Genomic DNA, 129,218 nt, shown 5'->3' with positions numbered 1-129,218 from the left:
ATGCATCTCAATAATTTTAAAGTCTTCTCTAAGACTTCTGCCGCTCTAGGGGAACAACCTAAGTTTGTCCAACCTCTCCTTATAGCTCATACCCTCTAATCCAGGCAGCATCCTGGTGAACCTCTTCTGCGCCCTCTCCACAGTCTCCACATCCTTCCTGTAATGGGGCGACCAGAACTGCACACAACACTCCAAGTGCAGTCTGACTAGAGTTTTATACAACTGCAGCATGACGTCCTTACCCTTAGGCTCAACACCCCTACCAATGAAGGCAAGCATTCCATACGCCTTCTTTACCACCTTATCCACTTGCATGGCCACCTTCAGTGAACTATGGAACCCCAAGACCCCTGTGTACCTCAATGCTATTAAGGGGCCTACCATTAACTGTATACTTTCTCCTTTCATTTGACTGACCTCAGCCTCCTCACCCTAATAATTCGACATTTCATTCTTCAAAAAAAATACAGCTTTACTCTTTAAAACAAAGAGATACACCGCACCTAATAATATGGGACTTCTAGTAATCTGTAGCATGTTAGTACAAACAAAAACTTTCCAAAGAACCTATACCAAACATGATGCATTGTAGCCACTAAAAAGTGTGATTCCAATATGTGGAATTCTGGTCTGTTGCTCTTTGAGTGTGGCTGATGCTGTTTGCTGCTATAAGCAATTCTATTTTTGAACACAGCAAGGAATTAATTCTCATGTTAAAGCCAAAATTCCCATCCTGTTTTAAATTTTGAGAGGGTTAAGAGCTTGCCTGTACTGTGGAAGAGTGTTAAATCTGTAAGATGTTTGGAATTGAATTATTGCCGGGGTAAGGCAGTGATTCATACATGCAGAATGCCACTGATTCCTACAGCTCATTGCTGGTGATCACGTCCCAACCTTCTGCCCGTTCTACTGTCACCAGAAGTGCTCACATGTTGGACTTTCAGTCACTAATCTGCTGCATTCCAAACTCAGCTCAAGTCCTGATGCAGGGTTTCTGAAACATCGACAACTTCTCTCCCCCCACAGATGCTGCTCGACCAGCTGAGTTCCTCCGGTAGGTTGTGTGTTGCTCCAGATTCCAGCTTCTGCTGTCTCCTGTGTCTGCAATCCAAACACTGCCTCAATTTTTGTCATCAGGCCTGTTTCTAAACATTGATATTTTGGCACCTGCCTCAGGCAGGCAGGGTCAATAGGAGCTGGGCTCCAGGACGAGCAGTTTGTGTGGACAGTGTGACCAAAATCACACTGACTCACAGGTACTGGTATTGGTTTATTATTGTCACTTGTACCGAGGTACAGTGAAAAACTTGTCTTGCGTACCGATTGTACAGATCAATTCATTACACAGCACATTGAGGTAGTACAGGTAAAAACAATAACAGAATGCAGAGTAAAGTGTCACAGCTACAGGGAAATGCAGTGCAGGCAGACAATAAGGTGCAAGGTCATATCAAGGTAGATCGTGAGGTCAAGAGTCCATCTCTTTGTATAAGGGAACCGTTCAATAGTCTTATCACAGTGGGGTAGAAGCTGTCCTTGAACCTGGTGGTACGTGCCCTCAGGCTCCTGTATCTTCAGCCTGATGGGAGGGGGAGGAGAGAGAGTGACCCAGGTGGGTGGGGTCTTTGATTATATTGGCTGCTTCACCAAGGCAGCGAGAAGTATAGACAGAGTCCATGGAAGGCAGGCTGGTTTCCGTGACATACTGGGCTGTGTCCACAACTCTCTGTGGTTTCTTGTGGTCCTGGACAGAACAGTTGCCATACCAAGCTGTGATGCATCCAGATAGGATGCTTTCTATGGTGCATCGATAAAAGTTGGTGAGTGTCAAAGGGGACATGCCAAATTTCTTTAGCCTCCTGAGGAAGTAGAGGTGCTGGTGGGCTTTCTTGGCTGTAGCGTCTATGTGGTTGGACCAGGACAGGCTATTGGTGATGTTCACTCCTAGGAACTTGAAGCTCTTAACCCTCTCAACCTCAGCACCATTGATGTAGACAGGAACATGTACACCGCCCCCTTTCCTGAAGTCAATGACCAGCTCTTTTGTTTTGTTGACATTGAGGGAAAGGTTGTTGTCATGAGACCATGTCACTAAGCCGTCCTTCCTATACTCCGACTCATCGTTATTTGAGATAGGCCCTCTATGGTGGTATCATCTGCAAACTTGTAGATGGAGTTAGAGCAGAATCTGGCCACACAGTCATGAGTGTATAGAGAGTAGAGTAAAGGGCTGAGGACGCAGCCTTGTGGGGCACCAGTGCTGAGGTAAATATGCTGAGCAGAGTCTGCCAGTAGGGGTGAGCTGTCTGCATTAACAATTCCCTAAAGATCTTCTAGCCTGCTTCTGCCTGGTCACGATGCTCTGCCACTGGTGGCAGTGTTTGTGAAGCGCTGTGCCAAGTGTTGCATGGGATGCTGAGCTGAGGAAGAAGCAGGCTCCTGATTCACATCAGGAACCTGAAGACCCAGGTGAAGAGGTGCCAGGATGTGGTCTGTACCACGTGTGCTGCGAGCATGGCTACAAACTGGTACCACAGTGAGATTAGTGGGGCAAGGTGTTGGCGAGACACGAGAGACGACAGACGCTGGAATCTGGAACAACACACACAGAATGCGGGAGGAACTCAGCAGATCAGGCAGCAGCTGTGGAGGGAAATAAACAGTCAATGTTTTGGGCCGAGACCCTTCATCAGGACTGGAAAAGAAGAGGGCAGAAGCCAGAATAAAGGTGAGGGGAGGGGGAGGAGGAGAGGGAGCCACAATCTGGCTGAGAGGTGAGTCCTGGTGAGGGGGGAAGGTGAGTAGGTGGGGGAGGGGGTTAAAGGGGATGATGTGAGAAGCTGGGAGGTGATAAGGTAGAAGAGGCAAAGGGCTGAAGAAGAAGGAATCTGATAGGAGAGGACAGTGGAATAAAGGGAAGGAGCTGGGCAGGTGGTGAGGGTGGGCGAGGGGAAGGGGTGAAGCAGCCACAAGAAAAGGGAAAACAAAGGAGTGGGGGAAGGGAAAAGGGGGGGGGGGGGTTACTGACAGTTAGAGAAATCAATGTTATGCCGTCAGGTTGGAGACTCCCGAGGGCAGGTGATAGGTGAGTCCAGGTGAGAGGGGGAAGGTAGGTAGGTGGGAGAGGAGGGATAAAACCCCTAAACAGCCCTCCCAGGTGAGGCACTGCTTCACCCGTGAGTCCGAGGGTGTCGTTTATTGCATCCGGTGCTCCCGGTGCGGCCTCCTCTACATCGGTGAGACCCGGCGCAGATTGGGTGACCGCTTCGTCGAGCACCTTCGCTCCGTCCGCCGCAGCAGCCAGGACCTCCAGGTGACCACCCACTTCAATTCCCCATCCCACTCCCACACTGACATGTCCACGGCCTCCTCTACTGCTACGTTGAGGCCAGATGCAGGTTCAAGGAGCAACACCTTGTATTTCGCCATGGGAGTCTCCAACCTGATGGCCTCAACATCGATTTCTCTAACTGCCGGTAACCCCTCCCCTCTGTTTTCCCTTCTCGTGTGGCCCCTCACCCCTTCTCTTTCCCCTCTCCCACCCTCGTGACCTGCACATCTGTTCCCCACCTCCTCCCCTTCATTCCAGGGTCCACTGCCCTCTCCCCCCGGACTCCTTCTCCTTCAGCCCTTTGCCTCTTCCACCCATCACCTCAGAGCTTCTTACATCTCCCTCCTCCCCCACCCACCTACCTCCCCCTCCTCTCACCTGGACTCACCTGTCCCCTGCCTGGGTGTGCCCCTTCCTCCACACCCCTCCCCTCCCCCTCACCTCCCCCCTCCCCTTCCCCAACCCCATCCCCCTCCCCCTCCCTCTCCCCCTCCCCCCTCCCCTTCCCCATCCCCCTCCCCCCTCCCCCTCCCCCACCCCCACATTCTGCCTTCTGCCCTCTCTTCCAGTCCTGATGAAGGGTCTCAGCCTGAAACATCGACTGTTCATTCCCCTCCACAGAAGCTGCCTGAGCCGCTGAGTTCCTCCGGCGTTGTGTGAGTGGTGTTGGTCGGGTTAGTGAGGAGCCGTTCACTCAGGACCTGCAGCAATGCAGGAAAAAATTCCCAAGTATTGACTCATTTTGTCAAGGTGAGTGTTCCGGCCCTTCCAACCTCCAGCTGCCTAGGGCAGGCACGGTAGTGTAGCGGTTAGTGTAACGCTATTACAACGCCAGCGACCCAGGTTCAATTCCGGCCGCTGTCTGTAAAGAGTTTGTACGTTCTCCCCGTGTCTGCGTGGGTTTCCTCCGGGTGCTCCGGTTTCCTCCCACATTCCAAAGACGTACGGGTTAGGAAGTTGTGGGCATGCTATGTTGGCGCCGGAAGCGTGGTGACACTTGCGGGCTGCCCCCAGAACACTCTATGCAAAAGATGCATTTCACTGTGTGTTTCGATGTACATGTGACTAATAAAGAGATCTTGTATCTTAATGCAGCCCTGAGCACACACCCTCAGGGCTCACACCCTCAGGGCACACACCCTCAGGGCTCACACCCTCAGGGCTCACACCCTCAGGGCACACACCCTCAGGGCTCACACCCTCAGGGTACACACCCTCAGGGCTCACACCCTCAGGGTACACACCCTCAGGGCACACACCCTCAGGGCTCACACCCTCAGGGCACACACCCTCAGGGCTCACACCCTCAGGGTACACACCCTCAGGGCTCACACCCTCAGGCTCACACCCTCAGGGTACACACCCTCAGAGCTCACACCCTCGGGCTCACACCCTCAGAGCTCACACCCTCAGGGCACACACCCTCAGGGCTCACACCCTCAGGGCTCACACCCTCAGGCTCATGGCTCACACACTGCAGTGCACCTGGGCGTGAGTGCACCTTTAGGAGCTGAGGTACCCTGTGTCATCAAGTCATGGAAACAGGCCCTATGGCCCATCCTGTCCACACCAATCCCATTGCCAGCACTGTTATACCTTAGCAATTCAAGTCATCATCCAGGTACTTGTTAAATGGTATGAGAGTCTCTGCCTCCCCTGCCCCCTCAGGCAGTGCATTCCAGATTCCAACCCCCCGCCCCTCACCACCCCGGGGGAAATGATCTTCCTCAGATCCCTCTAAACCTCCCACCCCTTACCTTAAACCTGTGCCTCTGGTTTTATGCATCTCCACATTGGGGATAAAGTTCCTACTATCTACCGTATCTATTCCCCTCAAAATATTGAACATCTCCATCAGGTTTCCCCTCAGCCTCCTCCGCTCCAAGTAATCGGACACGGCCTCTCTGGTCTCTCGTCATGAGTGAAACAGTCCATCCTGGGCAGCATCCTGGTGAATCTCTTCCACACCCTCTCCAGGTAGGTTAATTGGTCACTGTCGAATTGCCCCTAGTGTGTAAATAAGTGGTAAGATCTGGGGAAAGTTGATGCGAATGTGGGGAGAATACAATAGGTTTAATGCAAGTGTAAATGGGTGCCTGAGGTGTGGCGTGGGGCAATGTGCTAGTTGCTGTGTGGCTCCAGCTGTGACCTAACCAACCTCTCATTAACGTAGCACGCTCCCATACTCTGTGCCCTGGCTGATGTGCACGTATCCCATTTGCCTTTTTAACCACCTTATTTAGCTGTGCTGCTTTCAGGGATTCTTGGACATGTACACCAGTGTTCCTCGATACTCTCTAGGGCCTGACCATTCATTACGTACAGCTTAGTCTCATCAATCCTCTCAAAATACATCAGCCCACTCTTTTCCAGATTAGGTTCCATCTGCCATTATTGTCTGTAACCCATGACTACCCACCTCACTGTCGACAACACCAGTTTTTGTGTCATCTGTGGACGTATTAGTCATACCTCCTACATTCATATTTAGTTCAATGTCCAGGGAACTTTAGGTTCCTTGACTTTCTTCATGACTTTGAAGTGACTCTCAAAGCAGCTTAAAACTGGAGGCCCATGTTTCACCTCACAAGCACTCCTTGAGCAGACCCAACTGCCACACAACAGAAGGAGTTTCTACTCCCCACGTGTCAGCCACTTTGGGTGGAGAGGCCCTGGAGTGTTCCATCATCTCACACCTTCCTCAGAGAAAGCACTAGCCTCACAGCAGATAAACTTCTTTATCAAACTGCCAATGATCGAATGGAACATCGACATTGAGTGAGCTCTGCTGGCATTGAGATTGGCGATCCGGAATACTGAGATAGCTGTGCCCTGAAATCAACTATTCCATTACACAGGTGGTGAGCACACCTTGAGGCTCAGGGGAGTCTGCTGCTCAGAGGCTGGGATGAGGGGCAGATTGAGTGGCCAGACTGCTGCAGAAGCATGCTTCCATAAGGTGGCAACACAGATTGAACAGCAGCTTGGAGACTTGGTCTTTGGCACCAGATTTCTGGCTCCTACATGGTCCAGTCTCACCTTACCAGAATAGATCAGACCACAGGCCATTTCCAGATGAAATTGTGCCAGCCTTGAAATTGGACCGGGCGCTTTGCTGACTACTGATGTCAGAGTGCCGGACATCTCCTGGCGCCTGGTATGCACCAACCCACATCATCATTCACGTTATACCCATGTCCTTATGTAACCCTGCGCTCAAAGCTACTTTGTGTGTTCCCTGCTTTAGAGGACACTGCAGCCCACTCGACAGTTCCAAAGCCCACGGAGGGTACTACCACGTGCTGTTGCTGTTACTGGCCCCTCAGGAAGGTGGAGACCCATTGGTCAGGGGCTTCACCCACAGACGTCAGAAACACCGACCCTCCCCAGGACTCTTTGACGAACAAAGCAACTGGGGGCAAGGCTGTCATCAGCTCTGGGTCGAACTGTGGGGAGACCCACCCTGGTGCTCTGGTCAATGACGTGGGTCGGTGGGTTACTTGGTCACTATAAACTGCCCCTGGTGCGTGGGTGTCTGGGGGTGGGGAGAGTTGATGGGAATGTGAAACGGGTTGATAGCATGAACTCGATGGGCCAAAGGATTTGGAGGGTTCTGTCTGTTGACATCCAACATCATCCTGACTGCCATCTGGCGGCTTGTGGCATTGAGTTAAAGTCCGGCACTCCCGCATGGCCAGGACTCCGGTGCCGGAGTAGAGGATGTTTGGGATTATTGGATGACAACAACACACCTGGTGTTGCCCAATCTGATGATAAATGATCCAGTGAGCCAGGGGGGTGGGACCAGGGTCCTGGTGCCCGATGGGACCACCACAAACACCACCTGGTGGGCCAGAGCACAACCGTCAGATTCCGGAGGAAACCCCGTCCGCCGATGGAGGACGTGGTCCTGGGACTGCCACGGACCTGCCCACACACCCCTGGGCTCCCATCAACAACACAACCTGGTCACTCTCTGCCTTAGGGTGCTGTTGGCAGGAAGGGTTCCTGGTGCTGAGAAGCACATCATTGCTTCAGCCCAGTGGGTGTTTGAGCCCACAGGGACCAGGCTTCCCCCTACTGCAAAAATCAAACATCAGGAGGAACTCAGCGGGTCAGGCAGCATCAGTAGGGGGAAATCGACAGTCGACGTTTTGGGTCGAGACCCTTCATCTGGTCCGCCCTGCTCCTACTCACCAGTGACCTTCTGACCACAGATACAATGAGAAGCACACCACTACCAGCGGGGTGCTGGACAAGCTACTGGTCACCCCAGGGTGGGCTTTTGTTGCCTGGAGAAGTTGAGCTGCCCTGCAGTGCACAGGGAGAAAGTGTAGAGACCTCATCATCGTCTGCTATACCCTGGACAGCAGCCGGTGTGGAGGGAGGGCAGTGCGGGACTATGAGGTGGTGTCTGGACAGGAGAAGGTTAGAAGGGGCAAGTCCCTCCCCTCCTCACCACCTCCACGGCAGAGCAGGGGAGCATCGGCTGTGTGGGATCCCGACAGAGAAATCCTGGTCCCCACGGTAACCCAGGGGCTTGACCAGTGACCAGAAGTGTGGGTTTGAATCCTAACACAACAGCTGAGTGTTTCAATTCAGTTAAATAGGTGGTGTTGGGGGGTCAGGAACAAAACCTATCCCAGGACCTCCTGGTCCATCTGTATCCTGGGAATGAAATCAGCCATCATCTGGAACTGGAGAGACAGACGAACTGCTGGAGGAACTCAGCGGGTCAGGCAGCATCCGTGGGGGAAATGAACAGTTGATGTTTCAGGTTGAGACCCTCATCTGTGTCTCCATCATCTGAGACCGTTGGGCTGAATGGCCTTCTTCCCTGCTGTGACCACAAGTCAAATCCAGGTAGGACTTTCACAGTGAATGGCAGGGCCTGGGGAGGGTTGTAGAACAGAGGGACCTTGCAGTACAAGTACATGGTTCCCTGAAGGTGGAGTCACAGGTAGACAGGGTGGCACACCGACCATAAGTCAGGCATTGAGTATAAAAGTTGGGAAGTCATGGTGTGGTTGCACAGGACACCAAACCCAAAATAATTTGATATGCATTCTTCATTTTATTAGTTTCTCTAGGACCATCCAACAACAGAAACTCAAACACCACAAATTTAGCATGCAATTAATTTTAACAACGTCAGAATTTCTCAGGTTTACACAGAACGCAACTTCAATACAACCTGATATGATGTTTAAATTTTAAGTTTCAATAATGAAAAATTCAGAAATCTTTAAACGAGGTTTTCATTGACGTACTGCTCTGCTTTATGAAGAAGCTTCTCTTTTGATCTATGAAGTTCGCGTTCGGTCTCAAGGAGGTGGTAGTATGACTTGATCACGTTTTCTTCCTTGGTGATGAGCTCATGTCCAAATGTGATCATTTCATTCAGGATTCTAACTGCAGAAGATACTGCACGAAGAATTAAAATGATTCTTTCAGTGTATGATCAGATATATAATCATGAGATTTGTTTCTAGAATTGATCGTGGACTTTCTCAGTGACTCTCCTATTGGTCAGTTTATTTTTACTCTGTTGCAAATTTGCAGATTTAAGCAATCAACCAATCACAATCTGATAATAAAGAGGACAAAATTAAAATCTTTCTTCCACTCCCACTCCTTTCTGTAAAACAATCGTCTAAGAGCATTTGCACAGAGTCATACAGCACAGAAACAAGCCCTTCGGCCCATCATGTCCATACTGACCTTTTTGCCCACCTACACCAATCCCATTTGCCCACATTAGGACTGTATCGTTCCATACCTCGCCTATTTCAGTGTCTGTCTAAATGTCTCTTGAACATGGAGCCTGTATCTGACTTCACCACCTCCTCTGGCAGTGAGTTCCAGATATCAGCCCCTCTCTGTGTGAACAACTTACCCCTCAGATCCCCTTTAAATCTCCTTCCTCTCACCTTATGCCCATGCACTCTTCTTTTTGATATCTCTACCATGACTATCTATGCCTTATACGATGTTACTCCACTGTTACTGTTTGTACCTGTACTACATCAATGCACTCTGTACTGACTCAATGTAACTGCACTGTGTAATGAATTGACCTGTACCATCGGTTTGTGAGACAAGTTTTTCACTGTACCTCGGTACAACTGACAATAATAAGCCAATACCAATACCTTCATTATCTTCAATACCTCTATCAGGTCACCTCTGCTCCAGGGAAAACAAGCCCAGCCTGTCCAATCTCTCCCTGTAACTAAAGTCCTCCAATCCAGGCAACATCCTGGTGAACGCACCCTCCCCCGCACAACCACATCTCTCCTATAGCATGGTGATCAGAACTGCACGCAATACTCCAAGTGCGGTCTGACCAGTGTTTTGTAAAGTTGCAACATAACGTCCCAATTTTTATATTCTATGCCCCACCCTATGAAGGCAAGTGTGCTGTACGCCTTCTTCACCACCCTATCGACGTGCTGCCACTTTTAGGGAACAATGTTATTGGACCCCTACAATGTTCATCAACATTCCTTAGCACCCTTCCATTTACTGTACATATCCTACCCCTATTGACCCCATCACCTTGAACTTGTTGGGCCTAATTTCCATCTGCCAATGCTCTGCCAACTTTCCATCTGGTCTCTGTCCTGCTGTAGCCTCAGAAACCTTCCTCACTATCCACACCATCGCCATTTCTCATGTCATCCACAAACTTACTGAACATACCTCCTATATTCACATCCAAGTTACCAATATATATCACAACCAACAAGAGTCCCAGCATCAATTGCTGTGGTACACCACTGGTCACAGATGTCCACCACCCTCTGTCTCCTAACACCAAGCTAACTGTGGAACCAATTGGCCAGATCACCTTGGATCCCATGTGCCTTAACCTTCTGGACCAAATTACCATGCAGGACCATGTCAAATGCCTTGCTGAAGGCCAGATAGACAACACTTAACACCCTGTCTTCATCAATCTTAGTTACCTCAAAAAACTCTATCAAATTAGTGAGGAAGGATTTCTCTACACAAACCCATGCTGACTCTCCCTGATTAGCCCCCGTCTTTCCAAACATACATAAATCCTATTCTTTAGGATTTTCTCCAGTAACTTTCCCTGTCACTGCCACAAGGCTCACTGTTCTGTAGTTACCTGGCTTATCCCTGCTGCCCTTCGTAAATAAAGGAACAACATTAACTATCCTCCAGTGCCTCACCTGTGGCTAACAAACCTGCAAAAGTCTCAGTCAAGTCCCTAGCTCTCTCCTCCCTTGCTTCCCACAGGAACCTGGGATAGATCTCGTCCAGCCCTGGGGATTTATCCGTCCTTATGCATCCTGTAACATCCAACACCTCATTTATACTGACCTGTTCTAGATTATCCCTGTACCCCTCCCTTCTCCTTGGTGAATACAGATGAGAATGTTTATTTAGGACCTTGCCCACATCCCGTGGCTCCATTCAATAATTTCCCTAGCTGTCATCTTGCTCCTGAGGTACGGAAGTCTGAAGTCCCACACCACCAGGTTCAAGGACAGTGACTTCCCTTCAACCATTCAGTTCTTGAACCAACTGGCAAAATTGTAATCACTAGAGTTTAGCAACACTATGACCACTTTGATCACTTTGCACTAAAATGGACTTTTTTTTGTTCTAATTGTGTTCTTTCTTGTAAAAATTGTGTATAATTTATGTTTAATTTATGTTTCTTTTATGAATGCTGCTTATCTGATGCTCTGTGCCTGTGATGCTGCTGCAAGTAAGTTTTTCATTGCACCTGTGCAGACAATAAACTTGACTTTGACTTTGATACAGAATGCCTTTAATTTTATTGCTCAGAAATACACCAATCAGATCGTCAGGAGTATGTTTTATGGTCTCCTTCTGATTGATTCTGTTGAATAGAAAGGTTTAAAGCAGGGGTGAGATCACACCAGTGACGCCAGTATCCTAGGGAAGAGAATACCAATGTAACAGGTTGAGTTAAGACAGTGGAAGCAGGGCAACGGACAGGTGAGTCTCCTGCCGGGACAGGCGAGTCTCCTGCCAGGACAGTGGAAGCAGGGCAAGGGACAGGCAAGTCTCCTGCCAGAATCGGAATTCTGTTTCCATCTCCAATGAAGAAACAAAAGGATTAGTGGGTCAGATACGTCTTTGACGTGGTGACTGCTACAGAGCCAAGGTCAATGATTGGGTGCTAAATGTACCGGGCAGGCACGGTAGTGTAGTGGTTAGCGTAACGCTATTACCGTGCCAGTGACCTGGGTTCAATTCCAGCTGCTGCCTGTAAGGAGTTTGTATGTTGTCCCCGTGTCTGCGTGGGTTTCCTCCGGGTGCTCCGGTTTCCTCCCACATTCTAAAGACGTACGGGTTAGGAAGTTGTGGACATGCTATGTTGGCGCTGGAAGCGTGGCGACACTTGCGGGCTGCCCCCAGAACACTCTACGCAAAAGATGCATTTCACTGTGTGTTTCGATGTACATGTGACTAATAAAGAGATCTTATCTATATTATCTGATCTTTAGGGAGGATAATAGATGCTGATGAAAGATCTGGTTATAACTTTTGTTAGCGGACGGGGTTAAGGCAAGGCATTCCCAGAGACTCCCATGGTTAGAATAAGAGACACCGTATAATGAAGGTTGTCTACAGTGGTAGCAGGGTTACACAAAATGTATTAGTTCAGAGATTAAAGTGCTTTAGACTTGTTTTAATAGAAGACTTCTGTTTCTAGTAGACTGGAACCAGCAGTGTTACTTGGTCAGGAAGGTGGGGCAGCTGGGTGACGAACACAGAGCATCTGCGTCCCGACAGGACAATATTCACGCAAGCTGAGGCTGCTGATGACAAAAACTCAAATAAAGGATTTGGAACAGGTGCAACAACCCTAAAGGGTAAACATGTGGAATCAGAACTGCCATGGCACAGAAGGGGGCCATTTGGCCCATTGAGTCTGTGCTAGCTCCATGTGCAGTGATCCCAGTGCCATTTCCCACTCTTCCACATAGCCCCACACATCCCCCTCTCTCAAGAGCCACCCGGTTACCTTCTGAAAGTCCTGACTCGTTTTTTTTCATTTCCCCGACACACAGAGAGTTCCGTTCCGGACCACTTTGTGCAAAAGCTTTTCCTTCTATCCCTTGAGCCATTCGTCAGTGTTAACGGTTACATTTTGCACTATCCCAGGCAACCATTTCCTTTGTGTGCTGAGGACAGTGTGTGGCAGGGTAACAGAGAGGTGACGTCCAGGGATATCAGGGGAGGATCGAGTGATGGTATCGGTGGAGAGAGAGAGATAGTAAAGGAAAAAGGGAGAGATCCAGAGAGAAGTGAAGAGAGTGGACAGAGAAAAGTTAGAGATAGTGAGGAACAGGTGGGAATGGACAGAGAGCTACAGAGAAAAGATGCAGAAAATGAGGAATGAAGTGCGTGTTAATCTGTGCCTGTCTGATTTTGATGGACAGGGTAAGGTGAGATGTTCTCTGTGTCTGAACCATGCTGTAGCTGCACTGGTGTACTTGATGGGGAAGGAGAGTGGGGTCTTTACACTGCATCTTACATATACTGACGCTGAGATTCTCCAGAAAACTAACCCCGTTGTATTTGTACATTGTGACATTGGTTACAGAAAGGGGTTATAGGGGATTGAGTGTGAAGTCCCGGGGTGTGGGGAGACTTGCGATTGAATGCTTAGCCTTGTATTGGCAGGAAGAGCACAACTGATTGACAGTGTTTATCGTTCTCAGTTTTATGTTCCGTGTAGTCTGACCTCGAAACAAACTACTGAACAAGGATATTCTTGCAACCCTGCATCAACACCTTACTCCAGGAGAAGTAAAATACTGTAAAGCCAACACTGCCAATGTCAAAACCTTTAATAGGTTAAATGCTTCAATAAAGACAATTAAGCTCCTACTTCGGAACGTATTGGATGCTAACTTACCCCTGCATGTTGGCACCTGACCAGTCCAACCATCGGAACTGCATAAACGCATGCCTCCACCACTCATCTTGTATCTGGAAAAGTAAAACAAGCCACAGGAGAAGATTGAGCTGAACTTTAATGTTAATGTCTGCTGGTCAGGAAAGTGCTAATTAAGCTGTGTACATCTGTAGAACGATCTGCCAAGAGTTGGTGGTGCTAAGAAAGGGACAGCCCATTCCAGGTCAGAGATCTGCAGTTGGTCGAAGGTGACAGCCAATTCTAATGAGGGATGTTTGAAGATCTCTGGTGTCACTTGGGTGTTTGATGCAGGATTTGTGGGGTTGGGTGGGTAGTGTAAATTCTGTGGTGTTAGAGGCGGAGTTTAAGTGCGGCCGATCCCACAGAAAGTTATGGGATGCCTGGCACTGGGTGAGGAGTGACTCTGGTGGAGGTCTTGCTGATTCCTCAGGACTCGAGGTTTGCCCTGTGCACTGAGTGCGCTTGGGGATATCCTATAGGCTGCGTGGGCTGTTGAAACAAACAGCTCTATAAGTTGGCCACATTTTCATATCAAATGTCCTCACTTCCTGAACGTGGAGTAAATTACCATGGGTTCAGCTAATGGCTGCAACAGTTTCCTTGGTGGTTCACTGGGGTTTTGATCCTCTGGACATTTAGCAGTTAACAAAAAGCAAAAAGAAACTGCAGATGCTGAAACTCTGAAATCGGAACATAGAATGCTGGAGATACTCAGCAAGTCAAGCAGCATCTGTGTGGGGTTAAGTGACAAAAGGCTATCAACCCAAAATGCAAACACTGCTTCTCTCTCCACAGATGCTGCCTGACCAGCTGAGCACTTCCAGCCCAGTGTTCTCTGATATTATTTCCCAGTTAACAGCCAATTCATTGTGACGGGTTTTTGGCAGCCATTCCTTTCTCTGTATACAGTGGGCATTCCACCGGAAACCTCTCCCGTTCACAGGGGGCAAGAGGATGGCTGGGAGTATGCATTATGAGGAGAGACTAAGGGAGCTCGGGCTTCACTCTTTGGAGAGAAGGAGGATGAGAGGAGACATGATAGAGGTGTACAAAATATTAAGAGGAATAGATAGAGTGGACAGCCAGCGCCTCTTTCCCAGGGCACCAATGCTCAATACAAGAGGGCACGGCTTTAAAGTAATGGGTGGGAAGTTCAAGGGAGATATCAGAGGAAGGTTTTTTACCCAGAGAGTGGTTGGGGCGTGGAATGCGCTGCTTGGGGTGGTGGTGGAGGCGGGTACATTGGTCAAATTCAAGAGATTGTTAGATAGGCATACGGAGGAATTTAAAATAGAGGGATATGTGGGAGGAAGGGGTTAGATAGTGTTAGGCGAGGTTTAAAGGTCGGCACAACATTGTGGGCCGAAGGGCCTGTATTGTGCTGTACTGTTCTATGTTCTATGTTCAGTGGGAGTTAGTGGAGACATCACAGGTACAGATCTGCGTGATCCTTGGACATTACAATCCTTCCTTCAGCAGGAAGTATGCCTTTGTCCCTGGGCACCTGTTCAACTTGTTCTGACTGTTGTTTTGATGTAACCATTTCCTGGGGCGTGGGTGTCATTGGAAGGGCAGCACCTATCACCCAACACTAACCATCCGCAACAAGGTGGTGCAAGCTCCCCCCTCGAGCCAGTGCCGACACTGAAACATTGCAATGGTTATGGTTTGGACAGGGTAGGTGTGACCGAGGAATCTGCAACCAGGGCTCACAGACTCAAAATAAAGGGTCAGCTGTTCAGACCAGAGATGTGGAACTTCCTTCACCCAGAGGTTGGTGAAATCATTGGAGCTCCCTCCTCACCAGGGCTATGGAGGCTTGGTCACTGAGAATTATTTTTCAATTCCCGCCACTGTCTGTAAAGAGTTTGTACGTTCTCCTCGTGTCTGCGTGGGTTTCCTCTGGATGCTCTGGTTTCCTCCCACATTCCAAAGATGTACGGGTTAGGAAATTGTTGCCATGCTATGTTGGCGCCGGAAGCGTGGCGACTCTTGCAGGCTGTCCCCAGAACACTCTACGTAAAAGATGCATTTCACTGTGTGTCTTGATGTACATGTGACTAATAAAGATATCTTATCTTATATTCAGGATGGAGGTCGGCAGACCTTTAGATATTAAGGGAATGGAAGGATTTGGGGTTAGTGCAGGTATAAGATCAGCTGTGATTTCACAGAGCGGCAGAGTAGACTCAGGGGGCAGAATAGCCTCTTGCTGTTTGGATTTTTGGGACGGATGCTGTGGTACCTTGGGAACTCTCTCCACTGCCCTGTGCCTGCGCAGTGAGGCTGTGACCTGGCTTTGTGCCTGCACTGATTCCTCAGTGACCTCCTGGTGCTGGGCTGCTCATGACCACACCAGGAGGTGTTCAGTTCCACAAAGCCCAACACACTCCCCTTGGCAAACTCTTTCAGAACAGTCAGCTTCTCCCAGTGATGGCAACACTACCACAGGATTCTGTCGATGAAGTATTAAATTTGCTTCCCTGATCCTCATAGTGAAAGCAATCAGTAAATACTGCAGCTACCTCAACACAATCACTGCAACAGAAACATCATCTTGTCAGCAGACTCACTCAGGGACATGCGAGGACTCACCCTTCATTGCAGTGGTAAATGGCCACACTTCCAAAAGTCGTAGATGGGGCCTCATAAAACCCGTTCTCAATGCCCTCTGGATTACTGCAGTCCACTCCTGGATAGTGAAAAGCAAAGTTATAAATTACCAATAAAACTGTTTTAAGCAGTTTTTAAGAACCAGTTTACAGAATGTGCCCCTTACTGCCAGGGCTAGCATTTACTGCCTGCTCCTATCCTCCTGTGAGCAGCTGGGGAGGTGAGCTGCTGGCCTGAACTGCTGCAGTCTCTGTGGCGAAGGTGCTCCCACAGTGCTGGTGGGGAGGGGGTTCTGGGGAACCCCTGCCCTGGGGAACCCCTACACTGGGGAACCCCTATCCAGGGGAACTCCTTCTGTGATGTCCTGGAGTCCGGATGACTGACCTCCCAACAACCACTCCTGGGTGAGGTGCGATTCTGTGTTTTCCAATGAAGGATCTCTGAAACGTTAACTCTGTTTCTCTCTCCACAGATGCTGCCTGACCCGCTGAGTTGTTCAAGCATTTTCTGATTGTGTTTTGGATTTCCAGCAAATGCAGTTTTTATTTTAATGTTATAGCAGTGTTTGTCCTTGAGTCGTTGACTTTAGTTTTCCCAGGACACTCCGTACCACAGTTGTCTAACGGTGCTTGATGTCAGGAGCAGGCACTCTCACTCCTGGATTTCACCCCTTTGGTCCATGAAGTCCAGTAAGTTGTTTCAGTTGGTCATTCCAGCTTTAGTGACCATTGTTCATCTGTTACTTTTAATAACCTTCTTATGTTGTTTGGGATGTTAGCGATGGTCTGATAATCTGAGAAACCGTTGCAGGGAATGTGTGCCATGTAATGTGCTGAATATAACAGGCAGTGTAACATTATCTTACGCTGTGGTGAGTGGGGAGTGGGAGCGCACCCTGGGATGAGGCTCAGGTGGTGAATGCCCTGGGAGAGGAGGAATAATGTAACTGGACAAATCATGTGGCGGTCACGTCAAACAATGAAAACACCGATACACCAGTCGATTACAGGCGCTGGCACTAAGTGCATCCCAGGAGCATTATTTCCATGGCATCGGAAGTTTAATCCTTAACTGAGTGATAAACTAGTCATCAGCTAAATGGCTCCTGTGGTTGTGTGGTTGAGAGACGTTCGATCGTCCACAGATGGCTTTTGACTCTCTCACTTCGGAGGAACGGTCTGAGTTAGGCTGTCCAAGGATACCTGCACAGGGTTCCAGGAGAGCAGCAGCAGAGTGGACAGTGCATTTGAGTGCTGTTCCAGACCCGTGGGCAAACATCACAGCCTGATGCCAGAGGATCATGCTCCTGCTGGGGTGGAGGTTCGATCTGTGGAGTGAGCTTCCTTTCCAGTGTAAAAATTCCAGCCAAAACTGGGCTGGCTGAGAGCATCAGAACATTACAGTGCTTCCACCTCTATGGACAGAGGACAAGCAAAACGTCCACCTCTGCAACTCAGCTTAACCCCTTCAACATCCCAAACTCAGGAGCTCACTGCTCCAGGGAGAGAGCTGGTCTCTTGCCAAGCTCACTGAGAGGCCCTCGCTGAGAGTACACCCACCAGGAGAATCTCAGCAAGAGATGGTGATCAAGGAATGTTCTCCCTGAGATCCTCACCAAGATCTTCAAATCTTGCAGGCTGCTGGGTCCAACAAGAGGCTCCCGAGGAGAGGTGCCCAGCGAGAGACACCCAATAAGACATGACAAATGAGAGACTCCACCAAGAGACACCCACTGAGAGACATTCGCCAAGAGACCCCCGCCGAGAATACCCACAAGAAATGCTCACTGATAGACACAGACTCTGAGATACTTTTGGAGGCATGTACCAAGGACTGGACCCACAACGACATGACGTCTGTTTACAGAACTGCTTCAAAGAAGCGGCGATACCCCAGAGACGAATGGGGCTGACCAAGATACACCTCGTCCAACCCAACGATCTGCAGCGTTCCCAACATACGATGGGAGCGGGCCATTGATGCAGCATGTGGTGGTGGTTGTTCCAGAGACTATCCTGGGCCTGATCTCCACTGGTTCCATCCCCAATCCTTCAACCAACTCGTGTCAAACTCTATCTATGCTTCTTTTATACTTGTGTCACCCCCTGCCCTCCTGCGTTCCAGGGAAAACAAGCCCAGCCTGTCCAGTCTCTCCCTATAACTAAAGTCCTCCAGTCCAGGCAGCATCCTGGGGAATCTCCTCTGCACTTTCTCCACTGCAACCACAACCTTCTCACTGTGTGGCGACCAGAACCACACACAACTTTGATATTCTAAGCCCTGACCTACGAAGGCAAGAGTGACATCTGCCTTCTTCACCACCCTATCAACCTGTGAAGCCACTTTCAGGGAACTAAGGACTACCTCTGTTCATCAACACTCCTTGGTGCCCTACCATTTACTATATATGTCCCATTCCTAATTGACTTTTCAAAATGCATCACTTTGCACTTGTCAGGATTAAATTCCATCTCACAAACCTCTGCCCAACTTTCTATCTGATCTATATCCTGCTTAGAAAACCTCCTTTGCTATCCACCAATAAATGCTGTGTTATCCACAACCATACTGTTCCTCCCTCCTACATCCACATCCACTCCATTACCATCTGTGTTTTTTAGATGGGATGGGATGAACTTGAGGACCAAGGCTGCAGGGTGGTGGGAGCAGAGAAAGGGATGGGATAACTGGGGAGATCTTCCACAGCCAGAGCACACAAAGGTTGGAACGTCCTGACAGATATCTGAGGGCACAGCTCGGTGCCAACTCGAAGCATTCGAAGAATCTTGCAGTGTGAGATTCCCAGTCCGGCTGTGGTTAGAGTGGGGCACACACCAGGGTCAGAGTATGAAAGGAGCAAGATAAACTCACGTAAACCAATCATACTGGCAGACTATACTCACTGACACTAACATCTGTTTTGCTGGTGAAGACACTCTGAAGTAGTTTAGCTGAAGTTTAAACATCATCTCGTTTGTTGATTGGAACCAGATAATTCGAGGTGTCTACAGGGGCCTCGCAGCCATTGGCAACTCCTGCAAACAACTGTTGGATTAATTCCCGACCCTGCTTTCCACTTTGGCTCTGCAAGTGTTTCCTTTCTAAATATACACTCCGGTTCCCTTTGGAAATGCTATCCTCGTCTTCCATTATCATGTTTCTTCCCTGCTATTGACATTGAGCTGACATTCTGTATCGAAAAGCACGGGGAAGACCAAATCTTACTGTACAACTAAAAGTCTGCACAGGAACATGAGAAGCAGGAGCAGGGCATTCATCCCCACGTTCCTGCTCCGTGGGTCAATAACATTGTGTTGCACCTTACTGCCACTTTCCTTCACTGATCCCATATCACTGGTTTTCCTTACTATCCAAAAATCCATTGATTTCTGTCTTGGATACACCATGGCTGATCCTCCACAGCCTCCAGGGTAGGGAAGTTTGAAGGTCCACCACATCTCTGGCCTCACTGACCAACTCCTGTTATTTTGCGACTCTGACCCCGGACATCCCAACCTGGAGAATCATCAGTCCTGCACCTCCTGTGTCCAGCCCCATAAGAATCTTCAATAAAAACTCTTCTGATCAATCTTTGATGAAGCCGCACTTGGGAGTGTTGTGTGCAGTTCTGGTCGCCCCAATCCAGGGATGATGTGGAGGCTTTGGAGAGGGTGCAGAAGAGGTTCACCAGGATGCTGCTTGGATTAGAGGGCACGTGCTATAAGGAGAGGTTGGACAAACTTGGGCTGTTTTCTCTGGAGCATCGGAGGCTGAGGGGAGACCTGATAGAGGTTTATAATATTATGAGAGGCATAGATGGAGTAGACAGACAGAGTCTTTCTCCCAGGGTAGAAATGTCAAATACTAGAGGACATGTATTTAAGGTAAGAGGGGAAAGTTTAAAGGAGATGTGCAGGGCAAGTATTTTACACAGAGGGTGGTGGGTGCCTGGAATGGGCTGCCGGGGGTGGGGGTGGAGGCAGATACGATAGTGATATTTACAAAGCTGTTAGATAGACCCCATGAATGTGCAGGGTATGGAGGGATGTGGATCCTGTGCAGGCAGAAGGGATTCAGTTTAATTTGGCATCGTGCTTGTGCCAATGGGTCTGTTCCAGCGCCGTATGGTCTGTGTTCATTGCAATTATCCAACATTGCAATGACTTAGCAAGCCTTAACGTAGCCAGAGTGAGTGAGTGAGGGGGACCATTCCTGATCACCTTCCAGTATTCCTGGAGTCCCTGGTGATCACTGGATAATGTAACAAGCTCAACGCAGTGTGATGCAGTCACAGTCGAAGTGCTGATCATCTGATTGGCAGGTTCACACATGCAGTGAAGGACGGGAAGTTATCTGTGCCAAAGGATCCCTGTTCTGACTAAGCTGTCCCTGGGGAAGGAATGTACCAAGGTGGGCAGGAGGGTGTTCCGATCACTTACGCTCACAAGTGGCATCCAGTGGGGTCCAGGTTAAATCTTCCTCACAGCTGACAGAAGCTGAGCTTCTTTCGTGGACAGCATAGCCAGGGTTGCAGCGGTAAAGAACCTTGGTGCCCACAGGAAATGAAGTTAAAGAAAGGAACTCATCAGTGGGGGATCCGTTTTCAAGGTGTGGGGGGTTGCCACAGTCAGCTGGAAAGGAATACACAACGTTTATTCAGTAGTTTTGTAAATCCAGGAACATTCACCCTTCCAGTTTCATTGGCCAGAGTTTGCTGACAGCCACCTGTCCCATCACCCTGCAGGAGTTCCCTGATCCAGACCTACATCCCACTGCCTGGACGGCCATACGGAGTGTCACCCACAGAATGTGTGCAAACTGACACTCAGCTCAGTCACAACTCTAAGCTTAGCCAACTGTCAATAAACAGAAAATGTTTCTGAACATCTTTTGCATTCAGAAAATATTAAAAGTTAAAGTAACTATCAAAATAATCAAACTATTATTTAAAATTCTGCTTAGATAATTTAAATATATATATGTTCCAACATGTAAGTGAACAGAATTAATTAAAGTTCCCTGAAACTTACCGCTCCCACATAGCTCTCCCTCTCTGCTGAAGAGCTGTTGCTGTTAAGTGCCCAGTCTAATTACAGACATGTTCACACTGGCAACAAAGTCCCGCCAGGCACCAGTCAGGAGTGTGGGCAGGAGTGGGCTGAGAGGTGGTGGGGAGGGGAAGGGGCAATGAGGCAGCTCCCAGCAGTGAGACTGAACTAACTCTTTCCATTCTAATCAGCACTGGGTGGGCCGCCAACCACCTGGGCTGGGAGGCTCCCTCTCCTCTGGCTGGAGGCTCATTCTCTAGACGAGGATCTCCCGCTCTCACTGGCTGGGAAGCTCTTCCTAGCGGAGGAGCTCTCTGCACTCCGGTCGGTTTCCCTCCGCGACTTGGGACCGGGTCCCGGCGCTACTGCAATGCAGCGCTGAGGGCGTGCGGCACTGCCGGGGAGCAGCCGTGCCGCCGGGTTAAGGTCCGGGTTGGGGGACGGGACTCGGTGGCCTGTCCGGTCCCTGGCTCCCTCCTCCCTCCCCGGCACAGGAAGATCCCACAGACCGTGGCTCTGGGAGCGGCGCCGTCCCTTCGGTACACACACGGGCCGGGCGTGTCCCGAACCCCGGGGTACGGAGTCCGCTGTCCGAACCCCGCCCGGGACCCCAGCCCCGCAACCCCACCGGACCGGGAGCGGGTCCCGGTTCCCCCCGCCGCTTACCCGCCGCCCGCGCCGCCGCCAGCAGGACGAGGAGCAGAGCCCACGCCATGGAACCGGGAGAGGGAGCGGCCGCCGTCTGTCTCTGTCCTGCCCCGCACCGCAGCCCATATAAGTCCTGGTCCGGGACTATCCCGCCGTACCCGGGCCGGCCCGCGGCGAATCAGTGAGCGGGGGGAAGGTCCGGTTCCCCCCGTCCCGGGCAGCGCACCGCGGGCGGGACAGGCGCTTAACGGCACCGTGTCTCCGCGTGTAGCAGGCGGCCGCCGGTCCCCGGCCCCTCCCCGTGTGTGCGCCCTGGCCGCAGTGTGTAAACCCCGGCTGGACTTGACTGCATCCCCGGGACGACCCGACCCAGCCCCGCACCGAATCCCGCAGGTTCGGTAAAAGTGCGGCGAGTTTGCGGGACCGAGCGCCTCCGATCTCCGGGCCCGCGACCCCCGACCGCTCACTGAGGAACCGGGGGGCAGCCCCACACCCGCGGGAGGAACAGCGGCAGTGGGGGCAGGTTCGGGGTGGAAACCCTGCGTCAGTGAGGGGGGGGGGGGGGGGTGGTGGGGAGGGACAGAGTGGCGACCGAGACGCTGGGGGAGGGAGATAAGCAGGAACACGAGAGTCTGCCGGTCCTGGACCCTGATACCTAACGGGAGTGAGACGGGACCCATTAAGGGAGAGGTGAAGGGGTGGAACGAGATGGGGGTGGGGTGGGGGGGAGGTGTTAGGCAGCCTGTGGACGAACAGTGGGTGGATGGAACCAGGAGGGACAGGGGAAGGGGGGCAGGTGGAGTTTAATGCAGGTACGTGTCACTGTGGTAAATTAAACCAGGGCAGGAATCACACAGTAAATGTTGGGGCCCTGGGAGCATTGTCGAACGGAGACCCAGGGGTGCAGGTACACCGTTTCCTGGACGTGGAGGTGCAGGTAGACAGGGTGGTGAAGAAGATGTTTGGCACGCTGGCCTTCATCAGTCAGAATATTGAGGACAGGAGTTGGGATATCATGTTGCAGCTTGACATTGGTCAGGTCCCATTTGAAGTGCTGCGTACAGTTCTGGTCGCCCTGCTACTGGAAGGGTGTTGGTGAATTGGAGAGGGTGCACAAGAGACTTATCAGGATGTTACTGGGACTGGAGGGCGTGTTGTAAGGAGAGGCTGGATTGGCTGGGACTGTTTTCCCTGGAGTGTCGGAGGCTGAGGGGTGACCTTATTGAGGTTTATAAAATCATGAGGGGCAGGCATGGTAGTGTAGCGGTTAGCATAACGTTTTACAGCACCAGTGACCCGGGTTCAATCCCCCCCACTGTCTGTAAGGAGTTTGTACGTTCTCCCCGTGTCTGCGTGGGTTTCCTCTGGGTGCTCCGGTTTCCTCTCACATTCCAAAGATGTACGGGTTAGGAAGTTGTGGGCGTGCTATGTTGGTGCTGGAAGTGTGGTGACACTTGTGGGCTGCCCCCAGAACACTCTACGCAAAAGATGCATTTCACTGTGTGTTTCAATGTACATGTGACTAATAAAGATATCTTAAGATAGGGTGAGTACACAAAGTCTTTCCCTCAGGGTGGAGGGGGGTCTAAAACCAGAGGGCACAGATTTAAGATAAGATCTTTATCAGTCACATGTATTTCGAAACACACAGTGAAATGCATCCTTTGTGTAGAGTGTTCTGGGGGCAGCCTGCAAGTGTCGCCATGCTTCTGCTGCCAACATAGCACGCCCACAACTTCCTAACCCGTACGTCTTTGGAATGTGGGAGGAAACCAGAGCACCCGGAGGAAACCCACGCAGACACGGGGAGAAACTACAAACCCTTTACAGACAGCGGCCGGAATTGAACCCGGGTTGTTGGCGCTGTAAAGCGTTACACTAACCGCTACACTACCGTGAAGGTGAGAGTGGAGAGATTTAAAGGGGACCTGAGGGGCAACTTCTCCACACAAGAGGGCAGTGGTGTGTGGAATGAGCTGCCAGAGGAAGTGGGTGAGGCAGAGACAATTACAACGTTTAAAGGGCATTTGGAGAGTTACATGAATAGGCAAAGTTTAGAGGGATTTGAGCCAAACACAGGCAATGGGATGAGCTCAGGAAGACAACGTTGCTGGCATGGACAGGTTGGGCAGAAGGGCCTGTTTCCGTGCTGTATAACGCCATGACCTTTGGCTGCTGTCCCTGAACAGAGGTTCATTCAGGTAGGGTCATGCACTGGGTCAATGCTCGGCCGCCCCAGCTGTTACTCAATGTTGGTGACTTGCAGTCAGTGAGCTTGAGGAAATCCCAAGAAGATGCCATCAGTTCCTATCACATTATTTCGGGAACTGATAATGATTTATTACTTTGAGGAGAAAATGTGACCACGTACGAGTTATGCTTTGAGGTAGGACACGTACTTCAGAGGAGACACCAGACACGGCAGACACTGGAATCTGGAGCAACACACTGGAATCTGCTGGAGGAACTCAGCGGGTCGAGCAGCATCTGTGGGGGGAGAGGAATTGCTGAGACCCTGCATCAGGACTGAGAGTTGGCGCCCGACCTGCTGAGTTCCTTCGGCGGACGGTTGCGGTATTTTACACTCTGTAGATCCTTAGGTCACCCCCTGTCACAGGTAGGCAGTCACCCAGCAAAATAGCACCGGTATGTTTCAACAGTGAGCAAGCAGTTGCTCGGTGAGGTGGTGGTAAACGTTGCCCAGGATCCCAGAGAGGAGATGGGGCCTCAGGTTACCGCAGCTGACAACACAGCAAGCAGAGAGGATGGTACAAAGCTGGCAGGCCACTGGAAAACTTTCTCCAACCTCCAAGAACGTAAGGTGTTGGCAGCAATAATGCAGAGGGTGAATTCATGTGGCATCTGTAAGAACAGAAGGACTTCACGCCACTGAACGCAGCACAGGTAGTCAGGATGATGAAGAGATGCTCGCCTTCAAAAAAAGATCTGAATATATGGTGTACTTTTCTAAATAACCTCACATTAGTTTATAATTCAAATATTGTTACTTCAGTTATGTCAGTTTATGGCTCCATGGAGAGTCCTGAAAATTATATTTTGAACTGCATTAAAAGTTATGTTTCTTATTTAGATATCTTAATATCACTTACCTGATTGTTTTGTATACAATGCATTTTGCCAACACTTGATGGAACACAATAATTCAAAGATAAAAAGACTTGTACTTCATGGTTTTCACAGCTTGGAACTTCCCAAAATACATCACAACCAATCACGTACTCCAAGTGCAGTCACTATTAGAATATCAGAAAGGCAGCAGCGAATAGATGCACAACAACCTTCCAGAGCTTTAATATGTTTTTGATCAGATAATCAGTTTTTTCATGGTATTGTTTGAGGGCAAATTTTGGAGAGGAAAATAGAGAGAGGACCCCTCCTTCCCTATTCCCTTCGACAGACACATGAACAGGCAGGGAATAGAGGAATACAGACCATGTGCTGGTAGGTGGTGTTACGAGCCAGGTTGCTACTTGGTGAATGTCCCTTTAAGACACCTGGACAGTATAGTAGTGTGTGTGTGTGTGTGTGTGGTGTTATCTACAAGATGACAAGACTATAACTAGAGTGTGCTGGCTGTTTTGCACAGAGAGTCAAAGAAAGAGATAGAAAGAGAGAGACTGACTGCTGGTCTCTGTACCTATGGATGAGGAACCATAGCTGTGTCTGTCACTTCAACCCATGTATAGATTTTTGGAGCAATCAACTGGAGTCCACTTTGTCGTTAACCTGTACTGGAAAGCGGGTATTTCTGTGGGTGGCCACATATCGCATTGCCTTCGGGGTGGCAGATACTTTGGAACAAAGCAGTGGAGATCTTCGGTGATTGAGGTGTCGTATGGTTTCCATCATGGAACATGTGGATTTCGTAAATCTTCTCTCTACATTCTCTCTACAATCTACTGTGGTTTTCAAAAGCCTTTGCTCATAGTGCACCTTATGACCTGCTGAACTGAACTTTCAGAACTATTCCTAGACTTGGGGTTTGGGAATTTGCCACACACACTTAGAGTTTAGAGTTTTGGGGTCAATATTTAATATCTACCTTATTATTACAAGTTGTTATTAATAAAATAGTTTCTAACACTTACACATGGCTCGTTGTGTTTCTATTGTTGCCGGTACGTAACAGTGGGATTAGTTATATTGGCATCAGGGTCAGCACAGACATGGTGGGCCAAAGAGCCTGCTCCTGTGCTGTACTATTCTAAGTTCATTAGCTTCAGCATAGGATGTAAGAGCATGGAGATCATGCTACAACTTTATAAAACACTCAATGTTTTACCAATGGTCTTCGACCTGAAACGGGAACTCTGTTTCTCTTCCCACAGATGCAGCCTCAGTGTTTCCAGCATTTTCTGTTTCTGCTTTATAGAATGTTAGTTGGTCCACAGCTGGAGCAGTGTGTGCAGTTCTGGTCACCACACTACAGGAAGGATGGGATTGCTCTGGAGGGGGTGCAGAGGAGATTCACCCAGGTCTGACCTGGGGTGGAGCCATTCAGTTATGAGGAGCAGGGTGGGTTTGGTCTCTGTAGGGTAGGGAAGGCTGGGGAGGGGAGAGCAGATGGGGACGGCATCATGTGGGTTGTCAAACTTTTTCCCGACAGCAGAGATGTCAATAATCAAGGATGTGATTAAACCACAGGGGGTGGAGAGAAGCTTCAGGAGGACTTTGCTGGGACTGGAGGGCTTGAGTTATAAGGAGAGGCTGGACAGGCTGGGACTGATTTCCCTGGAGCGGAGGTGGCTGAGGGGTGACCTTATACAGGTTTATAACATCATGAGGGTGGACGGTCACAGTCTTTTCCCCAGGGTAGAAAAGTCCAAAACCAGAGGGCATAGGTTTAAGGTGAGAGGGGAAAGACGAGGAGACCAGAGGGGCACCTGGAACGGTGTGTGGGACAAGCTGCCGGAGGAGGTGGGAGAGGCGGGTACAATTGCAATGTTTGAAAGGCGTTGCCATGCTGTGGCAGAGAGCTTAGAGCAGGGGAAGAAGGTTCAGAGGGGATGGAGGATTGGGGGGGGTGGTTGGAATTTGGAAGGCATGGCTGAGGGGGTGGTGGAGGCAGAGACCCTCAGTGTTGAAGGAGAGAAGGCTCCCGACCAGGCGCTGGTAAATGGGACCAGTCCAGGTACCTAGTGGCTAGCACGGACAGGGTGGGCCGAAGGGCCTGTTTCCCTGCTGTACCATTCTACGACTGTGTTGAGGATCCAACGAGGGGAACTGCTCCGTGGACCTGCCCTTATGCCGTGATCCTGTGCTGGCGGCTCCCTGGGGAAGGGCCAGCCCAGTGTGTGACCCTGGGGAAGGTGTGGACACCCTCCGCCCTGCCCCGGGGGGGGGGGGGGGGGGGGAATCACTGACGACACCCTCAGCCCTGCCCCGGGGAGAGGGGTTGGTTCCCGTGGGGTTGGGTGATTCCTTTCCGGGGGGGGGGAGGGGGGGGGTTCACTCCCCGGGAGGGGTTCGGTTCCGGGGGGGTGGGTTCCGGTGGGGTTGGGGGATACCGTTCCCGGGGGAGGGAGGGCAGGTTTCCGGGAGGGGGTGGGGGTGGGTTCAGTCTCCGGGAGGGGTTCCCCCTTCGTTCTGCGGACAGAGCCCGGGATCTGGCGCAGGACTCCGACGGGAACCGCCGGCTCCGCTCCTCTCCCCCCCGGCGCTGCTCGACCTGCGGAGTGTTCCGTCCTGGGGCAGAGGGTGGGGGACAGTGAGGGTGGGGGCCCAGCCCTCATTCCGGGCTGTGGAAACACTCAGCGGGTCGGGCAGCGTCTGTGGAGGGTGAAAGCGTTCACTGACATCGTTCACTGGGCTGCTTTGTGGGGTAAATCCCGTCAAACTTCACCCTCACCCCCTCCCTCACACTCCCTCCCCTCCCCCCTCCTCCTCCCCTCCTCCACCCCTCCTCTCCTCCCCTCCTCCTCCCCTCCTCCACCCCTCCTCTCCTCCCCTCCCTCCCCCCCTCCTCCTCCCCCTCCCCCCCTCCTCCTCCTCCTCCCCCCTCCCCCTCCCCCCTCCTCCTCCCCCCTCCCTCCCCCACTCCTCCTCCTCCCCCCTCCCTCCCCCACTCCTCCTCCCCCCTCCCTCCCCCACTCCTCCTCCCCCCTCCCTCCCCCACTCCTCCTCCCCCTCCCTCCCCCACTCCTCCCCCCCTCTCCCCCACTCCTCCTCCCCCCCTCCCCCCTCCTCCTCCCCCCTCCCCCCTCCTCCTCCCCCCCTCCCCCCTCCTCCTCCCCTCTCCCCCCTCCTCCTCCCCCCCTCTCCCCCTCCTCCTCCCCCCCTCTCCCTCCCCTCCTCCTCCTCCTCCCCCCCCTCTCCCCCCTCCTCCTCCTCCTCCTCACTCCCTCCCTCTCCCCCCTCCCCCTCACTCCCTCCCCTCCCCTCCTCCTCCTCTCCCGCCTCCTCCTCTCTCCTCCCCCGCCTCCTCCTCTCTCCTCCCCTTCCTCCTCTCTCCCCCCCCCCTCCCGCCTCCTCCCCCCCTCCCTCCTCCGCCCCCCCTCCCTCCTCCTCCCCCCTCCTCCCTCCTCCTCCCTCCTCCCTCCTCCTCCCCCGCTCCTCTCCCTCCTCCCCCCTCTCCCTCCTCCTCCCTCTCCCTCCTCCTCCTCCTCTCCCTCTCCCCCCCTCCCCCTCCTCCCTCCTCCCCCCTCCTCCCTCCTCCTCCCTCCGCTCCCTCCGCCCAGCCCCGCCCCGCCGACGCTCCGGGACCTGTCCTCGGGAACACCCAGTGCCGGGCTGCCCGCCTGCGATTTCCCGAAGGAGCATCACTCCGGCTGCCGCCCTCCTTGTCTCTGTCAGCAGCTCCGCTCCGCACCCTCCCGCCCGTCGCGTCCCGTCCCAGGCCGGCCGCGGAGAGCCGGCGGATCGCTGCGGGACTCAGCAGGTGTCCGCTGCCGGGAGCAGGAGACCCTAACCTAGCGAGGATGAAGCTGCCGCTGGTCGCTCTGCTGGTTTCTGCTTGTGTCTGCCGGAGCCGGGGTGAGATCTCTCCCCTTCCCCCGTCCCACACCGACCCTGCCCCGTCCCCGCCCCACACCGACCCTCCCCCCGCCCCACACCGACCCTTCCCCTGCCCCGTCCCCGCCCCACACCGACCCTCCCCCCGCCCCACACCGACCCTTCCCCTGCCCCGTCCCCGCCCCACACCGACCCTCCCCCCGCCCCACACCGACCCTTCCCCTGCCCCGTCCCCGCCCCACACCGACCCTCCCCCCGCCCCACACCGACCCTTCCCCCGCCCCACACCGACCCTGCCCCCGCCCCACACCGACCCTTCCCCTGCCCCGTCCCCGCCCCACACCGGCCCTTCGCTCGCCGTTTCCCAGTAACCCGTCCACAGAAAAGCTCCCGTTCACCACACCCGCCCCCCCCCCCCACCGCGTTCTGACAACGTGCGCCCCGAATTCCCACCGGTCTCCTGGGACCCCCCGACTGAGGAACGAGCCGAGGGACTGGGGTCAGACCCGTACCCTGGACACCGCCTGCCCCTCCTGGGAGGGCCCAGTTGGCGCTGACCCGCAGCCGGTGCCTCACTGCTGGGACCTGGGTGGTCCCGCCACAGTTTCTGCGGCCCAGCCGCGGCTCCCCCGCGCTGCCGGGGAGGGGGATCCGGGGTTTGGACCCGGAGCTGATGGGGGACCTGTGATACGTTTCCAAGTCAGGTGTGGGAATTGGTGGGGAACCTGTGGGTGGTGGTGTTGCCCTGCGCCCCCTGGGTGGTGGAGGTGCAAAGGACTGGGTGGATGGAGCCGCGTCTGTGGAGGGAAGGGAACTGTGGACATTCCCTGCGGGAACTCTGATGGTTGCCCCACACTCCAGCAGCTGCATTCTCCAGGGGCCAGAGGGGAAAGGTGTAAACGGGATCTGAGGGGCAACTTCTTCACGCAGAGGGTGGTGAGTGTGTGGAACGAGCTGCCAGAGGAAGCGGGTGAGGCAGGTACAACAGGATTGTTTAAGAAGCACTTGGATAGGTACACGGAGGGGCGGGGCTTGGGGGGATCTGGGCCGATTTTGCTCCAACATTTACTGCCTGTTTGTTGCCGCCCGGGGTTGTTTAGGGGTAAAGGACGGGTTGCAACAACTCTTCCTTCAGGGAACAGGTCAAATACCCAATGGATCACGTGGAGACTGAGGGAAGTTGGGAGCCAAGGGATCGGGAATGGACCAGTGGCCAGAGGTGTTCTGAATGAGAAGCAAATTTTCCAGCAAGCATCCTGAGCTCCCAGTTCCATACCATCCACCTCCCCTTCCCATTCCCACACTGACCTGTGTGTCCTCCGCCTTCTCCATTGCCAGGGTGAAGCCCAACGCAAACTAGAGGTACAGCAGCACCTGGGTGGTCTATGAGCAATCTACAGCAAGACCCTCCCCTATTAATAGGTTCTTTCCCCCTTACCCCCCTCACTCTCCTCCTGATCCTCCCCAATCCCTCCTCCCTCCCCCCACCACCCATCCTCGTCCCCCTCCCAGTTCCATCCACCCACTACACACGCAGGCTCCCTAACCCCCCCCCCCCCCTCACTACCCCACCCCTATCTGGTTCTGGTACCATCTGCATACACCTCTCCCCTAATGGTTCCCAATCCCACTTCCTTCACCCATCCACTCATGTTCCTGCTTATCTCTCTCCAGCTGCTGTTTCCACCCTCCTCCCTTCCCCTAACTGCCACCACCTGCCTGTCACCTCACACCCCTCCTCAGTCCATCAATCACCTCGGACTCCTGCCTCACCACTCACCCCTCTCCTCTCCATACCGGCCATCTCCCCTCCCCAATCTCAGTCCTGTCACAAACCAGCAACAAAAGAAACACACTGAGCATGATTCAGTGTTAAAAACTATTTTATTAATCACTACTTATGATAATACGTAAAATAAAAGTAAAAATGTTAGTATGTTAGAATTCAAAAATGTTAAACCTCGAACGTTACCCCCAAAACTAAACTCTTCGTGTGTGTGTGTGACAAAGTCCAAAACTCCCAGTTCCGGAATGGTTCTTAAAGTTCAGTTCCGCAAGCCATAAGGTGAAACATGAGCAAGGGCTTCTTCAACAACCACCGTTGTCTGAAGATAAGATGTAGATGTAGAAAAACATAGAGAGAGTACATACGAAATCCAAATGTTCCACGATGGAACCCAAACGACACTCCAGTGTTTACTCGGTAGTGACTTCCTCACCCCGAAAAGCATCCGAACCGTGGTCGTCCACACACAAATACCTGTTTCCTTCTACAGGTCAGCAACAAAGTGAACTCCACCGGATTACTTCCAACTTCCATACATGGATTTCAGTGGCAAACACAGTTATTGTTTCTCATCCATCGATAGAGAAAACAAGCAGGCTGGTGTCTCTCTCCCTTCTCTCTCTCTCCTTCTTCTTCTTCTTCTTCTACAACGTCATTACGTCCTTTATCTTCTATTGACGTAAGCACGCCCCACACACACATACACACACACTCTCTATCTTAAAGGGACTTTCACTGAGTCCGTAACAGTCCTGATGCAGGGTCTCGACCCGAGACGTCGACAATTCCTCTCCCCCCACAGATGCTGCTTGACCCGCTGAGTTCCTCCAGCAGGTTATTTGTTATCAGAAATCAGTCCTGTGGCCCAAGAGTGGGCGAGGATAAGTAGTTTACTGCACAATCCTGTTTGTCAGTCTAAGGAAGGATATGGGACTGGGCTCTCTGTGTAAAAAAACTTTCCCCTCAGATCCCCTTTAAAACTCTTTCCTCTCACCTTAAACTTATGGCCTCTTGTCTTTGATATCCTGACCATGGGAAAGGATTCCGACTATCTATTCTGTCTGTGTCTCTTCCAATTTTATATCCCTCTATCAGGTCACCCCTCAGCCTCCTTTGCTCTTGAGAATATAATCCATCCGATCCAATCTCTCCCCATAATTAAAGTCCTCCAGTCCAGTCAGATTCCTAACCAGAACATAAACACTTATGTTCTTTTGTAAATTTGGTACTTTACTCTGATTTTTTTTAATGTGTGGTTGTCATGACGATATCTGCCATTATGTTATAGGCGTTACATGATCTGGCATTTTTTTTCTCTCTTTACAATATTTTTTATTAAATCCATGAAAAAAATACAGAGTGCATGCATCAAAAAGAGAGTAAAAATACTACTGAATACATTGTGTTAAATCATACTTAAGATCACAATACTCTCAATTAATAATCATATGTAATAGTTAGTTAATAAAGGAAAAAATATTGAAATATATTATTATTAAAAAAATCTACTCCCACTACCAAAAACCGAAGCTGTTAGATGGAAAAAACAACAAGGAAAAACCTTTAAAAGTGCAACCGTGTCAGCCAATATCTGCGGTTTAGTCCCCAAATAATTCAAAAAAGGTCCCCACAAGGTTTGAAAGTTAGATTCAAAAAATGAACAGCGAATCTTCTCTAGATTCAGGTGTGACATAACATCCCGTAACCATTGAGCATGAGTGGGCGGAATGACTTGCTTCCTTTTAAGCAACACAGCCCTCCTGGCTATAAGAGAAATAAAAGCCAGAATGTGTAAATCAGAAGCCTTCAAAGTTGTATCTTTTCCTCCAACGATCCCAAATAGTGCAGTCAAAGGATTAAGTTTAAAATTTAATTTGAAAAGTACAGGAAAAGTATGAAAGACCTCTGTCCAATATTTTTTAAGACTCTGACACATCCAGAACATGTGAATTAAGGAAGCCACTCCGCTACTGCATTTGTCACAGTAAGGAGATATATTGGAATAAAAACGGGATAGTTTATCTTTAGACAAGTGAGCTCTATGGACCACTTTAAATTGAAGGAGAGAATGACGGGCACATAATGACGAAGTATTAACCAACGAAGATTTCATTCCAAGTTTCCTCAGAAATTGACATCTGCAAATCTTGTTCACAAGCGTTTTTAATTTTATCTAGTGGCACCTTACTCATTCCTAGTAATCTGCCATAAATATTAGATATTGAGCTATCCTGAAAGGGTTCCAAATTAAAAATTACATCTAATAAATTTTTATCAGGACTCAAAGGAAAAGAATGTAATTGAGATCGAAGAAAATCTCTAATTTGTAAATATCTAAAAAAATGAGTTTTTGGTAAATTATACTTGGTAGACAATTGTTCAAATGAAGAAAGGTTTCCTCCAACAAACAGATCCTGAAAACAAGTAATAACTACTTTGTCCCACTCTATAAAAACTACATCAGTCATAGAAGGTTTAAAAAAATAATTAGAGAAAATGGGACTGGACAAAGAAAAACTCAATAAACCAAAATATTTTCTAAATTGTAACCAAATCCTCAAAACATGTTTAACTACTAAATTATCTGTTAGTTTATTTAATGATATTGGAAGTGAAGAACCAAGCAGAGAAATAATAGAATTTTTTTTTAACAGAGTTAACTTCCAAAGAAACCCATACTGGACAAGCCTCTTGATTAATGTAATGTAAACAAAACATCAAAATTTTGTACATTGACTGCCTAGTAATAAAATCTAAAGTTAGGTAAGGCTAAACCTCCATTCTTTTTAACCTTCTGAAGGTGAACTTTATTTAGTCTAGGATGTTTATTATTCCATATATAGGAAGAAATAATTGACTCAAGAGAGTCAAAGAAAGACTTAGGAATAAAAACAGGTAAAGCCTGAAATAGATATATAAATTTAGGTAAAATATTCATTTTAGTAGCATTACTTTGACCAATCAATGATATAGAAAGGGGAGACCAACGATAAAGCCCTTTTCACATAGTGCAGTGAGGTGAAAAAATTTTCTTTAAATAAATGTTCATAATTTTTAGTAATTGACACCCCCAGATAGGTAAATCGATTTCTTACAATTTTAAAAGGAATGTTAATATCAAATGGTACCAGGTTATTCAGAGGAAAAAGTTCACTCTTGTGTAAGTTCAATTTGTAGCCTGAAAAATGACTAAAGCGAGAAAGTAAAGAAAGCACAGGAGGTAAGGAGGCTTCAACATTAGATATAAAGAGTAATAAATCATCAGCATATAGAGAAACTTTATGGTTAATACCTCTTCTGGAGATACCAAGGATATCTCTAGATTCTCGGAAAGAAATAGTCAAAGGCTCTAAGGCCAAATGAAAGAGCAAAAGGCTGAAAGGACATCCCTGTCTGGTTCCACGTTGAAGTTTAAAAGATTTAGAATTTTGAAAATTAGTAAGAACTCGAGCAGAAGGGGATAAATAAAGTAATTTAGTTCATTGGATAAAATCAGGCCCAAAATTAAATTTCTCTAAGGTTTTAAATAAGTAATTCCATTCAATCCGATCAAAGGCCTTCTCACCATCTAGAGATATTACACGTTCCGATATTTCCTTAGAGGGAGAATAGATAATATTCAGTAAACAACGAATATTAAAATGAGAATATCAATTTTTCAAAATTTCGAAAGCCAATGGTGAGAGGACAACTGATCTTTTAGAAATAAATGATACTTTTAGAGAATTCTATCCTAAACTTTACGGTATTATCTTTAGGAAAATTAGAACTGTAATGAATAATTTCTTTGACCAAATAAACGTTCCTATACTGAAAACCAAAAACAGTTGGATCAATCTATTACATACGAGGAAATCGCTGAGGTTGTGCGATCTTTACATTCTGGAAAGACTCTGAGTCCTGATGGATTTCCTGGAGAATTCTATAAGGCCTTTTCCTCTTTGCTTATACCTCATTTATGTGCTGTTTTTTTGGATTCTTTTAAATTGGGTATATTACCACAATCTTTTTATAAAGCCTCTATGTCACTTACTAAGAAAAATAAGAACCTAACAGAATGTGCTTCGTACAGACCAATTTCGCTACTTAATGTGGATGTTAAAATTTTATCTAAAGTTCTAGCTCGTAGATTGGAAAATATTTTACCTTCAATTATATCCGATGATCAGACTGGCATTTTTTAATGAAATCTTTTTACAACAATTCAGACTAAAATACACACCAATCAATTGTCTTGATCAAATATTCTCTTCTGGTCTATGTGATGACAACTGGTATTTTGCTCAGTAATTACTGTTTGCAACATAAGAAAAGTATTTTCCAAGATATGGAAGGAGTGCACATACCATCTTCAACGTATATGTGTTGCACTGTGAGAGATAAGGGTATTAATTGTACAAAAATTATAAATCCTGCAGGTCTCTGTCCCAATCCCCCGCCTGTGGAGTTTGCTGAACTAACCAATGAGTTTATTACTCAACAAAGTTTCACTGTGGGCCAGTATGTTATCTACCAGTGTTTATCAGGTTATATTTGGAATACCAGCACACCTAACGTTACCTTTTGTCAACCCCAATTAACTTGGTCAAAGCCATTGATACACTGTGTCCGTAAGTACTGACTTCTCTTTGTTATTTCCTACTGGTTCTTTGTGATTCCTTTGTGTGAAAATAATAGGCAGGATCCTCTACACCTTCAGTTGAGGTGCTAAGGTAGGGAGGGGGTTCTCAGTATTGAATTGGTGCATAGAAATTCAATAATGAACTTCTGGTGACATGTTTGTGATAACTTCATTCCTACTGTACATAGAACGTAGAACAGTACAGCACAGGAACAGGCCCTGTGGCCCACGATGTTGTGCTGAACTAATTAAACTAGTCATTAAACACCTAACTAAACTAATCCCTTCTGCCTGCACAATGTCCATCTCCCTCCATTCCCGGCACATCCATGCACCTAGCTAAGAAGCTCTTAAACCCCTCTATTGTATCTGCCTCCACCCCCACCCCCAGCAGCACATTCCAGACACCCACCTCTCTCTGTGTAAAAAAAACTTGCCCCACACATCTCCTTTAAACTTTTGCCCTCTCACCTTAAATGTATGTCCTCTAGTATTGGTATTGGTTTATTATTGTCACTTGTACTGAGGTACAGTGAAAAATTGTCTTGCATACCGTTCATACAGATCAATTCATTACACAGTGCATTGAGGTAGCACAGGGTAAAACAATAACAGAATGCAGAATAAAGTGTTACAGTTACAGAGAAAGTGCAGTGCAGGTAGACAATAAGGTGCAAGGTCATAACAAGGTAGATTGTGAGGTTAAGAGTCCATCTTATTGTACTAGGGAACTGTTCAGTAGTCTTATAACAGTGGGATAGAAGCTGTCCTCGAGCCTGGTGGTACATGCTTTCAGGCTTTTGTATCTTCTGCTTGATGGGAGAGGGGAGAAGAGAGAATGTCCCGGGTGGGTGGAGTCTTTAATTCTGCTGGCTGCTTTACCAAGGCAGCGAGAGGTATAGATAAGAGTCCATTGGAGGGGAGGCTGGTTTCCGTTATGTGCTGGGCTGTGTCCACAACTCTCTGCAATTTCTTCCGGTCCCAGGCAGAGCAGTTGCCGTACCAAGCCGTGATGCATCCGGATAGGATTAGAGATTTCAACCCTGGGGAAAAGATACTGGCTGTCTACTCTATCTATGCCCCTCATAATCTTTTAAACTTCCATCAGGATTCCCCTCATTCTCTGCCGCTCCAGAGAAAACAACCCAAGTTAGTACAACCTCTCCTTACAGCGCATGCCCTCTAATCCAGGCAGCATCCTGGTGAACCTCTTCTGCACCCTCCCCAAAGCCTCCACATCCTCCCTGTCATGGGGTGACCAGAACTGCACACAGTACTCAGGTTTGGCCTGGTGCTCAGCAGGGATTCAGTGGTAGCTTCCTTAATGCTGCTGGAGGCCCAGTTATCTGAGTCACTTTAGCGGCTCCTGAGGGAGTGCTGCATAGTCAAAGGTGCCATTGTTGAGGTGAGATATTAACCTAAGGCTCCGTCTGCCTTCTCAGGTGGATCGGGAAGATCCCACTGCACCTGATGAATGTGTGCAGGCGGTTTGCCCAGTGCCCTGGTCAAACACTGCTCTACCAACCAACGATCAGTAATAAAGGAGAGGCTTTGCCTTGCTGCTGCTTAAACTGGCTGCTCTGCTTCTCCTTCCCTGGACCTTGAGAATCATCTACATTTGGAAGCATGAACGCTTCTAGATAACATGGGCTCTTTCTTAAAGGGATGGGACCAAAAGCAGATAAATGATGCTTAAGTCGATGTATATAAACTTCACTCAATCTCTGGTTAATTTGAGATCCTAGTTTCATTTTTACAGACTACATTTAAATTCCAAATTAATGGTTCAAAACCTGTAAGAGTATTTGGGTCTAAAGGATTTGAATCCTGATGAAATAGTGATTAATGCATGGTGTGGGGCTTGGTAAAATTGTAAAAATTGAGGGTCAAGATGTTTGTGTTTTGTGCAGCTAAAGATTGTGGTGAGCCACCACCCCTGCAGAATGGAAACTACACTGTTGAAAACTACGCAATCGGGGGCCGGACACATTACTTCTGTAATACAGGGTAAGCAGCAATTCACCAGCAGACTATATTATAGCACAGAAAGAGACTAGAAGCACATCTAGCTGGTGACAACCCCTTCGCGCCAGCAATTAGCTGAGTGAACCTTCTCTGAATTGCCTGAATGTAGGTATATCCCTCCTTAAATAGGCAGATCTAAACTGTACACTCCAGGTGCAGTCACACCAACAACCTGTGCAATTATAGTGAGACTTCCTTACCCTTGTACTCCAGCCCTCTTGCAATAAACACCAGCGCCCACCTGACCCCCGATCACTTGCTGTATTGGCATGCTAACTTGCCCTGTTTGTTTGGTGAGGAAACAGCTCTCTCTGAAACTTGATATTTAACAGTATCATGTCATTAAATATTTGCTGTTCTATTTTTCCTACCACCTTCTGATCTCCCATACTTACCTGCCCACTCACCTTGCACATCTGTACCCCTGTCGTGACTTCCAGTGGACCAATGTTTATGTTTGTTTCCTCTTTAGATACTGACGTTCCTTGTTATTTTCTGTCTCTTTATCATTTCTTCAGTTGTCCTCTGCTGGTTCCTGAGGCGCTCAGTTTCCAGCCCTGCCACTGTTCTCTACAACTCTGGAACTATGTGTGCTACGTTAAAGGTGGCAGAGACAATGCTGAGTGGTTGTCGGCTCCTTGTGACTAACGGTGGCTGTGAGTGCATGAAATTGTTAGCAGGAGATGCTGCACTGGACACTGGCCTTATGATGGAGCACAGGCTGGGGGTCAGTGACAGGGACACTCAGGACTGGTCAAGTTCAGTGGCATCAGCTTCCCAGATATGTTTCTGGGAGTGGGGCTTAACTGGACCTTTTTGTGGTGAGCCCTGGTTTTAGAACATAGAACATAGAACAGCACAGCACAGTACAGGCCCTTCAGCCCACGATGTTGTGCCGACCTATATAAACCTACCCCACGAATAATTTAACCCTTCCCTCCTACACAGCCCATAACCCTCCATTTTTCTTACATCCATGTGCCTATCTCTCTAAAATGTCCCTGTTGTATCAGCCTCTACCGCCACCCCCGGCAGTGTGTTCCAGGCACCCACCACTGTCTGTGAAAAAAACCTACCTGTGACATTGCCCCTAAACTTTTCTCCACTCACCTTAAACTGATGTCCTCTGATATTGGCCATTGCTGCCCTGGGGAAAAGGGGCTGGCTGTCCACTCTATCTATGCCCCTCATAATCTTATACACCTCTATCAAGTCGCCTCTCATCCTGCATCACTCCCAAAATAAAAGCCCTAACTCGCTCAACCTTTCCTCATAAGACATCCTCTCTAATCCAGGCAGCATCCTGATAAATCACTGCACAGAGTTTTATCCCAGAGTTCCCCTGTGGGGCTGAGGGGGGAGACTTGGCAGGGGACACATAAGGTGGAGGGGGCTCCTGTCCCCATGCTGGGGGTGGGACTGTCTGTTGCTGGGTCATCAGAGGGTGGGCGTGTCGGTAGCTAGTGGTGATTGTCTGGGGGAGGATGGGGATGGTGTGGGGCACAGGAGATGGCTTGGGGATGTCACCAGTGAGGGAGTGGACAGTCCTGTCCCCCTGCCTGGAGGTGATTTGTCTTCCTTCTGTCCAGATGGTTCTCCCACTCCTTGCCAGCCCCCGGTACAGTCCGTTGCTCAGTGCCAGGGGCAGCATCCCTGTATCGGTCTTCAGGAAGGAGGCAGCCTTCCTGCACCTTCCTGAGGCCGTGACAATGACCAAGGGGCTGACCACCAGGGGCAGTGCAGTTACTGAGGCCTCTCTCGCCACAGGAACAGCCAGCTAACTGTGGGAAGACCCCACCCGCTGGAGAGGGTGGGGCGTAAACACCCTCACCCTGGTGGATATTGCTCTTTAGAACGCTTGGGTAGGAAAGGGAGACCCAAGGATGACAACACTGCTCAAACACAGGTGCAGGGTGTCCACCCGAAGCGTCGACACTTCCTCTCCCCCCACAGATGCTGCTTGACTCGCTGAGTTCCTCCAGCAGATTGTTCATTGCTCTGCTAAAACAGAGTTGTCCAAGTGTCTCCACCCAGGTCAGCCAAGAGCTGCCTGGGCCCCTCCAGAGTCCAGTGTTTAACCAACTTATCTTCACCCAGCAGCCGTGTGGGGGAGGGAGATTACTGGTGACAAGCACAGTCCGCTCCAAGTGGCAGCCCCACCCCATGACCTTGCAGCCCTTTCTGCCTCCCCCACCTATCTTCCTGCACACAGCCACCAGCCGTGGCATCAGCTCTCCTTCCTTCTAAAGTAAACTCCCTCCCCTTCGCTCGTCTCCAACCAGTAAAGTGGACAGAGAACCGGTGACGTCTCCCCTCCTCCACTCTGCTCCGGCGTCTTCACCTCGCTGCCTGCGGTGGCTCGGTGGGGGGATGAGGTTGCGTAACTACTGTGGTGGGACACCCAGGTCCCAGGAGTCAAACAAAGTAAGAGTCAACACCGACTGTGGGTCTGTGCACAGGAACAGGCCCTTCGGCCCACCAAGTCTGTGCCGACCATGTTGCCAACTTAAACTAACCCCACCTGCCTGCACACAGTCTGTATCCCTCCGTTCCTGACCTGTTCATGTGTCTGTCAATCTGCTTCTTAAATGCCACAATTGTACCTCTCCCACCACCTCCCCCAGCAGCCTGGCCCAGGCACCCACCACTCCCCGTGTAAAAAATATGCCCCACACATCTCCTTTAAACTTCCTCCCTTTCACCTTAAACCCACGTCTGCTTTCACCCTGAAAAAGACATAGAACACAGAACAGTACAGCACAGGAACAGGCCCTTCGGCCCACCAGGCCTGTGCTGACCATGATACCAATCTAAATTAATCCCACCTGCCTGCACATGGTCTGCGGCTTAGATGGGACAGAATTTGTTAGGTGTGTCCAGGAGGGCTTCTTGACACAGTATGTGGATGATCCAACCAGGAGAGGGGCTGCACTGGGCCTTGTATTGGGAAAAGAGCCTGGCCAGGTGATTGGAAGTTCAGTGGGAGAGCAGTTTGGGAACAGTGATCATAACTCAGTAAGATAGTTATGGATAAGGACAGGACTGGATCTCAAGGGAAAGTGCTAAATTGGGGAAAGACTAATTATAACAATACTAGGCAGGAGCTGGGGAGAGTAGATTGGAAGCAGCAGTTACTGGGTAAATCCACATCTGTCATGTGGGAGTCTTTGAAATACTTAGTTAGCAACGTTGTTCCTTTGTTTAAGGGCCACAAGGACAAACCAGGAAACTATAGGCTGGTGAGCCTTACATCAGTAGTAGGGAAATTATCATGGAAGATTCTTAGGGATAGGATTTATTCATATTTGGAAAAGCATGAACTTGTTAGGGATAGTCAGCATGGCTTTGTGCAGGGGAGGTCACATCTCACAAACTTGGTTGAGTTTTTTGAGGGGACCATGAAGGTTGGCCAGTGGATGTTGTCTACATGGACTTTAGTAAGGCATTTGATAAGGTCCCTCATGGTAGGCTGATCCAGAAGATTAAGTCACATGGGATCCATGGAATCATACAGTCATAGCACAGAAACGGGCTCTTCGGCCCATCTAGTCCATGACGACCTGGTTTTCTGCCTAGTTCTATCTGTCTGCACCCGGACCATATCCCTCCAAACCCTCCCATCCATGTACCTATCCAAACTTCTCTTGAATGTTACAATTGAACCCACATCCACCACTTCCGCTGGCAACTCGTTCCACACTCGCACCACCCTCCGCGTGAAGTAGTTTCTCCTCAGATTCCCCTTAAATATTTCACCTTTCACCTAAACCTATGACCTCTAGTTCTAATCTCACCCAACCTGTGGGGATAAAGCCTGCATGCATTCACCCTATCTATACCCCTCATAATTTTGTATACCTCTGTAAGATCTCCCCTCATTCTCCTGCGCTCCAGGGAATAAAGTCCGAACCTACTCAACCTTTCCCTATAACTCAGGTCCTCAAGTCCTGGCAACATCCGTGTAAATTTTCTCTGCACTCTTTCAAGCTTATTGATATCTTTCCTGTAGGTAGGTGACCAGAACTGCACACAATATTCTAAATTCGGCCTCACCAATGTCTTATACAATTTCAATATAACATCCCAACTCCTGTACGCAATGCCCTGATTTATGAAGGCCAATGTGCCGAAAGCTCTTTTTATACAACCCATCTACCTGTGAGGTCACTTCCCAGGAACTATGGACCTGTGTTCCCAGGACCCTTTGTTCTACCGCACACCTCAGAGCCCTACCATTCACCGTGTAAGTCTTACCCATGTGGGACTTTGTCAAAGGCCTTGCTAAAGTCCATGTAGACATCGTCCACTGCCTTTCCTTCATTGATCTTCTTGGTAACTTCCTTGAAAAACTCAATTAGATTGGTTAGACATGACCTGCCACGCACAAAGCCATGTTGACTGTCCCTAATCAGGCCCTGTCTATCCAATTACTTATATATCCTGTCCTTCAGAATACTTTCCAATAATTTACCCACGACTGACGTCAGGCTCATGGCCTATAATTTCCCGGCTTAATCAGAGCCTTTCTTGAACAATGGAACAACATTAGCTATCCTCCCATCCTCCAGCACCTCACTCGTGGCTAAGGATTTTCTAAATATCTCTGCCAGGGCCCCTGCAATTTCTGCACTAGCCTCCCCAAAGGTGCAATGAAGACCTCGTCAGGCCCTGGGGATTTATCCACCCTAATTCACCTCAAGACAGCAAGCACCTCCTCTTCCATAATCCAGATATTGTTCATGACTTCACTACTCTTTTTCCTCAGTTCTATTGACTCTGTGTCTGTCTCCCGAGTAAATATAATGCAAAAAGTTCATTTACGATCTCCCCCATCTCTATCAGCTCCATGTGCAGATGACCCGCTGATCTTCAAGAGGACCAATTTTGTCCCTTGCTATCCTTATGGTCTGTAGAAACCCTTGGGATTATCTTTCACCTTGTAAATTAGATTCACAATTGGCTTGCCCATAGAAGACAGAGGGTAGTGGTGGAGGGGTATTATTCTGGCTGGAGGTCCGTGACCAGTAGTGTTCCACAGAGATCAGTGCTGGGACCTCTGATGTTGGTGATATATGTAAATAGTTTGGACAAAAATGTCGGTGGTCTGATTAGCAAGTTTGCAGATGACATAAAAATGAGTGGAATTGCGTATAGAGAGGAAGGTTGTCATAGGATACAGCAGGATATAGACCAGATGGAGTTTAATCTAGACCAGCACAAGGTGTTGCACTTCGGGAGGTTAGATGTAAGAGAGAAGTATATGATAAATGGCAGGACCCAGAGGAGCATTGACATACAGAGGGATCTTGGGGTGCAAGTCCATAGCTCCCTGAAGGTGGCAACACAAGTAGATAGGGTGGTAAAGAAGGCATACGGCATGCTTGCCTTGGCATGGCATGTGGGGCATTGAGTATAAATGTTGGCAAGTCTTCTTGCAGCTGTATGAAACTTTGGTTCAACCAGGTTTGCAGTTCTGGTCACCACATTACAGGAGGCTTTGGAGAGGGTGCAGAAGAGGTTCACAGGATGTTGCTTGAATTAGAGAGTATTAACTATAAGAGAGGTTGGACAAAGTTGGGCTGTTTTCTCTGCAGCATCAGACCCTGAGGGGAGACCTGATAGAACTTTATAAAATTGTGAGATACAGATAGGGTTGATGGAGTCTTTTTCCCAGGGTGGAAGATGAAATACTGGAGGGCATAGATGTAAGGTGGGAGCAGGAAAGTTTAAAGGAGATGAGTGGGGCAAGTCTTTTATGCAGAACGTCGTAAGTGACTGGAAAACGCTGCCAGGGGATGGGGTAGAAGCAGATATGACAATGTTTATGAAGCATTTAGATAGACAGATGAACAGGCAGGGAATGGAGGGATATAGACCACGTGCAGGTAGATGGGATTAATTTAGATTAGCATCATGGTTAGTCTAGACATAGTGGGCGGAAGGGCCTGTTCCTGTGCTGTTCTATGTTCTCTGTGTGTTCTATGCATGTTGTCCACAATTCTGGCCTGTTACACTCTCGTGGAAATCGGAGTTTTGCTTCTTAATCTACGTTAGAAAAAATGCCTCCCTGCTTGGAAGAGATGCAAAGCAATCGTACCCATAGTGAAAGGACTGTTTACGGTGTGCGCACTGGCACCATGCGTGCAGTGACCCAAAGCCAGACAGCGAGGCAACAAAGGGGAATGTTGGATATGTAAAGTTGTAATGTAAACAACTGTTACAGCTATCTTTTCTCAGGGCCTTTCCAATTCATCTGAAGTTTGTTCTTTCAGCTATTTTCTGGTTGGAAAAGGAAAGTCACTCTGCACTGACAATGGATGGACCAAGCACAGACCGTTTTGTCAGAGTAAGTGACGGTTGGATCCTCTTTTCACTTCATTGCTATGTTTTAGGGCATTTCACTTTGAAACAATTGTGGAGAAAGTTAAGAGGTTGGCCAGTTAGCATGTTGGGGAGGAGAAATGTCCTCCCTTGGACGGTTGTGAGTCTGTAATGAGGCAAGGGTGACTGAACCTCTTCAAAATGCTGTTCATACAAGAGATCTAACAGAAGGTTACTCATCCCTGGTAAACTTGATGTAGTTAGAACACAGAACAGTACAGCACAGGAACAGGCCCTTCGGCCCACCATGTTGTGCTGAACTAATTAAACTAATGACACCTAAGGCCTTCTGCCTACACAAATTCCATCTCCCTCCATTTCCTGCACATCCATGTGCCTAAGAACCTCTTAAACCCCTCTATTGTATCTGCCTCCACCCCCACCCCAGCAGCATATTCCAGGCACCCACCGCTCTCTGTAAAAAAAAAACTTGCCCCACACATCACCTTTGAACTCTCCCATCTCACCTTAAATGCACGTCCTCTAGTTGTAGATATTTTGACCCTACTCTAGCATGCCTTCCATAATTTTATAAACCTCTATCAGGTCTCCCCTCAGCCTCTGACGCTCCAGAGAAAACAACCTTAGTTTGTCCAACCTCTCCTTATAGCACATGCCCTCTAATCCAGGCAGCATCCTGGTGAACCTCTTCTGCACCCTCTCCAAAGCCTCCACATCCTTCCTATAACAGGGCGACCAGAACTGAATGCAATACTCCAGATGCGGCCTAACCAGAGTTTTATAAAGCTGCAACATAACTTCCTGACTCTTGAACTCAGTGCTGCATTCAGTTCAGACTTGGACCCCAACATCCCTCTGTGCGTTGCTGCTGTTAAGGGTCCTGCCATTAACTGTGTACTGTCCCTTTACAGTTGATCTCCCAAAGTGAAACACCTCACACTGGCATAACCAGGTGCTGGCTTCATTCTAAAATTACTGACCCAGCTGAGAAATGTGACATGGACAAGGTCGATTGTCCATCAGTCCCTGGGACACGTCTAATGGAGTGGTGAGAGGGGGGCTGGGAAAAGAGCAGTGAGTTTGGGAAGAGTTTGGATACACCGCCTGAGGTTGCTGGAGTAGAAACTCTCATCCCTTTCCGAAGGACCGGAGTTATGAGCAGGAACCGCCATCAGCTACAAGGAGCTAGGAAGTGGGACAGGTCTGATTTGCTTTTTGGTAGTTAGATTGGTTGGGCTGGGCAGAATGGCCTACTTTCAATGACTCTGTGATTGAACCACTTTGTCCTATTTCAAAAATCAGATTGCCCTCGTCTTCAGTGGAGACTGACAGTGAAATCTCCACAAGGAACCTTGGGCAAGGTTCAGGAGGCAGTGTGTGAGTCTGGACATTGCTGAGCCTGTCAGCATTGGGAAGCAGGTGTTTTGGTGACCAAAGCTGGCTGACTGTGCTCGAAACAAATCTCAGAGGGTGACGTCTAACCACTAGGCCTGAAAGAGACCAATGGGACCTCCCACCAAAGGCCCAAAACATAAGAAATTTAGTTGAATTGTGAACAGCAAGAGTGTTCCTCGTGTCCGTACAGGGTGGGACCACCTCCCTCACCACACCAACAAGCTCATTCCTCACTGTCTTCCTAGTGACCACCGGAAATGTCCGCTGTGTCTGACTGCATAAAGTGCCTTCTGGGAGTGACCACTGGGAATGACCAGCAGGAATACACCGAGTGACCCCTGTAATGTGGGTTGCTCTCAGTCAGCCTCGGGCTGGAGGGACACTTGCTTCACCCAGGGTCACTGCCCCGTACCACTGGTGACGACAGCTTCCACTCTCTGTCTTACAGTAATGAAGTGTGGCCCTCCGCAGCCAATCAGCAATGGCAGTGTGACTCAGAGAGGAGAGTGGACGTACGGACAGCAGGCGAATTATTCCTGCCATGAGGGCCATACCTTGACTGGTGAAGAGACCATTCACTGCACGGGTAGCGGACTCTGGAGTCACCCCCCTCCGGTTTGTACAGGTGATGTCCCCTGGGCATTGTACGGCACTGAAAGGCACCTCCAGCCCAGCTGGTCCGGGCCCACAGCGATGTCGATCTATGCTCATCCCACTTGCCTGCATTAGGCCCGTATCCCTCGGACCTTCCTGATCCCAGTTCGTGTCCAAATGCCGTCTAGACGTTGTAATTGCTCTGGCAGTTGTTCCACATCTCCATCCCCCCCCCCCCCCCCCCCCCCCCCCCCCGTGTGAAGAACCTAACTCCTGGCTCCCCATTAACTCCGTCCCCTCTCACCTGAAACCCATGCCCTGCAGTTCTGGACTCCCCTGCTCTGGGATAAAGATCCCAACTATCTACCCTATCCCTGCCCTTCATAATTTTATAAACCTCCACAAGGTCACCCCTCAGCCTCTGATGTTGCACTGGGAACAAACCCATCCTATCCAACCTCTCCTAACAACCACAGCCCTTCATTCCAGGCAACACCCTGGTGAATCTCTCTGCACTCTCTCTTTTGTTACCACATCCCTCCTGTAGTGTGGTGACCAGCACAGTACACAATGCTCCAAGTGCGGTCTAGCCGACGTTTTCTACAGCTGTGATATGACGTCCCAAATCATGCACACAACACCGCAACCTATGAAGGCAGCACACCAAATGCCTTTTCTCTACCCTACCCACCCGGGTCACAACTTTCAGGGAGCTATGGACTTGCACCCCAAGGTCTCTCTGTACATCAACTCTCCTTCGGTTCCTGCCATTTACTCTTAAAGTCCTACCAGAATTTGACCTCCCTACAGTGCATTGCTCCCAGCAATCTTCCCCCTTAGCTCCTGGGATAGATCCTGTCAGACCCCGGGGGTTTATCCACTGTTATGTGTGCTGATGTTGTCACGAACCAGCAACAAAAGAAACACACTGAGCATGATTCAGTGTTAAAAACTATTTTATTAATCACTACTTATGATAATACGTAAAATAAAAGTAAAAATGTTAGTATGTTAGAATTCAAGAATGTTAAACCTCGAACGTTAACCCCAAAACTAAACTCTTCGTGTGTGTGTGTGACAAAGTCCAAAACTCCCAGTTCCGGAATGGTTCTTAAAGTTCAGTTCCGCAAGCCATAAGGTGAAACATGAGCAAGGGCTTCTTCAACAACCACCGTTGTCTGAAGATAAGATGTAGATGTAGAAAAACATAGAGAGAGTACATACGAAATCCAAATGTTCCACGATGAAACCCAAACGACACTTCAGTGTTTACTCGGTAGTGACTTCCTCACCCCGAAAAGCATCCGAACCGTGGTCGTCCACACACAAATACCTGTTTCCTTCTACAGGTCAGCAACAAAGTGAACTCCACCGGATTACTTCCAACTTCCATACATGGATTTCAGTGGCAAACACAGTTATTGTTTCTCATCCATCGATAGAGAAAACAAGCAGGCTGGTGTCTCTCTCCCTTCTCTCTCTCTCTTTCTTCTTCTAACTTCTTCAACAACGTCATTACGTCCTTTATCTTCTATTGACGTAAGCACGCCCCACACACACATACACACACACTCTCTATCTTAAAGGGACTTTCACTGAGTCCGTAACAATGTTTCCAGCACTTCCTCCTGATACAGACTTGCTCTGGAATATCAGCGTGGCCCTCCCTTAAGTCCACATGCTTCTCCCAAGTGAACACCGATACGGATTACTCATTTGGGATCCTGCCCATATCCCCTGGCTCTGCACATAGATTCCCCCTCTGGTCCCTGAGGGGGACTAGTGCTTGCTTGGTCACCCTCTTGCTTCCAATATATTTACAAGAGGTTTTAGGATTCTCCTTAATCCTACTTCCCAAGGTCAGTTCATGGCCCTTTTCTTGCTCTCCTAATTTCTTTCTCTAGTTCTATCCTGTTTCCTCTGTCAACCTCAAGTGATGAGTTAGACAACTTTCCTGTTACTGACAGACATTTCCTTCCTTTTCCTGATCATCCGTCAACATCCTTTATTAACCAGGCCTGCATAAACCGACCATCTTCTCCCCTCACCCTCACAGGGACCTGCTGACTCTAAACGCCTGCCACGGATCAGATGTTGTTTGCCCTCCAGCAGCCGCTCCCATTCGACCCCTCCCAGGTCCTGCCTTACACCACTGAAACCTGCTCACATAATGAGGCTTTCCAGTTCTTTTCTAATTGGGGCTTCCCCCCAGGTGCGGTCGAGAGAGCTCACACACCCGTATCTCTGCCATTTCCCGCACCTCCGCTCTCACCCCCACCCCTCCCAGACCCAACAGGGATAGGGTCCCCCGTGTCCTCACATTTCATCCCACCAGCCTACATATCCAACACATCATTCTCCACCACTGTCATCTCCAACGGGACCCCGCCACCATGCAGATCTTCCCCTCCCCACCCCTTTCTGCCTTTCGTAGGGACTGCTCTCTCCGCGACTCCCTACTTCACTCCTTCTTCCCCCTCCATCCCGCTCCCACCCTGGGGATTTTCCACTGCCCCCGCCACAGGTGCAACACCTGCCCCTACACCACCTCCATCACCTCCATCCAGGGACCCAAACAGTCCTTTCAGGTGAGACAGAGATTCACCTGCACCTCCCTTATTATCATCGACTGCATTGGGTGCTCCAAGTGTGGCTTCCTCTACATTGGTGAGACCAAACACAGACCAGGTGACCGTTTCACAAAACACCAGCGCTCCGTCCGTAACCACGATCTGCATCTCCCCGTTGCCGGTCACTTCAGCTCCCCCTCCCACACTATCACTGATATGTCAGTCCTCGGCCTCCTCCACTGCCAGGAGAATTCCAAGCGCAAACTGGAGGAACAGCATCTCATTTTCCGTCTTGGAAACTTGCAGCCTCACGGCATGAACATTGGACTCTCCTACTTTAAGTAATTCCACCCCCCCACCATGTTTCTTCTCTTCCCTTTTTTCTCCTCGTCTGTCTTTTCCCCTCCCCTCCCCCCATAGGGTGCCTGCCTCCATACCTTTGACCCATCCCCTGGTGGATCTGCTCTCGCCTCCTACCCCACACCTGCCCATCACTATCTCTTACCTGCATCTACCTATCACCACCCTGTGCCCACCCCGCCTCCCCTCTTTTGTCCACCTATCACTGCTCTGCTTTTCCCTCCTATATATTGGGCTTCCCCTCTTCCTATCTTCAGTCCTGAAGAAGGGTCCGACCCGAAACGTTGACCGCCTGTTTTTCTCCACGGATGCTGCCCGGCCTGCTGAGTTCCTCCAGCATTGTCATGTTTTTCATCCAGATTCCAGCAGCTGCAGTCCTTTGTTTCTCTGAGGTCCACCTTCCCCCAGTTCAGGTTCCTCACTCCAGCACTAACCTTTTCTTTTTCCCCGACTACCTTGTAACCTACCAATCCATGGTCACTGTTCCCATATGGGCATTGAACACTGTGACGTGGTCACTCCCTGTGTGTCCAACCCACACCTCACAGTAGCACTGGGACTGCTGCTGCTCGGGGTTTGTCCCTGCTCCCTGCAGCTGGCAGCTCATCATGAGGAGTGTCCTCGGCTTGTTGTGGTCAATTGTGGCAGGTCAAGGGTTGGCTCAGTCACCGCTGGGGGTGACCGCTGGGGGTGACCACTGGGAGTGATTATTGGGTGTGAGCACTTGTGCTGACCACTGGGTGTGACACTGGGAGTAACCACCACAGGTGACCACAGGTGGTGACCACCGGGGATGGCCGGCAGGAATACACCGAGTGACCCCTGTAATGTGGTTTGCTCTCAGTCAGCCTCGGGCTGGAGGGACACTTGCTTCACCCAGGGTCACTGCCCCGTACCACTGGTGATGACAGCTTCCACTCTGTGTCTTACAGTAACGAGGTGTGACCCTCTACAGCCAATCAGCAATGGCAGTGTGACTCAGAGAGAAGAGTGGACGTACGGACAGCAGGCGAATTATTCCTGCCACGAGGGCCATACCTTGACTGGTGAAGAGACCGTTCACTGCATGGGCAGTGGGGACTGGAGTCACCCCCCTCCAGTTTGTACAGGTGATGTCCCCTGGGCATTGTACGGCACTGAAAGGCACCTCCAGCCCAGCTGGTCCGGGCCCACCGCGATGTCGATCTACGCTCATCCCACTTGCCTGCATTACTCCCGTATCCCTCGGATCAGATGTTGTTTCCCCTCCGGCAGCTGCTCCCATTCGACCCCTCCCTGGTACTGTCTTACACCACCGAGATCCACCTTCCCCCAGTTCAGGTCCCTCACTCCAGCACTAACCTTTTCTTTTTCCCCGACCACCTTACTACCAACCAATCCATGGTCACTGTTCCCATATGGGCATTGAACACTGTGACCTGGTCACTCCCTGTGTGTCCAACCCACACCTCACAGGAGCACTGGGACAGCTGCTGCTCGGGGTTTGTCCCTGCTCCCTGCAGCTGGTGGCTCATCATGAGGAGTGTCCTCGGCTTGTTGTGGTCAAACGTGGCAGGTCAAGGGTTGGCTCAGTGACCGCTGGGGGTGACCACTGGGGGTGACCACTGGGAGTGATTATTGGGTGTGAGCACTTGTGCTGACCACTGGGTGTGACACTGGGAGTAACCACTGCAGGTGACCACAGGTGGTGACCACCGGGGATGGCCGGCAGGAATACACCAAGTGACCCCTGTAAGGTGGTTTGCTCTCAGTCAGCCTTGGGCTGGAGGGACACTTGGTTCACCCAGGGTCACTGCCCCGTACCACTGGTGACGACAGCTTCCACTCTGTGTCTTACAGTAACGAGGTGTGACCCTCCACAGCCAATCAGCAATGGCAGTGTGACTCAGAGAGAAGAGTGGACGTACGGACAGCAGGCGAATTATTCCTGCCACGAGGGCCATACCTTGACTGGTGAAGAGACCGTTCACTGCATGGGCAGTGGGAACTGGAGTCACCCCCCTCCAGTTTGTACAGGTGATGTCCCCTGGGCATTGTACGGCACTGAAAGGCACCTCCAGCCCAGCTGGTCCGGGCCCACCACGATGTCGATCTACGCTCATCCCACTTGCCTGCATTACTCCCGTATCCCTCGGATCAGATGTTGTTTCCCCTCCGGCATCTGCTCCCATTCGACCCCTCCCTGGTACTGTCTTACACCACCGAGATCCACCTTCCCCCAGTTCAGGTCCCTCACTCCAGCACTAACCTTTTCTTTTTCCCCGACTGCCTTGAAACCTACCAATCCATGGTCACTGTTCCCATATGGGCATTGAACACTGTGACGTGGTCACTCCCGGTGTGTCCCACCCACACCTCACAGGAGCACTGGGACAGCTGCTGCTCGGGGTTTGTCCCTGCTCCCTGCAGCTGGCGGCTCATCATGAGGAGTGTCCTCAGCTTGTTGTGGTCAAACGTGGCAGGTCAAGGGTTGGCTCAGTCACCGCTGGGAGTGACCACTGGGGGTGACCACTGGGAGTGATTATTGGGTGTGAGCACTTGTGCTGACCACTGGGTGTGACACTGGGAGTAACCACTGCAGGTGACCACAGGTGGTGACCACCGGGGATGGCCGGCAGGAATATACCGAGTGACCCCTGTAATGTGGTTTGCTCTCTGTCAGCCTCGGGCTGGAGGGACACTTGCTTCACCCAGGGTCACTGCCCCGTACCGCTGGTGATGACATCTTCCACTCTCTGTCTTACAGAAACGAGGTGTGACCCACCGCAGCCAATCAGCAATGGCAGTGTGACTCAGAGAGAAGAGTGGATGTACGGACAGCAGGCGAATTATTCCTGCCACGAGGGCCATACCTTGACTGGTGAAGAGACCGTTCACTGCATGGGCAGTGGGGACTGGAGTCACCCCCCTCCGGTTTGTACAGGTGATGTCCCCTGGGCATTGTACGGCACTGAAAGGCACCTCCAGCCCAGCTGGTCCGGGCTCACCGCGGTGTCAATCTACGCTCATCCCACTTGGCTGCATTAGGCCTGTATCCCTCGGACCTTCCTGATCCCAGTTCCTGTCCAAATGCCATCTAGACATTGTAATTGTATCTCCTGCACGCCCTGCTCTGGCAGTTGTTCCACATCTCCACCCCCCCCGTGTGAAGAACCTAACCCCTGGCTCCCCATTAACTCCGTCCCCTCTCATCTGAAACCCGTGCCCTGCAGTTCTTGACTCCCCTGCTCTGGGATAAAGATCCTAACTATCTACCCTATCTCTGCCCTTCACAATTTTATAAACCTCCACAGTCACCCCTCAGCCTCTGATGTTGCACTGGGAACAAACCCATCCTACCCAATCTTTCCTTACAACCACAGCCCTTCATTCCAGGCAACACCCTGGTGAATCTCTCTGCACTCTCTCTTTTGCTACCACATCCCTCCTGTAGTGTGGTGACCAGCACAGTACACAATGCTCCAAGTGCGGTCTAGCCGACGTTTTCTACAGCTGTGATATGACATCCCAAATCGTGCACACAGCACCGCAACCTATGAAGGCAGCACACCAAATGCCTTTTCTCTACCCTACCCACCTGGGTCACCACTTTCAGGGAGCTATGGACTTGCACCCCAAGGTCTCTCTGTACATCAACTCTCCTTCGGTTCCTGCCATTTACTCTTAATGTCCTACCAGAATTTGACCTCCCTACAGTGCATTGCTCCCACTTGCCTGGATTACATTCCACCTGCCACCACTTTACCCAACTTTCCTGCTGATCTATGTCCCTCTGTATCCTCAGGCAACCTTCCTCACCATCCATACCACCACCAATTTTTGTGTCGTCTACAAACTTGCTAATGAGACCTCTTGGGTTCTCATGCAACATCTTGTATGTCTAATATTAACAACTAAGGTGCCAGCAGCAATCCCTGTGATACATCACTTGTTACACGTCTCCTTTCAGACAAACACCCCTCCACCCCTCCCTTCTGCCTCCTGTCATCCAAACAATTTTGGATCCATGTTGCCGTTATGCCTCGGATTTCTGGACCTTGTCAAAAGCCTTCGTAATATCCATGTATACCACGTCTACAACTCTGCCCTCATCAATATTCCTAGTTACCTCCTCAAGAAGCAAATTTGTGAGGCATGATCTCCCCTGCATAAAACCATGCTGACTCCTAATCAGTCCCTGCCTTTGCAAGTGAACATAAATCTGTCCCTCAGAATCTTCTCCAACAACTTCCCCACCTCTGACGTAAGGCTCACCAAGTTTCCAGGCTTATCCCTGCTGCCCTTTTTGAACAATGGGACAACATTAGCTGTCCTCTGGTCTTCTGGTACCTGATCCTTGACTAATGAAGACACAAAACCCCAGCAATCTCCCCCCTTAGATCCTGGGTTAGATCCTGGGATAGATCCTGTCAGACCCCGGGGGTTTATCCACTGTTATGTGTGCTGATGTTTCCAGCACTTCCTCCTGATACAGACTTGCTCTGGAATATCAGCGTGGCCCTCCCTTAAGTCCACATGCTTCTCCCAAGTGAACACCGATACGGATTACTCATTTGGGATCCTGCCCATATCCCCTGGCTCTGCACATAGATTCCCCCTCTGGTCCCTGAGGGGGACTAGTGCTTGCTTGGTCACCCTCTTGCTTCCAATATATTTACAAGAGGTTTTAGGATTCTCCTTAATCCTACTTCCCAAGGTCAGTTCATGGCCCTTTTCTTGCTCTCCTAATTTCTTTCTCTAGTTCTATCCTGTTTCCTCTGTCAACCTCAAGTGATGAGTTAGACAACTTTCCTGTTACTGACAGACATTTCCTTCCTTTTCCTGATCATCCGTCAACATCCTTTATTAACCAGGCCTGCATAAACCGACCATCTTCTCCCCTCACCCTCACAGGGACCTGCTGACTCTAAACGCCTGCCACGGATCAGATGTTGTTTGCCCTCCAGCAGCCGCTCCCATTCGACCCCTCCCAGGTCCTGCCTTACACCACTGAAACCTGCTCACATAATGAGGCTTTCCAGTTCTTTTCTAATTGGGGCTTCCCCCCAGGTGCGGTCGAGAGAGCTCACACACCCGTATCTCTGCCATTTCCCGCACCTCCGCTCTCACCCCCACCCCTCCCAGACCCAACAGGGATAGGGTCCCCCGTGTCCTCACATTTCATCCCACCAGCCTACATATCCAACACATCATTCTCCACCACTGTCATCTCCAACGGGACCCCCGCCACCATGCAGATCTTCCCCTCCCCACCCCTTTCTGCCTTTCGTAGGGACTGCTCTCTCCGCGACTCCCTACTTCACTCCTTCTTCCCCCTCCATCCCGCTCCCACCCTGGGGATTTTCCACTGCCCCCGCCACAGGTGCAACACCTGCCCCTACACCACCTCCATCACCTCCATCCAGGGACCCAAACAGTCCTTTCAGGTGAGACAGAGATTCACCTGCACCTCCCTTATTATCATCGACTGCATTGGGTGCTCCAAGTGTGGCTTCCTCTACATTGGTGAGACCAAACACAGACCAGGTGACCGTTTCACAAAACACCAGCGCTCCGTCCGTAACCACGATCTGCATCTCCCCGTTGCCGGTCACTTCAGCTCCCCCTCCCACACTATCACTGATACGTTAGTCCTCGGCCTCCTCCACTGCCAGGAGAATTCCAAGCGCAAACTGGAGGAACAGCATCTCATTTTCCGTCTTGGAAACTTGCAGCCTCACGGCATGAACATTGGACTCTCCTACTTTAAGTAATTCCCCCCCCCCCCCCACCATGTTTCTTCTCTTCTTCCCTCTTTTCTCCTCATGTGTTTATTCCCCTCCCCTCACCCCATAGGGTGCCTGCCTCCATACCTTTGACCCATCCCCCGGGGATCTGCTCTCGCCTCCTCCCCCGCACCTGCCCATCACTATCTTTTACCTGCATCTACCTATCACCACCCTGTGCCCTCTCCGCCTCCCCTCTTCTGTCCACCTATCACTGCTCTGTTTTTCCCTCCTATATATTGGGCTTCCCCTCTTCCTATCTTCAGTCCTGAAGAAGGGTCCGACTGGAAACGTTGACCGCCTGCTTTTCTCCACGGATGCTGCCCGGCCTGCTGAGTTCCTCCAGCATCATCGTGTTTTTCATCCAGATTCCAGCAGCTGCAGTCCTTTGTTTCTCTGAGATCCACCCTCCCCCAGTTCAGGTTCCTCACTCCAGCACTAACCTTTTCTTTTTCCCCGACTACCTTGAAACCTACTGATCAATGGTCACTGTTCCCAAATGGGCATTGAACACTGTGACGTGGTCACTCCCTGTGTGTCCAACCCACACCTCACAGTAGCACTGGGACTGCTGCTGCTCGGGGTTTGTCCCTGCTCCCTGCAGCTGGCAGCTCATCATGAGGAGTGTCCTCGGCTTGTTGTGCTCAAACGTGGCAGGTCAAGGGTTGGCTCAGTCACCGCTGGGAGTGACCACTGGGGGTGACCACTGGGGGTGACCACTGGGAGTGATTACTGGGTGTGAGCACTTGTGCTGACCACTGGGTGTGACACTGGGAGTAACCACTGCAGGTGACCACAGGTGGTGACCACTGGGGATGACCAGCAGAAATAAACGCTCAGAGTGACCCCTGTAAGGTGGTTTGCTCTCAGTCAGCCTCGGGCTGGAGGGACACTTGCTTCACCCAGGGTCACTGCCCCGTACCACTGGTGACGACAGCTTCCACTCTGTGTCTTACAGTAACGAGGTGTGACCCTCCACAGCCAATCAGCAATGGCAGTGTGACTCAGAGAGAAGAGTGGACGTACGGACAGCAGGCGAATTATTCCTGCCACGAGGGCCATACCTTGACTGGTGAAGAGACCGTTCACTGCATGGGCAGTGGGAACTGGAGTCACCCCCCCCCAGTTTGTACAGGTGATGTCCCCTAGGCATTGTACGGCACTGAAAGGCACCTCCAGCCCAGCTGGTCCGGGCCCACCGCGATGTCGATCTACGCTCATCCCACTTGCCTGCATTACTCCCGTATCCCTCGGATCAGATGTTGTTTCCCCTCCGGCAGCTGCTCCCATTCGACCCCTCCCTGGTACTGTCTTACACCACTGAGATCCACCTTCCCCCAGTTCAGGTCCCTCACTCCAGCACTAACCTTTTCTTTTTCCCCGACTACCTTGAAACCTACCGATCCATGGTCACTGTTCCCAAGTGGGCATTGAACACTGTGACCTGGTCACTCCCGGTGTGTCCAACCCACACCTCACAGGAGCACTGGGACAGCTGCTGCTCGGGGTTTGTCCCTGCTCCCCACAGCTGGAAGCTCATCATGAGGAGTGTCCTCGGCTTGTTGTGGTCAAACGTGGCAGGTCAAGGGTTGGCTCAGTCACCGCTGGGAGTGTCTGGGAGTGACCACTGGCAGTGAGCGCTGATGTGACCATTGGGAGTGACCACTGGTGGTGACCTCTGGTAGAGATTACTGGGAGCAACCACTGGGTGTGAGCACTGTGAGTGACCACTGGGAGTGACCACTGGGGATGACCAGCAGGAATAAACTCTCAGAGTGACCCCTGTAAGGTGGTTTGCTCTCAGTCAGCCTTCGGCTGGAGGGAAACTTGCTTCACCCAGGGTCACTGCCCCGTACCACTGGTGATGACATCTTCCACTCTCTGTCTTACAGAAATGAGGTGTGACCCACCGCAGCCAATCAGCAATGGCAGTGTGACTCAGAGAGAAGAGTGGATGTACGGACAGCAGGCGAATTATTCCTGCCACGAGGGCCATACCTTGACTGGTGAAGAGACCGTTCACTGCATGGGCAGTGGGGACTGGAGTCACCCCCCTCCGGTTTGTACAGGTGATATCCCCTGGGCAGTGAACACTGCCACCCGGTTACTGGCTCTGTGGGGTGTTGTCTATAAAGGCATGGGTGTGGATGTGAATGTTGGGTGGGTGATGTTGTGGAGTTCACCAGCACACTTGGCCACACTCTTGTCTCCCAGAACGATGCTTAGTTCACTTTCCACAACTTTTCTGCACAGTTATCTTCAAATTTCACCCCAATACAGCTTATTTATCATTTCCAACAAAAAAAGGCAAATAAAGCCAGCACTTTAAAGAATGTAGATTTCTGTTGTAAATGTTCTCTGTCCACTGAGGTCTGCCCCACTCTCCCTGTCCTTACACTGCCTCTCTTTGGCCATCTGATCCTAGGTTCCAGATATGACCAGGGAAGCCTCCCTGACCTGAATCCTCTGCTCCCAGTATCACTGCTGAAGCCCCATTCACAACAGCACCCCAGGAACAGCGGAAGAAGTGGAGACATTGGGTGGGATCCCTTCCTTCCCCACTGAAACAGCAGCTCTTCAACTGAGGTGTAGAGAGGGGAGGGAAGGCACAAAGCACAGGAGAACGGCTTCCCTCCACCTGCACCCACTGAGACCAGTTGTGCCCAACCTTTGCTGTAGTGTTCATGAAAAGGAACATTACAGAACGACTGTTTCCCCCTTGGGAAGATCATCTAAACTCCCAGCATGTCAGAAGCATTTCACTTACAAATGCAACAACTTTCAAGATGCTGGAAATCTGAAACAAAAACAGAGAATACTGGAAACACTCAGCAGGTCAGGCAGCGTCTGTGGAGAGAGAAACATAAATTAGTGTCTTCCACAAGATTAGGCAAGGGTTTGAGAGAGCACTTTCACCTCTCCTGTTCTCACCACCCAGGGACCAGACATCCCTCCAGGTGAAGCAGTGACTCACTGACACTCCTTCCCACCCAGTGCACTGCATTCAGTGTTCACGGTGTGGTCTCCCTACACTGGGGAAACCAGACACACACTGGGTGATCACTTTCGGGGAGACCCTGAGCTTCCCGTCGCTGCCACTTTAATCCCCCATCCCACCCCCACCCTGACCCATCAGCCTGTGACCTCCTGCACTGTCACAGTGAGGCCCAACACAAGCTCGAGGAACAGCACCTCATCTGCCTGGGCACAGTGCAGCCTTCAGGGCTCCATATTGAATTCTACAACTTTAGGTGACTCACTCTTTCTTTTTGTTTGTATGAGAACCGGTCATTTCTGTCTGACATTGTTTATTCTCTTTTGTATTTTCTGTATAGTCAGACTGTGGAACATTACACAGCCTGAACAACACATTACCCAGACAAGATCTTAGAGACACGAGACTGCAGATGCTGGAATCCGGAGCCACAAACAACCTGCTGGAGGAACTCAGTGGGTCAGGCAGCACTGAGCAACTCTCGACTTCAGCTGAGCTTAACTACCACATTGTTTCACCCTCTCAGTGAATCCCTGTGTTCCATCCATCACCCTCCCTGCTACCTAGGCAACCTTCTTTCTCTCTCCCCAGTTCTGAAGGCTCTAACTGTCTCACCCTCCACAGATGCTGAGTTCTCCCCGCATCTTCTGTTTTAATTTCTGTTTCCTCTGGCCGTGTCTGGGTCCCGGAGTGTGGTCCCTTCGTTAGGAATCAGACATTTGAGTCTGATCGAGTCTACCTTCGTGTTCACAAGTACGGTGAGGTACAGGTACAGCATCACGCACGTAGATTCAGACAACACACAGACCATGTTATACATAAATTATACATGGAGGTGAGAGGGACAGGAATGGGTGCTTAATGTTCCAGGGTTTTGATGTTTTAGAAAGGATAGAGAGGGAGGTAAGGTGGTGGGGGGATGGGGGGGAGTTGTGCCACTAATCAGGGACAATATCACAGCTGCATTCAGAGGGGACATAATAGAGGGCTCATCCACTGAGTCTATATGGGTAGAACTCAAAAATAAGAAAGGTGCAATCACTGTGATGGGATTATACTACAGACCTCCCCAATAGCCAGCAGGACATTGAGGAACAGATATGCAGGCAGATCAGGGAAAGGTGTAAAACTAATAGGGTTGTTGTCGTGGGGGATTTCAACTTCCCTAATATAAACTGGAACCTCCTTAGTGCAAGAGGGTTAGACTGGGCAGAATTTGTTAGGTGCATCCAGGAGGGTTTCTTAAATCAATATGTAGATAGTCCAATGAGAGGAGGGGCCGTACTGGACCTGGTGTGGGTAACGAGCCTGGCCAGGTGACTGGTCTTTCAGTGGGAGAGCAGTTAGGGAACAGTGATCTCAACTCCTTAAGTTTTAAGATAGCTATAGATAAGGATAAGTATGGACCTTGCGGGAGAGTATTAAATTGGAGCAGGGCAAATTACAGGAGCATTTGGCAGGAACTAGGGAGAGTTAATTGGGAACAGCTGTTTTTGGGCAAGTTCACATCTGACATGTGGAGGATGTTTAAAGACCAACTGCACAGAGTACAGGACGGGGATGTTCCAGTGAGAAGGAAGGAAAGGATGGCAGGGTGAGGGAACCTTGGATGTCGAGAGAGGTGGTGAATTTAGTCAAGAAGAAAGGAAAATTATGTAAAGCTTAGGAAGCTCAGATCAGACAGAGCACATGAGGATTATAAAGAAGCCGGAAAGGAATTCAAGAAGGGAATTAGGAGAGCCAGGAGGGACCATGAAAAGCCCTTGGCAAGTAGGATTAAAGAAAATCCCAAGGCATTCTATACATCAAGAGCAAGAGGATAACTAGGGAGAGGGTAGGACCACTCAAGGATAGAGGAGGGAACATGTGCTTGGAAGTGGAGGAAGTGGGTGAGGTCCTTAATGAGTACTCTGCATCAGTATTTACCAAGGAGAAGGATGTGGAGGATAAGGGGATCAGTGTAGAGTGTGCTAATACGCTGGGGCATTTTGAGATAAGGGAGGAGGTAGTGTTGGGTCTCTCAAAGAGCACTAAGGCAAGTTCCCAGGGCCTGATGGGATATACCCCAGGTTATTGAGAGAGGCAAGAGATGAGATTGCTGGGGCCTTGACCAAGGTCTTCGTGTCCTCTCTAACCAGAGGCGAGGTCTCGGAGGACTGGCGAGTAGCTAATGTTGTTCTGTTATTCAAGAAGGGAAGCAGGGATAATCCTGGTAATTATAGACTGGTGAGTCTCATGTCAGTGGTCAGAAAGTTATTGGAGAGAATACTTAGGGATAGGATTTAGGAGCAGTTGGAAAACTATAGCCTAATTAGGGACAACCAGCATGGCTTTCTGCAGGGCAAGTTGCTTTACTTACTTGATACCACCGTTGTAGGCCATAGCATAGAAGACTGACAAAGGATACGGCGGAATATTGATCAGTTGCAGATATGGGCAGAGAAATGGCAGATGGAGTTCAACCCAGCCAAGTGTGAAGTGTTGCACTTTGGGAGATCAAATGTAAAGAGACAGTACACTGTTAATGGCAGGACCCTTAACAGTGTTGATGAGCAGAGGAATCTTGGGGTCCAAGTTCAGAGCTCCCTGAAAGTGGCTACACAGGTTGATAGGGCGGTACAGAAGGCATACAGCATGCTTGTCTTCATTAGTTGAGGCACTGAGTTCAAGGTCAGGAAGTTATGCTGCAGCTTTTTAAAGGTTTAGTTAGGCCACATCTGGAGTATTGCATTCAGTTCTGGTCACCCCATTATAGGAAGGATGTCGAGGCTTTGGAGAGGGTGCAGAAGTGGTTTACCAGGATGCTGCCTGGATTAGAGGGTACTGGTATTGGTTTATTATTGTCACTTGTACCGAGGTACAGTGGAAAAACTTGTCTTGCATACCGATCGTACGGGTCAATTCATTACACAGTGCAGTTACATTGAGTTAGTACAGAGTGCATTGATGTAGTACAGGTAAAAACAGTAACAGTACAGAATAAAGTGTCACAGCTACAGAGAAAGTGCAGTGCAATAAGGTGCAAGGTCACAACAAGGTAGATCGTGAGGTCAGAGTCCATCTCATTGTATAGAGAACAGTTCAATAGTCTTATCACAGTGGGGTAGAAGCTTCCTTAAGTCTGGTGGTACGTGCGCTCAGGCTCCTGTATCTTCTACCCGATGGAAGAGGAGAGAAGAGAGAATGACCCGGGTGAATGGTGTCTTTGATTATGCTGCTGCTACACCAAGACAACGAGAGGTAACGACAGAGTCCGAGGAGGGGAGGCTGGTCTCCGTGATGTGCTGAGCTGTTGTCCACAACTCTCTGTGGCTTCTTGCCGGTTCTGGGCAGAGCAGTTGCTGTACCAAGCCGTGATATATCCAGACAGGATGCTTTCTATGGTGCATCAGTAAAAGTTGGTGAGAGTCAAAGGGGACAAACCAAATTTCTTTAGCCTCCTGAGGAAGTAGAGGTGCTGGTGAGCTTTCTTGGCCGTGGCATCTACGTGATTTGACCAGGACAGGCTGTTGGTGATGTTCACTCCCAGGAACTTGAAGCTCTCAACCCTCTCGACCTCAGCACCATTGATGTAGACAGGTGCATGTACACCGCCCCCTTTCCTGAAGCCATGACCAGCTCTTTTGTTGACATTGAGGGAAAGGTTGTTATGACACCATTCCACTAAGCTCTCTATCTCCTTCCTGTACTCCGACTCATCGCTGTTTGAGGTACAGCCTACAACGGTGGTATCACCTGCAAACTTGTAGATGGAGTTAGAGCAGAATCTGGCCACACAGACGTGAGTGTACAGGGAGTAGAGTAGAGGGCTGAGGACGCAGCTGTGTGGGGCACCAGTGTTGACAATATGCTATTCAGTGTGGGGCATGTGCTATGAGGAGAGGTTTGACAAACTTGGGTTGTTCTCTCTGGAATGGTGGAGGCTGAGGGGAGATCTGATAGAGATTTATAAGATTATGAGAGGCATAGATAGAGTAGACAGCCAGCTGTCTTTTCCACAGGGTTGAAATGTCGAATACCAGAGGGCACGCATTTAAGGTGAGAGGGGGTAAGTTCAAAGGAGATGTGCGGGGCAAGTTTTACACAGAGAGTGGGGGGTGCCTGGAATGTGCTGCCTGGGGTGGTGGATGCAAATACGATAGGGGTGTTCAAGAAGCTCTTAGACAGGCACATGGATGTGAGGGAAATGGTAGGATATGGACATCGTGTGGGCAGAAGGGATTAGTTTAGTTGGGCATTTTATTACTAATTGGTTTGGCACAACATTGTGGGCTGAAGGGCCTGTTCCTGTGCTGGACTGTTCCAGGTTCTATAAATTATACATAAATTGTACATAAGATATACAAGACAGTGAAGAAGAAATGTTGTCACTCAGGGTTGTGAACCTCTGGGATTCCCTCTCTACAGGCTGTAGATGTTCAGTCACTGAGTGTAGGCGACGCTGGATTGTAGGGTTTTCATCACTGAGAGAACCTGGGGCCATGGGAGTCGGGTGGGAAGCACTGCGATCCAACTGGCCAAGTTCAGGGGTCACATGGCCGTTCCTGCTTAGTGCTTCCTATCTCCACGAGCATGGCGATGCCGTGGATTTCAGGATTACCTACAGCACCAAGTAGTTTGTCTTCGTGCTAGTAGTCATGCAGCCTGACAGCGGTGGAAATTATTTCTGTTACCCTTAGATGTCTCTCAGTGACAGTTGATCCTTCCCATACGTGCCTTTGGCTGTAGTCTATAACAGTTCCTTTCTGTGCTACAGCATACCCAGGATGCAGTGACTCAATTTACATAAATTCCAGATGCAAAGGCCCTTTCATTTCCTGTAAACCTTTTGTACGTTGCCAGCCTTTGATTAATCCCAGCAAGGTTTTTAACAGCTGGAGTGGTGAATAGCTGGGCAGAGTAATGCCTGCAAGAGAGCTTGATCTAAATCCTGGAGGTCCGTCCCCAACAGCACTGAAGGGGTAGCTTCTCTGGGAGACTGCTGTGGGACAAGGCAGCCCCCTCATCATCTCAACGGGCACAGGCACGGGCATCAAATGCTGGCCTTGCCAGTCACCCCCAGACCCCGGATGTGACTCTTCAGTTTGGTATTCTTGTTTTGTATTCACTGTCGATGCCTGTTAACAGCAAAACACTTGTTTGTAGCTCAACATTTTGCACTTCATTTCAACCCAAGTTCAATTTTCCCAGAAAAGGAATTAAGAAAAGATCGGTTGTCTGCCATATAGTGTAAAGGAGCAGAATGCACCATGGCTCTGTGTGCCTAGAGCTGGGAGCATGAGTCAACAGTTTCATTGAATTACAGAGGCATAGATAGGGTAGACAGTCAGAATCTTTTTACCAGGGTAGAAATGTCAAATACTAGAGGATGTACATTTAAAATGAGGAGGGAAGGTTTAATGAGGATGTGCAGGGCAATTTTTTTACACAGAGAGTGGTGGGTGCCTAGAACGGGCTGCCAGAGGTGGTGATGGAAGCAGATACAATAGTGGCTTTTTAAGAAGCTTTTAGAAACACATGAATGTGCAGGGAGTGGAGGGATTGGATCATGTGCAGGCAGAAGGGATTTAGTTTAATTTGGTATTGTGCACAGACATTGTGGGCTGAAGGGGCCTGTTCCTGTACTGTACTGTTCTACGCTGTATGTTCTATGAATAAGATGTCATCATTCTATTTAAGAATCCGTGCATCTGTAGTATCAAAGTGGATTGTGCTTAGATCTTGTTCCATCAGCTATTAATATTACACGACATTCATACTTTCTTCCCTGTTGTGGATTCAAGGAGACTCTGAAGATTGGGAAGCGTTCTGATGATTTCATCCTGATGTAGTGTTTCATCCTGAAATGCTGACAAATCATTTCCCCCACAGATGCTGCATGACCCACTGAGTTCCTTCAACAGATTTTTTGTTGCTCCAGATTCCAGCAGCCTGTAGTCTTGTGTTTTTCCGAATGATCTCTGTCCTGTAAAACATTTTGACGTTTTTTTTAACTTACAATTTAATGATTTATTGACTTTAAGTGATCTGGAATATATTTATGGCTCATCACTATTATTCTGGGGAACTTTGAGACAAATAGTTTCCTTGTTGCATTCAGAACGGGTGAGACTCGAGTCGACTGATGCACAGACAAGTCCAACCAACAGGTGGGACTTACAAATTGGGACTTGCTTCATCCTTTGGGGCTGGGAACCTGCCAATCTGCCAGTCTGGTTTGCACACTTCACAGTTCATTCTTAGGCCTGGAACTAGTGATGGTGAAGATTTTCACAGTTAGAATAGAGGGAGCTTTGGCAGTGTGCCTGAGTATAGGTTAACACGGAAATGCAGAAGTCACTGTTAGTGATGTACTGCAGAAATCAGTGAACCTGATCAGAACTTTGGATATTTATGAACTTTCTTTTCCATAAATAAATAAAATAGATAAGGTCAGGAAGTTATGTTGCAGTTTTATAAACTCTAGTTGGGCTGCATCTGGAGTATTACATTCAGTTCTGGGTCACCCCATTACAGGCAGGATGTGGAGGCTTTGGAGAGGGTGCAGAAGAGGTTCACCAGGATGCTGCCTGCATTAGAGGGCGTGAGCTATAAGGTGAGGTTGGACAAATGTGTGTTGTTTTCTCTGGAGCCTCAGAGACTGAGGGGAGACCTGATAGAGGTTTATAAGATTACGAGAGGCATAGACAGACAGCCAGTATCTTTTTCCCAGGTTTGATGCATTTAATACTAGAGGGCATGCATTCGTGAGAGGGGGGTAAGTCCAAAGGAGATAGGTAGGGCAAGCTTTTTTTTACAGAGAGCAATGGGTGCCTGGAATGTGCTGCCAGGGGTGGTAGTGGAGGCAAATATGGTAGAGCCTCTTAGACAGCACATGAATGTGCAGGAAATGGAGGGATGTGGACATTGAGTAGACAGAAGGGATTAGTTTAGTTAGGCATTTAAGTACTAGTTTAATTAGTTAGGCACAACATCTTGGGTCGAAGATTCCTGTGCTGTACTGTTCTATGTTCTGTGTTCTTGGTACATGAAGTATAACTGTGTTTTTAAATATGATGAGCTATAATTACCTCTCCACAAATTCACTCACCCTTATTTGGTTTGCTGTCTGTGAGAACTGAAGGTTCTGAGACTGGCAGCTCGGTCAGTCTGACGACATCACTTGCTGGATGGCTGGGATTCCCTTTGAATTTTTGTATTTTCTTATGGCACAGCGACTTCGTCAATGCCAACTTTCATAGAAACTCCACCAATCCCGTTCCCCCACACTTCCCTGAAACCCATTCTCTCTCTCTCTCATTGCATCCATCATCAAAGATCCCCACCATCTGGGCCATGCCATCTTCTCACAGCTACCATCAGACAGGAGGTACAGAAGCCTGAAGTCCCACGCCACCAGGTTCGGGAACAGCTGCTTCCCTTCAACCATTCGGTTCTTGAACCAACCGGCACAACCTAATCACTACCTCAGTATAACAACACCATGAGCACCTTGCACTACAGTGGACTTTCTTTCTATTTTGCTCTAATTGTGTTCTTTCTTGTAAAAAAATTCTGTATAATTTATGTTTTTCTTGTGAATGCTGCTTATCTGATGCTGTGTGCCTGTGATGCTGCTGACAGTAAGTTTTTCATTGCACCTGTGCACACATGGACTTGCGTAGATGACAATAGATTTGACTTTGACCTGACTTTCCATCAGCTCCCCCGATTTCCCTGTCACCTGCCTACACCAGGGGTAAATCACAGTGGCCAACTAACCGACCAACCAACATGCTTTTGGGATGTGGGAGGGAACTGGATCACCCGAGGGAAACCCCTGCGGTCACAGGGAGAACGTGCAAACTCCACACTGACAGTGCCGGAGGTCAGGATCGAACCGGGTACAGGGGTTGCTCAATGTCATGGGAAGCTTCCTCTGTGGTCAGGAGGGGAGCTGCAAAGATCAATGCGTTAACACCTCCTGGAAGGGATTGGAAAGGGGGAGGGTAACAGTGCTGGTTATTCCTTACTGTCTGTATTTGCTGTGTTACATTTCAGCTACTCCTGAGGACAAGAAAGGGACCACAACTGTACACAGAACAACAGATAACAGGACGCCTTCGACCACCCCCTCAAATGCATCAAGGAGATTGGACAGGGCCCTGATACCTTCCTCAGTCCTGGACCGTGGAAAGAAACAAACATTAGAAGGGGTTTCTGGTAAATGGATCTCTATCAACCTGTAAAGCCCTTCACCCCTCCTTGGCCAGTATATCATTGCAAGGGCCAAGGGTTATGCTGTGTTTGTTCCAGTGGTTGTCTCTGACACAAGGAGATATACTTCACATGATCTCCTGCTGTGTTGAGTCCAGTCCTTTGTCAGATTAGTATTGATTGAAGCTGTTGGAACACCGTGTCCCTGCACCCAATCCCACCATATCCTGCCACCTCGTCACTCAATGCCCCTCAACCTTGGAATATAAAGGAAGCAGGAAAGAACCTAAATAAGGAATTAGGAGGACTAAAGGGGGCTATGAAATGACCTTGGCGAGTAAGGTTAAGAAGAATGTCAAGGCATCTTATACACATATTTAATGCAAGCAGGTAGCTAGGGGATGGATACGTGCACTCAAGGATAAAGGAGGGAGTTTATGCCCGGAACCAGGAGAAGTAGGGAAGGTTTTTAATGAGTTCTTCACATGGGTATTCACCAGGAAGGGCATGGGTGATGGTGAGATCAGGGAGGGCGATGTTAATATTTTAGGGCATGCCAGTATTAAGAAGGTGGATGTTTTGGGTGCATTGAGAAAGATTGTTGGATAAATCCCTGATGGAATCTATCCCAGGATACTGAGGAAGGCCAGGCAGGAGATTGCTGGGGCCTTGACAGAGATCTATGTGGAGACATATAGCATGAAGAAGGCCCTTCAGCCCAACTTGTCCTAGCTGACCAAGTTGTCCACCCGAGCTCGTCCCACTTGCTTGCAGTTGGCCCATATCCCTCTCAATCCTTCCTATCCATGTACCTGTCTAAATGTCTTTTAAACATTGCAATTGTACCCGACTCTACAGTTTCCCCTGGCAGCTTGTTCCATACACCCACCGCCCTCTGTGCGAAAATCTTACCCCTCAGCTTCCCCTTTAAATCCTTCCTATGTTACCTTAACCCTATGCCCTCTAGTTCTAGACAGCTCTACTCTGGGGAAAAGTCTGTGGCCATTCATCTTATCCCTGCCCTTGAGTTTATAAATCTCTATAAGGTCACCCCTCAGTCTCCTATGCTCAAGGGAAAAATGTCCCAGCCTATCCAGCACCTTCTTATAGCTCAAGCCCTCCAGTCCTGGTAACATCCTCGTGAATCGTTTCTTCACCCTCTCTAGCTCAGTGACATCCTTTCTTATAGCTGGGTGACCAGGACTGTGCACAGTATTCCAAGTGTGGTCTCACCAATGCTGTGTACGGTTGCAACATGAATCCTGTACTCAGTAGCCTGACTGATGAAGGCAGGCGTGCCAGAAGCCTTCTCACCACTCTGTGTCGCCATTTTTAGGGAACTATGTACCTGTACACCTAAATCTTTCTGTTCTAGAACACTCCGTTCTGTTCTGGGACCCACTGCTCTGTGATTTTTATAAATGACTTGGATGAGGATGTGGAAGGGTGGGTTAATAAGTTCGTTGATGATACAAAGGTTGGTGGTGTGGTGGATATCGTAGAAGGTTGTTGTAGATTACAACAGGATATTGATAGAATATAGACCTGGGCTGAGAAGTGGCAGATGGAGTTCAACCCAGAAAAGTGTGAAGTGATACACTTCGGAAGATCAAATTTGAAGGCAGAATACAAGGTTAATGGCAGGACTCTTAGCAGTATGGAGGAACAGAGGGATCTTGGGGTCCACGTTCATAGATCCCTCAAGGTTGCAGATTGATAGGGTTGTTCAGAAGGTGTATGGTGTGTTGGCCTTCATTAGTTGGGGTATTGAGTTAAGAGCCGTGAGGTAAGGTTGCAGCTTTATAGAACTCTGGTTAGAACACACTTGGAGTATTGTGTTCAGTTCTGGTCGCCTCATTATAAGAAGGATGTGGAAGCTTTAGAGAGGGTGCAGAGGAGATTTACCAGGATGCTGGCTGGATTGGAGAGCATGTCTTATGAGGATAGGTTGAGCGAGCTGGGGCTTTTCTCTTTGGACAGAAGGAGGATGAGAGGTGACTTGATAGAGGTGTACAAGATGATAAGAGCATAGATCGAGTGGACAGTCAGAGGACTTTTTCCCAGGGCGACAATGGCTAACACGAGGGGACATTATTTTAAGGTGATTGGAAGAAGGCAATAAGGGGGATGTCAAGGGTAAGTTTTTTTACACAGAGAGTGGTGGGTGCGTGGAACGCACTGCTGGCAGAGGTTGTGGGGGCAGACACATTAGGGACATTTAAGAGACTCTTAGCTAGCTATGTGAATGATAGAGAAATGGAGAGCTATGTGGGAGGGAAGGGTTAGATAGATCTTAGAGCAGGATAAAATGTTGGCACAACATTGTGGGCCAAAGGGCCTGTACTGTGCTGCCAGTGTTCTATGTAACGTAAACTAACACTCTACTAGGCCCTATCATTTACTGTGTAAGTCCTGCCCTGGTTTAATTTACCAAAATGCAACACCTCGCACTTGACTGTGTTAAATTCCAATTGATATTCCTTGGCCCACTTCTGAGGTTCATCTAGATCCTGTTGCAACCTTAGACAACCTTCTTCACTGTCCACTCCACTACCAATCTTGGTGTCATCCACTAACTTACCACCTTAACAACATTCTCATCCAAATAATTAATATAAATGACCAACAAAAGTGGACGCAGCCCTGATCCCTGAGGCACACCACTGTCACAGGCCTCCAGTCTGACAGAGAATCGGAACCACCCACCCTTGACATTCAGTGGCATCACTCTTTGCCAAGTCCCCCGCCATCAGCATCCTGGGGGTCACCACTGACAAACTCAACTGGACCAGCCACATAAATATTGTGGCTACAAGAGCAGGTCAGGGGCTGGGAGTTCTGTATTGAGGTACTCACCTCCTGACAGCCCAAGGTCTTGAACTATCTACAAAGCACAAGTCAGGAGTGTAATGGAACACTCTCCACTAGACTGGATGAGTTTAGCACTGAGAAACTTGACACCATTCAGGACGAAGCAGTCTGCACCCCATCACCACCCTAAAGGTGCAGTGGCTACAGTGAGTGCCACCTAAAATGAACCTCAGTAACTTGCCCAGGCTACTCTGAAGTACCTCCCCAATTCGTGGCCTCTAGTACCAAGGACAAAGGCAGCAGGTGCATGGCAACATCACCACTTGCAGGTTCCCCTCCAAAGTCGCACAGCACCCTGAGTTGGAAATATATCACTTCCTTCACTGTTGCTGGGTTTAAATACTGGAACTTCCTACCCAACAACTCAGAAGGCCGGCAACAGTTCAAGCACACGGTTCCCACCACCTTCTCAGAGGCCACGGGGCATGAGCAAGAGGAAGCATAAACTATATAACATTGGAGCAGGAAGTCCACTCACCCTTCAGCCTGCTCTGCCATTCACAGGACCACAGCACCTTCCTGCACCATCCACAGACCCCTTTGATTTCTTTAACATCCAGAATTCTATCCTTCTCCATTTCCAGGGTGGAAATTCACCACCTCAGAGTGAAGACATTTCTCCACAAAAAATTCTAACAGGGCTACCTTTCCCACTTATAAATTGTAACCATGGAGCAGATTGTACAGGTAGGAATTAATTCAGCAGATGATTCCAAAAGTCCTGTCCTTTTCTGCTGACAGGTGAGGTGTCTTCTGATGAACCCTGGCAGATGATGTTATATTTGGTAAGTGTAATAACGTAAACTGCCTAAAGAACTGCTTCCGTGTGCAGTGATCAGTAAGAGCCCATCTGGTAACTATTGTAATGCCAGCTATTGCAGTTTTGGTAACATTGGTGAAACCTTTTGCTGAGCTGGATGGTATCAGCATGGTGTGGAGGAAATGTGAAAGTCCAATTTAATCTTGAGTGGGAGGGAGGCTCGAAAGGCCAAATTTTGCTTCTTTCTTTCATGTTCCTACGATAAAGGCAAGATGTTTGGCACCTCCTCGGTTTGCATGTTGTTGCAGTGAAGTAGGAAGCTGCCTCCATTGCCTGATCTCCACCACGTTGTTTTGGTTCCAGGGATCATTGTTTGCAGCGTATTAGTACCGCTGGTCACCCTCGTCACCACCGTAACCATCGCTACATTCATTTGTCGCAGCAGGAAGCAGGGGTAAGAGAAAACCTTCCACATTTCTCAGTGTCATCTTTGTCAACTCAGTAATAGTAGATGGCACAGTATTGTCAGCTACTGGTTGGTAATGGCTGGTAACTCGTGGGAAAGATCACACGGCACTGTTACAGGAGATCAGGAGGATGATCCCCAGTGCCCGGGGCAACATTTGTTCCTCAAACATAAGTAAAACTTTATAATTTGTCTGTTACCAATTTGTAGTTTATGGGAGCTTGCCATGCGTAAATTGGCTGTTGTACTTCCAATGTCATAACAGTGAAGCATGCCATTGGCTGTACAGAGCTCCCGGGTGTATCAAGAGCTGGTAAGTAAGTACAGCTCTTGTTTCCTACAAAGGTTGTCCTGGTCTCTATTGAAATACTCATCGCATTTACATCTGCAGCATAATCACTGGCCTGCTGCACAGCTGGACATCTGATCTACTGCTGGGCACTGGCCTCCACAGCTGGGTACTCAACTGCTCCACAGCTGCACTTCCCTAATCTGCAGCTGGATCATCCTACCACAACTGGGCACTGGCCTTTACATCTGGGCACTGGCCACAGCTGGGCACTCCATAGTTGCACTGCCCTAATCTCCAGCTGGATCAGCCTGCTCCACAGCTGGGCGCTGGCCTGGCCACCTGGATTTTGGCCTGATCCACAGCTAATCTTTGGCTGGATTCACAGTCAGACATTGGCCTGACCACAGCTGGACACTGGCCCAACCACAACTGGACTGGCCCGACCACAGCTGGGAACATCATTTACTTTTCATTTATGCATATTTTCTTCCACATCGATGCATTTGCATCTCGGAAAGATGAATGTGATTGGTTGCAGAGGCAAGAATGAGATGTTCTTGAAGTCTGAACATGTTATACTGACTGATCAAACACAGAGGGAAACTGCTATTATATTACTTGTGTGCCCAGGCCCTTTGTAGTTACTCCATCTGAACCCCTGAGAATCTTAGACATCTCAGTTGTCACCATTCAGCCTCCACTGTTCCAAGGAAAATGGTTCCAGCCTATCGAGTCTTCCCTCGTAATTACATCGTTCCAGTCCTGGCAACATCTTGGGAATCCCCGCTGCACCTTCTCCGTACAACCACATTGTTCCTGTAGCTGGAGACCAGGACTGGGTGTGGACCTCAAGCTGTGACCTGACGCGTGTTGTAGACTGCTCTTGTATGTTGTTGCTTGGATAATAAGAGAAAGCATCCAGTGTGCCTTGTTAACCCCTCTATGGGACTGTCCTGATAACCACAAGGAGCTGTGGCCCTGGATTCCCTTCATGTCCACATTGATCCCATTTATTGTCTATTCCCTTGTCTGGTTGCACCTCCCAAAATGCATCACTTCTCCCTTAGAACACAGACCACAGACCACAGAACAATACAGCACAGGATCAGCCCACCATGTCTGTGCCAAACACAATGTCAAAATAAACTAAAATCCCTTCTGCCTGCACATGGTCCATATCCCTCCACTCCTCGCACATTCATGTGTCTAACAGCCTCTTAAACCCCTCTATCGTATCTGCTTCCACCACCACCCCTGGCAGCCACTTCCAGGCACTCACCACTCTCTGTGTAAAAAAAATATGCCCCACACATCTCCCTTAAACTTTCCCCCTCTCTCCTTAAATACATGCCCTCTAGTATTTGACATTTCTACCCTGGGAAAAAGACTCTGTCTGTCTACTGTATCTGTGCCTCTCATCATTTTATGAACTCCTATCAGGTCTCCCCTGAGCATCCGTCGCTCCAGAGAAAACAACCCTAGTTTGACCAACCTCTCCTTATAGCTCATGCCCTCTAATCCAGGCAGCGTCCTGCTGAACCTCCTGCACCCTTTCCAAAGCCTCCACATCCTTCCTGTAATAGGGCGACCAGAACTGCACACAATACTCCAAGTGTGGCCTGACTACTGTCTTATACAGCTGAAACATATCTTCCTTACTCTTATACTTAATGCCTTGACCGATGAAGGCAAACATGCTGTACGCCTTCTTTACCACCCTACTTTCTTATTGTCATTTTCAGGGAGCTATGCACTTGGACCTCAAGATCCCTCTGTACATCAGTACTGTTCAGGTTCCTGCCATTAACTGTGTACTGTATACTGTAAGCCTTCTTGGGATTGCATCCTTTGTCATTTCCTGTCCAGCTCTCCCTATCCAGCAACAGTCGGAGACCTTCCTCCTCACAGTACATCTGGCAGGCAACTTTTGTATCATTGGAAAACTTCTTTATCATGCTCCCTTACAGTTAGTGGAAAAGCCCATGAGGTCCATAAAAACATGAGGAAGGGGCAAAGTGCTGAACACTGTGGAACTGTAAAACACTTGTCAACTATCGTCAAACTTTGCTTCTGCTGTTAAGCTAATTTTGGATCCAATTGGCTCGTTCCCTTGGGTCATGTGGACTTTTACTATTTTGACAAACTTGCCATATGGGACCTTGTCAAGTGAACTGTTCTCATTAACCCTCCTTGTTCCGTCCTCAAGAATGTCAATCAGATTAATTAGACCTGATCTTCCTTCAATAACTCCTTGTGGACTGTCACTGATTAATCAGAGCCTTCCTAAATGAAGATTTATTAGAGTAATACAGCAGAGAAACAGGCCCTTTGGCCCAGCTGGTCCATGCTGACCAAGATGCCCATTTGAACTGGTCCCATTTGCCCGCCATTGACCCATATCCCTCTAAACCTTTCCTATCCTGTCCTTTGGCAGAATATCATGACCCATGTTACATCTGGGGGTTGGAAAACACTGGCCGCTCTGTTGGAGTGCAGATACAGGAGACTTCTACATTCCTGAGTCCCTGTAACATAAAGTAACGGAACTGTCAGCTCTCAGACTTCACAGTTCACAGTACATTACAAAGCTTTGGTGTTTAAGTGTTCATCACGTTCTACCTTGCTACTAGTTTTGTCCTGTTTTTGTTTCTATTTAGATCCTATAAAATTGGATGAGGAATGAAGAAACAGGTGTGCTGAGCTAGCCGATGCGCAACAGCAGTGATGGTCTTCCACTTGTGGGGACACTCTTGTCCCCAGTTCAATGGGTGAAGTTCACCAGTTCTGCCTGACAATGAAGGGAATCAGAAAGCAAATCAGTTATTGAATCTTCCTGCACTTTCTGTAAAAGAGTTGTAGTTTGTCTAGAAATAACTTTGGAATAGCAATATTTTAAAGAAGTTTCAAATCTATGGTACCAATGACATATTGAAATGGACGTGATGGCCTCTCCCTGTGCTGTAATTATTCCACAGCTCTAGTTCATGCAACTGTCTAACTCTGAGCGTTCAATATTCACCAGCAGCCTGTGATCAGTGTCCTTAGTAAACTGGTTCAGTTCTCTGTGTACCTTCTGTGTTTATTTATTTATTTTAAAACACAAATTCTGTGAGAATGAATTTTTATTCCTTCTCTCATTTTTTTGGTAGTCATTTGTGGAATTCTCTAAGGGCGAATTTCTGTACTTGAGCTGCACTAGTGTGTAGGTACACTGTACTTGGTGTAGAAGGTGTGCAGTGAAGGTTCACCTGACTGGTTCCTGGGACAGTGGCTCTAGCAGATGAAATTAATGGGCTTGGTCTCTTCTGTAGAAGAATGAGAGGGGATCTCATTGAAATATGCAATTCTGAGCAGGCTTTATGGGTTAGATATTGTGGAGATGTTTCCCTGGCTGAGGATTCTAGAACTAGCGGCCAAAGTCTCAAACTAAATGGTAGGTCACTTAGGACTGAGATGGGGAGAAATTTCTTCACTTAGAAGCTGGTGAAACTTTGGGTTAGGGTTAGCCTGTCATTGGTTTCACTCACCTGTGACGGATTTCTCGATATGAGAGGAATTGAGGGATGTGGGGCTGGGACGGGACAATGGACCCTGAGGGAGAAGATCAGTTATGATCTTACTGTTTGGGAGGCTGAATACTCTACTTGTGTTCATCCTCTGACACCCTTCATGTCCAAAAATCCATTGACCTCTGTCCTGCAAACAGATAGTGACCGAGTTTCTTTGTGGGAGAGGATTGCAAAAGTTCAACACCCTCTGACTGAAGAAACTTCTGCTCATCTCAGTCCTGAATGGCTGGCCCCTTGTGAGAATGTGACCCCAGGGTTATGACTTCCTGGCCTGAGGAAACATGCTGGTACCAGGGAGCCTGAAAATCATCCATAAAAATCCAAACCTTTGAAGATGTTTGGAACAAATAATAATTTTACTAAAAAGTTCCTTAACATTGAGGAGAAATATGGGTTGTTCTCTGTCAGAATAGAAATATTAGGCTGTTGAGAGATTAAAAAATTATCCATGAAGGATTATGATTTTAAGTTCATTGTTAAACATAATGCAATCCTAATACTCTTCAATGGTTGACTGTTTTGCCTTTATAATTTAAAATTCTTACCGTTGTGTTAATGATGATTTATTTACTAATTTGGATGGGTATCTTGGTCAGCATGGACCAGTTGGACTGAAGGGCCTGTTTCCGTGCTGTATGGCTCAGACTCTAACTGTGCAGTGAGGGTGTGGTTTGAAGCTGTGCAGCTGTGAAATTTTTCTCCAATTATTCTTTACTAGTTGGAAAATATTGTCGGTCAATGCCAAAGTTTCTCTCCCAGCAGACAGGCGATCTGCCTTCAGAACACGGACTCAGAAAGGTGATCTGGTTGGCGAGTGAATGGGAACAGTTAGAGTGAGAACCTGGACAGAAGAGACGGACGCACGAGAGGGCAGATGCTGGAATCTGGAGCAACAAACACTCTGCTGGAGGAACTCAGCGGGTCGAGCAGCATCAGTGGGGGGAAAGGAATTGTCGATGATTCAGGTCAAAACCCTGCATCAGGACTCATAGACAAAAGAATGTAGGAGGTGCAAAATGCAGAGCAGGAAGACATGGCCGTCAGGTCAGGCTGGGCACCTCCTCCCCTCCCAGAGAGAGAAACAAGGGGAATGAGAAACAAACAACAGAGCCGATCTCACTGCCGGACAACAGATACAGACAGAGGTCCCGTTACCTGCAGTTGTAGAATTCAATATCGAGCCCTGAAGGCTGCACTGTGCCCAGGCAGATGAGGTGCTGTTCCTCGAGCTTGTGTTGGGCCTCACTGTGACAGTGCAGGAGGTCACAGACCGATGGGTCGGGGTGGGAATGGGATGGGGGATTAAAGCGGCAGCGACGGGAAGCTCAGGGTCTCCCCTGTGGACTGGACGCGGGTGTTTCCCCGAAGTGATCACCCAGTGTGTGTCTGGTTTCCCCAGTGTAGGGAGACCACACCGTGAACACTGAATGCAGTGCACTGGGTGGGAAGGAGTGTCAGTGAGTCACTGCTTCACCTGGAGGGTTATCTGGTCCCTGGGGGGTGGGAAGGGGGAGAGGTGAATGGACTGGTGCTGTGGCTCCGAGGGAACGTGCTGTAAGAAGGGGGGTGGGTGGTTGGTGGGAGCCGGAGAATGGACCAGGGAGTCACGCAAGCAATGGTCCTGGTGAAATGCTGAGTGAGGAGGATAGGGGACATTGGATCTGGCGGTGAGACCTCTCTGAAGGTGGTGGAAACTGCAGAGAATGTAGAATGCAGAGGCTGTGGGGAGGGAAGGGTGATCATAAAAACACCAGCCAGACAGCAGCAGAGGTCAGGATCAAACCTGGGCCACTGGAGCTGTGAGTCAGCTGCACTACCTACAGCCAGTGTGCACAGTTCATGATTACGCATATGTACGCGTGGCCACATCTCACGTCTTGCACATTTTTCTGATTATTGGGGTGGAGTTGGAATACGGCACCTCTGCTTGTTCCCCGACCCCGCACAGTCACCCTGCTTGTGGACCAGGACTCAAGGTTGGATCCATGGTAGGTTGGGGGCAGGGATGTCAGGGTGTTGTCTAGTGGTGAAGTTCCAGTGAAAGCTGTGGTGAGGGTGAGTGTGGGACAAGGGTCCGTTGTATCTGAGCCCAGGGCCGAGACCCGTTGGGCTGGTGTGAGTGGCCAACAGTCTTCCAAAAGTATGTGCAAGCAACGGACACTGTGCTGCCTGTACTGAGCGACAGTGCATGCCTGGGTTTCCCACTCATGAGCGGGTCAAACACACAGCATCCAATTCAGTTTGCATAAGTGCATACAGTGTACACCCAACTTAGATTCGCACAGAACACTGGTCCAAGCCAAGGAGTTTCCAGGCTTCCTATGTTCACTCGCTGTGTTTACCTCCAACCAGCAAGAGGTGATGAGGACAGTGAGGGTGAGACTGTGAGGTGGTGGGTGTGTGAAGGGAGTCACTTCTTCAGCCGGGAGCCAGTGGGTCATTGGTCTCTGTGACCTTGATGAACAGCGTCCTATCTTCACCTGGATCCGGTGGTGCTGTTCCTCCAGCAGGTTCAGCTGGGTTCTACTATACCCTTCCCAATGCCCCCCTTCTCATTCTCCCCAAAAACACACTGTCCAGTCAGAGCCTCTGGGCCCCACAGTCCTCCTCCAATTGCCACCAATACTGACATAGGAATTAATGGAGCTCAGGCTGCTAAAATGCACCGATGATAATTGAGAGGTAAATTTACCATAGGAGGTTTCCCACTGAAAATTCAGCAGGATTTAAAATCCGGGTTCAGTTTCTTTCCCCAAATTCTCTTTTGCTCTGAAGCCTAGTTCTGACCCCAGTGATTCGGGGCGTGATTTGTCACCCTGCTCCTTCACCCACTGCCGGCAGGCGGCCTTGTCAGTAACAACATGATGTTGTAACTCTCTCAAAAGATATCTTTTATCTTTGCAGAAAAGATTTACCAGGATGTCGCCTGGACTTGGGGACCTGAGTCACAAGGAGAGGATGCGTAGACTAGGACTTTATTCCCTGGAACATAGGAGGTTGAGGGGTGACCTGATAGAGGTGTATAAGATCGTGAGGGGCATAGATAGGGTGAAGACACACTGTCTTTTTCCCAGTGAGGGAGTGCTAAAAACATTAAGGCATAGGTTTAAGGTCAGAGGTGAGAGATTTAAAAGGGACATCAGAGGCAGCTTCACACAGAGGGTGGTGCGTATTTGGAATGGGCTGCCAGAAATAGTGGTTGAGGCGGGCACATCAGCAACATTTAAAAGCCATCGAGATAAGTCCATGGATAGGAGAGGTTTAGAGGGCTATGGGCCAAACACGGGCAGATGGGACTAGCTCGCTGGGCAACACAGTCGGCATGGATGAGTTGGGCCGAAGGGCCTGTTTCCATGCTGTGTGTCTCCATGACATCACCCTGGCCATAAACAACAAAATCAAAACAGCCCGTTTTTGCCCAACTTTATTTCAGAAGATAAAAATTTAGGTCTTCAGTTGTGTCAATAGAATCAACTTGGGGAATTGTCATTACAGTGTGTTTACAAATAACAATGAAACAACATTTAGGAAGGTTTAGTCATGCTTGGTCTGCTAACAAGTAGTTCAATTCTTTGGAGAAGTTCTCGGTATCTTAAAAGGATATTTCCTTCCCTCTCATGAAGTTGATTTTCCATTTGGATGATATGTGTTTGCTCTTCAATGATGTTGTAACTCTGCTGAATGATATCTTTGATCCTCTCATAGGTTGAGCTCGGAATGATCCATGGACTGGTCTCTGCATAAAAAAGTAGAAGTGATTTTCTGTGAGATCTTTGCCATCTCACCTGTGGGAAATGACGTGGAACTGATGCCAGGGATGTCAGCAAACCCAGATCATTGGGGCTGCTGTCTGCTGGTGGGAACCAACTTCTCTAAACTGTCAGTAGGTGTGCTGGGACCGTGGTGAGTGTGTTTCAGACAAAGCTACAATATACTACCTTGGTTACCCAAGACCCAGACTGTGAGAGTACTGTGTTTCCACCGATGGCAATGGTGCAGTTGATAAAACAAACATCCATCCGACTCGTCCACAGGAAGTCACACGACAATATTGTACGTAAAGATTGAAGTGATTTGGTTCATTCTAGCCCAGTTCCCAATCCATGGGGGTTTATCCACCCTAATGTGCTCCAATATTTCCAGCACTTACTCCTTCCCGATATAGACTTGCTCCAGAGTATCAGTGTACCCCTCCCTTAACTCTCCAGCCTCCCATGTCCTTCTCCCTGGTGAATACCGATTAGACATATTTATTTAGGATCTTGCTCATATTCCCCGGCTCTACACATAGATTACCCCTCTGGTCCCTGAGGGGTATTTCTTCCTTAGCTACCCTCTTGCTTCTATTATACTTGGGCTTTAGGATTCTCTTTAAAACCACTCATGGTTCCTTTCTGCCTTGTGTTTTCTCCGATATTCCCAACAAATCTCAAGTGGCCTGTTTCCCTGATCAAACCTCCCAATATCCTTTGTTAACCAGGGTTCCCTAAACTGACTATCTTTGCCCTCACCCCTACAGGGACCTGCTGGCTCTGAACTCACATATAAAAGTCTCCCACTGATCAGATGTTGTTTTCCCTCCAGCAGCCGCACCCAGTCAACCCCTCCCAGGTCCTGACTTACATGATTGAAATCCACCTTCCCTCCCCCCAGTTCAGGGCCCTAACTACAGGACTAACCTTTTATCCCCCTGATGACCTTGCAGTTTACTGAACTATGGTCACTGTTCCCAGAGGGTTCATCCACTGATCCTTCAATCACTTGCCCACCCTCATTCCCTACCATAAGGTCAGGTGCAGCTCCTAGTAGGGATCCTTATATACTGCTTCAGAAAACCCTCCTCAATAAATCCCTACCCATCTAATCCCCCTGCACCAAGGCAATCGCAACCCATGTTGGGATAGATAAAATCCCCCACTACTACAACCCTATTGTTTTTATACCTTTTCTGTGATCTGCGGACATGCTCGTTCTAATTCCCACTGACTATTGTGAGGTCTACAGTATAACCCCATCAAAATGATCACCACTTTCCTGTTCCTATGTTCTCCCCATACTGGCCGATCCCTCCAGGATATCCTCCCTGAGCACTGCTGTAACACTCTCCCTGATCAGCAGTGGGACACCCCCTCCCCTGTTGTACACCTCTTTGTCACACCTGAAGCTTCAATACCCCAGAGCACTGAGCTGCCAGTCCTGCCCTTCCCTAAACTGTGTTTCTGTAACTGCTACAATATCACCATCCCTGGGAGACACAGGAGAACACAGATGCTGGAGTTTGGAGCGAGAAAACAAACTGCTGGAGATACTCATCAGGTCAAACAGCATCTGTGTGGGGGAAGTGCAGAATATTTATCACATTGGGCAAATGGATCATAATCCCATCTGCTGGTCCACACTCTCAGCTCATCCGCCTCAGCTGTGAGGCTGCAGGCATTAATGCGATTACCCCATCGACCCTCTCACACTTCACAGTCTCCCTACCTACTCTTACCAGCCCAACCCAACCCCAGTCCATCCCAGTCCATCCCAGTCCAGCCTATCCTGGAGAGGCCCAGCCCAGCCATGCGGGTGCCTGTGCCTCGGGGAGGTGGGAGGGACTGTTCAACCTCAGTGTGATCTGGCAACTTCAGCTCCAGGGAGCATTTACCTTTCCTTCTGTCATTAGACCAGTCACGGATCCTTACCTTTCTTGCAGGTGGGTGGGGGATGGCTGAAGTTGTCTTCACCTATACACACACTCTCTCTGTTGCCCACCAGTTTATATCCAGGATGACAGCTGAAACTGAGCTGATCTCCATGGTTGTAGATGGGTTTACATGGTGCAATGTTTGTGTTGTGTAAATTCCTGGGTACATTACAATACACTGCAGAAAAGGAACAGATTAATCTTCACTCAGACGTGGTGGGAAGCAAAATAATCCCTCTTCGTTATTTGTAACAAAGGAAGATTTTACTGATGACGTGTTCGATCAGATGGAGGGAAGTCAGCCTGGCCTCAGTCCCAAACCTTGTGCTCACTTCAGTCTTTAGACATGTTCGGAGCTGATCAGCATTGATTTGATTCGGGTCCTGGGTTCTCCTCATTACCAAACACGATAGGAATCAGCCCCTTGCATTATTCTGGCTCTATCTAGACTGAGATGGAATTGTTCACTAAATGTGGCGCACACTTTGAATACAGATAAATGAAGCAGGAAATGCTGAAATTCTCAGTAGATCAGCCAGGGCTTGTGGGGAGAGAAGCAGGGTCACTGAGCATTCAGCAGTTCTGCTCTGAGGAGAGGCCATCAACATGAAAGGTTGACTCTGTTTCTCTCTGCACACATCTGAACTGCTGAGTGTTTCCAGCACTTTCTGTTTATCTCGGGTTTTGAACAGCTGCAGTATCTGGCTTTAGACAGGAGGCCGGTGTCAGGGGTTCAGTTGAATTTCATTGACTCGGTTGAAGGAGGCCAGGTGACTGGGCTGGAAGTTTTTTGAAATGCCAGCAGCTGCTGTTAACATGGTTTGAGGCATTGGTGGGGGCTGCCCACTCCAGGGTCCCCCTGTGTCCCCACTCTCAGGGAGCTGCAGACTTCACCCCAAGCTCTCTCTGCACTGCAACATTCTTAATGTCCCTGCCATTTACTCTACATGACCTAACAGGGTTTGACCACCCAACGTGACATGAGATAGCTTTGGGAGATAAGCTAAAGGAGAAACCAAAGAGATTCTGCAAACATATTAAAGGCAAGAGAGTAACTAGGGACAGAATAGAACCCCTTAAAGATAAATGAGGTCATCTATGTGTGGAGCCACAGGACATGGGCGAGGTCCGAAACGAATATTTCCCGTCGGTATTTACCGTGGAGAAGGACATGGATGCTGGGGAACTGAGGGAAGTTATCCGTGATATCCTGGAGGGAGCCCACGTTGCAGAAGAGGAGGTGCCGAAGATCTTAAACTGCATAAAGGGAGATAAATCCTGGGGGGCCTGACCGTGTATGGCAGGACATTGTGGGACGCTCGGGAAATAAATTGTGGGATAATATTTGTATCATTGGTAGCGACTGTCGAAGCGCTGGAAGACTGGATGGTGCCTTATGTTAATTGCTTTACTTAAGAAAGGCTGCAAGGAAGAGCCTGGGAAGTACAGGCGGTGAGCCCAACGTGGGTTGTGCATGTATTTTTGGAGGGGATTCTGGGTGATAAGAACTACGTGCATTTGGGAAGGCAAGGCCTGATTAGGGACAGTCAGCACAGCTTTGTCTGTGGGAAATTGTGTCTCAAGAATTCGATTGGGTTTTTGGAAGAGATGACCAAGAAGATAGATAAGGGAAGTGTGGTAGACACCGCCTATGTGGACTTTAGCAAGGCCTTTGACAAGGTACTGCATGGTAGGCTGGTCCATAAAGTGAGATCACATGGATACCCCGGAGCACTGAGCTGCCAGTCCTGCCCTTCCCTCAACCACTTCGATGGTTGTCACAACATCACCATCCCACTGGCTGGTCCACACCTGTGAGGCTGCTGGCATTATGCAGTTACCCTAGCAACCCTCTCACGTTTCACAGTCTCCCTACCTACTCTTACCAGCCCAACCCAACCCCAGTCCATCCCAGTCCAGCCCATCCTGTAGAGGCCCAGCCCAGCCATGCAGGTGCCTGTGCCTCAGGGAGGTGGGAGGGACTGTTCAACCTCATTGTGACCTGGCAACTTCAGCTCCAGGGAGCATTTACCTTTCCTTCTGTCATTAGACCAGTCGCGGATCCTTACCTTTCTTACAGGTGGGTAGGGGATTGCTGAAGTTGTCTTCACCTACACACACACTCTCTCTGTTGCCCACCAGTTTATATCCAGGATTACAGCCGAAACTGAGATGATCTCCATATCTATAGAAGGCTTTATATGGTTTAATGTATCCATTTGGTAAATGTGCGGGTAGACGACAAGTAACTGCAGAAAAGGAACAGATTAGTCTTCACTCGGGGTGGTGGGTAGCACTGGTACAGTTACAAAATAATCCCTGTTCATTTAGAACATAGAACATAGAACAGTACAGCACATGGACAGGTCCTTCGGCCCACAATGTTGTGCCAAACTAATTAAGCTAATTTACTTATGAAAGGTTTTAGGATTCTCCTTAATTCTACTTATCAAGGTCATTTCATCGTCCCTTTTTTACCCTCCTAATTTCTCTTGTTTTCTCTTATATCCCCTGTAAGCCTCAAGTGACTTGTTTGATAACAATTTCCTGTACCTGACAGACATTCCTTCATTTCACTGATCAAACCTTCAATACCCTTTGTTAACCAGGGTGTAGTACAACAGTACAGCAGAGGAACAGGCCCTTCAGCCACAGTGGGAGCTTCCAGTGCAGTAGGGCAGGTTGGAGGAGGTGCCGGTGAATGCCTGCCTCACCTGGGAGGGCTGGTTATGTCCCTGGGTGGTGGTGAGAGAGGAGGTGTGGGGACTGGGGATAAACCCCCTCAGGTTGCAGTGGAAAATGCCTGGGGAGGGGGAGGGATGAGCAAACCAGGGACTCACAGAGAGAATGATCCTTGCAGAAAGGGCTGGGAAGGTGGTGGGATCAAGTTGTAGCTGGCAGAAATTTCGAGGAACATTAATCTGGATGCGGAGGCCGGTGGGGTGAAAAGCGAGGACTGGGGGAGCTTGAATCCTGCTCTGTCCGGGGCGACGTGTGGTGAGAGCAGAAGTCCGGGAAATGGAGGAGGTGTCCTTTGACGACAGTGGGGGGAGGCTGTTTCCTGGAAAAGGACATCTCAGGTGTCCTGGAGCGGGCTTCATCTCGAGAACAGATGTGGTGGAGTCGGAGAAACTAAGAGAAAGGGATGGCGTCCTTATGAAGGACAGGATGGGAGGAGGTGTAGTCTAGGTAGCTACATGGCATTGTAATTTCCATCCCCTCCCCATTCCCACACCGACCTCTGTCCTCGGCCTCCTCCACTGCCGGGGTGAGGCTGACCACAAACTAGTGGAAGAGTCCCTCATATTCTGCCTGCGTTGTCTACACCCCGATGGCACGAACATTGAATTCTCCAGTTTCATGTAACCTGTTCCCCCTCTGTCCTCTTCTCTCTACAACCAAAGGATGTAGGTTCTGGTGGCAGGTTTAGGGGTGAACTGAGGACGGTGAGGGTCTGGAACTCGCTGCTTGATAACGTGGTGGAGGCAGAGATGCTCATCAACAAGTATTTGGGACAGTACTTGAAGAACGACCTGTGGGGCTGGACATCAAGTACTGGGGAGTGGAAATCTGCTGCAGGAGGCATGGACACAATTTCTGTGCTGTCATTTGTGATGGGGTGTAAGGTTCATTCATGTCCCAAGGAACCAGGCAAAATTCCTGGAATGGTGTAAAATCAACCCAAAACTTCCCTCCGGGAATGAATTGTTTTTCAAATGTATCATGCTGGAAGCATGTTATGTAATTGAATTTCCAAACGTAATAGTTCTGAATACATCTAAAGTGTTATGGAGAGTTGGTTGATGAATCTTTGGAGGCGTGTTTCTGTAATCAGAACTTCATCGAGTGAACATCTCCCACACACATTTCCTAAATATGTTGCATTTGTTCTGCATAACAAACAGCTTGAGGACAGAGTGTTGTAGTTTTCATCCACAAAGTAAAAATGTTATAAAATGCATACTTACTGCTGTTGCAGGAAGGTGGGTGATGGTCAAAAGTATCATTCCCCTTACAAGAAAGGGTTTCACTGCCAGTCAGTTTATAGCCATCTCTGCAGATATACCTGACGGTCTCATGCTGTGTGTATACTGGCTTCTCATTCACGATCCGTCCATTCACAATGTGCTCGGGTCGGTAGCATCCGGCTGCCAAGATGACAGTACAATAATCTCAGTTGGTAAGAGAATTATACCTGGGCAAAATATATCAGCTCTCCCATTTGAGAGTGAGAACAGTAAAACGTAGAAGCATCAGAAAGAGGAGCGGGAGCAGGGCTTTCAGCTACTTGTGCTCAACAGAGTGACCTTTTCCTCAGAATCTGCACTCTCTAGACCCTTTTCTCAATATTCAAAAATTCTTCAATTTCTGTTATGAATAGTGACTGAGCTTCCAGAACCATCTTGGGTAGAGAATTCCAAAGACTCACCACACTCTGGGTGAAGAAATTTCTTTCCATCTCTGTCCTGTACAGCCGGCCCTTACTGTGAGACTGTGACTCCTGGTTCCAGACAACTCATCCCTGTATCTGTGTAACAGTTGTATGTTTCCATGTACATGTTTCCATGTTGTATGTTTCCATCCGGAAGAAATAATGGAGGTACTTAATGAATACTTTACGTCAGTATCCACTACGGAAAAGGATCTAGGGGATTGTAGTGGGGACATGCGGCAGCCTGAAAATCTTGAGCATGTAGATATTAGAAAAGAGGTGGTGCTGAAACTTTTGGAAAGCATCAAGTTAGATAAGTTGCCAGGACGGGATGAGATGTACCCCAGGTTGCTGTGGGAGGCGAGGGAGGAGATTGCAGAGCCTCTGATGATGATCTTTGTGTTGTCCATGGAGACAGGAGGGGTTCCGGAAGACTGGAGGGTTGTGGATGTTGTTCCCTTATTCAAGAAGGGGAGTAGGGGTAGCCCAGGGAAGTATAGACCTCAGTGGTTGGTAAGCTGATGGAGAAGATCCTGAGATGCAGGATTTATGAACATTTGGAGAGGTATAATATGATTAGGAATAGTCAACGTGGCTTTGTCAAGGGCAGGTCCTGCCTTATGAGCCTGTTTGAATTTTTTGAGGATGTGACTAAGCACATCGATGCAGGGAGAGTAGTAGATGTAGTGTATATGGATTTCAGCGAGGTGTTTGATAAGGTACCCCATTCGAGGCTTATGGAGAAGGTGAGGAGACATGGGATCCAAGGGGACATTGCAGTGTGGATCCAGAACTGGCTGTCCCACAGAAGGCAAAAAATGGTTGTTGAAGGGTTGTATTCTGAGTGGAGGTCGGTGACCAGTGGTGTACCCCAGGGATCTGTACTGGGACCCTTACAATTTGTGATTTTTATAAACTACCTGGATGAGTAAATGGAGGGGTGGGTTAGTAAGTTTGCAGATGACACGAAGGTGGGGGGTGTTGTGAATAGTTTGGAGGGCTGTCAGAGGTTACAGAGGGACATAGATAGGATGCAGAGTTGGGCTGAGAAGTGGCAGATGCAGTTCAACCCAGATAAGTGTGAAGTGGTTCATTTTGGTAGGTCAAATATGTTGGCGGAATATAGTATTAATGGTAGGACTCTTGACAGTGTGGAGGATCAGAGGGATCTTGGGGTCCGAGTCCATAGGACGCTCAAAGCAGCTGCACAGGTTGACTCTGTGGTTAAGAAGGCATATGGTGTATTGTCCTTCATCAATCGGGGAATTGAATTTAGGAGCCGTGAGGTATTGTTGCAGCTATATAGGTCCCTGGTCAGACCCCACTTGGGAGTATTGTGCTCAGTTCTGGTTGCCTCACTACAGGAAAGATGTGGAAGCCATAGAGAGGGTGCAGAGGAGATCTACAAGGATGCTACCTGGGATGCAGAGCATGCCTTATGAAAGCAGGTTGAGGGAACTCGGCCTTTTCTCCTTGGAGGATGAGGGGGGACCTGATTGAGGTGTATTAAGATGCTGAGAGGTATTGATAGGGTAGATCGTCAGAGGCTTTTCCCCAGGGCTGAATTGGTGGCCACAAGAGGACATAAGTTTAAGGTGCTGGGGAGTAGGTACAGAGGAGATGTCAGGGGTATGTTTTTTACTCAGAGAGTGGTGAGTGTGTGGAATGGGCTGCCGGGAACGGTGGTGGAGGCTGATACGATAGGGTCTTTCAAGAGACTGTTAGATAGGTACATGGAGCTGAGTAAAATAGAGGGCTATGGGTAAGCCTAGTAATTTCTAGGGTAGGGACATGTTCGGCACAGTTTTGTGGGCCGAAGGGCCTGAATTGTGCTATAATTGTTCTATGTTCTATGTTCTATGTATTGTGTGCTGTTCTGGTCACCTCATCACAGGAAGGATGTGGAGACTGTGGAGAGGGCGCAGAAGAGGTTCACCAGGATGCTGCCTGGATTAGAGGGCATGAGCTATAAGGAGAGGTTGGACAAACTTGGGTTGTCTTCTCGGAAATGTCAGAGGCTGAGAGAAGTCTATAAAATTACGAGAAGCATAGATAGAGTAGACAGTCAGAATCTTTTTCCCAGGGTAAAAATGTCAAATATTAGAGGACATGCATTTAAGGTGGCAAGTTCAAAGGAGATGTGTGAGGCAAGTTTGTTCACACAGAGAGCGGTGGGTGCCTGGAACGGGCTGCCAGGGGTGGTGGTGGAGGCAGATGTGAAAGCAACATTTAAGATGTGTTTAGACCAGCACATGAATAGGCAGGGAGCAGAGGGATACAGACTGTGTGCACAAACAGAAGGGATTAGTTTAAATTGGCATCATGGTCGGCACAGACATGGTGGGCCGAAGGGCCTGTTCTGTGTTGTATGACTCTATGACTGACTCCCCCTGATTCTACCCCTCACTGAGGGGAACTTAGAGCAGCCAATTAACCTACAAACTTGCACATTGTTGGGATGTGGGAGGGAACTGGAGCACCCGGGGGAATCCCACACGGTCACAGGGAGAGTGTGCAAACTGCACACAGACAGTGCCTGAAATCAGGTTTGAACCCTGGTCCCTGGTGCTGTGAGGCAGCGGCTCTACCCGCTGTGCTACAGTGCTGCTCACTCCGTCATCGTTCATTTTCTGCAAAATCAAAACCTTTTCATATATATCATTTGGGTTTTATCATGAACTTTGGAAAATGGTTACTCACTTAAGTTGCAGGTGGGTGGAGCAGGCTGGAACTCACTGTTCTCAGTGCATTTGATTACACCGCTGCCCATCATTCCAAAACCAGCATCACATTCGTACACGATTGTCTCACCGTACTTGAAGAAGTATGCAGGTTTCGATATGCTGCGGCTATTTTTGGGAGTTGGTGGCTTAGTACAACGAACATCTGCCCAGAAAACATTGCATTAGTCTCACCTGGCAGTGATGGGTTTGTAAAATTACACGTCTTTCCCCTTCCTGATACTGGTACACAGACTATTAAAAGGAAGTCTGACATTTCATCAAATATGTAGATAGACCGGGTTATACAAGCAAGGAGGCGACACTGTGAAGGACCAGGCTGTGGATTCCCCTCTTTCCATTAAATAACAACATCTGGGATTGAGGCTTGTATCCATCCAAGGGTCCCCCAGGGGGTCGTGTGGCTCACACTCTCTGTGCACTGCCTTCAGATGCCTACCGTGTACCTGGGGCGGAGCTAAAGCATATGCAGATTAGGAACAGGAATACGCCAAATGCACCTTCAGACCTGCTCTGTCATTGAGTAAGATCTGATTGTATTGGTATTGGTATTGGTTTATTATTGTCATTTGTACCGAGCTACAGTGAAAAGCTTGTCTTACAAACCGATCGTACAGGTCGATTCATTACACAGTGCAGTTACACTGAGTTAGTAGTAACTTTGTTAGGAGTGCATTGATGTAGTACAGGTAAAAACAATAACAGTACAGAGTAAAGTGTCACAGCTACAGAGAAAGTGCAGTGCAATAAGGTGCAAGGTCACAACAAGGTAGATCATGAGGTCAGAGTCCATCTCATCGTATAAGGGAACCGTTCAATAGTCTTATCACAGTGGGGTAGAAGCTGTCCTTAACCTCAGCCGTGCACTCATCCCCCCACAGTTACCTCCACACCCCCCCCCCCCACTTTCTGCATTATTTCTGTCTACCTCTGCTTAAAGATATTCAGAGATTCCACTGCCCTTTGAGGAAGACAGTTGCAAAGACTTATGACCATCTGGGGAAAAAAATTCCTCTTGTCTCTGACAATCCCTTAATTTTGTGCCAGATTTTCCAGATGTTTGTGCCAGATTTTGTGCCAGATGTGCCAGATTTTCCAGATGTTTGCCCACTCAGACAGCTGACCGATATCCCTCGGAACCTTGTGTCCTCTTCATACTTAGCAACCAGCCCTTCAGTGACTCCCCCGTCATTACAAAACCTGTAAAATTTGCATCAGCTCTGATCCCTGCAGCACAACATCCCTTACATCTTGCCAACCAGAAGAAGATCCATTTACTGCACCTCTTGTGTTTCCTGTTAGCCAGCCAGTCTTCAGTCGTGCCAATAGGACAGGGATACTTGTTCAATGTGAGGTGCCGCTTAACGGCCAGACAGTGAGTGGGGGGGGAGGGGGGGACAGAGCAGGAAGGTTGCATGGGCAGGAGGTGCTCAGACTGACCAAAGCCCATTGACCAGGCTCAAGAACAGCTTCTCCCCACTGCTGTCAAACTCCTGAACCAGTCCCCTCTCTCACATCCCCTTCCTGGTGGTGCTGCCGCCTTCTCGGACTCCACCTCTTGCCTTGTTGTCACTTCAGCATTCATTTTGCACTACCTCAGTTTGCACTGATGTCTTCACACTATTCTGTTGTTTTGCACTTATCATTGTGTTTATTATCACCACGTACACTGTTTACTCCGGGAGCTTCACGCGAGCGAGGTATTTCAGTGCACCCTGGTGTATATGACAATAAAGTGACCTGAATCAATGTAAGAGCTTCTCATCCTCTTTGAGCAATTGCACCAGATGCCAGTTTAGTGTGGAGTCTCATGAAGTGGGTAAACTACAACTTGGATCTCCATTGTTCTCGTGGGCAACACCAGGCTGGATCCTGCCAGTCAATCTTACGGACCCTCACATCCCAAGCTCACCAGCGTGGACCTCAGACAGCTGTGTCGGGAGACTCTATCCCCGATACACCCTTGACAGTTGGCAAGCTACACCCCAGATATGATGACTGTAAAATTTTAATACACTTTAAATGGTCAACCAATCAAAAACTGTTAAGAATGATGTAGATATCTTAAAAAGTATAATTGATTAAACATGAAGAAAAATAATATTAGCTAAAAATACACTTACAAACAATTAAAAACATTGAAGTGAAACAATTTAAAAAAGTAACAGCTTCCCTGTTACCCGTCGTTCTGATCAGTGGGCCACGGGGAGGTACAACATGGAAACTTCAGCCACCAGCTCCATGCCGACCATCAACTACCCAGCCCTGCGCTGCAGCAGCTGCAGTCGCTGGGGCTGTAGGGTTTGGATTGCAAAGGAAGAAGAAGGCACGTTACTTTTCAAAATTAGTTTGCTTTCCTTTAATGTTTTAAATCATTTAAGTGTTTTTATAGGCTAGGAAACAGCCAATGGCAAGAGAAGTTGGAATGAGTTCTGATCACCTCTGCATGTCGGTGGATCGTGGCTCCAGTTGCCAGATGCTAAACAATAAATCATCTCTGCACCAATCAACGAGTAGTCTCCAAGACAGGAAAACTTGGCCAGCGCTCCGTATTCCCAGAACTCGCCGTTAGATGGAGGTGGCGTCTTTCCATTTTTGATTGGTGGAAGATCAACACATTTGACAGCTGGAAATGAATGAATTGAGTTCAATGTCTGGGAGAGATCATCAGATCCTGAACTCTTTGGGTGAGGAACTAGGGAAGAAGTCGGCAGTGGAAGGTTGACTGTGGCCACCCCTTGACCCTGCCTAGAACTGCCTCATGTCTCTGGTGGATGACACTCTGAGCTGCAGAGAGCAGGGGGTGGGTCACCCCACTCACTGTCCTGCATTACAGAAGCTCATGTCCATCTCAGCACTGGGGACCTGCCTACCTCACCACAGTGTAACAGGCAGTGCGCAGAGGTGGTCTGGTGTCCTTTCCATGTCGAAGTCAGCCACTGTCAGTAACCTAAAGAGGGCAAGTGATGGGACACTTTGGAAATAAAACCTCCTTCCGCATGTCCCACCAAGTGACATCGCTGGCTGCATGTTGGGGCTCAAGTGGACGAGAGGACTATGAATGCCACAGTGTTTTGTGTACAGGTAGGGCAGAGAGTAGCCCCATTGGAGAGGGGTCTAAAGTGAGAGAGCACAGGGCTGGGGTAAGGAGTTTACAGGGGATCTAGGGAAGAATTTTCTCCCTCAGAGGGGGGTTGGAATCTGGAACGCATTGCCTGAGGGGGTGGTGGAGGCAGACACTCTCACAACAGTATCTAGATGAGCACTTGAATTGGCAATTCAAGTGTTGCAGGTGTTACTTGGAAAGCCAATATTGATATTGTCCAGGTGATACAGGACACTGCAGATGCTGGAAATCTGGAGCAACACACAAAATGCTGAAGGAACTCAGTGTGTCAGGCAGCATCTATTGGAGGGAAATGGACAGTTGACATTTCAGGTCGAGACCCTTCATCTGGACTTGTATTCCCCATCCTTACCAATGGCATGGTGGGGATGAGTCACTTTGTTCAGCTGCTGCAGTCTCTGTGCTGAGGGTGGCAGGGGTTTGTTGGGCAGTTTCAGAGAGCGGCTCTTCTGTGGTTCTGAAGTCACACATAGGCCAGACTGGAAGGTACCCTATACTAAAGTATATTAGTGGGCCAGATGGGTTTACAAAATTTGGTAGCTTCAAGCTCACCATCACTGATGAGATTGATTTCATCAGCAACTGAAGTTCCCCTATGGTGGTGTCTACAAATTTATAGACAAGGTCTCCAGATTTGAACTGTATTCTTACCATAATCATAATACTGTGCATTTGTAGGACAGCTCTCCAGGTATCATTGACAACCCCCAGCAACAGAAGTAATATTCTCATGATTACAATCAGGCCCAGTGTTTATCCAAGAGCGGTCAAGTGTAACTTACGCTCACACGTCGGGACTTGTCCTGACCAGCCCTCAGGTTCACACATCCTGTAATTTTTACCAATCATCTTGAACCTGGACAGAAACACAACCATGTTAACAAGAGCCACCTACTGTCAGCTAGTGAGCTGGATGACAGACAGAGCAGGAAGGGAGGGAGGGAGACTCAGACACAAACTTTGACGGGCCCTCCAACTAACTTGCAGCTAGGAATCTTAACCAAAGTAGATTTTCCCACAAACCCCGCAGCTTAAAGGAAGAAGCCACCTTACGTCTAACACAATTCAGAGTCTCTGGGGACAGACAGTATGTCTTGTGGTCTAATGGGCAGGGATGAGAGCCACTGCCCAGGCTGATACCAGAGTCTAGTATACAATGCCTGAAGCTGGCCCCAGGGCAGGGCACAGTTAATGTTCATGCTCCCTTCATTCCTTGCCTTGATCTGGCCTTCAGTCTCAGTTCTTGCTTCTTCTATGTTCAAGGATGCAGGAGGTTTGGATGTGGAGTGTGCTGGTGAGGTGTTGGGCTGGTCCTGTAATGTGGGGTCGGCAGAACGATACCCACCCCTCCTGGGCTCCAGGTGGCAGGTTAGTAACTCAGCTTCCCAGTGATGGGGTGGGATTTCTCAACGGAAGGTGGGTCTTTCATCGTACATTTACTGACTGCACAACATTCAGGGCTGGGCTGATAAATGGCAAGGATTTTTATCGAGGAAATTGCCTTTCATCAATAAATGTCTTCCTCAGGAGGCTGAAGAAATTCGGCATGTCCCTGTCGACCCTCACCAATTTTTATCAATTCACCAGAGAAAGCATCCTATCCGGATGCATCACAGCTCTGCCCAGGATGGCAAGAAACTGCAGAGAGTTTTGGACACAGCCTGGTGCATCACGGAAACCAGTCTCCCCTCCATGGACTCCGTGTCTATACTTCTTGCTGCCTCGGTAAAGCAGCCAGCACAATCAAAGACCCCACCCACCCCGGACATTCTCTCTTCTCCCCTCTCCATTGGACAGAAGATACAAAAGCCTGAAAGCACGTACCACCAGGCTCAAGGACAGCTTCTATCCTGCTGTTATAAGACTTCTGAACAGACCTCTTGTACGATAAGATGGACTCTTGAACTCACAATCAACCTTGTTATGACCTTGCACCTTATTGTCTGCCTGCACTGCACTTTCTCTGTAGCTGTGACACTTTACTCTGCATTCTGTTGGCGTTTTCCCTTGTACTACCTCAATGTACTGTGTAATGAATTGATCTGTATGATTGGTATGCAAGACAAGTTTTTCACTTGACCTTGGTACAAGTGACAATAATAAACCAATTTACCAATTTACCAAATGTCAAGTTGTACCAAAGTACAGTTCATGTGACTGCACATTATATTTTTAGACGTAAATTGCACTCTTTGGTGCTCATCATATTGGACAAAGGAACTGCGACTATCAGTTCAAATGGGAGAATCAGGCATTAACTCAATTGTTGTGACCCTGTACAGAGTGGGAGATTGTTGTACAAATCCCATGGAATGATATTGGGACCAAAGGGCACCTCAAACTCTGGGTTGTGCTAACTAACACGGGGTGAAACTTCTGCAGCCCTCACAATCCAGTGATTGTTAGTGTCCACAACTTTGATTATAGTGCTGCTGCTTCTGACAAATGCATGCCATGATATTTATTGCCTATGTACAGCACACTTACCCCTCGTCACAGTGAAACGTAGCTCTGGCTCCAAACACATTGTCTGAAGCCTCATACCACCCGTTTAAAATGTCTCCAGGACTTCCACAAGATTTTGCTAAGAAAGAAAAATGGCAGATTTCATGAAGTACCGAATTCAGTTTTTACCACGATGTATAATGGACAAGAAACAGCCCTGCAGGAGTTGGACAAACTTGGGTTGTTTCCTCTGGAGTGTCAGAGGCTGAGGGGAGACCTGATAGAGGTTTAGACAGGGTAGGCAGTCAGAGCCTTTTTCCCAGGTTGAAAATGTCAAGTACTAGAGGACGCAGCTTTAAGGTGAGAGGGGGAAAGTTTAAAGGAATTTTACAAGGCAGGTTTTTCACAGCCTGGCACATGCTGGTGGGGAGATGGTGGAAGCAGACACACAGTGGCATTTAAGATGCATTTAGAGAGATACATGAACAGGCAGGGATGGAGGGGTATGGACCATGTGCAGGGAGATGGGATTAGTTAGATTGGCATCATGGTCAGTGCAGAGTTAGTGGGCCGAAGGGCCTGTTCCTGCGCTGGACTATGTTCTCTGTACATTCTGGAGAAAATTATTGCACCATTGACCTGGTCACAGATTAAAACATTGTGCTTGTTAACCTTTGACATTGGTTAATGATGTGGACCCGGCAGTGATGATAATTCTCACTGTTGACTCAATCCACACGGAGGACTAGTTAAAAGTGAACTGGCTCCTCAGATCAAGAAGGAACACAGTTTGTTTCCTCCATCAACTCCTCCAGTTTGAGCCATTTGTGTGGATCAGACGCAGATTTCTGCTGCTTTGTTCTCTCCAGAAACACATCATTCAAGTCCGTTTCCTTTAAGCCTCAAACAACTGACGAGGCTCTGAGCTGGAACCTGCACTTCACAAGTTCAAGGACCAGCTTCCTAATACCCACCAACCTCCAATACACTTCACTGCCTACAAAATGGACGTTAATATTTCTGGTGTGCTGAAATGATGCTCTGGTCAGTGGTAGTGGCAAAGTGGATGTCACAAAAAATCAGAGCATCCTTATTTAAGGAATCATTGGATGTAGGAGAACTAACTCCACATTGACATCTGCCAATGGTGGCAGCAGGTGCCTGCCATGGAGATTAGGAGAGAGAACTGTGGGGAGGGGCAAATGGGAGTAGGAGGGGGTCCTGAGCCATGGGTCTCCTGAGGAAGCTCCTTCTGACCACAGTGCAGATGTAAACCTGCCCTGTGTTTGGGGTAGCTCCAAGCCCCAGCATTGGGTCCACGGTTCACTGATGCTGTCAGTATCAGCTTCTGAAAGCAAACGTTACAGGGAATGCACTTTTCCTTGAATTTCCACACAGTTCGGACTTACTGCGTGATGGACTCCTGGCTTTATCCTGAATAAATGACAAAGGTTCTAAGATGTGACCCATTGTGAATAGTTCGAAAGGATGTGCTCACATTGTTGGCATCATCGTGTGAGGGACAAATGGTGGGGAACTGGAACTAGCAGGAGGGCAATGGCCAATGAAAGTGACAGGTCTGGTTTCACAATGAGCAGGTTTCAGTTAGAAAGGGACACAAACCCTTCACAACCATCACTAAATGTTCTCTATGTGCAATAGAACCTGATGCAAATTGGGCCAATTTTTCAGTGCATAAAACTAAAAGTGGTGAAGTGAGAAGACAAATGTGTTAAGTCGTAGAGAGGATGGAGAGACCAGGGGAGGTGTATGGTGGAGTGTTTACAGCAGCTGCTGCTGCCTTGCCTCAGCTTTCCTCTCAGGCTGATGCACCAGGAGACTAGGAAGGAAATCTTGCATTTCAGCAATGGCACTTTATGGCCAGTGGAACTGAAGACAGTTTATCTGAAAGGTGATGCTGTGCTGCAGACACTGTCTGTGTCCGAGTTCCCAGCTGAGGTAATGCTGGTTTGGAGACCTGAAGGACTTCTGGAGGAACTTATCCGGTACTGCCCTGCCTTCTTTTTGCTTCTCTCTGCCTATTGAGTTTAAGGTAAATTGATCTCCCACTGAGGACTGCTTATGTCCTGTCTGAAATCCCCACGAGCCCAGGACCGCCCAAATGTGACAGACCGAAAACTTGCTAGTTTCTGCAATCTGGGTCTGTATTTCACACTGCAATGAGGAACTGCCAGATGTGGACTCCTGCACAGGACAGGTGTGATCTGCCAGATGTGGGATCCTGCACAGGACAGGGGTGATCTGCCAGATGTGGGATCCTGCACAGGACAGGGGTGATCTGCCAGATGTGGGATCCTGCACAGGACAGGGGTGATCTGCCAGATGTGGGATCCTGCACAGGACAGGGGTGATCTGCCAATGTGGCTTCCTGCACAGGACAGGGGTGATCTGCCAGATGTGGGATCCTGCACAGGACAGGGGTGATCTGCCAGATGTGGCTTCCTGCACAGGACACGTGATCTGCCAGATGAGGACTCCTGCACAGGACAGGGGTGATCTGCCAGAACCCTTTCTGGCCATGTGCTCCCGTAAGTTCTGGTTTAATGAGTTCTGTTTACATTTTGTCACTGACTGTATTAATATTATTCTGGCTGTAAATGGCCCTTTTGTTTCCAGAGAAGATCTTCACATTCCTGTAGAGAATGACTGGATTTGGAGAACCTGGAGGGAGGGAGCTTTTGACCATATTCTACCCCGTTCTTGGCTTGTTAGTGTAGGTGGAGCTGTCTGAGTGACCACCAGGAAATTGATTGTCGCCAAACCCTGTAACACTTGTGCAGAGCAGCCCAGGGTGAGGTAGGATCTACCTCTAGGAGCACCAAGCTGGTCGACCACCCTAATTTTGAGATCATGACTTACGTATGCACTTTGGTGGCTTCCCAGACCAGCCAAAGTAACCGCATTTCCGAGACGAAGGGCCATTTAACATGTACCTGCAAATAACACAATGAAACTGGGGAGAAAAGGTCGAATTGTGTGACCACACATTCCTCTGACATTGAACACTAATTCTGGAGAGGCTGCCAGGAAGGGGAAGCCTTCCTTCCTGCACACTGGTGCCCAACACACGGGCTTCTGATTCCCCTTTAAGGGGCACCGAAGCCCATTTCTGTCCTGCACCTCTCTTCCTCACAACATCCTGAAACATCCCACCACCACTGCCTCGTCATGGTTACTGTGGCCAGCAGTCTGTCACCCTCACTGGCAGTTGGACCTGGACCCTGAGATCCATTACAGGTTTCTGGGGCTGATGTGCTTATCCCTCCACCAGGGCTTCCAAAATGCCTTCATTTTTCCCAAATCAGGGTTTAACAGGACCCTCAACCATGTCTGCTGCCAAGCCCACTTCTCCCTGTTGGAGCAACGATAGGGTGTCCCATCCACCCCACCCTCTCCCTCCTGCATTCCAAAGGGACTGTTCCCTTCACAGCTCCCGGAGTCACTTTTCCTTGGCACATTGGTGAGGCCAGATTTGGACTATCATGTTCGGTTTTGGTTGCCTTGCTATAGGAAAGATGCCATTAAACTGGAAAGAGAAGTTGCCTGGGCTGGAGGGACTGAGTTATGGTTGGGCAGGTTGGGACTTTATTCATTGGAGCGTAGGAGACTGAGGAGTGACCTTATAGAGGTGTATAAAATCATGAGGGGTATAGATAGGGTGAATGCACTCAGTCTTTTTCCCAGGGTTGGGGAATCAAGAACTAGAGGGCACAGGTTTAAGGTGAGAGGGGAGAGATTTAATAGGAATCTGAGGGGCAACTTTTTCATCCAGATGGTGGTGAGTATATGGAATGAGCTGCCAGAGGAAGTGGTTGAGGCAGGTACATTAACAACATTAAATGACACTTGGGCAGGTACACGGATAGGAAAGGTTTAGAGGGATATTGGCCAAACGTGGGCAAGTGGGACTGGCTTAGATGGGAATCTTGGTTGGCATGGACCAGTTGGGCTGAACTGCAGTTAGTCTATCATCAGTGGTTAGAAAATTATTGGAAACATTCTGAGGGCCAGGATTAATCTACATTTGGAGAGGCAGGGATTGATCAAAGATAGTCAGCATAGCCTCGTGAAGGGGAGGCCTGTACGAACAATTTGATTGAACCTTTCAGGAAAGTGACAAAATGTGTTGACGGTCTACATGGACCTGAGTGCAGTCCTTGACAGGGTCCCACATGGGAGAATGGTCCAGAGGTTAAAGCCCATGGGATCTAGGGCAATTTGCCAAATTGGATCCAAAATTGGCTTGGTGTCAGGAGACAAAGGCTGATGGTCAAGAGTTGGTTTTGTGATTGGAAGCCTGTGACCAGCAGTGTGCCACAGGGTTCAGCACTGGGACCCTGCTGATTGTTGTACAGATTAACGACCTGGGTGTGAATGTCAGAGGTATGATCAGTAAGTTCACAAACGATATGACAATGAGTGAGGTGTTAATATTGAGTCTTTCAGTTCTGGCAATGATACTGATCAGTCAGTGAGGTTGGCAGAGAAATGGTCGATGGAATTTAATCCTGAAAAATGAAGTCATGCATTTTGGGAGGACCGATAAGATTTGGTTATCCACAATGAATGGTAGGACCCTGGGAAGTACAGAGGAACATAGGGACCTTGGTTACACATCCAAGGATTCCCGAAAGTAGCAGCACAGGCAGAGAAGGTGGTGAAGGAAGCAGAGAGGATTCTTGGCTTCGTTAGCTGGGGCGTAGAATATAAGAGCAGGGAGGTTATGGTACAGCAACATAAAACATCGATCAGACCTCAGCTGGAGTACTGTGTACAGTTCTGGTCATTAGAACATAAGAAACAGGAGCAGGAGGAGGCCATCCGGCCCGTCGAGCCTGCTCCGCCATTCAATGAGATCATGGCTGATCTGGCCGTGGACTCAGATCCACCTTCCTGACTTTTCCCCATAATTCCCCTTAGTTCCCCTACTGTGCAAAAATCCATCTAACTGCGTCTTAACTATATTTAATGAGGCAGCCTCTACTGCTTCCCTGGGCAGAGAATTCCACAGATTCACTACTCTCTGGGAAAAGCAGTTTCTCCTCATCTCTGTCCTTAATCTACTCCCCTGAATCTTGAGGCTATGTCCCCTAGTTCGTCTCACCTACCAGTGGAAACAACCTTCCTGCCTCTACCTTACCTATCCCTTTCATAATTTTATATGTTTCTGTAAGATCCCCTCTCATTTATCTGAATTCCAGCGAGCATAGTCCCAGGCAACTCAATCTCTCCCCACAGACTAACCCCCTCATCTCCAGAATCAACCTGGTGAACCTCCTCTGCACCACGTCCAAAGCCAGTACATCTTTCCTCAAGTAAGGAGACCAGAACTGCACGCAGTACTCCAGGTGCAGCCTCACCAGTACCCTGTACAGTTGCAGCATAACCTCCCTGCTCTTAAATTCAATCCCTCCAGCAATGAAGGCCAACATTCCATTTACCTTCTTGATAATCTTTTGCACCTGCAAACCAACCTTTTGCGATTCATGCACAAGCACTCCCAAGTCCCTCTGCACAACAGCATGCTGCAATCTTTCACCATTTAAATAATTATCTGATCTTCTATTTTTCCTTCCAAAGTGGATGACCTCGCATTTGCCAACATTGTACTCCATCTGCCAGACCCTTGCCCACTCACTTAACCTATCTATATGTCTCTGCAGACTCTCCACATCCTCTGCACAATTTGTTTTCCACTCAATTTAGTGTCATCAGCAAACTTAGACACACTACACTCGGTCCCCTCTTCCAAATCGTTAATGTATATCGTGAGCAGTTGTGCGCCCAGCATCAACCCCTGCAGCACCCCGCTCACCACTGATTGCCAACCAGAGAAACACCCATTTATCCCAACTCTCTTCCTTCTATTGGTTAACCAATCCTCTATCCATGTTAATAAGTTACCCCCAACTCCATGCATCCTTATCTTATGGATAAGTCTTTTATGCGGCACCTTATCAAAAACCTTCTGGAAATCCAAGCACACAACATCCACCTGTTCCCCTCTATCCACTGCACTCATTATATCCTCAAAGAACTCCAGTAAGTTTGTCAAACAGGACCTGCCCTTCCTGAATCCATGCTGTGTCTGCCTGATGGAACCACTTCTATCCAGATGTCTCGCTATTTCTTCCTTAAGGATAGCTTCAAGCATTTTCCTGGATACAGACATTAAGCTAACTGGCCTATAGTTACCTGCCTTTTGCCTACATCATTTTTTAAACAATGGCGTGACATTTGCTGTCTTCCAATCTGCTGGGACCTGCTCAGAGTCCAGAGAATTTTGGTAAATTATCACAAACACCTCTACTATAACTTCCGCCATTCCTTCAGTACCCTGGGATGCATCCCATCAGGACCAGGGGACTTGTCTACCTTTAGGTCCACTAGTTTGCTCATTACTACCTCTTCAGTGACACTGATTGTATTGAGGTCCTCACCTCCCATCGCATCCATAACATCTCTTTGGCAAGTTAGATGTGTCCTCCACCATGAAGACCGACACAAAATAGTCGTTCAAGGCCTCGGCCATTTCCACATTACCCAATATTAATTTCCCCTTCTCATCTTCCAAAGGACAAACATTCACTTTAGCCACCCTTTTCCCTCTTTATATAATTATAACATCTTTTGCTATCTGTTTTTATATTTTGTGCTAGTTTACTTTCATAATCTATCTCCTCTTTCCTTGTTGCTTGCTTAGAGGTTCTTTGTTGCTTTTTAAAGTTTTCCCAATCTTCCAGTTTCCCACTACTCTTGGTGACTTTGTATGCATGAGCTTTTAGCTTGATGCCTTCCTTTATTTCCTCAGTTATCTGCGGCTGGCTCTCCCCACCCTTACTGTCCTTGCTTTTAACTGGAACACACTTTTGTTGAGCACCGTGAAAAATCTCTTTGAAAGTCTTCCACTGTTCCTCAACTGTCCCAGCGCACAGCCTGTGTTCCCAGTCGACACTGGCCAACTCCTCCCTCATCCCTTGTTTAGGCATAATACACTGGTTTTAGATTGAACTATTGCACCCTCCATTTGTATGAGAAATTCAATCATACTGTGAACACTTTTTCCAAGAGGATCCCTAACTATAAGGTCATTAATTTTACCTGTCTCATTGCACAGGACCAGATCTAAGACAGCATTTTCCCCTTGTAGGTTCACTAACATGCTGTTCAAGAAGTTATCACAGATGCATTCTGTGAAGTCCTCCTTAAGACTGCCTCGACCAACTTGATTCTCCTAATCTATGTATAATTTGAAGCTCCCCCATGACAACTGCTGTTCCATTCAGTTCTGGTCACCACACTACAGGAAGGACTTGATTGCACTGAGGAGGGTGCAGAGGAGGTTCACCAGGATGTTGCCTGGGATGGAGGGTTTGAGGAGAGGCTGGAGAGGCTGGGTCTCTTCTCCTTGGTAGATAGAAGGAAAAGTTCCTCCAAAGCAGAGGCGTCTAAGACTGGAGGTATAGGTTTAGCATCAGAGAGAGGAGATTCAGAGGGATCTGAGGAAGATTTTCTTCAGAAGAGGGTGGTGGGGTGCAGAGCCCACTTCCTGTGGGGGTGGTCTGGTGTGGAGCCCACTCCCTGTGGGGGTGGTGGGGTGTGGAGCCCACTCCCTGTGGGCTTGGAGGAGGCAGAGACCCCACACTATGTAAGAAGTATTTAGCTGAGCAGCCAAGACACCTTGGGATAGAGGAGGAGAAAACAGGACATCTGTAGGTATGTCCTTGATGGTGCCAGGGACCCGTGGTGTGAAGAGGCATTTCCCTGCTGTCTGATCTATGATCCGAAATGTAGAATGGGTCTGCAGAACGGTCCGTTCAGTGATCTGTAGCCTGGTCAGTCTCCAGCCCCACCCTCGGGGTCAGACAGCCCCACCCTTGGGGTCAGTCTCCAGCCGCACCCTTGGGGTCAGACATCACCCTCCGCCCCCCAGGGTCAGACAGCCCTGCCCCTGGGGTCATACAGCCACCTCCCACCCCACCCCACCCCCAGGGTCAGACAGCACCCTTTCCCCCCAGGGTTAGACAGCCCTGCCCCCAGGGTCGGAGAAAATACCAAGGCCAACACTGAGAAGAAGGGTCAGCTCTGTCCTTTGTGGTGTCTGTCCTCTGGTGATGTGCTGGGTACTTACCCTGGGTCACAGTAATACCTGGCCACACTGTTCAGGTTAGTGGACTCGTAGGTAACACCCCCATTGCTAATTCGGCCCGGAAGTGAACAGTCTTCTGTAATAAGCAATGACAAGAAAGTGTTTTATTGAATGGAATTCTCCAAGCCTGAGCCTGCAGAAGGGGTTGTCAACTTGACATTGAAGGTGTGACCTATGACGAGGGCTTACAACTAAAGAACATTGCTCACATTGTTGGAGAATATGGCATTGGATTCCCTTACATTTTTCCCATCAGTGTTGTGAAATTGCCCCCTGCTCCACCCGTTGGGGGGTGGGTTCACCAAAGGTTGGGTGCAGAGCAAAGATTTCTTTGTGCTGCCTTATTCCTGAACTTAATGGCTCCATCATTGGTGGCGGTGCCTTCAGCTGCCTGGGTCCTCAGCTCTGGAATTTCCTCCAAATCCTCTCCACCTCTCACCCTCCTCTAAGAGCTTCCTTGGAGCTAACTTCTTAACGGGGATCTTCACAAGGTGCCATGATATCTACTTCTGATTATTGCCAGAAGGTCTGAGTACAAGAGCAGAGATGATTGGTGAGATTGCACCTGGAGGATTGTGCACAGTTCTGGTCTCCCTTTTCAAAAAAGGATCTACTTGCCGTATAGGGAGCACAGTGATGATTACCTAGACCGGTTCATCAGTGGTGGGTCTGTGAATAATCCAAACAATAATGAGAGGTGACCAAACAGAGAGCTGACTGGGTGGATTCAGGGGTGGTGTTTCCCTGGCTGAGGGCTGGAACCAGGGATCACGGCCATTCAGGACTGAGACGATGAGGAATTTCTTCACTCAGAGAACAGCAAGTCTTTGGAATTCTTTTCCCAGAAGGGCAAGAAGATGGCACTGGTTGAAATCAGCCATGGTCTGACCCAGTCCTGCTCCTATTTCTCACGGAGCATGGCTTCTGTCAAACACCTTGGGGTATTTCACTATGTTCCATTCACCCAGAAACAGAAGCTGTTGTTGCAGTGAGCTGTGCAATGTACAGATTTCATTCTCTCTCATCAAACAGGCAAGAGGATGAATCACCAAGTCACATGGTGCTTGGAATATTCATGCTGGCATCTTGTTGTTAGGATCAGTCAGCTAGCTACTGTAAGCTGCTTCCTGACTTGGAAATCCTGATCCTCTGTTCCTAGATGTTTCCTAAATCAGCATGGTTTCTGTCTTCCACTGTAAATGCTCCACACCTGCACTCTGGGGCTTTGTTGCACTGTTGGGACCTCACTGGACCTTGAGGTCGTGTCCTGCCCCAGACCACTCACCAAACTATGGACCATCATGGACAGGTGGAGCCCAGTAATCAGGAAGGCACTTGTACGGCTGGCCTTTATACAAACTGCACATTATGGCAGTGACGGTGCTTCGAACGGGTTCCATTGGCTGTGATGTGTTTTGGGGTGTCTGACAGGGATGGGAAGGCTGCTTTACAAATGCTCACCTTTACTTGTGGCTAAGCCTACAGCAGCACACTGACAGAGATTTCTACCACAGTACTGGGTAACTTGTTCCAGGGAGGAAAGAAAAGTTTGTTTAGTTAAAATAACACTGACGAGGGAGGGTGGTGATATTTTGTACAGTAACATCTGTTCAGGACAGACAATGTGGCTGTAAACTGTTCCCACTAAATCCCAGCTGCCCAGGATGGAAAGTAAATGATCACAATTTGGGTCTGTGTAAATGATTCCATTTTACCAACTGTTACCACAATGCTTGTGCTCAAGTTAGAAACAGAAAATGCTGGAAACACTCAGCAGGTCAAAGCACATCTGTGTCGAGAAACAGTTAGTGTTTCAGGTTGAAGAGCCTTCACCAATCCCGACATTGACTCGGTTTCTCTTCCCTCAGACACCGCCTGAACTGCCGAGGGTTACCGGAACTTTCTGCTGGTATTTTAGATTTCCAGCATCTGCAGTTTTTGTGATTTTCATTTACTTGTGTTCTGGTTCTGTTGTTGTAACGACTTGCATTTATATGGAATGATACAGAAAGCCAACTCCAGCAGTGAAATGTCTCAGCACAGGTGGCAGTGCGTCTACAACTGAATTATACCCAAACCAGATGCCTTGGTACATTCTAATGTGGACCCTTTCACATCCCTGCTGACACTCCCAGGGGTGCCGATTCTGATGTCCCCAGTGGTGTTCTCCCCCTTTGGCTGTTCTTCTCGGGTTTCAACAACAGATCCGGCAGCTTCATGCAGGGGGGCTACCTCTGGTTTCTGGTAACGTTCACCATTATCACCTCCATCCACCCCTCGTAACCAGACCCAACTCCCTCCCACGAATGGCATCCTGTGGTCGATGAGTATCCCCTGCCAAAGATCATCCACTCTCTCCTCCCCATTCATAACCCCAATCTTTCCTCCGATCTCCTCCCCACCTCTCCCACAACATCCCTCCTGCACCCTCACAATCTTCTCCCGCAATCTCTCCTCGCCCACTCTGACCTTCTGCCTCCACCCTCCCCCTCCTCCCCCACAACCTCTCACCTCCCCACCGCTGACGGGCGGAGGCTGCTGTGTGCATGAACCAGACCGCACGTCCTGGCATCACAGATTTGTACAGTTCACTGCTCAGGAGCATCTGAGGACATTTTTTTATTTAAAAAATATACTTGTTCATAATACGTGGAGTAAACACAATTGGGGCAAACCTTTCTTTATGTTGATCGCACCATGCAATACATCAACACCATCCTTAAATGACGCACCCATTGAGTGTTTGAGAGGCAGTTACACAGGGCCAGCCCCTCAGTGTCCTGTGGCGACAGGACCTGAGAACTTTGGAGTGGCTAGGCCTCGCTCAAACCTGCAGGGAGGGCACTTTCCTATTCATTGTCTTGCATTGATTTGTAAATGTTTCAAATAATGCTTCAGCGGAACCAGGTTCATTCAGCACTGTCTCACAACTATGATGGTTCCGTCATGTTTACACTAGACACAGATCTTCTAGCCCTTTAAGCCCAAGGTGATCAAGTTCTGTGCTCATTTGTAACTAATGGCAGATAGGCAAATTTTAAAAGTTTGTCATGAAAAGTATTTTTTGATTTATACTTCTGTTCCTGATGCCTTTGATGCACTTCAAAACAGTTACCTATTAACCAGAAATCAAAAAAGCTGCAGATGCTGAAATCTGAAATAAAACCAGAAAATGCTGGAAACCCTCAGCTGGTCATGCAGCGTCTGCAGGGAGAGAGACAGTTAATGTTTCAGGCCTGAGACTGTTGCATTACTGGTGTGGTCTGGAAATGCAGAGGATCTAATAATTCCCTTTGTTATTTGGCATTTTCATATTCACTGCCTTGCACTTGATTCGTAAATGATTCAAATAATGATTCATGACGACCGGGTTCATTCAGTACTGTCTCACAAACTATGAGGTTCATTATGACTGCCATGATACGTGGCAAATGTTGTCCCCTTATTCAAAAAAGGTAGTAGGGATAGTCCAGGGAATTACAGACCAGTGAGCCTTACGTCTGTGGTGGGCAAGCTGTTGGAAAGGATTCTTAGAGATAGGATCTATGAGCATTTAGAGAATCATGGTCTGATTAGGGACAGCCAGCATGGCTTTGTGAAGGGAAGATCATGTCTCACAAGCATGATAGGGTTCTTTGAGGAGGTGACCAGACAGATTGATGAGGGTAGTGCAGTAGATGTGGTCTACATGGATTTTAGTAAGGCATTTGACAAGGTTCCACATGGTAGGCTTCTTTGGAAGGTCAGAGAGCATGGGATCCAGGGAGGCTTGGCTGTGTGGATTCAGAATTGGCTTGCCTGTAGAAAGCAGAGGGTTGTGGTGGAGGGAGTGCATTCGGGTTGGAGGGCTGTGACTAGTGGTGTCCCACAAGGATCGGTTCTGGGACCTCTGCTTTTCGTGATTTTTATTAATGACTTGGATGAGGGGGTAGAAGGCTGGGTTGGCAAGTTTGAAGATGACACAAAGGTTGGTGGTGTTGTGGATAGTGTAGAGGGCTGTTGAAGATTGCAGAGGGACATTGATAGGATGCAGAGCTGGGCTGAGAAGTGGCAGATGGGAGCTCAATCCGGAGAAGTGTGAGGTGGTACACTTTGGAAAGACAAACTCCAAGGCAGAGTACAAGGTTAATGGCAGGATTCTGGGCAGTGTGGAGGAGCAGAGGGATCTGGGGGTTCATATCCACAGATCACTGAAAGTTGCCTTGCAGGTGGATAGGGTAGTTAAGAAAGCTTATGGGATGTTAGCTTTCATAAATCAGGGGATTGAGTTTAAGAGCAGCGAGGTAATGATGCAGCTTTACAAAACTCTGGTTAGGCCACACTTAGAGTCCAGTTCTGGTCGCCTCATTATAGGAAGGATGTGGAGGCGTTGGAAAAGGTGCAGAGGAGATTTACCAGGATGCTGCCTGGTTTGGAGAGTATGGATTATGAGGAGAGACTAAGGGAGCTAGGGCTTACTCTTTGGAGAGAAGGAGGATGAGGGGAGACATGATAGAGATGTACAAAATATTAAGAGGAATAGATAGAGTGGACAGCCAGCACCTCTTTCCCAGGGCACCAATGCTCAATACAAGAGGGCATGGCTTTAAAGTAATGGGTGGGAAGTTCAAGGGAGATATCAGAGGAAGGTTTTTTACCCAGTGGTTGGGGCATGGAATGTGCTGCCTGGGGTGGTGGTGGAGGCAGGTACATTGGTCAAATTCAAGAGATTGCTAGATAAGCATATGGAGGAATTTAAAATAGAGGGATATGTGGTAGGAAGGGGTTAGATAGTCTTAGGCGAGGTTTAAAGGTCGGCACAACATTGTGGGCCGAGGGGCCTGTATTCTGCTGTACTGTTCTATGGTTCTATGATTATTAGAGATAAATTAATGCCTTGCTGTTTTGTCCTAGAGGCTCACCTGCATGAGTAAAACCAGTCATCTAACTTATTGCAAACAATGTCAAAAAACCCAAATAATAAAATCAATGAAAGATTTTTCATCTCTTACCGAGAGTAGAGCAGATTTGTAGTACAAAGAAAAATGCTATTTTTAATGCAGTTTTCTGAAACATTTCTGCAGGTTCCTCCTTCTCAAGATGAGCTCTTGGCATGCACTCCCTTTGAATTCTGGATTCAAATTAAATTCAAGTAATCTCTTTGCCTGCCTGCTTTGTGCAGTATTGATTTTGGACAGGGAGGGTTTGTTTAGAAATGGCTCTGACAACAAAAATCTAGATGACATTTTTGGGAAATTGCAATGAAAGAGAGAAAAAAATTGTTTGAAAAGTAACAGTGAACGAGTTCAAGGACGACATTTCACAACCAGAGTAATCTCTCTGATCAGTACCAGTGAGGATGGGTTTGCAGAGTATGCATGTTGGCACACTGCAGACATTTCCTAACCAGTGTAACAGCGTTAACATTCCCCACAGGGGTATCTGCTGCTGGAGGGACATGGGAGACATGGGAATCTTTCATAAACAGCTAATAATTAAACAAACCCAGGGTTTATGTGGATTCCCAACAGTGAATTCCCAATCCCAATTTACTCAGTTGGGACAAAACACAAAAAAGTCCATCAATTGAGTCAATTATTAGAAGGAAGTTTGAGATCCAAGTGAGAGTTCTTGCCACTTGTAAAAACCCTTCTGGTTCACTAATGCTGGAATGTTGGGAATTCTCCCAGGAATGCTGGGACAAGTCAGCTGGACGAGTATCATCGTGGGAAGAAAAACCTTCTTCAGGTGAGGAAGAGCAAAAGCCAGTTAGTCTGAATGATGGGGAGGTGGGGGAGAGCGATGTCTTTAACAAAAGGAATGTCTGCAGTGGGGTGAAATGATATTGACTGGGCAGTAAAGCTGCTGTACACAGAGAGTGGTGGGTGCCTGGAACGCGCTGCCTGGGGTGGTGGGAGCAGACACGCTGGTGGTGTTTAAGAACCATGTGAACAGGCTGGGAATGGATATGGGAGGGATGATGGGATTAGGTAGATTGGTATCATGGTCAGTACAGACACGGTGGGCCGAAGGGCCTGTTCCTGTGCTGTGTTTGACTGTGTAATATGTTGGGGATGGATAGTCTGACCACTGGGAGGTGCCCACCAGGGCAGAACCGACAATGAACGAAGACGGGAAGTGAGGGGTGCAGTGGCAATGGTGGCCCAGAGACGGACAGAAAGACCAAGTCACCTGAAGCTGTAGAACTCAGCGGAAGGCTGCACCGTGCCCTGGCAGATGAGGTGCTGTTCCTCGAGCTTGTCTTGGGCCTCACTGTCACAGACCGATGGGTCAGGGTGGGGGTGGGATGGGGGATTAAAGTGGCAGCGACGGGAAGCTCAGGGTCTCCCCTGTGGACTGGACGCGGGTGTTTCCCCGAAGTGATCACCCAGTGTGTGTCTGGATTCCCCAGTGTAGGGAGACCACACCGTGAACACCGAATGCTGTGCGCTGCGTGGGAAGGAGTGTCAGTGAGCCACTGCTTCACCTGGAGGGATGACTGGTCCCTGGATGGTGGGAAGGGGAGATGGTCAGGGACGGGTGCTACTTGGGAAGGGAGGGGGAGGGGGAGGGGTGGGTGTGGGAACGGACCATGGAGTCACAGCGTGAGCTGTCTCAGTGAAATCATTCAGCTAAAAAATGGCCACGGACCTACTGGATCTGGGCCGACCCTGCTGCTGATCTACATCAGTCTGTGATCCCACAGTGGCACGGTATCCCACAGCACCTCTCTCACCCAACCCCTGCACAACGGGATTGTACCCACCTCGACCACCTGCCCCGGCACTGGGTCCCACCTACACAACACCCTCTGCCTGAGAAATGTGCTCCTCAAATCCCCTCCCACCTTAAACCTGTGCTGCCAGTCCGAGACTCCCTGGGAAACAGACGCCATCGATCCGAACTACAGACCACCGTTCCAGGCAAAACCCGGGGAATGTAGGAGAGAAATCATTCACGTTTCAGTACTGGGGGGTGTGTAGGGGGCAGTAATGAGGGGTGTGTGTAGGGGCAGTACTGATGGGGTGTGTAGGGGCAGTACTGATGGGGGTGTGTACGAGGCAGTACTGATGGGGGTGTGTAGGGGGCAGTACTGAGGGGTTGTTTGGGGGGCAGTACAGGGGGTGTGAAAGGGGCAGTGCTGAGGGGGCAGTGTGTGGGGGCAGTACTGGGGGGGTGTGTAGGGGCAGTACTGATGGGGGTGTGTACGAGGCAGTACTGATGGGGGTGTGTAGGGACAGTACTGAGGGGGTGTGTAGGGGCAGTACTGAGGAGGGTGTGTAGAGGCAGTACAGGGGGTGTGTTGGGGGCAGTACTGAGGGGGCAGTGTGTAAGGGGCAGTACTGAGGGGGTTAGGGGCAGTACTGAGGGGGTGTGTACGAGGCAGTACTGATGGGGGTGTGTAGGGGGCAGTACTGAGGGGTGAGTGTAGGGGGCAGTACTGAGGGGTTGTTTGGGGGGCAGTACAGGGGGTATGAATGGGGCAGTGCTGAGGGGTCAGTGTGTGGGGGCAGTACTGAGGAGATTGTGTGTAGGTGCATTACTAAGGGGGGTGTGTAGGGGGCAGTACTGAGGGGGTGTGTTGGGGCAGTACGGGGTGGTGTAGGGGAAGTACAGGGTGGTGTGTAGGGGGCAATACTGAGGGGGGTGTAGGGGCAGTACTGAGGGGTGTGTTGGGGGCAGTACTGAGGGTGTGTGTAGGGGGCAGTACTGAGGGGGGTAGGGGGCAGTACTGAGGAGCTTGTGTGTAGGGGCAGTACTGAGGGGGGTGTAGGGGCAGTACTGAGGGAGGGGTGTTGGGGCAGTACTGAGGGGGTGTAGTGGGCAGTACTGAGGGGTGTGTGTAAGGGGCAGTACTGAGGGGGCAGTGTGTGAGGGGCAGTACTGAGGGGGTAGGGGGCAGTACCAGGGGGGCAGTGTGTGGGGGGCAGTAATGAGGAGATTGTGTGTAGGGGGCATTACTGAGGGGGGTGTGTAGGGGGCAGCACTGAGGGGGTGTGTTGGGGCAGTACAGGGTGGTGTAGGGGGCAATACTGAGGGGGGTGTAGGGGCAGTACTGTGTTGGGGGCAGTACTGAGGGGAGTATGTAGGGGCAGTACTGAGGGGGGTGTGTAGGTGGCAGTACTGAGGGGGGGTGTAGGGGGCAATATTGAGGGGAGTGTCGGGGTCAATACTGAGGGGGCAGTGTGTGGGGTGCAGTACTTAGGGGTGTGTAGTGGGCAGTACTGAGCGGGGTGTGTTGGGGGCAGTACAGGGTGGTGTGTAGGGGTCAGTAAGGGGGGTGTAATAGGGGGTAGTACTGAGGGGGGGTGTAGGGGGGCAGTACTGAGGGGGTGTTGGGCAGTACTGAGGGGTGTGTAGGGGGCAGTACTGAGGAGATTGTTTGTAGGGGGCATTACTGAGGGGGTGTGTAGGGGAAGTACTGAGGGGGGTTTAGAGGGTAGTACTGAGGGGTGGTATGGGGCAGTACTGAGGGGGCTGTGTGTGGGGGGCAGTACTGAGGAGTGTGTGTAGGAGCAGTACTGAGGGGGCTGTGTGTAGGGGGCAGTACTGAGGGGGGTTATGGGGCAGTACTGAGGGGTGTGTAGGGGCAGTAATGAGGGGGGTGTGTAGGGGGCAGTACTGAGGGGGGTGTAGGGGGCAGTACTGAGGAGGGTGTAGGGGGCAGTACTGAGGGGGGTGTGTAGGGGGCAGTACTGAGGGGGGTGTAGGGGGCAGTACTGAGGAGGGTGTAGGGGGCAGTACTGAGGGGGGTGTAGGGGCAGTAATGAGGGGGGTGTGTAGGGAGCAGTACTGAGGGGGCTGTTGGGTGCAGTACTGAGGAGGGGGGGTTGTTGCAGGATGAATTCTCTCTCGTGCTGTGTCACACCCATTTGTTTGTCATGATTACTGACTGAGTTCCCCTGGTGTTCCATCCAGTTTTATCTTTGAACCCAGCCTTTCCTGCAGCCTGTGTTGGATCAGCGGTGGCGATGAGTAATTCTGCCCATCCCTTCCTCGAAGCTGTACAGTGCAGAATGTCACAGACTGCCGAGGTGATGATTCACCCTGGAACGCTGAGCCTTCCTGTAGCTTTCATCGATCGGCCCCAGGAATCCACTGTGGATCTGGTCTTCAAACTTCAGCTCCACTAGCACTGCTGTCAGCTTCTCCAGGCACGGTTAAGATATTTATTTATTAGTCACATGTACATCGAAACACACAGTGAAATGCGCCTTTTGCAGCCCACAAGTGTCGTCACACTTCCAGCGCCAACACAGCACGCCCACAACTTCCTAACCCGTACGTCTTTGGAATGTGGGAGGAAACCGGAGCACCCGGAGGAAACCCACGCATTCATGGTGAGAACATACAAACTCCTCACAGACAGCAGTGGAATTGAACCCGGGTCGCTGGCGCTGTAAAACGTTATGCTAACCGCTACACTACATTTAGGTTCTGTGGATGTAGTCGTGAGATCCAAGCTCCTGTTGTGTGCCCTTTATCCTGCCCGGGTTAGCCTGCCCTGCTGCAAGGGTTGTCCATGGATGATGGGAATCTCACGTGGAATGAATGTGCCCAGAGGCACCAGGGTGTAGAAGCACACAGGAGCACGTGGGCAGCGGATGTGCAGCGGACGATCACCCCGTCGTTTATCGCTCAGTGTGGACCTGTGGGCCTTTGCTTTGGGCGTTAACTGCCACTACACTCCCAGCATGCCTTGCTGTTGAATTTCATACTGGAATTAAGTTTTGGGATCGGGAACCATGAGGGAGACCACTGCCCCGGAGAAGGTGTGGTGATCCACCTTCTCAAACCGCTGCAGTCCTGCTGGTGAAGGCGCTCCCACTGTGCTGATGGGGAGGGAGATCCAGGAGTTCGAGCCAGTGACGGTGAAGGACCGGCCAGATATTTCCCAGACGGCATGGTGTGGGAATTGGAGGGGATGCTGGTGTTTCCCTTGTCCCTCCTGGTGGGAGAGGTGGTGGGTTTGGGAGGGGATGTCGGAGCAGCGCGTTGTGTGGACGGTGTGCACTGCAGCCCCCGTGCGCTGGTGATGGAGGGAGTCAAAATGTCGGGATGTCGGTGGGAATGACGTGTTCGGCTTTGTTCTGGATGGGGTTGAGTTGTTGAAGTTGCTCCCATCCAGGGAGTGGGGAGTGTTGTGGCATGTTCCTGACTGTGCCCTGTGGATGGTGAAGAGACTGGGTGTGAGGAGCGACTACCTCACCGCAGGGTCTCCAGCCCCCGACCTGCTCCTGTAACCAGTGTCTTCATGTGCCTGGTCTGGTTGGGTCTCTGGTCAGTGCTGACCCCCAGGAAGTTGATGGTGGGGACTCAGAGGTACCCCCACGATTGTCAAGTCTCTGAATCATCCCGAGGTTTCCTGAGCTCTTCCAGAGATTCTGCACCAGGTATTCCTGCTTCTCCATTTCCAACACGTTATTCCAAACTTTCACCCAGTTCCCCCACTCACATGGAGAGTGGTCACTCTGGAAGTATCGGATGTGTCTGAGGCCACAACATTCTCTTGGACTGGCAGTGCAGGTGGGTAGAAAGAGGTCACTCCCTTTGGCCCCGAGGCCCAGGGTAACAGTCACTTCCTTCGGCCCCAAAGCCCAGGGTAATGGTCACTTCCTCTGGCTCAGACACCCAGGATAATGGTCACTCCCTCCAGCCCAGGGTAACAGTCACTCCCTCTGGCCTCGAGGCCCAGAGTAATGGTCACTCCCTCTGGCGCAGACACCCAGGTCAACAGTCACTCCCTCCGGCCCAGACACCCAGGTTAACGGTCACTCCCTCTGGCCCAGGTTAACAGTCACTCCCTCTGGCCCAGACACCCAGGGTAATGGTCACTGTCTCCGTCCCCTTATTTCTCCAACACAGCTGCAACCTCATGTCCCTCCAGCTTCCCCCTCACCTCTGTCGGGACCCCCGTCACCTCCTCAAAAAACTCAGTCAAGATTGTGAGCCATGACCTGCCCCACACAAAACCGCGCTAACTGTCGCTAACAGTTCCCTACTGTTCCAAACGTGAGTAAATCCTGTCCCTGAGAATCCTCTCCAATTATCTCCCTACCACTGATGTAAGACTCACTGTCCCGTAATTCCTGGTCTGTCCCTGTTGCCCTTCCTGATCAAAGGAACAACACCGGCTGTTCTCGTCTCCTGACACCTCGCCCGATTAAAGAGGACACAAAGATCTCCATCAAGGCCCCAGTCATCTCCTTCCATGCTTCCCTTGGTATTCTGGGGTAGATTCCATCAGACCCTGGGGACTTATCCACCTTAACAGATCCAACACCTTGTCCTCCTTGAAATCAACATGGTCCAGAATATCAACACACCTCTCCCTGGTCTCAGCATCCGCCACATCCTTCTCCTTGGTGAACACCGATGTGAGGCACTCATTTTATCTCACACTTCCTCTGTCTCCAGGAATGGATCCCCTCCTTTGTTCCACTCTCTCCCTACTACCCTCTTGTTTTTAAGGTGCCTTGGAATTTTCCTCAATTGCACTCACTAAGGACATTTCACGGGCCCTTTGAGCCTCCTGATTCCTTGTTTAAGTTCTTTCCCACTTCCTTTTTATTTTCCAAGAGTCCTGTCTGATTTCAGCTTCCTAAATCTTACATATGCTTCCCTTTTCTATTTGACCAGATTTACAGCATTCCTTGCCATCCCAAGCTCTTGAGACCAACTGATTTTGTGTGATCTGTGTGTGAGAGCAGGTTACCAGCCCACCCTGTGGGTAGGCCAGGTAGCAGGAAAAGCCATTACGGGTGAACCAGCCCCTGCAGCTCATGAACGCTGGCTGAACACACAGCCCAGCTGTCTGCAGCATTTTACTTTTTAATGGTGAAGAAAATGATCACAGTTGACGGTTATTTTTAGAACTCCGAGCTTCGTAACATAAACGTTTGCCCAAAAAAGCGAAAGGTTAGGGTTAGGGTTAGGATAGAGCACAATCAAAGGCAGGAGCAGGTACTTCCACTGTTACCCAACCTTGCTGCCTGAATGAGCTTTTGACTGAAGTGAAGTACGTACTTCAGGAGTGACCGCCTTCCATCCACTGCACACGGGACTCAAACAACCTGCTCACACTCAGTGGAGCTGCTGCAGAGTCTGGTATTCTTCAGATGGACATGCTGATTAAAACACTTCAGTTTTGGTTCGTTGTACAAGTAACTGAGTCTAGGATATGTTAAGTTCTGTCTCCAACTTATTTGCAGACGGTATCAGGTTAGGTCACTTTTGGAGTGTTGTGTGCAGTTCTGGTAGCCCCATTACAGGAAGGATGTGGGGGCTTTGGAGAGGGTGCAGAAGAGGTTCACCAGGATGCTGCCTGGATTAGAGGGTATGAGCTAAAAGGAGAGGTTGGACAAACTTGGGTTGTTCTCTCTGGAGCAGCGGAGGCTGAGGGGAGACCTGATGGAAGTTATGAGAGGCAGAGGTAGGGTAAACAGGCAGAGTCTTTCTCCCAGGGTAGAAATGTCGAACACTAGGCAGTATGGCTTTAAGGTGAGAGGGGGAAAGTTCAAAGGGGGTGTGTGGGGCAAGGTTTTTTTTACACAAAGGGGTAGGTACCTGGAAAGCACCATCGGGGAAGATACAATAGTTGTGTTCAAGAGGCTTTAAGACAGGCTCATGAATGTGCAGAGAAGATTGGTAAGTTGTCACATGTACTGAGGTACGGTGAAGAACTTGTCCTACGCACCATCCATACAGATCAATTCATTACAACAGTGCATCGAGGTAGTACAAGGGAAAACAATAACAGAATGCAGAATAAAGTGTTACAGTTACAGAGAAAGTGCAGTGCAGGCAGACAATAAGGTGCCAGGCCCATGATGAGGCAGATTGTGAGGTCAAGAGTCCATCTTATCACACTAGGGAACCATTCAATAGTCTTATAACAGCAGGATAGAAGCTGTCCTTGAGCCTGGTGGTACGTGCTTTCAGGCTTTTGTATCTTCTGCCTGATGGGAGAGGGGAGAAGAGAGAATATCTGGGGTGGGTGGGGTCTTTGATTACGTTGGCTGCTTTACCGAGGCAGTGGGAGGTATAGACAAGAGTCCATGGAGGGGAGGCTGGTTTCTGTGATGTGCTGAGCTGTGTCCACAACTCTCTGCAGTTTCTTGTAGTCACGGACAGAGCAGTTGCCGTCCCAAGCCGTGATGCATCCTGATAGAATGCTTTCTGTGGTGCATTGGTGAAAATTGGGGAAGGACATGCCGAATTTCTTTAGCCTTCTGAGGAGGCAGCACGGTAGCGTAGCAGTTAGCGCGGCACTATTACAGCACCAGCGATAGGGGTTCGATTCCCGTCGCTGTCTGTAAGGAGTTTGTACGCTCTCCCGTGTCTGCGTGGGTTTCCTCCGGGTGCTCCGGTTTCCTCCCACATTGCAAAGACATACGGGTAGGTTAATTTGGGTTTAAAATGGGCGGCGCGGACTCGTTGGGCCGGAAGGGCCTGTTACCACGCTGTAAATAAAATGTAAATTTAAATTTAAATTAAGTAGAGGCATTGGTGAGCTTTCTTGGCCGTGGCATCTACGTGATTGAACCAGGACAGGCTATTGGAGATGTTCATTCTGAGGAACTTGAAGCTCTCAATCCTCTCGAGCTCAGCACCTTTGATGCAGACAGATGCATGTACATCGCCACCACTTCTTGAAGTCAATGACCAGCTCTTTTGTTTTGCTGACATTGAGGGAAAGGTTGTTGTCATGACACCATGTCACTAAGCTCTCTATCTCCTTCCTGTACCCTGACCCATCGTTATTTGAGATACAGCCAACTATGGTGGTATCATCTGCAAACTTGTAGATGGAGTTAGAGCAGAATCTGGCCACACAGTCGTGAGTGTACAGGGAGTAGAGTAGAGGGCTGAGGACGCAGCCTTGTGGGTGGGGCACCAGTGCTGAGAATAATCGTGCCAGAGGTATTGCTGCCTATCCTCACTGATTGCGGTCTGTTGGTCAGAAAGACAAGGATCCAGTTACAGAGGGAGGTGTTGATTCCTATTTCTTGGAGTTTGGTAATGAGTTTGTTTGGAATTATAGTATTGAAGGTGGAAGGATATGGATCTTGTGCAGACAGAAGGAAACTTATTTAGTTTGGCATCGTGCTCGGTACAGACACTATGTGCCAAAGGGCCTTTTCCTGTGCTGTACGTTGTATGTTGGGAGGACACAAAGTATGGTGTATGCTGCCACCATGTGGTAGACATTGGTCATGCTGCAGAACATGTTAAATAGTTTAACTTCTCAACTTTAAACTTATGGTATTTCAAACACGTTTATTCACAATTTAAAACCATTCAATGTTGACAATCTGAGCTCTCTGGCCAAAGCATCTTTGGTGACACTGCACCTGTGCCCTTGTTCCTGGGGTAAGGTTGACGGGGCCCTGACTGTCTGAATGCTCTGGGTGTCTGCGGCTTGGCCTGCGACCATCAGTGAGGTGATGCTCTCCGTGTGCTTGGGGACTGGTGGAGAACTGACGCATCTGTCGGAATGGGGTTCCTCTGTGCGGATGAACAAGAAGGTTTCATTTGGAAACATTGTCATGGGGCAGCACTGTATTGTTTGCGTAAAATACTGGAATGTTTGGAACAAGAACTTTTAGAAATAGCAACTGGATTTCTGAAAGAATTCAGTTTTTGATTCCTCAGGAGGAGACAACCTTGAGAAGCATGTGTTCTGAGCCAGTCCTGTGACCAAATGCAGCCACCAATTCAAATGCTGCAGGGGTGTTCGGCCCACAGACGGAGACCTGAGGGGTCGATTTTTGGATTTGTTGGCCAGGAGTTCATGTTCGTCAACACACTCCAGGTGTACTGCGTGATCCCAATTTGTGCCACTGGATAGATTACATCCAGTGGAACAGACAGACAGAACCAGCATCAGCCTGTGACCAGGCCAGGCCAACACTGATCTGAAACAGCAAACACAACGCTGGAGGAATTCAGTGGCTCGATCTGCATCTGAGGAAGCAAAAGGTGTAGGTCGACGTTTCAGGTCGAGATCCTCAGTCAATCCTGATGTAGATTCACATCTTCTGCCTCCACAGATGCTGCTCGACCCACTGAATTCCTCCAGCGTGTTGTGTTTTGTTCCAGATTCCAGTATCTGCTCTCCCTTCTGTCTTCACACTGCTGGGGGGGGGTGTTAATGTGGGGAGAATAAAATGGGATGATTGCAGGACTGGTGTAAACTTGTGGGTGCGGGTTGGTGTGGACTCGATGGGCCGAGGGGCCTGTGTGTGTGCTGTACCTCTCCGTGACTCTGGTATCTGAAGCACACTGTTTGCAGCGTGGCCTCCTGCAGGGAACTGGTTAAACCTACAGCGAGAAAACATCGAAAGGTCACGGCCAAGGGTGGACCCAGCGAGCTACCCCTGCAGAGGGCCAGCACGGACATGATGGGTGAATGGCCTCTCCCTGTGCCGTAGTCATTCCAGGATTCTAGTTTTCATCATTCCTGACTCTGAACATTCATTTACATCAGTCGTCAGTCACTCACCTGGGGATGGAGGTGTCTGCTCCGACTGTACCCGGTGATGGGGGTTGTCTGCTCCGACTGTACCCGGTGATGGGGGTTCTCTGCTCCGACCGTACCCGGTGATGGGGGTTGTCTGCTCCGACTGTACCCGGTGATGTCTGCTCCGACTGTACCCAGTGATGGTGGTTCTCTGCTTCGACCGTATCCGGTGATGGGGGTTGTCTGCTCCGACTGTACCTGGTGATGGGGGTCCTCTGCTCTGACTGTACCTGGTGATGGGGGTTGTCTGCTCTGACTGTACCCGGTGATGGGGGTCCTCTGCTCTGACTGTACCTGGTGATGGGGGATGTCTGCTCCGACTGTACCCAGTGATGGGGGTTCTCTGCTCCGACTGTACCTGGTGATGGGGATTGTCTGCTCTGACTGTACCCGGAGGCTTCGATCTTGCCGCTGTTCCTGCCGTCCATCCCTCTGCACTGTAACCGATTTCAGATGGTGCTAGAAACCAACCGAGACTCTGTACACCAGAAGAAATCAGTCACCATGGGAGGGGAGCGGACTCACTGCAGATAAGGTCTGCGAGTTACGCTCAGCACTCGGGACGGATAGAAGCACTCACAGACATTAATTACACCAGGCATTTCAATGTGTAAATATCATCGATAAGCAGCAACACCGTGCGCAGCGCAGCCCAAACGTTCTGCGCAAACACAGACCCAGGCTTAAAGCCAAACTCTGAGCAAACCCGGTGAGTCTGAGCTGGTGACTGAGAGGTTCCATATGGGTCTGACCCGGGTCGCTGAGGATGGTGCGGTGGTTTAGGGTTGGGACAGTGCACCACACACCCACCAGTGGGGGGAAAACATGGTGGGACGGTGAGGGGTGGTGGAGGGGTGAGCGGTGGGGGTTGGGGGGTGAGCGGTGGGGGTGGGGGGTGAGCAGTGGGGGTGGGGGTTGAGTGGTGGTGGAGGGGTGAGGGTTGGGGGTGGGGGTGAGCGGTGGGGGTCGGGGGGTGAGCGGTGGGGGTTGAGCAGTGGTGGAGGGGTGGGGGGTGGGATGGGGGGTGAGGGGTGGGGGGTGGGATGGGGGGGTGAGGGGTGAGGGAGTGGGATGGGGGGTGAGGGGTGGGGGACAGGTGGGAGGACTCGGCCGCCTGGGTCTGTTCCAGATGTGGAGACAGGCCAATGTACTAAGGAAAAGAGCTCAGGACCAGACCATGGTCAGCACCGTGACCAGTCAGCAGGAGGGGCAGAACTGCCACTAAACCAACGGCTTCAGTCGATTCACTGCAGGGAGATCGGCCTCCACCCCGTCCCTGTCACTGGGAGCATCGGCTGGTGGGAGCCAGACACACATCTGGGTGGTGTTGGCAACTGGGGTGGAGATGGGCAGGAAATATCCCTGGGGTAGGATATACCCCTGGGCAGGATATACCCCTGGGGTAGGGTATAGCCTTGGGCAGGATATGCCCCTGGGAAACGTATACCCCTGAGGCAGATATACCCCTGGAGTAGGGTGTACCCCTGGGGAAAATATACCCCTGGGGCAGGATATACCTGTGGGACAGGTAAACCTCTGGGGGAGGATATACATCTGGGCAGGTTATAGCCCCGGGCAGGATATACCCCTGGGAAAGATACCCCGAGGGCAGGTATACCCTGGAGTCAAATCTCCAGGGGTTTGGATAGACTCTCAGGGGGCAGGACATGGGCTCAGGGTGTGTCAGGTCCTTGGGGCAGGGTGTAGGGACAGGGTGTGCTCCAGGGCAAGGTCAGACAAAAATGGGCCATCAAAGGGTTTCGGGATGAAGAACTGTGCACCACTCTCTCAAACAACAGCTAATTCCTAGCTTTGACTGGGACTGCTCCGGGGGCCAGACCTGAGACAGGACCTCGGAGAGACCTCCACATGAGGGAGGGGAGAGGGTGCCCGGTCTGGGCAGGGCAGTGGTGGCAGGTTGTCCACTCGATCCACCCATGAAAGCAGAGGAAGCCACAGAGAGCTGCAGGAAGGTTTACCTTGGTGGGGAGGGAAACGCTGCCGTACTCCATCACAGGGGGAAGGAGCCCTCACATGTTTGATCAGGGGACTAGGAACCCTCATACGTTTGGCTGGAAGGAACTGTGACAAGGGCTTTAGGAAATGACAGTTAGGGCAGGGAAAATCCCAACAAATCTCATGCCCTCCTTGAGTGTGTTTTTACTTTGAGATCATCTTCATTGTTGCCGTTCTTCCTCCTAGAACACTGATTTCAGATGGTGCTAGAGTCAGCACTTTCAATCTAAGACACCACATGAAACCAGCTTCCTGAAGAAAACCAAACTGCCCTGCAGGTTCGGAGATGATTCCAGCTCCTCTTCAAGATCCTGAGGGGAGAGAGTGCTGAGAGTTTGAATTAGAAACCTTTACTTCACCCGGATCTCCTCCCGCCCTTCCCCACCACCCCCAGAGGCCTCATCCTGTGACCTGTGGAGAAATGTCATGGATGCTGGTGAGAGATGGTGACAGGCAGGTGCGGGGGTGGGAGGGGAGAGCAGATCCACTGGGGGTGGGTCACAGGTAAGGAGGACAAACGGGGAGGGGGGGGGTAGAAAACAGAGAGAGAGGCGAGGAAAGGGAAGAAAAGAGGCATGATTGGGGGGTGTTTGGGGGAGGGGATTGTGGAGATTACTTAAAGTGGGAGAATTCAATGTTCACGCTGTTAGGCTGCAAGGTTCCAAAGTGGAGAATGAGGTGCTGTTCCTCCGGTTTGCACTTGGTTATACTCCTTGTGTTAAAGGCAGAGTTTCGGTAAATAAACATCACAGGCTGATAGCAGTAGTCCAGCACAGTACACCTGCACACTCCAGGCTCCTGGTTACTGAGTGTAACAGGCAACACCTGGGCTCACACCCCCGCCAGTGGTCTTAAAGGGCCAAAGGCCCTGAATGATACTTCAGTCACTTTGAAAGCTGTTGCCTCCTGCTCGTCGCTCAGCACCACCGTACTGACAGCCACGTTGGAACAGGGTCACTCCTACACCTCGCACTGCATGTCCATCTCCCGCCTCTCCCCCTGCTGAGGGCTCAAACCACTGGCGGGCCCCTGGCAGAGGGTGAGAGTGGAGGCCCCAAGCGGGAACGTGGACACTTCCCTGTGCCTCACTGTGAGAGCCACAGCCAATGCACAATGAGTGTGAGGTTTGGTGATGAAGGGATCCCCCAGGGTGTGGGATCATTACACACACACACACACACACACACACACACACACACACACAGTAGATTGGGACCGAAGGGCTCCCAGTACAAGGTAGTCAGCAGAGATGAAGGGGAGAGAGGTGGGGGAGAGGGGTAGTGGATGGGGTACTGCCATGCTGGTGTCCCAGAGAGGCTAGTGGTAGGAAGTGAGAGACTGGACACAACATGGGCGCCAGGATAGTTATACAGTAACAGAGACAGGCCCTTGGGCCCAGCATATCCTTGCTGACCACACAGTACTCCAGCTGAGGTCTGACAATATTTCATAAAGTTGGAGCATAATGTCCCGGCTCTTGTATTCAGTTCCCTGACTAATGAAAGCTGCCACCCCATATGCATTCTTAAGCATGTTATCTACCTTCACTGCCACCATCAAGGATCATTGGATTTGTTTAAGATAAGGTATCTTTATTAGTCACTTGTACATCGAAACACACAGTGAAATGCATCTTTTGCGTAGAGTGTTCTGGGGGCAGCCCACAAGTGTCACCACGCTTCTGGCACCAACATAGCATGCCCACAACTTCATGTACCCTACACTAATCCCATTTACCAGCACTGGGTCTGTACCCCCCTCTGCTTTGGCGATCAAGTGCTCGTCTAGTTACTTTTTCAATCCGGTGGGTCTCTGCCTCCAGCAGCCCTCAGGCAGTGCGTTCCAGGTTCCCGCCTCTGAGTGAGATGATTCTTGACCAGATCCCCTCTCCTCCCAGAACTACACCCTCTGGTTCTACTCACCTCTGCCTTGGGGAGAAGTTTCTCGCTGTCCACCCTCTCACGTCCTGATACACCTCTGTCAGGCTCCCTCAGCTGGAACAGTCCGTCCCAGTTCCATCCTGGTGACTCTCCCCTGACCCCCCCTCCAGCACTGCCACATCCCCCAACCTGCTGGGAAGGTCTCAGGATGAAGGGCAGCCATCTGGGACTGGAGAAGAGCATTAACTTCACCGAGTGGTTTATGTGGCATGCCCCCAACCCCCCCCCCCCCCCCCACGGGGCTGCAGAGAGCTCAGTGTTTGACGATATCCAGGGCTGGAGTGTGGGGATTGGGGAGTGGGAACTGAGCGAGTGGGAGGAGTGGGAGTTGGAGAGAGTGGGATTGCAAGGTGTGGGAGTTGGGAGAGTGGGAACTGGACACAGGATGTTACTGAAGTCACATTGTTGGATTCACACTCAGTCCGACTGGGTCAGGGAGCCTCCTTCTCTGGACAACACGAGGGGTCCTTACAACAGCCATCCTTTCCCAGATCACAGCTACTGAGACCAGCCTCATTCACAGACCGAGGTTTGAAATCACCTCCAGTCAGTACCCTGGCTGGACACGTACAACACCCGGACCAGAGTGCTGCTGTTGCCACAGTGACAGGAAAATAGGACCTGGTCACTGCACGGTCCATCACCTGGCTACGGTCAGCTGAAGATACAATACCCCTGCCAAGGAGCAGCACTGCAGACACAAACTACACTTTGCAAGAAGACTGCAGTAGAACTGTTCAAAAGATTGAAACTAGTCATGTCCCCTTTGACCCTCATCAATTTGTATCGATGCACCATAGAAAGCATCCTATCCGGATGTATCACATCTTGGTATGGCGATTGCTCTGCCCGGGACCATAAGAAACTGCAGAGAGTTGTGGACACAGCTCAGCGCATCACAGAAACCAGCCTCCCCTCCATGGACTCTGTCTACACTTCTTGCTGCCTCGGAAAAGCAGCCAACATAATCAAAGACCCCACCATCCTGGACATTCTCTCTTCTCCCCCCTCCCATTGGGCAGAAGATCCAAAAGCCTGAAATCACGTATCACCAGGCTCTATCCCGCTGTTATAAGACTATTGAACGGTCACCTAGTACCTCGTTATGGCCTTGAATCTTATTGTCTGCCTGCACTGCACTTTCTCTGTAACTGACACTTTATTCTGCATTCTGTTATTGTTTTCCCTTGTACTACCTCAATGCACTGTTGTAATGAATTGATCTGTATGGATGGCCACTGTACCTCGGTACATGTGACAATAATAAACCAACTTACCCATTGGGCAGGAACCATGTCCCAGAGTCAGATGGGTTAGGCAGTGCTGACGTTTGCCAGAACGACAGCTGATTGATTCAGGGAACAAAATGACCATGTTGGAAATGAACTCCTCTCATTATTTCTGCCCCCTAATGCTGATGGTCAGACTCCCACAGTCAACACCTTGGGACCTGGGTCTCACACACACAGCAATGCCAGGGTGCACATGACTGAGATGCACTTGTTTCAGCCACTTACTTGTGACGACACAGGAGGCCGTTCAGCCCATCATCCATGCCAGCCCCCAGAAGAACAATCCTGTCAGTCCCATTCCCCTTTCCCCTGCAGCTTCATCTCTCACACGCTCATCTACTCCCCTTCGATTCTTCTGCTGCTCACCTACACACTCGGGGTTATTTACAGCAGCCAATTAACCCTCCGGCCCACACGTCCGTGGGATGTGGGAGAAAACCGGAGGTTGGGATTGAACCTGGGTTTCTGGGGTTGTGAGGCAGTGGTGCTGATTGCTCCTACCTCCATCCACCTTGTCCTCTCACCGAGAAGCCTTAAAATAACCACTGGCAACATAAGAACATAAAAAATAGGAGCAGAAGGAGGCCATCCGGCCCGTCGAGCCTGCTCCGCCATTCAATAAGATCATGGCTGATCTGGCGGTGGACTCAGATCCACCTACCTGCGTTTTACTATAATTCCCCTACAATGCAAAAATCTATCTAACTGTGTGTTAAATATATTTAATGAGGTAGCAGAGATTCAATTCCCTGGGCAGAGAATTCCACAGATTCACTACCCTCTGGGAAAAGCAGTTTCTCCTCGTCTCCACCCTAAATCTATTCCCTGAATCTTGAGGCTTTGTCCCTTAGTTCTAGTCTCACCTACCAGTGGAAACAACCTTCCTGCCTCTACCTTATCTATCCCTTTCATAATTTTATATGTCTCTATAAGATCCCCTCTCATTCTTCTGAATTCCAGTGAGTACAGTCCCAGGCGACTCAATCTCTCCTCATAGGCTAACCCCCTCATCTCCGGAATCAACCTGGCGAACCTCCTCTGCACCACCTCCAAAGCCAGTACATCTTTCCTCAAGTAAGGAGACCAGAACTGCACGCAGTACTCCAGGTGCAGCCTCACCAGTACCCTGTACAGTTGCAGCATAACCTCCCTGCTCTTAAATTCAATCCCTCCAGCAATGAAGGCCAACATTCCATTTACCTTCTTGATAACCTGTTGCACCTGCAAACCAACCTTTTGCAATTCATGCACAAGCTCTCCCAAGTCCCTCCGCACAACAACATGCTACAATCTTTCAATATTTAAATAATAATCTGATCTTCAACTTTTCCTTCCAAAGTGAATGACCTCGCATTTACCAATGTTGTACTCCATCTGCCAGACCCTTGCCCACTCACTGAACCTATCTATATGTCTCTGCAGACTCTCCACATCCTCTGCACTGGAGAAACTGGAGAAAAGCAGCAGCTGAAGGGAAGGTTTAAGGACCAACATTTGTACAGCGGGTCTACAGAGGTTGCTGCACTTGGTCCAGGAGATGAAGACCGATGATTGGTCCAATCACGTCTGTTATGCCTTTTGCCTCTCAGGTTTAGATCAATGGAGCAAAGCTCTCCCTACCCTGCCAATCACAGACTGGTACCCAACACAACCGCTGCCTTTGTGTGCACTGGGCTTTGCTGGGGGCAATGTCGGGGTTTAAATTAAACCTGTTACTGGAAGGAAAGGAAAGGCAAAGTAAATGTTCAATCCAAGCAAACCTCCACTTTATAAGAACACACTTCAAGGAATTAAATACTTTCCATAAAAAACATTGACACTCAGTTTTGAGAACGATGCAAAAACACAAACTTTTCCATAACTATTCCAGAAATAGTTTTTGTCTTTTTTTTAGGAATAAACTTTGTGTTATGATAATCTAGTAAACCATCCTCACACTGATTGTACAGATCACCACCAATAAAACAAGCTTAGCAGCAGAAGTTAATCAAATCCTTTCCAGCTGAACCCAGAGAATGTCACTCTGGGCAACGGCCAGACTGCAGACATGCCTAACCAAGGTGTGTGAGATTTAATACTGGAATTCAAGAGCCACCTGTCCTTGGTCTGGTTCAAGTCCAAAAACCTAAAATAAACTAACTGTAAATGTGCCAAAGCTCTGGGTCTGATAGGATCCATTTCCCCTACTGTCCTGGGCTTGGCTAGGTTCCTTCCAACTTGTGACCCCATTCCCATATGACCTGCAGATACAATATTCCTGGCGAGGAGCAGGGCTGAAGCAAGAACCTACAATCCAATTTGCAAGAATGTAGTGGGACTCCTCCAAAGATTGAGGTGACGCACTGGGCAGGAACCATGTACCAGAGGCAGACTGTTTCGGCAGTGCTGATGTTTCCCAGAACAACAGCTCATTAAAATAATCAGGCTGGAACTATACATCCCTCAGTCTTTATTTCTGATTATAATTCCAGCTGATTATTCAGGAATCCTGATCCAAGCCCACCCCTTCCCTTCCCTTCTATCTCCACCCCACCCCACCCCACCCCACACCCTCTTTGAACTCACCTCGTTCAGGAGACCACCTCCGCTTGTTCCCACCAGCTGCCCTACCTGCCCTATGTTGGTGAACGGTTCTCTTTCCTCCGGTTAGTATGAAGAACAGAAGCTGGTGATTTAGGCAGAAACGTATCGGCATGGATAGAACATTAGCATAGTTGGGTAACTGGGTCTCCTTCTGGTGGGCAAGATGTAAGGAGTGGTGCGTCACGGGGATCGAAGCTGGAGGTCTGTAGATGACGGGTGAAGGTATGTGAAGGACATTTGCTCGGGTGGGAGAGCCTAGTGATAACTTTTTATCTCTCAGAGGGACATGAATCTTTGAAGCTCTCATTCTGAAAGGGCTGTGGAAGCAGCCCTTGAATATTTTTGGACAAGCTTGAGCAGCTTCCTACTCATCTGAACAACTCAGCACCAGGAGGTACATATCCCTCCGTACATCAGTGCCTGGGTACACAGATCTGGAGGTCCCACCACTGTCTCACACACACAGTGACCCACAGAACTGGAGGTCCCACCACTGTCACACACACAGTGACCCACAGAGCTGGAGGTCCCACCACTGTCACACACACAGTGACCCACAGAGCTGGAGGTCCCACCACTGTCACACACACAGTGACCCAGAGAGCTGGAGGTCCCACCACTGTCACACACACAGTGACCCAGAGAGCTGGAGGTCCCACCACTGTCACACACAGTGACCCACAGAGCTGGAGGTCCCACCACTGTCACACACAGTGACCCAGAGAGCTGGAGGTCCCACCACTGTCACACACACAGTGACCCACAGAGCTGGAGGTCCCACCACTGTCACACACAGTGACCCAGAGAGCTGGAGGTCCCACCACTGTCACACACAGTGACTCACAGATCTGAAGGTCCCACCACTGTCGCACACACAATGACCCACAGAGCTGGACGTCCCACCACTGTTGCACACAATGGCCCCCATGCAGCCAGAGCATCGACTCACTGGGAGAGATTTCCGTTTGAAGCCACATTGTGAATGATACAATCCACCGAGCTGCCCCAACATCTGTCAGTTGGTGCCTGCACTACTGTGGAGTCCCTCAGGTAGTGTCTGCTGCTCTGTGATGGAGTTTGGAGATAGAGAGGAGCTCCAGATGGACAGGTGGGACATGACTGAAGTAACTCTGGGGGTCAATCACTGTGTTTGCTGTAAGTCCACCAGTCCTTCGCCCAGAACAGGGCTGGAAGCACGGAGCAGGTCAGACACTGCCTGTGGAGAGGAACGTTTCAGGTCCATGGTCTTCATCTGACGAATGCTCAGCAACCCGAAATATTCACTCTGTTCTCTCTGCCTGACCTGCTGAGTGTTTCCAGCACTTTCTACCTTTATTTCACATTTCCAGTGTCTGCAGTATTTTGCCTTCATAACCCTTGAATGGAACATTGAAAAGTACTTTATTAGCATTAATTGACACACATTCATTGAACTGTTACCCAAATGCTGTAACTTAAAGTTGGAAGAGAAACAAACAACATTACTGACATTCCCCAAGACATTCCTTAAACTGTCCCATTCCAAAAACTGTTTGGAAAAATTTGTCTGAATATCTGAACAGTTTGTACTCTGAGATGGTTTGGGAAAAGTTCCACTAAAAGTTTTGAAGGAAGAAATCAACGCCGGTGAGGAAGCTGGAGTCACCATCTGAAAGCTTCTGCAGAGTACGACTGTAACTGTCCGTTTGGGTTACAGCTGGCAGTTCCACTATCTCAGAAGCAGAATTTCTCATGGACTTGCTTAATTTGCTTATTATTGAATCCAAACCGCAGCTTTCTGAACTGCAGGTTTTCCCAAGCACCAAGATCTTGGATGCCCAACTCAATTATATGTCTCAAATCTTTAGTAAATAAACTTAAGGCAAGACAACTCTGCTCTTACAGCACAAAACATTCCTTACTGAAATGAACTCCTTATTCCAGCGCGGAGAAGATTTGCTTTCTGCAGAGCGAGTGACTCAGGAGAAATACCAGGGCGTTAACAGGTAGCAGCCAGCTATTGTACATGGAGGGCCCTGCCAATCACACCATTATTCACTCACTACCCAGGGTTCCAGGTTCTTGGCAAGCAGAAGCACAGTTGTTTTCAATGTTTAACAGTTTTGTTTGTTGTGCAAGGAGATGGAATTGAAAGAACAGCAAGTTCTGCCGAACAGGGTTTAACGCAACTTCTCCTGCGCTGCGGTTCACCTTGGACCAGGCTGGGAGCAGGTTGCTGCCCCACTGCTCTGTGGCTGAAAGTCTTCTATAAAAGGCATTTAGCAAGCAGTCAAAATATACCCCATCCCCATCTGAATAAATGACTGGGTAATAACAAAACTAAATCCTAAAAAGTTATTCAAATGTAGTTTTATTAAATGGAACTGTAGACGTGATCGACATCACTGGGAGCATCAAAGGTCTCAGGTAGACCCTCTCCACAGGAAAATCTTTCACAGCACTGAACAGTGATTATTTTGTAGACAGCCCTGTCAAAGGTGGACATGTACAGTTGATGGGCAGAAACCTCACACACACGCTGGGTGCGAGGCATCGATACACAACCATTGGTGGTGTTGCTAACAGTAACTTATTACTAGCATGGCTGGGGAGATTGCTTTCATGTGAAGAACCTTAAAATAGATCCTTCTTCACTGTGGACATCCCCAGCCGGGGTCCTACAAAGCCACACATGGACCCTCTCACGGAATTGTTGGTCACTGGCTCCAACAGCTCAGAAACTGCAACCAGACAGCAAAAGCCAATGTGGTTTCAAATGCTTCTGAAAAGTGTTCAGGCTGCGCTGGGTAAGGGTACAGTGGGTGAGGTACCAGAAAGGTAATCTAGAGGCCTGGACTCACAATCCAGAGACTGTCAAACCACAGAGGGCAGAGTTTTAAGGTGGGGGGGGCAAGCTTAAATAAGTTTAGTGAGGCAGGTTTTTTTCACACAGAGTGGTGGGTGCCTGGAACGGGCTGCCAGGGGAGGTGGTGGAGGCAGACAAGGTAGTGGTGTTTTAGAATCATTTAGACAGGCACATGAACAGGCGGGAACGAGGGACACAGACCACTTGCAGCATAGTTAGATTGGCATCACGGTCAGTACAGACATTGTGGGCCGAAGGGCCTGTTTCAGTGCTGTACTGTTGTATGTTCTCTGTTGTGCATACCAGAAAGAAACATCCAGTTTCCATGGTGACCAGCAATTACCCTCTACAATTCCATTTACCACTACCTCTGTCTGCAGCCTTCTCTGTCTTGGAGCATTGTGCTCAGTTCTGGTCACCTCATGAGATACAAGATAAGATACTTCTTTATTAGTCATGTGTACATCGCAACACACAGTGAAATGCATCTTTTTGCGTAACTGAGAATGTGCTGGGGGCGGGGCAGTGAGGGTATTAGAGAGGGTATAGAGAGGACCCAGAGGAGGTTTAGCAGGATGGTTCCTGGGATGAGGGACTGCAGTTACAAGGATGGGTTGGATAGGCTGGGAGGTTTCCCTGGGAGAGGGGAGGGCTGAGGGGAGATGTGAAATGTAGTATTGTAAAATCTGAAGGATAGAACGTGGAACATTGTACACAGAACATAGAACAGTACCGCACAGGGACAGGCCCTTCGGCCCGCAATGTTGTGCTGAGGTAATTAAGCTAGTAATTAAAAGCTTACTAAACTAATCCCTTCTGACTGCACATGGTCCATAATCCCTCCATTCTCTGCACTATGTGCCTGTCTAAAAGCCTCTTAAGTCCCTCTATAACGTATCTGCCTCCACCCCCACCCCTGGCAGCACATTCCAGGCACCCACCGCTCTCTGTGTAAAAGACTTGCCCCACACATCCGCTTTGGGACTTTCCCCCCTCACCTTAAATGCACGCCTTTTGCATGGGGTGTAAAATGCTGAGGGGTCAGGACAGAGTGGACGGTGGGAGACTGTTCCCGTTGGTGGAGGGGTGGACATCCAGAGGTCACAGGGACAAAGAAGATGAAGAACGATATCAGGAAAATCAGAGCGGGCAGCTGGGAGCTGGGGGGGGGGGGGGGTGGTGTCTGCTGGAGAGATGTGGTGGAGATGTGGCCTTCAGAGGGAAGAGGAGAGGTACATGGTGGGAAACGACTGTGGAGAAAGGGCCCGTGAGTTGCTCTGGTGGAGAGCTAGCATGGACAGGAGGGGGCATAGTCACAGAGTCATACAGCATGGAAAGGCCATTCGGCCCAACACATCCATGCTGACCAATGGGAACCCTTCCATATTAATCCCATCTTCCAGCACATGTCCAACAGCCTTCTGTGCGTGAGAGATTCAAGGGTTCAGCTGCACACTTCTTACGTGTTGTCAGTGACTCCCTCTGGCAGTGTGTTCCAGGTACTCACCGCTCTCCGGGTGAGGGAGGTCCCCCTCACATCCCCTCTGCATCTCTTCCCCCTTCCCTAAACCTGTGTCCTCCATTCACCTCTCAGAAGGGAAACCATTTCCTACAGTCTACCCTATCTATACCATTCATAATTTTATATACTTCAATCATCTCCCTGCCTGACCCCCTCTGCTCCATGGAAAACAGACCGATCATGGAAACAGGCCCTTCGGCCCAACTCGTCCATGCTGACTGTTGCCCAGCGAGCTAGTCCCATCTGCCTGCATTTAGCCCACAGCCGTCTAAACCTCTCCTATCCATGGACTTATCTAGATGGCTTTTAAACGTTGCTGATGTACCCGCCTCAACCACTATTTCTAGCAGCACATTCCAAATACGAACTACCCTTTATGTGAAGAAGCTGCCCGTGAATTCCCTTTTAAATCTCTCGCCTCTGATCTTAAACCTCTGCCGTCTTGTTCTTAGCTACCCCTCCCTGGGAAAACTACTGTGTACTTTCACCCTGTCTATGCCCCTCATATTCTTATACACCCTCTATCAGGTCACCCCTCAATCTCCTATGTTCCAGGGAATAAAGTCCTAGTCTACACAACCTCTCCTTGTAACTCAGGCCCCCAGGTCCAGGCAACACCCTGGTAAATCTTTTCTGCGCTCTTTCCAGTTTACTAACATCTTTCCTACAACAGGGCGGCCAGAACTGTCCACAGTGCCCCAAGTGCGGCCTCACCGACATCTTATGCAACTGCAGCATAACTTCCCAACTCCTATACTCAATGCAGTGACTGACGAAGGCCAGTGTGCCAAATGCCTTCTTCACCACCCTGTTTACCTGTGATGCTGCTTCAGTGAACTATGCACTTGTACTCCTAGGTCCCTCTGTTCCATAACACTTCCCAGGGCCCTACCATTCACTGTACAATTGCCACTCTGGTCTGATCTCCGAAAATGCATCACCTCACATTTATCTGGATTGAAAGCCATTTGCCAATCCTCAGCCCACATTCCCAGCTGATCAACATCCCCCTGTCATTTTTTCATATCTACACTTGTCTGCAACACCACCTATTTTAGTATCATCCACAAACTTACTAACCATACCTCGTACATTCACATCCAAATCATTTATATCAATTACAACAACAAAGGTCCCAGCGCCGACCCCTGTGGCACACCACTAGACACAGGCCTCCAGTCCAAGAAACAACCCTCGATCATCGCCCTCTGCTTCCTACCACTGAGCCAATTGTGAATCCACTCTGCTATTTCCCCTTGGATCCCTTGCGATCCAACCTTCCAGACGGGTCTGACATCCTCTCCAATCCTCTGCACCTTCTCCAGCACTGCCCCATCCTTCCCACAGTGTGGTGACCAGAACTGCACGCAGTGCTCTAGCTGGGGTCTGGCTAATGTTTTGTAAAGTTAGAGCATAGCCTCCCTGCCCTTGTATTCAATGCCCCAACTAATGAGATCAGAAGATCATTAGACACAGGAGCAGAATTAGGCCATTCGGCCCCTCGAGTCTGCTCCACCATTCGATCATGGCTGATTTACTTTTCCCTCCCTACCCCATTCTCCTGCCTTGTCCCTGTAATCGGTCTCCCGTGTACCTTAACCACGTTATCTACCTGCACTGCCACCAAGGATTGTTGCACTTGTACACTGAGGTCTCTCTGTGTCTCAGTCTCCCTTGTGACCCTACAATTCAGGGTGTAGCCACATCAGCACTCCCAAAATGCATCCCCTCACAGTTATCAGGATTAAA

General features: G+C 49.4%; 4 protein-coding genes and 1 long non-coding RNA gene across 5 annotated transcripts; 2 read left to right on the top strand and 3 right to left on the bottom strand.

The window, feature by feature from the left end:
• Window positions 1–8,388: 8,388 nt before the first annotated feature.
• On the bottom strand, window positions 8,389–22,130 carry LOC127580903 (complement decay-accelerating factor, GPI-anchored-like). Its single transcript, XM_052034881.1, has 5 exons — window positions 21,605–22,130; window positions 20,330–20,521; window positions 15,873–15,969; window positions 13,257–13,330; window positions 8,389–8,755 (listed from the first exon to the last, which is right to left on the bottom strand). Exons 1-5 carry the CDS (start codon window positions 21,651–21,653, stop codon window positions 8,577–8,579), a joined length of 591 nt encoding a protein of 196 aa, XP_051890841.1. The 5' UTR covers window positions 21,654–22,130; the 3' UTR covers window positions 8,389–8,576.
• Window positions 22,131–28,274: 6,144 nt separating this feature from the next.
• On the top strand, window positions 28,275–72,684 carry LOC127580814 (P-selectin-like). The gene is made up of 13 exons (XM_052034727.1): window positions 28,275–28,579; window positions 34,763–34,954; window positions 36,876–36,972; window positions 43,263–43,336; window positions 45,176–45,352; window positions 49,184–49,360; window positions 50,091–50,267; window positions 50,998–51,174; window positions 54,975–55,151; window positions 55,909–56,085; window positions 65,052–65,213; window positions 69,202–69,292; window positions 72,254–72,684. Exons 1-13 carry the CDS (start codon window positions 28,525–28,527, stop codon window positions 72,270–72,272), a joined length of 1,752 nt encoding a protein of 583 aa, XP_051890687.1. The 5' UTR covers window positions 28,275–28,524; the 3' UTR covers window positions 72,273–72,684.
• Window positions 72,685–76,573: 3,889 nt separating this feature from the next.
• LOC127580815 (sushi, von Willebrand factor type A, EGF and pentraxin domain-containing protein 1-like) lies at window positions 76,574–104,902 on the bottom strand. Its single transcript, XM_052034728.1, has 11 exons — window positions 104,761–104,902; window positions 99,752–99,845; window positions 94,480–94,553; window positions 91,642–91,738; window positions 89,937–90,010; window positions 88,468–88,653; window positions 85,987–86,172; window positions 82,823–83,002; window positions 80,924–81,103; window positions 78,853–79,032; window positions 76,574–76,901 (listed from the first exon to the last, which is right to left on the bottom strand). Exons 1-11 carry the CDS (start codon window positions 104,861–104,863, stop codon window positions 76,690–76,692), a joined length of 1,566 nt encoding a protein of 521 aa, XP_051890688.1. The 5' UTR covers window positions 104,864–104,902; the 3' UTR covers window positions 76,574–76,689.
• A 321-nt stretch (window positions 104,903–105,223) lies between these two features.
• Window positions 105,224–122,446, top strand: LOC127580819 (uncharacterized). Its single transcript, XR_007957880.1, has 4 exons — window positions 105,224–105,496; window positions 108,668–109,089; window positions 117,474–117,723; window positions 119,649–122,446. It is a non-coding gene; the product is annotated as an uncharacterized LOC127580819 (long non-coding RNA).
• Window positions 114,040–115,699, bottom strand: LOC127580816 (serine/arginine repetitive matrix protein 2-like). The gene is made up of 2 exons (XM_052034729.1): window positions 115,254–115,699; window positions 114,040–114,256 (listed from the first exon to the last, which is right to left on the bottom strand). Exons 1-2 carry the CDS (start codon window positions 115,697–115,699, stop codon window positions 114,040–114,042), a joined length of 663 nt encoding a protein of 220 aa, XP_051890689.1.
• Window positions 122,447–129,218: the final 6,772 nt, after the last annotated feature.

Source organism: Pristis pectinata, chromosome 20 (genome assembly GCF_009764475.1).
Source record: "Pristis pectinata isolate sPriPec2 chromosome 20, sPriPec2.1.pri, whole genome shotgun sequence".
In the NCBI taxonomy this organism is placed as follows: domain Eukaryota; kingdom Metazoa; phylum Chordata; class Chondrichthyes; order Rhinopristiformes; family Pristidae; genus Pristis; species Pristis pectinata.
This window is presented reverse-complemented; position numbering and strand designations above follow the sequence as displayed.

Coding starts and splice junctions, on each gene's coding strand:
- LOC127580903 (XM_052034881.1), bottom strand. CDS start 21,653: ATGGCGTGGGCTCTGCTCCTCGTCCTGCTGGCGGCGGCGCGGGCGGCG. Junction 15,970..20,329: donor ACTGGATGCCACTTGTGAGC/GTAAGTGATCGG, acceptor TTCACTATCCAG/GAGTGGACTGCAGTAATCCA. Junction 8,756..13,256: donor TCAGGTGCCAACATGCAGGG/GTAAGTTAGCAT, acceptor TTCTTCGTGCAG/TATCTTCTGCAGTTAGAATC.
- LOC127580814 (XM_052034727.1), top strand. CDS start 28,525: ATGAAGCTGCCGCTGGTCGCTCTGCTGGTTTCTGCTTGTGTCTGCCGG. Junction 28,580..34,762: donor TTGTGTCTGCCGGAGCCGGG/GTGAGATCTCTC, acceptor TAAATCCTGCAG/GTCTCTGTCCCAATCCCCCG. Junction 34,955..36,875: donor GCCATTGATACACTGTGTCC/GTAAGTACTGAC, acceptor TGTTTTGTGCAG/CTAAAGATTGTGGTGAGCCA.
- LOC127580815 (XM_052034728.1), bottom strand. CDS start 104,863: ATGCCAAGAGCTCATCTTGAGAAGGAGGAACCTGCAGAAATGTTTCAG. Junction 86,173..88,467: donor CGATCCACCGACATGCAGAG/GTGATCAGAACT, acceptor TTTTCTGGGCAG/ATGTTCGTTGTACTAAGCCA. Junction 81,104..82,822: donor CCCACCTTCCTGCAACAGCA/GTAAGTATGCAT, acceptor CCTTTTCTGCAG/TTACTTGTCGTCTACCCGCA.
- LOC127580816 (XM_052034729.1), bottom strand. CDS start 115,699: ATGGACGGCAGGAACAGCGGCAAGATCGAAGCCTCCGGGTACAGTCAG. Junction 114,257..115,253: donor GCAGACACCTCCATCCCCAG/GTGAGTGACTGA, acceptor TCATCCGCACAG/AGGAACCCCATTCCGACAGA.